Raw genomic sequence first — 144,179 nt, forward strand, 5'->3', positions numbered from 1 at the left:
ATGGTATTGTGTGCTGGAAAATACGTTAAGAGGATAGATTTCACGTTGTATTTGTACAAAAAAACCCAGAAACAAAAAACAAAACCCAACAAATGGTCACAAGGACATTTTTAGAAGTGATGGATGTGCTTAATATCTTGACTATGGTGATGATATCGGAAGTATGCATACATTAAATGTGTGCAATTTATTGTATACAAACTATAACTCAATAAAGCTAAAAATAAAAGAATGTTAACTAACCTTAAAAAAGAGATTTGTAAAACCATACGTCAGTGCTACTCTCCACATGAATTTTCTTTCTATTTTGGAAAGTATAGTTATTTTAATAAAAGTTTTATTTGTAGTAATGTCCAATGAGTCTTCAACAGTTTTTAAGAGTGTAAAAGGGTTCTGAGACTACAAATTTCAGAGACATTGGTATGGTAGTATAGGAGTCTACTCCTTGGGCCCTGGTACCTGTCAATATTAAGGCTCTGCCTCTGTACCCCTGGGCATATCACTTACCTTCTCCATGCTTCAGTTTTCTTGTCCATAAAATGAGTATCATAGTAAAATTTTCCTCTTAGAATCTTCTTTAGATTAAATAAATCATACACATAAAACACTTTGCAAGGTGCCTGGAACATTATAGTGGCTTTCACCAATATTCCACCCCATTATTGATACAGACCCTGGCCAGCAGGATCTGTGTGTTGTGGAGGCTGTGAACAAATTCACATGGACAGCAGAAGTCTTGTGGAGAAAAAGAGACAGCATGGCCGCTCTCTGAGTGAGAGAGAGGGCCCCGGCCCCTGCCTGGACAGACTTTCATTGCTTTTTTGGGTACATTACATCAAGGATGGTCCTCATTGACTATGCACAGGTTTGCTATAGGTGATTACCTTTTACAGATAATAAAGGAAAGAATGTTGCTAATTATTTCAAAGAGAAGGATGTTAAAGATAAATGGGAAAAGTGGTTGAACTGGTTACACTCCATATTTGTGAGGCTTAGCTCAGATTTTAGGAAGTTACAGTAAGCACTTGCTGCCTCAATTCAGGGTGAGGGAGTTTTAGCAAAAGCAAGTCTCATAGCAGCCTAGGTACAATGCAGGCCTGATTCCCCACAGGAGAACCTATCCATGGCTGTGGCTCCTGTGTGCTGGACCTCACTCCCCATGGGCCTTTCCAAGTGGGAGCTGGGCTACATTCCCATGCCATGTGTAACGGTTCTCTGTACATTATTGTTACTGTTATAGTTGTGTAAGTGGATCATATTGATCTTGCACAATCAACATAAAATTTGTGGACCAAGCCGTTCTTCCAACCAACTCATCTGCCTGCCCAACAGTGGAGTAGGAGCCACTGAGTAGAGTCTGTTGGAGAGATCAACAGGCCATCATGGACCTGGTCACTGCACACCCTGGGCTTTGGTTCCTTTCTGTTTGTTAGAGTGACAACACCACACTGCTGTTCTCCATGTCAGTGAATGCATAACTGACACAGGAGGTGACCCCAGGGTGACCGTGTGGTTTGGGGATGGCATTGCAAAGAGGCAGGAAGTGCTTAATCAGCCAAAATGCTCCCCAACCCTACTTTCCTGAGTCACTCCGCTTTGCTTCAAAGACTGGCCAGCCTTAATGTCCTATGTTCCTCTGGGTGTTTCCTCACAAACATACTTCATCTCTCCATGATAGTATAACACTTCTTTATTTTCACAGTGCTTTTCAACACCATTCCTCACAGTCACAGCAGTCAAACTGTCTACTCAAAACTGAGAAAGACATAGCAATGAGTAACTCAAGAATGCTGAAGACCATCAGCATGATCAAAATTCCCTGTAACAGGAGAAAAGAAAAAAGAAGAGTCATGATTTTGCACAATAATGGATTTTCTGATGACAATGAAGTAGTGATGCCCAGGTAAGAAGGCTTCCCCACGTCTCACATATATTTAATGTTTGTTTATGAACTGGAGGCTCATTACAGTGTACAGCTGTTTTAGCACCGCACAGTACAGCACTGTACCGCACCACACAGTACAGCACAGCACTGCACAGGCCCTTAGTTTCTTTCCCCTCTGCTGCACTTAGGCTTAATCAGACTCCAAATGGGCAACATTGGCAAATGGTCTTGAGGTATAAGTACTTTTGTTGCTCTTTGACATCCATTGACAGATTTCAAACTAGGCTTTCATCTAAAAATTTATCTAGGAGTTCTAGATGAATTTTACAGCTCTTCAAGCCTTTTTTAAAGCTATTAAAACAAATTAATGCTGACTTTATTTTCAGAGGAAGGTCAATTCACAAATCCCATTTTACTATTGCCAACATTAATCTATTTTCTTCTCTTTCCCTCTGTTTTCTGTGGTCCTACTACATCCAAAGGCTCAAAATGTTCCTTAGAATCTGCCATGTGAGATATTTTACTCCTATTAGGACCCCCTTTTCCTGATGCAATTTATTTTAAGCCTTCTCAGCAATTTTTGATGAGTCTCATGGGCTACTTTTTCTCTCTGTGTAGATTCATATCTTTTAGATGCATTTACACTAATTTTAGTGGGATTTTAAAAGAGCAGAAATAAAGTGCCTGTTTTCAATCTATCATGCTTTATCAGAAGTCCAGTCTAAATATTAAAACCAAGATGTAAAAACATTCCACTCATGAGTCTAATGTGCATCCAGGGCTACAACTACTACCATGTTGTTATACCTGTTTTTTTCTTTTAGTATATCACTTGTTTATATATTATAGTCACTAATGTATGTGTTTTATCTCCTTTACTCATCTGTGAATTCCTGAAGTTGAGGGTTATAATATGTTTATTTTTCTATTCACAATGCCTGGTATATCTATTAGATACTATGATTTCTGTACATATTTGTAATGAAAAACACATTTGTCTGCAACATTATTTGGATGTGGCTGATTAGGTGCTAACGAGTATTTGTGATTCAACCCATTACTCCTCACCCTAAAAATGCAGCATACTTACAAGGAATAGGATGTTAACAGCCTTACACGGACTAACTTCTCCAGAATAGCCACAAAGGTAGCCTCGATCTACAACGAAACCAAATGCAAGGAGAAGGATTCCAAATGTTGCTGCCAGGACACTAAAACAATTCATTGTTCGGCTCATCCTCACCTGAAAGAGAATGAAAACAGAACCTGATGGCCAGGCGCAGGCTGAGTCTGTGGGTAGTGGCCTGGACGGCAGGACTCCAGTCACAGAGCCACAGTGCCCCGGAGCTGCCCTGCCCTCCGGTGTGCGTCACTTCTCGTCCGTCTTCGGGCCCTCATCTTCAGAATGAGAAGGTCCAGGGAACTTTCCACAACCTTTCCATCCCCCATAACTTGTGCCATTTGTTTGGGCGGAGGGGTACACGCTGAAGAAGAGAAAACGGTTCTGAGGGGTAGTTGCATTTTGGGGACATTGCATTTTGATGCTCTGGTCAAAGTCATGACCTATTCACATTTTTGTTTTATGACTCTGTCTAACTAAACATATTTATTTATTTGCAATTTTTATATCATCCTAAAACTGCAAACCTGCAGGGAGTGTTCTTTGCTGAAAATAATTTATTGGCTCATTAATGTCTCTTGGCTTTGACTGTTTGAGAAAAGCAAAAATATTCTACTTATAATTTATCTGTAAGTTAAAAGGCTGCATTCATTAACACCTATTTATTATCAGATTCTGTTTACCAGGTTTCATGATGATGTCTGTACAGTGTGCCCATCATGGGGGTGTCAGACTACTGCCCATCCCAGCGTCTGGCATGCAGTGGGCACCAAATACACTTACAGAAAGAACAAGTGAGTTACTGGAATAATAACCCATTCTGCCATTTGGCTGAGGAACTTGGACAAGTCATTTATCCTACACCTCAGTGTCTTTATACCTAAAATCAGAATTAAACTGGATGAGCTAGAAAACTTGCTTTTGGCACTAATGTTTTATGATTCTATGAAAAAAAGAAGCAAGTAACATTGATTGGGTATCAGTGATTGACAGCTGATAGGATTAGAGAGGCTTCATGATTTTCCAGATCCATTTTCAAAGCTTGAATGAGTCGTTTCAAAGTTGTAAATAAATTTTTATTAAAGGGGAGACATAACTCACCAGAGTTTCGGTGCCTTTTCTTTCCAATGCAATTAGGCAGGCTCCAGAATAAATGAACTATTAAAAAGGAGACATATCTTAGTGACGGATGTAAAGAGCTCACACAGCATAGACTTCTGCATGTTTCTTTCACAGGCACTCCTTCATACTTCACACAACCCTCAGGGGAGCACGAAGGATTAGGTGCTTTGTACGGGTTGTCCACTAGTGGATAGTGGACAAAACACTGGGCTAGAAATTTGGCTTTAGCCTTAACTATTTATTTGAACATGAAAATTTTTTTTTAATTTCACTGGGCTTTAGTTTTCTCATCCATGGTTGCTTTACAGCTATTGCAGACTGAGGACATATGGGTGTCAACTCAATTTGCAACCAATAAAATCAGATTCCGTCATTCTTATAAGAAATATCCTTTGTACCCACTTGCAATCCAATGTGTTCTCTTAGGTGGGAATATAGGCAGAGTTGCAGCTAATATTTTGGGAATTATGTAAAAACCCCAAGAATTTTCATGGAGATGAGTCATAGTAGTAGCATCTTTGTCTAGTAGAAATTTCAAATCTGATCACAGCACATCCACTTTTAAATTTCTGGTGCATTGCCTGGTGTTTCTTCAGCCTCATCCCTCCACTCTTACTCTCTGCACTGAACTCTTAGAAAGTGTTCTCTCCCAGGGGTGTCCAACTTTTTGGCATCTCAGGGCCACACTGGAAGAAGAAGAGTTGTCTTGGGCCACACATTAAATACACAAACACCAGCAGAAACTGATCAGCAGAAGAAAAAGTGTTAAGTAAACTTACGATTTTGTGCTGGGCTGCATTAATAGCCGTCCTGGGCTGCATGCGGCCCATGGGCTGTGGGTTGGACAACCCTACAGCTTTTCTCTCGTTTTTTTCATGTTTCTCCTTTGGTATATAGCAAGATATCCTACCCCTTACACCCAACCACCACCCCCCTTCCTTCCTCTGGATACCTCTTCATCTGATTAACACTCCTGAAACTCAGTCAAGCTGGAAATGTCTCTGGGCAACCACCCCTCGGTTTTGAAGGTGGCTTCCTACAGAGGCTGCGTGTGTGTGTCCCCTGTCACCATTCATCACACAATATGGTAATGTTTCACATATTACTACTTTTGTTTATTTGATTTTTGTTTTCCCTCCAATTTTATTAGAATGATTGATACACTTCACTGTATAAGTTTAGGGTGTGCAGCATATTGATTTGACTTATATCTTTTATGAAATGATGACCACAAAAACTGTAGTTAGCATCCATCATCTTAAATAGATACAAAGAAAAAGGAAAAAGAAAGAAAAATGTATTTTTTCCTTGTGATAAGAACTCTTGGGAGATTATATATATATGTGTGTATATATATGTATGAGTGTTTATATATATCATATAGCAGTGTTAACTATAGTCATCATGTATAGCATTGTATTTTTATCCGTAGTACTTTTTTATCTTATAACTGGAATTTTATGCTTCTCTGCCTCTGGTAACCTCAAATCTGATCCTTTTTTTTCTTTCTTTTTTATTTGTTTTTTAAAATTAAATTTGATGGGGTGACAATAATTAATAAAATTATATAGACTTTGATTCTGTGACACATCATCTGTACATTGCAGTGTGTGCCCACCACCCAAAGTCAAATCTTCCATCATCATATATTTGATCCTCTTTTTTCTTTGCTATCCCTCACCCCCTTTGATTTCACATATAAGTGAAATCATACAGTATTTGTCTTTCTCTATCTGACTTACTTTACTTAGCATAATGCTCTCAAGCTTCATCTATGTAGTCACAATGGCACGATATCCTCATTTTTCTACAGCAGAATATTCTGGTGTGTGTGTGTGTGTGTGTGTGTGTGTGTGTGTGTGTATAAACTTCTTTATCCATTTGTCCATAGATGAACACTTAGGTTTTTTCCATGTCATGGCTGATGTAAATAATGCCACTATGAACATGGGAGTATAGATATCTCTTTGACATAGTATATTCATTTCCTTCAGATATATCCCCAAAAGTGAAATTGCTGGATCATATGGTAGTTCCAGTTTTAGTTTTTGGAAGAATCTCCATACCATTTTCCATACTCAGGGCCCATGTATTAAAAGGTGAAAGATTTATACAATCTGAAGAGAAACCAGAATATTGGGCCCATGTATTATTAACCTTTGACTTGTCATTGACTTCCTCTATGTATCTGGCTTAAACAGTAAATCATTTTGAATGAATGAATGGGCAAATAACCTCAAGACTCAAAGAAATATTCCCAAAGGATCTTCAAGACCCAATGATGGAATATCAGTAACTCTGATGAATTAATGGGAAAATAATTTCAACAAGATTGATTTTTATTTTGATGTTTCAAAACCTACCATGCAAGTGAATGTAGCTCATTTTGTAACAAAGAATTCTCTAATATCCTTGTTAGTGTGGCTTCATATTGGACTTGATTGACTATACTCACCAAAATGGAGCTCCAGAATGGGTATCCTGTAACAAATATAAAGGGAAACCTTGGGTACGGATCTACAAAGGTGAAAACAAAAACAACTCCGAAAGAAAAGTTCATCAGTCCAAGCAGGATCTGGATAGCCTGTAAACAGAAAAAAAAGACCTGGTGAGGACAAAGCAAAATGGTGGGCTCCCCTTTCAAAACTTTAGATCTCCTTGTGGTAAAAGGATCTGGCAATTATCCTCTTTTATGAATAAGGGTCGGATAGTAGAAACCTCATTTTTGATGCACCCAGGTATTTTCAGATCCCTCTATCTGGTATTTGGTAATAAGCAAAATGATCTAAATCAATGCTCCCGATGGTGTAGTTCACAGATTGGCAGCCTCAGGATCACCGGGGAATTAGAGATGGAAACTAGGAGGCCCAATTCTGTGCTTGCTGAATAGAGTCCCCAAGTTCAAATTCAAAATAGAACTGCCACATACATGGTCCAGTAGTCCCACGTCTGGGTATATTTCCAAAGGAAAAGCAATCATTTTCTTAAAGAAGAATCTGCACTATCATGTTCACTGCAGCACTATTCACAATAGGTAAGACATGGAAAAAACCTAACTGACTACTGATGGATAAATGGATAAAGAACATGAAATATTGTTCAGCACAAAAAAAGAAGGAAATCCTGCTATTTGCAACAACATAGATGGACTTTGAGGACATTCTGTTAAGTGAAGTAAGTCAGAGAAATACAAACACTGTACGATCTCCTTTATATGTGGAATCAAAAACATTGAACTCATAGAAACAGAGAGTAGAATGGCAGTTGCTAGGGGCTGAGGAGTGGGAGGAATGGGGAGATGTTGGTCAGAGGGTACACGCTTCAGTTACAAGTTCCAGGATCTGAGGTACAGCGTGGTGACTTTGGTTAGCAACACCATAATTGCTTACTTGAAAGCTGCTGTTGAGTTGAGTTTCCATGGTCCCACCATAACAAGAAAATGGCAGTTATGCGAAATGAAAGATGTGATAACTAACAAATCTTACTGTGCTAAGCATTTGCAATACATGCATGTGTCAAAATATCACGTTGTGCACTTTAAACTTACACAATGTCTTATGTCAATTACATCTCAATAAAGCCAGGGGGACACCTCCAAGTCTGTGGCATATAAATGCTGAAGTTTAAGAAGCACTGAATTCTGAATTGCCATGCCTCAAGCAGAAGCAAAGTGTCAGAAAACCCTTCTGTTGACAACCAAATGCTCTGAGCCTGTGAAGGTACTGCCACATCCCGGGGTTCACAGAACCCCATCTTTTCTCTTTTTCTCCCTTTGTCACACTTGTGATGCACTACAACACCACACAATGGTTGGACGAATGTTAGGGAAGACAGGTGAGAACGACATGAAGAATGGAAGGTATACGATGTATGAGTCTATATCCTCTGCCCTCTTCTATTCCCGTCCACGTTCTCAGTCTGACTAAACTCACTTACCTTTAAGTAGCTGAGCTGTGAACAGTGTCATTTTCCTCGACCGCAGGCCCGCATTTTTAGCTCTTGTCAAACATCCCCACTTGAATGTCCCATGGTTACCACCGCCTCATATTCAGTATGTCCAAACAGAAGTTCACTTTTTTCCCTTTAAACCTTCCTTTCTTTCTGTGTTGTACATTCCATGGATTTGGGAAAATGTATAACATGTTATCCACATCACATTAGAGAATAGTTTTCCTGCTCTCAAAATCCTCTGCCCATCACCTGTTCATCCGTTCCTCTCCCCTCCATCCCCCCGCAGCCACTGATCTTTCCATTGTCTCCACTTTTTGGCTTTTCCAGAAGGTCGTAAAGCGAGAATCAGACAGTTCGTAGCCTTTACAGATCGGCTTCCTTCGCTGAGCCATGTGCGTTTCAGGTCCCTCTGCGTCTCTTTTCGGCCTGGTGACTTTGAGCGCTGAGTGACACGCCATGGTATAGATGTCCCACAGTTTACCCATACTTGTTTTTCTTATTTCTTAACTTGTATTTTCAATCCTCTTACATCTTTTAAGTCCAGTTTGTTCTCTCCCAGCTCTCCTTTGCCACTCCCAGACTATGCTGCCCTGAGCATTTGTTTGTTCATGGTACTTTCTCCCTCCAGAGCATTCTGCCTTCCTCCTCTCCTTTCTTTTCCACTTGCTAAAACTCTGTCACTTCTTCAGAGTTCAGATTAAATGCCAGATTTGCCGTGCTGTTGTCTTATCTCTTTTATTTTTTGTCTTTTAAAAAAATTAGTTTATTGTTGTTCAATTACAGTTGTCTGCATTTACTCCCCACCACTCCCCCCAACCCCAGCCAAACCCTCCCCCCTCCCTTGCTTCCACCCCCCTCCCTTGGTTTTGTCCATGTGTCTTTTGTAGTTGTTCCTGAAAACCCTTCCTCCCTTCCCCCATTATCCCCTCCCACCTCCCCTCTGGTTACTGTCTGATTGTTTTTAATTTCAATGTCATCTCTTTTAGATGGAAGTAGCTCTTCCCTTTCCAGGTTCCCCTGCTCAACCATCAACATCATCTATGGCTCTTCTTAGATGCTACATTGAAATGTAGTTTTTAATATTTTCACTTTATCACTTCTAAATTATATATTTATTCTCCTCAATGAGAAAAAAACTAGTTACATTTATTTTTTTCAGCCCCCACAGTGTATAATATAGTTTCTTACATACAGTTAAATATATATTTGTTAAAATAATTTGAACTCTTCAGCAGAAGATTGAATTCCTTTATATATGAAGCACACTACAGAAATTTAGACTGAGGGACCTCTTCTGCATGTCAGCAAGCAATTTTTCTCTAATTTTCAGTGTTTTTTCTGAAAAATTAATATCATTCTTGGAGGCTGGGAATTAGAAGAAAAAAATATTTTCTAAGATATGGGCAATATTACAGCCTCAAACTACCTGAATTCCCACATTGTCTGAAAGGGGGATTGGTAAATAAAAGATAATATTCATGAATAGCTGGATGGGTGAATGGAGAGATGAGCACTTGCAACATTAGGGGATTTTCTACAAAAGCCCCACATATAAAAATACCATGTCATGTTGTCAAACTGAATTCTGATTTTGTTGTTGTTGTTGTTGGGGAAATATAAAACTGTAGAACTCAGTAACCCAGGATATAGAATCTGGTCTATTGATATCTATTTAATTTTTTCTTTCCTTTCTTTTAGCTTGACTGTGAGAAGTCTCTGAAGTGGTCAGTTTGGAGATTTTTACTTTGACCTGTAAGAGCCCAGGAACCTTAGCTTATTTATTTATGTTTTCCTCTCCACAGAACCTTGCACATAATTGATATAGGATGGTGATACTTTCTGAATCAAATAGAAATAAAAGTTGGAACTGGCTTCTACCTTAAAACATTGTGCTATCAGATATTTTCCCTTCCTCTTCTTCCCTCGCCTCCTGTCTTAGTTCAGGTTTCTATTACAAAGCACTATAGGCTGAGTGGCTTATGAACAGCAGAAACTTATTTCTCACAGTTCTGGAGGCTGAAAGTCTGAAATCAGGGTGCTACAGTGATCAGATTCTAATGAAGACCCTAGTCTGGTTGGCAGACTATAGACGTCTCTGTTGAATCCTCACAAAGAAACCTAGCTAGCTCTCTGACCCCTTCTTATAAGGCATTAATGCCATCCATGAAAGCTCTACATCAGTGGACTACATTAATCCACCCCCCCCACCAAGTACCCACTTCCTGTTACCATCACATTAGGATTATGGTTTCAAATGTGAATTTGGGGGAACATAAATATTAAGTTTATAATACACCTTCAGTAGAATTTACTTTAGGGCCAATCTCACTTACCCCACAGATTTTTATTTTTGTAGTAAGTAATTTAGGAAAAGGCATGGCAGACTCATCGGTTGTGGCTGTAGGTTCCTGTGACTGATGAAATTCGGGGATAGTGACCTCTGGAGGTAACACCATGAACACAGGGTTGTGCGCAGTGTTTGAATCCATGATGGTGTCGTTGATATTTTGAAGTGTTAAGTGATTTAGTTGGTATTTCAGTCTAGACCATGCTTTTCTCCTGTCCCAAGGTTGTCTGGAGCGCTGGCATTGTTGTACTTTGTCTTGGAATTATAGAACCACAGAATCACAGAGTCATGGAATCTCAGGATTGGTCACGATCTTAAGGTGAGTGAGTCAAGGAGTGGGGAGAAGAAGGCCCGCCTGGTAGTCCTTGCGCAGTCATGCTGTCACTGTGACCATGGGAAGTCACATCCCCCTCTCTTGATTTCAGCTCCCTTATATGTACATTGATCAGGTGGGATTAGTTGATCTACAGAGGTATTTCAAGTCCCAAGTAGAAGAGCACTATGAACATTTATTTTAGTTCTCTATCTTAAGGAAGGTAAAGGACAAACCACTCAGAGATGGTCTCTGTTTAGCCTGCCACTTTGGCAGGGTTTTTTGTTTCTTTGTTCACTTTGCCATTTAAATTTATTAGCTTTAGCCATGAAAAAATGACCCCAAATCTTAGTGGCTTCAAACAACCACTATTTGATTTTGCTCGCAATTCTGTGGATCATATGGGTGTTTCTACTGTTCTTGTCCAGCTCGGCTCTTTGCTTCCAAGTTTTCTCATGCACCTGTGGTCAACTGGTGAAGTGAACAGAGCTCGATGGTTGAGTATGGTCTCCCATCACAGACACCAAAATCCTCTGATGCTTCAGTCCTTCATATAAAATGGCATAAAGCAACACACACATTCCTCCTCCACATCCACAGACTCCCAATCTGAGTGGAAAAGACTGTTTCTGATCTGCGATTAGTTGAATCCACAGGTGTGAAACCTGAGGATACAGAGGGCTGACTAGATAGTGAACAAAATCTATGGATAAGTGAATGTATGCAGTTTAAACGAGTGTTGTTAAAAAATAAATTGTACTTTGGTTTCATGAGTGACAAAGCAAGTAAATATATTAACTGAAAAAGTAAATACATCAAAATACATTGAGTCATTTTTTTCTGCTACCTTTATCACTCATCACGGGTGTAATAGGAAGAATTGTGGGCTCCCAAGAAAATTCCATTATTTTATTCCCAGGACTTTGGAAATGATATCACACTCATGAATATGTTACCTTAAAATGCAGAAGGAGCCTTGCAAATATAATAAATTTACTTCATAATAGGGAGATTATCTTGGATTATTTGAGTGGGTCTTGTGTAATCACAGGACCCCTTAAAATTAGGAGTTTGAGAAGGGCTTGACAAACCATTGCTGGGTTGAAGATAGAGGGGGCCACATGAGAAGAAATGCAGGTGACTTCTAGGAGCAGAGAGAGTCACCTCCCTACCCCCCCACACAGCTGATGGCTGGCTGACAGTGAAACCTATAGCGCAAGGAACTGGATTCTTCCAACAATGAGTGAGCTTAAAAGAGGGTTCCAAGCCTCAGAACCATACACCTGGCAAGCACTATGACTGTAGTTAAGTGAAACAGCAAATAATCTAACCAAGTCATCCAGTACTTCTGACCTACAGAAACTGAGATAATAAATTTGTGTTTTGTTAAGCAGCTCCATTTGTGGTAATTTGTTACATATTGATACATAATACAAAGGGCTAAGGGTAAGGTTCTACCATTTTGAGCCTTAGTGACTATTATTCAGTGTAGGGTAACTTCTGTGACAGTTCCATGCTTTGCTTGGCCAATTGGATTGGGATCTATGTAGTTATTTATGGACCAGGTTTAATTCTCTACAGATCTGAGCATCATGGGTCCTGGATACACTGCATCTGGCCAGTGCATGAGGAAAGAGAGTATAAGAACAAGGCAAGGGGTTGAGGGCTCAAACCTGGAAGTGATGAGCATCACGTCACCAACACTTCACTGATGATAGTCACCTTCTCACCTATTTAGATGCAAGGGGGCTGGAAAGGGGGCTAGATAGCTGTGGGATATGTAATCCAGCAAATGACAGTGAATAACCGGCTCATTTCTGCCACAAGGCCTTAGGAATTATAGGTATAAAAAGGAGTAGCATAAGAAAATAACTCTTCCCAATTTTTACCAAAGGAAGAGCCTAATAGAGTCTGGAAAAGACATGTTGTATTTGGAATAAGATTGTTTTTACAAATTATATTGCCTTTAAGTAAATCATAAATGCTCTGGTCCCCCAGAGCATTTTGCCCCAGGCCTTATAAACTGCTACATCACGTATTTATACTCCTTTGTTGGCTCCTAAACACATCTGATTTTGTCAACTCCAGACCCAAACTCATTGATGCGACAGTATTAGGTATCTCCGAAAGAGGGAGAATGCCTGGAAAACAGGGGTAGAAATGGGGGATTCTTGCATGTTGGAAAGGTGCCTAAGGGTCTGAGGGACACAAGGGGCTTCTGATTTGCTCTCTAGTGTCATTCCCACTAGGATGGTAAACCTCAGAAATGATGGGTTTTAAAAACATTTTTACATTTTCACATTGTGAGCTTATACCCTAGGACACAGGTGGCAAACACAAGGCCCACGGGCCGAATCTGGCCCTCCACCTTGTTTTATCCGGCCTGGCACCTTGTTTCTACCTGATGGCAACACCAAGCTCTCACTTAACTGTTAAGGAGTAATGACATTTATACAGTCCTAAAATTAGATTCTGCCCTTTGAAGGCAACTGCATGGCTGACGTGGCCCCCAGTGAAAAAGAGTTTAATACCCCTGCCCTAGGAGGCACTGTATTCTTACAATTACAGGGGGGAGAAAAACCCGAGTTCCAAGTGTGGTGTAGAAGCATCAAGTTCATAGGACACATAGGGTCAGTGTGAACTGAGACAATGAGTTTCTCAGTGGTTAGTGGTGTGGACTTGTCAGTGATGACAGGAATCATCTCTCTGATGACTTGCCACTATTTAAGACCCCAGAACCCTTGTGCAAGTGTGCATCAATGAGTATGAGTGTGTTGGATGAGTATGGGGCTGAATGGGCAGGAAAGACTACGTGGGCTGGATTCTCAAAGAATTTGATTAGGAATTGCAAATGTGTTTCGGGAACACCTGAGTTTGTGGACTGAAAGTTAAAGCCTTTGTATAAGCACCCTACAAACATGTGCAAATCCAGTGAAAGTAAAAGGGGAAATGATTAGTAGTATTCAGAGTAAGTAGAATACGAAGTGATAATCATTTAGGAACTGGAGACAAACTCACATAGGGCCTGTACCAAGGTCAAACAACCTTGGGTAGCTCATGAGGCTAATCCTTACTACAGAGGCAAAAACAGGGAACATATGATCAGTCTCTCTAGACCTATGCCTCATTATTCTACCACACATAACTTCATTCATCTCTAGGTGTTCAGGCTCTCATTCATGCTTTTAAAAATGATTGAATGCCTGCTAGAAGCAAGTCTTTGTACAAAATTCTCTTGAAGACAGATATGACACAGTTTGGGCTTATTCACAAGAATGTAAGAGAACTGCAAGACAAATACCACATGATCTCACCTATAAGTGGAACCTAATCAACAAAACAAACAAGCAAGCAAAATAGAACCAGAGGCATTGAAATTAAGAACAAACTGAATGTAACCAGAGGGGGTAGGAGGAGATAGTGGGGGCAAAAGGGGGAAGGGTTTTCAGGAACAACTATAAAGGACACATGGACAAAACCAAGAAGGGGTGGGATCAGGGGAGGGAGGTGGGGATGGCTGGAATGGGGGGAATGGTGGGGGGGAAATGGAGACAACTGTACTTGAACAACAACAATAAAAAAAGAAAACTGAAAAAAAAAACAAAGAGTGTACATGATTTCAAAAAGGAAAGAAGTTAGTGAGAGGTCCTCTGGAAATACTTATTTGAGACTTTTTGAAATGGGATGAAAGCACAGAAGGCAACAAGGGTGATGAAGACTGCAGAAAAAAGAGATGGTTAACAACTCCAACTGTATCAAAGGGATCAAGGACCGAGAGGATTAGAAAAAAATGTAATTAGGCTTGGAGGATGGAGGATAACTGATGGCTTTTGTTCATACAATTTCCTCTGACCACTGAGGATGAAATTATATGTCATAAGTGTTGAGAAATTCAGAACAGTGAATGCAGATATGTGGAAGGGAGCCAGAGCATTCATTGCTCAATAGATGAGTCTTTCATACTTTCTTTGATGACATATGCATTCTCTAACTTCCTCTGTGTCCTACTTCTTTTTCTCTCCCCATGCCACATTCTGTCCTTATTGCCACATAACCCCAGTAATAACTGAACAAACATACAGTATATACTCTCAGCACAGATTTGGGGGTGGGGAGTTAAATTGGGTGATTGGAAACAGCAAAACGGAGGATGGAGGAATTTATTTTTATCCTTTCCTGACTTTTTTGGTTCTTGAGACTTCAAAGAGCTAACATAGGCTTCTTCCTTGTTGACGTACTAAGCTCTTATAATACACGTAGAGTGAGGCAAGAAATATCAGCACCATAGAAAAGCACATCTGGTAAGCATTAGGTAGTAAAATTATTGCTGATCATAAACTGAGACACTAACATGATGACAAAGTGTTTAAATGTGAATTATTCCTTTACCCTCACAAAGTTCTGAAACAGTATTAATATTTGTTATCATTTTATTTTACTTAAGGACAAATCCTTTGAGTTTTCTGGTTGCCCTTCATTTTCTGGTGAGAGAATAAGGTGGCAACAGCACCTGAGAATATAGGTTGGAAGTGACTATATTGTTTTTCCCTAATTTGGTTCCATAATTGGGAGTAGTGTGGTGTTTGGGTAGATCCTACAAGTTAGTCAGAGTCTTCAGATTGCTGTTGATCCCTTGTATAACATGAGGTTAAAGTTGAGCTAACTGAAGTATTTTGTTGCACATCTTGCATATCTTGTTCTGAACCAACATTGGATGAATAGGTGGAAGATGCATCTTGTACTGAGCTTTGACAGGAGGCATGATGAAAATCCAGCTTTGCGTCTTCTGATTGTAGGTCACTTGACTTTTGGCATAGACTTTTCATGTCCACTAGTTTGAGGTCTTTTGTTTGCATAGGGACTATTTGCATATCTTCTTTTGGGATACCAGTGGATTGAGGATCTTGTTGGTTCTTATCTTGATACTGACTATCTGGAAGTACAATGTCTTGTGATTGCTGATCAAGCTGATGTTGAGGTATAGCTTGCAGAGTGTGGGTTTCTTTGTATAGAACTTTCTGCTTTAGCAATTCTTTCTCTAATAGATCTTGGGTTTGCCAGGCTTGGGACTCCCAATTTAGGGAATGCTTCATTTCAAATTGGCATTCTTGTTCTTTACACTCTTTGTTTCTCCATTCTTGCATATTCCACTCTTGGGATTGTTGGCCTAAAGGCTGCCACTCTTGGTACTTCTGGATTTGGGATTGTTGATTTTGGTCTAGCTGCTCTGGGGATTTCTCCTCTTGGGCCTGCAGGTCTTTAGCTTCTTTATGTTGGCTTTGTTTCCCAGGAGATGTCTCCTCTTTGTCCTGCTCATCTTTACCTTGCCCACTGTGGGATTGTTGTTTTAGGGATTGCTTTCCATGGGGCAGCTGGTCTTCAGCTTCCTGATCTGAGAATTGTTTATCTTGGACTTGTTTATCTATAGAGTGCCTCTTTGGGAATAGCCAGCCTTTGATATGTTGGTCTATGGATTTCTTCCTTGGGGATTGTGGGGCTTGGATTGGCAAATCTAAGAATTCCTTTGTTGAAGATTGCCAGCCTTTACTATGCTGTTCGAAAGAATGCTGCTTCATGGATTTCCTGCTTTGGTGTTTCTCATATTTCCATTCTTGGGTCAGCATATTTACTTCTGATTGAATGTTCTGATATGACATATGTGCAAATTGCTGGTCTAGATGTTGGATGCTTTGTAGATGAAGACCCAAGAATTGCTGTTCTAGCTGTTGTACACTAAGGGCCTGCACAGCATGAAATGTTTGGGTTTCAAGTTGCATGGCTTTTATTGGCAGACCCTCTACTTGGGAAAGCATATCTTGGGAAAGCATGTCTTGTGTTGAAATGTCTTTGGATTTCAGGTCATGAGACTGCGTGACATGAGGTGTGGGTTCTTCATACAGCAGGGTTTGTGCTGACAAGTGATCAGGTGGTAATGCTTTAAGATTTTCTACAGAATGGGATGGAAAAACTTGGGGTGGCAAGGCTTCAGCCTGCAGCAGTTGGGATTGCTTTTCTGAGGGGTGTTCAACAGCAAATTGTAGATCTTCATCATTTATTTGTTCAGTGTGTGTGGTATCTTCTGAGGGCCTTTCCTCTGATTGGGGAGGCAAAGGTTTCTGCTCAGTTTCTTCCTCAGAATAGCTAAAATGGGAAGGGATATTTTTTTGTTGTTCATCTGACCCAGATGAAGAAGATGGGTAGTAATTGTTACTGCCTCTTTTCTCTGAATGATGGAAGGTTAAAGGATTTCTTGAGACTCTTAACTTGAAGAAAGTATAGCCTCCAAAGAAAACAGGTTGTATGTTTGTTGGTGAGTTCTCTCTGTTTGACTCTTCTTGAAGGTCCATTTGTATTACAGCATTTTCTTCAGGGATAGATAATTCACTCTCATGAGTAACATCCAAAGGCAAGAGAAACACAATCTACAAAACCAAAGGGTAGGAGAAAAATTAGTATAAGTCATTTTTGATGTTCTTTTCTTCTTGTATTCCCAAATTCTTTTCATCTCTGCCTTAAGACAGTAGATAGAAAATAACAACTACATGAGGAATAAGGAAACAAGTATCAGTACTGCCCTTACTATCAACTCACCAGTTTTATTTTGGACAAGTCATCACCCTCTATTATCTCAAATATTGAATAGGGGAATTTGATTAAAATAGTCTGAAAGTCTTCTATACTTAACATTATAAAACTTCTAAGGCATTTTAACTTATCCAGTCAGTGTTCATATATTCAGCTTTATTTATTTATTGATCACCTACTAAGTGAGCTAAATGATGGAGATTAAAGATAATTAGATGTGGGTTTTGCCCATATGGTGCTCATTACAAAGCTAGATAACAATACAGTTTAGCAAAAGTTATTGTATAAATAGCTATTAAGTGGTTTATAAGAATGTAGAAGATAATTTAATTCTGAGAAAGCCAAAAAATACTTCATAGAAGAGGTTGTATTTGATGTATATCTTGCTGAGTAGGAATTCCTCAAGCAAAAAGGTAATATGAAGTAAGACAGGAGTCAAAATCCAGAAAGAGGAAACAGTGGATGCAAAAACATAAGGTTGTGATGCAACATAGTGTGATGGACAATGGTAAACAGGTAGATACTGTTAGATGGTATGCTAGGTGCTATAAACTAAATGTTTCTATGTGTAACAATGGCTACTTGGAAAATAAAATTTTTAAATACAATGTAAATGGCCAGAAAAATAATGAAATATATAAGATAAATTTAATAAACCATGCACTGGAGTTATCCACTAAAACCTACAAGATACTGCTGAGAGAAATGAAATGAGATGTTAGAAACTGTAGACATAGTCTATGGACATGAATAAGGAAGACTACCATATTTTGCTGTGTACAATGTGTTCCCATGTATACTGCACACCCACATTTTGGCCCAGACTTTCAAGAAAAAACTCTTTCACTTAAATTTTTTAAATTCAGTTATTTATTTATTTGTATTTAGAAACAAAACCAATTATCATGTTCTGGGGTATCATTTTGCATATGGATATTGTTATTGCTTTCTAGAGTTAGACTTTTAACACATAAGCATAAACTTAAAATTTATATAGATATGGAATTATATATAGATATAGATATTATTTATTATAGATAATAATATCTATTATTTATATAGATATAGCACTGCCCATGTATACTGTGCATCCTCATTTTTCCCTCAAAAATTTGGGCAAAAAAGCCCTGGCTGGTGTAGCTCAGTGGATTGAGCGCGGGCTGTGAACCAAAGCATCACAGGTTTGATTCCCAGTCAGGGTACATGCCTGGGTTGCAGGCCATGGCCCCCAGCAACCGCACATTGATGTTTCTCTCTCTCTCTCTTTCCCCCTCCCTTCCCTCTCTAAAAATAAATAAATAAAATCTTTTTTAAAAATTGGGGCAAAAAATGTGCATTATACACAACAAAATTCAGTAAATATTACTGATAAGTAAAATTTTCCTAAATTATTTATAAGTTCAATGCAACTCTAATCATAATCCTAGCAATAATTTGCATTTTATGGTACAGAGTTTGTATTGGGATGATGAAAAAGTTTTGGGCATAAATAATAATGGTAATTAAATTCATTATGAGTCTACTTAATGCCACTGAATTGCATTCATAAAATGGTTAAAATAATAAATAGTATGTATATTTTACCACAACAAGAAGGAATTACTTTAAACCTGCAGAAATTAAGACAGTGTGAAATATGTGAAAAGACAGATACATAGATCAATGGGACAAAATCAAGTGTCCAAAGGAGACCTATAGATAAGAGGTCAATTTATTTTCACAAAGTTGCCAGGGTATTAGGGGAAAATATTGCATTTTCAACAGATAATATTGAAACTCTACATGGCGGTATGTGTGTGTGCCGATGAATATGTAACCTTACCTCACAACTATACATAAAATTTAACTCAAAATATGTTATAGTCTTAAACATAAAAGCTAAAACTGTAATACTTTTATAAGGAAATAGAGAAGAAAATCTTTACAGTCTTGGTGTAAGCAAACTTTTATTAGAACACAGAAAAGACTAACTATAAAAGAAAAGAAATCATAAATTATACATTATGCAATTTCTTATTTGAAAGAAACTATCAAGGAAATGAAAAGGCAAGCCAAAGCTGGGGAAAATATTAGCAATACATAAATCTCATAAAAAGACTTACATTAAGAATAAGTTATAACTCATTCTTATAACTCAATAAGATAATGGAATAAAGCTTACTAAAGATTTGAACACATCTCAAAAAAAGATATACAGATTGACAGTAAACATAGAAAGGGTCTCATCATCATTTGTTATCTGGGAAATGCAAATTAAAGCTGTGATGAACACTAAATACTCACTAGAATGGCTAAGTTATTAACACAACTGACAATTCCAAGTGTTGGTGGTTATATGGACCACTTGTTCCTTTCACATATTGCTGATAAGAATGCAAAATGGGAGTTGTGGCCAAAATGGAGGTGTAGGTAGAAACCCTTCACTTCCTCACACAACCAGAAGGAGGATAACAACCAATCTAAAATCACTAAACAACCAAAATTGCCAGAAAATCAAACTGCATGGAACTCCGACAACTGAGGAATTAAAGAAAAAAATCAACCAGAACGACCAGACTGGTAAGGCAGACTAAGCAGGTCCACTCAGAAAAACCACAGGGAGGCGGCTGGGGGGCAGGGCTGACTGCCCTCAGCAGAGGGACTGACCTAAGGGGAAAATTGAGACTCAGAGCTGACTGTGGGCTAAGGTTGGGGTTACTGTGGTGAGAGATACTTCCAGTCTGACACAAGAGTCTGTTGGAAAGTGCGCTAGAGACGTGCAAGCAAGCTGCATTGTTCCCTCTCTGGCCCCTCCCACAAAGGCAGCGCAGCAAAGAGGGTTGCCCTGCCAGGGTGAAGACCTAAGGCCCTGCCCCCTTACAACCTATCAGTTGCGCTAAGACAAAGAAATGTGGCCCAAATGAAAGAACACAGCAAAGCCTCAGAAAGAGAACTAAGAGAAAAGGGATTGCCAACCTATCTGATGGAGAATTGAAAGCCTTGGTAATCAAAATGCTCGCCAAACTGATTGAGCTTGGTCAAAAAATGAAAGAACAAATGAAAAGATACCCAAAATGAAATAAAGCAAAATATTCAGGGAACCGACAGTGACAAGAATGAAACCAGGATTCAAAGCAATGATTTGGATCATAAGGAAGAAATAAATATCCAACTGGATCAGAACAAAGAAACAAGAATCCAAAAAAATGAAGAGAGGCTGAGGATTCTCTGGGACAACTTGAAATGTTCCAATATCCAAATTATAGGGGTGCCAGAAGGAGAAGAACAGCAGCAAGAAATTGAAAACTTATTTGAACAAGTAATGAAGGAAAATTTCCCCAATCTGGTGAAGGAAATAGACTTCCGGGAAGTCCAGGAAGCTCAGAGTCCCAAAGAAATTGTACCCAAAGAGGAACACACTAAGGCACATCATCATTAAGTTAATCAAGATTAAAGACAAAGAGAAAACCCTAAAAGCAGCAAGAGGTAAGGAGACAGTTACCTACAAAAGAGTTCCCAGAAGACTATCAGCTGATTTCTCAAAAGAAACCTTGCAAGCAAGAAGGGGCTGCAAAGAAGTATTTTAAGTCATGAAAGGCAAGGACCTACATCCAAGATTACTCTATCCAGCAAAGCTTTCATTTAGAATGGAAGGGCAGATAAAGTGCTTCCCAGATAAAGTCAAGTTAAAAGAGTTCATCATCACCAAACCAGTATTATATGAAATGTTAATGGGACTTATCTAAGAAAAAAAAAGATAAAAAATATGAACACTAAAATGACAATGAACTCACAACTATCAACAAATAAACCTAAAAGAAAAGAAAAACAATGAAAATAAAAACTAAGCAAACAACCAGAACAGGAACAGAACCAGAAAAATGGACATCACACAGAGGGAGTTCATTGGAGAGGGGGAAGGGAGGAATAGGGGGGAAATGTACAGAGAAGAAAAAACATAATTAGGAGACATAAAATAAATGGGGAGAGATAAAAATGGTATAGGAAACAGAGAAATCAAAGAACTTATATGTACAACCCATGGACATGAACTAAGGGTGGGGGGAATGCTGGAGGGTTGGGGAGGGCAGGGTGGAGTGGGGATAAAGGGGAAAAATTGGGAAAACTGTAGTAGCATAATCAATAAAAATACTTTAGAAAAAAAGAATGCAAAATGGTACAGTCACTTTGGAAACTGTTTAACATTTTCTTATAAAGTTAAACATCCACTTGCCATATGACCTAGCAATCAAATCTTAGACACAACACTCCAAGAGACGTGAAAACATCTGCCCACACAAAGACAGGAGTGCAAATGCCCATTAAAAAGTAAATGGATAAACAAATTGTGTTGTATCCTTCCATAAAAGGAACAAACTATTGATACATGCAACAGTACGGATGAATCTCATAACATGTTGCTGAGCGAAAGAAGCCAAATACAAAGAGTACTTACATAAAATCCCATGTATATGAAGTTTGAGAAAGTAACAACCATGAAAGAGGTAATGAAGATAATTTGACCATAAGAGAGATTCCAGGGAACCATCTGGGGTGTCAGGAATTCACAACATTTTTATTTGATGGTAGTTTAACTACCATCACAACTCTTTGAATAATACACTTAAAATTGGTGCATTTTAATGATTTTAAATTATAATTCCATAAAGTTGATGTAAAAAAGGTGGGAAACCACTAACACAGGGCCTAGAACTGTCATTGTGATATAGAGAGCACAATGAAACCACATTACTTGAGTCAGATTCCTGGTGTTGTAAGACATTGGAGAGGTTACTCTTTGTGCTTTAGTTCTTTTATAGGTAAAATAAAAGTGTTTTAATAGCTTTGTTAGATTGAGTAAGTTGGTGCTAAGCAATCGTAATAATGACTGACTGACATATCATTAAGTAAATGTAATCTCTAATGATTATTGTAAGTCATATTAGTATCACTGCTAAACATTCTTCTCTGTTTTCTCTCTGGTGAGGGAATTGCCTCACACACCCGTGGGACCAAAGTATAAGCTCCTCATGCAACAGTAATATGAGTTCCCATTAAGTCCAGCCTTTTACACATTTTGGCAGGGAGATAAGGAGCTATCTGAATGGAGATAGTAGGAAGAGCAAGAAAAAGTAGTATAGTTGTCTCAAAGGTTAGAGTAGGCCTTCGATTTTAAGCTTGTACCTCCATCACCATCCTAAACTTAAAAGTTTTAATTCAGCATCTGAGAATATTGCTCTGCACACTGATAGGACAGACATCACCTTGGAGTGTCCCAATGGGAATCTGTTCTTACAACAATTGAACACACCTCATTTGACCTTGTCCAGCACTTGCTTCTAAAGGAGACTATAGTCACGGAGATGCTGAGCTCTACCAAGCTGATGATTAGTAAGACTGACAAAATGCCCTGCAAAAAAGAAAAATTGAATATTAAAAAATGGCAATTGGGATGAAACTGTTTCATTTTACAGATCTAAGCAAAGGACCACTTACACTGTATGGCCAAATAGAGCAAAACCCATATTGTAGATGCTTCTGTAGCCATCAGTGATTGAACAATTTTCATCTCATGTCTTCCCAATAAGCAGAGGGAACAAATTCTAATGCCTGTAGAGGCCAGGCAACCATCTTACATGACTTAAACAGGTAGGAGGAGAAATGGTGGAGAGTAAAGGTATTTCTAGGATTCATCCATTACCCCATTTCAGGCAATAGTTACCATGTGGGAATAAGGACCCCATGATGCCTGGTCTTTTTTTTTCCACCTAAGAAAGCCTGACATACATATTTTTAATGTGAAATTTTCTAGTTATTTATTTACTTATGTAAATTAACTAGAACATATCTTCAGGCTAATATAGCCCACAGATTTCCATTTTGCACACTCTGCTTTAAGGTAATGCTTAGATCAAGAAGCAGCATGGAATAGCATTGTGTCCAAAAAGCATAGACTATGGAGACAGAAAGAGCTAGTACAATTGGGTCCAAGGTTACACGTAACCTTGGGCAAGTGACTGAGTCTAACTGAATCTTGATTTTTCTGTTATACCCTGTTTGTTGGTAAACTATTAGGTATGAAGTACCTACTGTAAATTTACTGGTTTCAGCTGTTATACAAGAGATACCTGGTTTTGGTCTTTGTGGAACTTCTATCATAGATAGTAAAGAAGGCAGACAGTATTAAATAGGCGATTATTTACTCAACTAAATTGTGTTAGGTGCTGTGAAAAAGTGCTGGGAGCTATGCATGGCTCTCATGAGAGATCTGACCAGGTCTGCACTAGGGAACATAGAGCTGCAATCAGGAAGGGTGTCCTTAAAAAAGTGATGTTTCTATTGAAAGTAAGGAAAGAGGAGGGGTTTGGTGAGTAGGTGAAAAAGGGTAGGAATGGGTCTGGGGAACATTTGAAGCAAAGAAAAACTGGCCTTATAGCCCTGGGACAGTGAGTATGGACACCTTACGGAATTTCAGAAAGTGGCAGGGGAATGGAGTGAGGAAGACAAAGGCTTGGAATAATGTCAGAAAGGTAGGCAGGATAGTTTCTATAGGGTCTTATAAGCCTTTTCAGATTGGGGTCTTAATTCTGTGTTTAACAGGAAGCCATCGGCTAATGTCCTCAGATTTACCTGCTGAAGTATAGACTGAAGTGTAGACAATGGATGGTCTTTGGAACAAAAGTCAGTCCAAGAAATGCCTAAAGCCCATTGCTCTGGCATTTTTTGTTTACGATGTATGTGTTACAGCAAGGAATTGTGAAGTGATAGAAATGAAGTCTTGAAATGAATTAGATATACCGTATTTTGGGACTATAAGATGCTCCCCCTCCCCCAGCCCAAATTTGGGAGGAATAATGGTTGTTAATGCTGCTGTTGAGTTCTGTTTACATTTACATTGGTGAAATATTATGTTATTTATGCTATTAAATATTTTACCACATTTTTTGCTTCAAAATTTTTTTTCCTATTTTCTTCCTCTAAAACCTAGGTGCGTCTTATGGTCTGAAAAATATGGTCTTTAATTCTGTATGCAGAAACTAATTTTGCAATACCCGACCATGTGGGGCAGGAAGTAGACAGCAAAGGTTCATTTATATGGAACTTTAACCCTTTCAGTATACAATTTCTTCCTGGTATATACTAAAGTAATGTACAATTAGTGCCCACTGCCCACTAGGTGGGCCAGGTGGCCCTCTGCACACTAGGAAAAAGGTAAGGATTATAATGTCATATAATATTCTTGGCCTAATTAGGACAAGATTTTATCTCTTATATTCATTGATCTCTGGCTTTCTTTAGTAACCTTTTACGAGTCTAAGTCTGGAATTTACCTCAGAATATATGGAAGCATCCTTAGACTCACTTTAATGAGTGATTGTGAGGATCAAATAAGATCTATTGAGTAACCAATAGCTCTTTTTCCTTTCCCTCTTCATTGGGGAAGACAATTTCCCATGATTCCCCTTCACTTCTATTCAAATGGGTCAAATCTCATTAACAATCTAGAACAAAAGCTGTGAAGATGTGGCTGGTAGACAGAGAATGAAACCCCAGCATTCACTTGGGTAAGTAGAGGGAATGGCTTTTTTGATTAATTGACATGTGTAAAAGTAATCTCATTGAATACTTTGTAGATAAATACATAAAATTACACCTACAATTATATTTCCTGGTAAAGATACATCTCATCTGCTTTAACAAATAAAATGGGCACATTTGTATTCAATGATTTATCTTCTAAAATTATTAATATATTTTACTAAGTGACTTAAATGCCTTCTCCCACTGTATTTTGCTTTTAGTTTTGGGTAAACTTTTTAGGTCATTCTGTTCCTCATTAACGCTGAAAAGGTAAAATTTAATTCAATCCATTTCAACCCTAAAGGTAATAGTTAAAATCTGTTGACTACTTACACTGTATCAGGTAGTATTCTAATTTAAGTAATCCTTTCAACAACCCAATAAGGTAGATATTCTTATTATCTTCATTTTCCATGTGAGGAAAACTGGGGCTCAGAAAAGACAAAATGTTAGGCCAGGCCACAAGCCTATATGTGACAAAACCAAGCTTTCAAATCCAGACTTGAACCACAACCTGCTTCTCAACAGTCAGTTCCAATGGGGACACAACATCAGTTATTGAATCGATGCATTGTGAATATCTCAGGTAAGATTACAAAGATTTCGTTGTACAGAACAAGACCACTTACAGTGAAAAGGATTCTACCTATAACACATATTCCTTCCATGGAAGGCGCGTTGCAGTACTCATGCCGATGTTTAAAGCTGATAATGATGAGAGCAATCCCAGCCACCGCAGCCAAGGAACTGATCACATTCAAGGCCATGACACCTTGCCCCTGGGAAAGTTGTTAAAAATAATAAAGGCAAACAGTTTTAGAACGAGCCAGGAAGCCAAGAAAGAGAATGGGTAGAAAAGGGTGCTCTATGGTTAATGCTCAAGAAAATGTTCTCCATCTCTGAGTCTCTCCCCATTTCCCTTGTTAGTTCAGTTTGTTCATTAGATTCCACATATGACTGAAATCATATGGTATTTGTCTTTCTCTCACTGGCTTATTTCACTTAGGATAAGGGGACTAAAATGGTAGTGAAAAAATACAACAAAGATTATTTTTTTAAAAAAAAGAAAATGTTTACTTTATCCTGATGCACCACCTTTCACAACTGATAAGCAAAATAGTGTGTTAGAAATTATCCTGGCTTTGTAATCAAACCTGATTTTGAGTCTAGTGAACTATTAATAGAATGTCATACAAGATAGCTAATCTCTTGGAGTCTTGATTTCTACCTTTAAAAATGACAGTGATGTCACCTAATTTTAGGGCAGTATCCATTTATTCACCTGTCTTAATAAATATTTAGTGTACACCAGCTATGTGTCAGACTTTGCATTAGGCCCCTGGGACACAGAGGCAAGCAGGGTAGGTGAGGTCCTGCCCTCACATGGCTTAGATCCATTGCTCAAGGGGGATTCATACAGTAACCCACCACGTCGTCATTAACATAATTCACACATGGTAACAAATTTGGACTGCGGTTTAAAGGTTTCCTTTCTTGAGCTTAGTGTTCCAACTTGAAAGTTCACATGGCCCCATCCAAATGCCTCTACTAATTCCCTTTTTATTTTATTATTATTATTATTATTATTATTATTATTATTATTATTTACATGTCTGAATCTCTTTGAAGGGAGGAGAATATTTTCATTTTAAAGAGAAAACAAAACAAAAGAAAAATTGCACATCTCAATTTTGTAGGTACAACCAAAACTGTCCTCAGACATTGTCAGATATTCTCAGGGGGATGGGGGAGTGGCAGGGGTGGGGTGGGGGAGGGGCAGCAAAATTGCTCCCAATTAAGAACCATTGAGTTAGAGCAACAGTTTTCAACTTTTTTCATCCCATAGCACACATAAACTACTCACATTCTCAAAAAATATATTTTTTGCCGAGCTGACAAAAATAATGGGTATAATTTTGGTTCGTTCACACTGATGGCAATTTTTGTATTGGCTGTGTCGTTTTTATTTGACAATCTAAGGGAAAAGAGGTCAATGCCTCTGGCTAAATAGTCAAGTCTCGAATGTTTTAAAAATTCTTTCGGTACATCATTTGAAAATTGCTGAGTTAGAGGAATGTAGGAGGGCTTCCAATAAGCAACTCTTTCAGTTTAGTTGACTAGGGCAATGAGAGCCAGTGGGAAGATGTAGGACTAATGGTGACACTGACAAACAGCAGTGACTTGATCTGCAAATTTGATATGTAAAGATTTCCGTAGGGGATCCTGGATTACTGAAGGCTTTGTACACAAAGATGAGATAAAGCAAGTAGAAGACTTTAAATTACATAGGAGTACCAAAAGTGACTTACCAGACATTTTTCCTTCTTGTTGAATCCTGTGATATATCCCGTAATAATAAACTTTTAAGAAGAAAAGAGACAAAAGTTAACAAGTGATGGATTTGACCACTTTACAATATAACTTACTTAGGAGGTTATATTGTGATCTATTGGTCTGTGGTTCTCCCAAACCAGTCTCTCTACCTGAGCATCAGAAGAGGAGGGTAACACAGATGTAGGAAATACTGTACTGGCCATGCTCAGCACTGACCAAGTCCTCTTTGCCAAGGTCAGATGGGAGAGGCAAGCCCCTCTTTAAGGTCCAAAGGATACCACTCAGATGTTTGGCCCAGCTGGGCTCCAAAAAGTAAGATAACCCTGGCCTCTGGGTCTGGAAAAGGAAGGGTGAGCTGTGTCTGCTCTGAGCAGATTAAAGGAGCCTTTCTCAGAGCAGAACGCTCTAAAGGCTGATATGTGGCCTGGAATCTGGTAATAATCTCAGCCACTTCTTTTTTTTTAATTGACTATTTTGTTATACCACATACGTAATGAGCAACTGATACAGAAAAGGCCATTTTTGGTTATTTTGTTAAGAAATGTTTCCCATAATTTCTCCCATTATAGTTCTCAAAGCAGCCACCACAACAGAGGAAGCATTAATTAGCCCATTTTATTCAGATACAAGAATGCTGGGCATTTACTGTCCCATCTGTAGTTGTATCAGCAGTGAAATGAACACAGTTTATATTACTCAACTATTCTTGGAACTCCAAGAACTGCTGAAGTCTTTTCTGAGGTTTAGCAGATGTTTGCACAGCATTCGAATGTTTTCCAAATGTGGTAGTTATTTGATAGATGGCAGTTTTTTGTGATGCTCTAATTGTAAATCCTAACATTTTATAAGAGGTATCCACAAGGGTTCCTGAAATCCAAGGTGGTGTACCGGAAGCATGAGGAAGCTTGAAGTACTTGTACTGCCTCTTGCAGAATCAACAAAGTACTAAGAATTGCTGGCCATGTGGTCTGGACAATTCCAAATCCATTTTCTCTAAATGACGCTGCTACTAAGTGAGACAGACCTTCCAGTGAAAAAACAGCCCGAATAGAGGCCTCTGGGTGCTTACAGAAAAAAACACATTATCAGCACCCATTCTTCTGACAAGAAATTTTTTATCTGTTCATGTTTATTCTGAATCCATGAATAATCACACTGGGCTGTCCATTGTCTTGCTCTCAGCACTAACAATAGATGGAGGATTAGAAAGTTCATTCATTTGCTGGTTAGAAGCAGGAGTCCATAAACTTGGTCTCCTTATCAGCTGAGAACTTTGAGGTTACCATAGCAGGTGTTTACATTAAAAGTTCCAGCCATCTGATAAAATTACAGTAGAGCCAAACTGGGACCCAAAGGGTCTTGAAACATTGAGTATAGAAGGCCAGGGAATCTGGCTAAATTTTGGGGTCTGAAAAGTACTTTCTTCTGGAGAATTCAATTTCTTAGGTTCCACTGGGTATGATAAAGACCTCACCCTTCCATTTTTAGCAGCAGCTTCTTGGTAGAGAACCAGCTTCTGAGTCATATAATTTAGAAGATTCAAACACTCCCTGGAAATAGCTGTCCAGTTGTGGGAATGTCCACTTGGTTGGCTAAAACTAAAAACTTCTTCCTGTCTTCATGAAGAATATTGAGAAAGCAACATCAGGTCCCGCAAGGCCAAATACTTTATGATAAGGGGCAGATGGCTGTTTAAAACTTTTGGGAGGCCTTCATCTGACTCTTCTTCAAATGGTGATTGAATAGGGAACAGATGAAGCTCTGTGGCATAGACTTGGAAGAGTATCCATGAGATGTACCAAGCCATCAAGAGAAAGATCCCACATAACCAGACACAGTAGAGTAATGAGATTCAAGAGGCCACTCACAGTATCAAGAGGCCTGTGAACTTGCTCATCAATCTGTAGGTCCACAGCAGTGCTAATCTAAGCTTTGGGAATACAGCCAAGACAATAATACACAATACAGATATTTTAAATAAAAAACCGTGATCCCATCCAACTGTGTTTAACTACTAAGAGCAAAGATCTCCTAAAGCACAAGAACTTGTATTGCTGTATGATGGGAAATGGAAGGTAGTTCACATTGTTAAGAAAATGCAGGAGGCTGTAGCTATAGCCCATAAAATGCTCCAGCCTGTAGAAAAAAAGGTGATACTGATTTAAGCAGGTTTGTGCAGCTGGGTTATCTAAGCTCTCAGTACCAGGGCAGGAAACCACAAGAAAACTGCATCAGCCCTTGGTTATCTCCGCAGCACATGAAGCCACCATCATTCCCATTGCAGCATGAATAAATAAGTATGTGAGCTACTGAGGATGAATGATATCCCTGAGGATGAATGAGTGCCAGTCTGGAGCAGAGAAGGGAAGGCACAATGCATAGAAGTCTACATTGAAAATACTTATTATTATTACTACTGACAGAAGGAAGATCATCGAAAGATCATATACAGATCATTGAAAGAATCAGACAGCCACTGTATGGGATGAAATGAATCACTGCTGCTGAAAACTGTAAACACTGTGGTACAGATGGAGAGAAGCAGCACTTCTCTCCAATACTTGCAACTATCCTCCAGCCCAAGCACGCCAAAAGATGTCCCATGACAACTATGTGCCAAGCACTTCCCTGACCTCCCAGGCCAGATATGTCCTCCATTAATCCTCACATGGTGCACCTGGAACTCCTTTCTTGTGCATGCTTAGCACAAGTTATGTTATTTTTACTTCTTCATTTCTAGCTTCCCTATTACATGGCAAACCCCAACAAATTCTAAGAGCAATCCGCCAGTTCTCTCAAAAAGGGTCTGTTTACCAGAACTCTCAGCAGCTAAGACACTGCTGAAGATATACTTTGTGCTCAGTAAATATCTTCTCAATGAGAAGTGGAGTTTTAACAAGCTGTAAGCCAGAACCTCATTAAAATTTATGCATGCAAATCACACAAAGTCACACTGGAAAAATTATTTGTGAAAAGGACAAGTGAGGAGTTGGTCTATTTGGTTTTTCTACAGTGCAGAGTGTGTAGTTTGAAAATCAGTCAATATTATATTATTTATATTTGGAAGTGAAAACATGACTAATTGTCTTTGTAATGCAGATTATAAAAAGGGCATAGAATATTTATGTTCTTCAAAAGAGCAGAGATTTTAATGGAGACAGTAGTCTCATTTATTTTTCATTTCATTCATTTGTTCATTGAATGATACATTCATTCACTCCTACTGTGCATTCAGCATGAGTCTAGATCCTGAAAATGTAACAACCAAGACAATATTCTTGCCCTCTTGGAGACTGTGTTCTAGTGGGGACAGTTCTAATGAGTCTACCCTTAAATATTGTGGCACAAGAATAGGAACCAAGGCTGTGAGGATTGGCTGGAAATAGCACCCTACTAAGAATTTTATTTATAGCTCTATAATTAACTAGATGAGTGACACTCACAAAATTCTTTCAGGATAACAAGGGAATTGAACCATAATGATCATCTTAAAATTCTCTTTAAGCTATGAGAGTCTGTGATTCTATGAGTGCTGACTAGATATTGGGTTGACCAAAAAGTTATCTTGGTTTTTTCCATAAGATGGCTCTAGTAGCACTTAATTGTCTTTAACTTTATTGAAAACAGTTCTGTTAAATTTTATTGTGACAACTGTCATATCATCATCCATTTAAAAAAAAACCTTAAAATTTATGAATCTTTGTGTAGCCATTTTAATATTGAAGAATATATGCAACATTTTTGGCATATTATGCTTTATTTTTTCAAGAAAGGTAAAAACACAACTGAAATGCAAAACAGATTTGTATGGAGAAGGTGTTGTGACTGAATGAATGTGTCAAAAGTGGTTTGCAAAGTTTTGTGCTGGAGATTTCTCACTGGATGATGCTCCATGGTTGTGTAGACCAGTTGACATTATTGGCAATCAACCTGAGATGTTAACTGAGAACAATCAACATTGTATTATGCAGGAGACAGCTGATATACTCAAAATATTCAAATTAATAAAGTTATTGGTGAAAATAAAAAATGTCTTTTATTTTACAGGAAAAAACCGTACAGACTTTGGCCAACCCAACATGTTTAAATTAACTCTTCTCGAACTCAGTTTCCTTATTTGCAAAGGGAAAAGCAGGGTGTTCACCCATCTAATCTCCCAGACTAATAGAAAGGAGCCAATGTTTTGTTATACATTCAAGGATTTTGGAAACCTTTAAACCCTGCACACCTATGAGTAGTTATTACTTTGATGATGGCAGTGCGGTGACTAAATGGAGTTACTTTTCTTCCCACGGAAGGGACTAGTCTTCTTGGGGACCATATTCATAGAATTCATTATCCCAGAACTTGAGGCCAGCCTTCATAGTAATTTCTCTAAAGTTCCTGACAGTACTCACAATAAGCGCTCCCCAGAATGGATATCCTGTGAAGAAAACAAGTGGAAATCTTTGGGAGTAACTGAAGTAATTAAATGCGAATATTGTTCCAACGCTCACAATGATCAAGGCAAGCAGGATCTGGACAGCCTGTGAGGAGAGAAATGGGTACATGAGGTTACAAGCACTGCAGTGTCTCTGTCCTGGCTCTCACAGGACCCTTGGGCTTCCCTCTAAGCCCCTGTCACACTTCCCTATCTCTGAATGCCTTCCTCTGTCCATTGGCCAACCACTCTCAGATTTTCAGAAGGCCCATTATTTCTCTTCATCACACTTGCCTGGGTCCTTCAGGTTCAAATGCTTTACTCTCATCCATCACTACTTGCTATAACCCCAGGTGTTAAACCAATTTATCTTGTATCAGACAAATTTGAGTATACATCTGACGCTACCTATAGATTGCAAATGCCCTAAAGACAGAGACTACAGGCTATTAACCTTTATACTTTTTTTCTTCTGTAGCCCCAGCATCCTGTTACTTTCCCTACTCCCCAACACACACGTTTTCCACATTCACTGTCTACTTTTGGGACTGTAGCTCAGCCCAGTTCTCTAAAAGTTTATAAAGTTCACTGACACTGAGTGGAGAAACTAAGGTGAGATTATGTCTCCTATCTTCATGCAGCCGCCTGAATAGAGTGGAGAGTAACCTAGTGGGCTTTTCAGCCGGCAGGGAAGGGAGCTCTGTGGTGGGCCCGTGCCTCTTCTCTTCTCAGTGCAGAGCTGTCCCCCCAGCATTCTGGGCTCTGTCCCTAGGCTCCACACGTCTGTGTCCTGGTGCCACAAGTAGTGATTTTACTCTTGTACTCAGTACTCTTGTACTAAGTGCTCTTGTACTAAGGGTTTTACTCTTGTGCATACAGCTCCCTTCTAAGTACATTTATGACTGTAATTGTTGTTGTGTGTGTGTCTACTTTGTAGCTCACTATGGACCACTGAGAATGGTTCTTAAAGACTTCCCAATGCCTGTAACAGCACAGAGGGGAAGTTTAAGCTCTAATGGCTTTTGTTCCAAGCTCAAGGATGCCACCACACCCTGAGGTCACCTCCTCAATAAAATATTTGGAAAAATTAGACCAGTTTCCCACATCTCCTCTGTTATGACTCAAAGAACAGGCCTAACTCCTCATGAAACAGCCACAGGATTTCCTTGAGGTGTGGGAGTTAGTAGTTATAGTTAAATATTCTATTTTGCAGAGTTAAATAAGCCCTCAGAAACATTTCTAAGACATGAGGCAAACTGTGTGTGTTTCTAAACAGAATTTTTTTTCTCTTATTTATCCAAAGTCTAAGAAAATGGTATTGGCTACATATTGGCTCTTCTACTGATGATCCAAGTATTTGTACAAGCAAATGACTTAGACATATTTATGATTAATCAGGAATGATAGACTGTAGTTGAAGGGTAAGGAAGGGGGAAGGCAGTTTACTCCCTCCCTGAAAAGTATCTCTGGAGACATATATGGAGAAATCATTTCTTTTCTCCCTTCCAGGAAGACCCATGGATGAGAAAGGACTTACCCCCAAGACTCTTGGCTCTCCCCTGAGGAAATCCAGCAGAGAGCTATGAGGCCCATAGGGAAATGCAGTCAATACGGTTTCATTTGGTTGTAGAGTGATGACATGGGTCGATCTTTTGACCTCAAGTGATGACCCCATGATTCAATGGCAAAACTCTATCTAAAAAATGAGTGAGCAAACATTGCAGCCACAATCATGGTCTTCCTTCAGTCCCACATGGAGTCCTTAGCCATGAGCCCATACTGATTACTCACCTCAGTACTAGAACCACAGAATCACAGTCATTAAGTCATAGAGTCTTAGAATTCCAGAGCATATCCAGCCCTGTATCTTCCTGGTGAAGAATCCAATTATCCAGAGGACTTACTTACTTGTCAATTTGTTTAGAAACAGACAGTAAACACAAAATAAATGGACAGTATACATAAAAGCAAAGTCCAACATCTATATTCATGAGATACAAAGGAACTAAAACATACAGAATATGCACTATGCTCTAGGCACTGTAGAGGTGTTTTGTTTTAATATGCATTAAATTTTTAAAAAACAATTCTACAATGCTGAAACTGAGGTATAGAAAGGTTAGCTTACCCCAGGTCACATACTAAGGGACAAGGGAAAGAGTCAAAGTCTGCTTTTCTGTCTCCAAAATCTGTGCCATTTCTGTTCAATCATGCTTCCACCCTCTTTCAGAAGGAGGCTCCCACTCATAGTTAATGAATTGTCCCCTGTATTTTCAACCATATCCTTCTGTAGTATACAAATCAGTCATTAAGAAGGTGTAGGCCCAATGTAGCTGCCACTTTAACAAAGCATAGTTTAGCTTTCAGAAAGACCAGTAAAACTAATTCTACTCGAGGTCTTCCTGGTTTAAATTATATAAATACAGTTAAGACAATAGAAAATCTTTTTGTAATTTTTCTTTCCACATCAGTACTTGATATTCCTATATCTGTTATGATTTTAACTATTAAATCATAAAGGCAAAATGATTTCAGAAAACCAAAGATATATATATATATATATATATATATATATATATATATATACACACACACACACACACACACACACACACACACATATTATCTTGAATATTTCCTCATTTGTGGCAACCATACACAGCAGGGTTTCTGCCTCAGCACTGCTGGCCAGTGGGGCCTGATGATTCTTTGCTGCAGGGGGTTCTGTGCATTGTAGGATGTTTGGCAGCATCTATGGCCTCTACTCATTAGATGCTAGCAGCAAGTCCCAACTATGGCAACCAAAACTGTTTCCAGACATGGCTAAATTTGCTCTCTGGGAGTGCAAAATCATTCCAGGTTGAGAACCACTGATGTACAGAAATAATCGCAGACTGTTCCCTCTGTTGATTTTTTTTTTTTGATAGAACACCTCTTTGTTTTTTACACCCAAACCACAGAGAAGGTATGTATTTCTCAACATAACCTTTTTCTGCCAATGTTAATTCAGGTAAATTTTAATTTGTATCTAAAGTGCAATGCAACATTTTAAACAAAACAAAGTGTGGGGCAAGTCTGTATGTAAATTCTAAGCAGAACTAAGAGGCCATGAGAATCTTGTAGAGTTTCAAAAGCCAGTTGTGCAAGAAAAGAGAAGTGCGCCCCCAATGGTGCTGACTCTAACTGCAGCCACAAACTGCACACATAGCATCTTTATCTACCACTGTGATTATTCGGTGAGCAAGTGATTGCAATACTTTAAGCCTTTTCTAACCTGTTAACTTACAACTTATATGTAAATAGTTTACTGCCTTTTACTCACATTTTAGAAAATGGATGGGACTTTGGGTTGACTAATAGCATATAATTTTTCTTCCTTTAAAAAGATGAAAAGGAACTGTCTTCATGCAAAATCCCTGATTTTTAGGAACAAAATACTGATATTAAGCAGAAGAAGCCTATAATTCTATATGCCTTGGTTATTTCAAAATGCATCTCATTTTATCATTTTGGTTGTCAGCCTCCATCTTTGCCTCCTGCTTCAGACTTTCAAACTTCTTGAAAATGGGCTCTCTGATATTTCAATCAATGGAATCAGACCAGAGAGCAGGAACTAGGTTTTCCATGGAAAGGTGAAATGACAGAACCCTTATGGGGCATCTATAAGCAAGATGGTATTCTTTGAGTGGAAATGGTATTCCCTCTTGCCTTCAACCTGCAGGAGACCTCCCCTCCTTGAGTTTGACAAGTAACATTTAGTGCTTAGTATGTGACAACACTGCTCTAAGTAAAATGAGATATTCACTCCCTCATTAACTTTGTCTTTCATCTGGTATTACCATGTTGCCTTCCCAAAAACCTTGAGAAGTAAGTTTTTATTATCATAACTATTTTGAAGACATAACTGAGCACTATAGTTACTGCTGGTAAGTGGTGGGGCTGAAATTTGAACTTGGCTTTTTCGCTTCCATTTTCCATGCAACAGTTCAGTGTGTATTAGTTTTCTATTGCTATGTAACTACCACAAATCTAGTAGCTTAAAACAGTACACATTTATTACCTCGCATCTTTCGTGTCTCAGGAGTGAGGTATGGCTTGGTTGGGTGCCTTTGCTCAGGACTTTGCATGGTTGCAGTCAACCAGTCAGCCAGGCTGTATTTTCACCTGGAGGCTCAACTGAGGAAAACTCACTGTTATGCACATTCAGATAGCTGACAGAATTTGTTTCCTTATGAGTGTATGAGTAAGGACTTTGGTTTTGCTGGCTGGAGGCAAGAGGCTGCCATCAGGACCTAGGAGCCCCCTCAATGCCTTGCTGCCTCACCTGGCTGCTTACTACTTCATCAGACCAGCAGGGAGATCTTGCACCAAGTTAGGTAAGATAGGAGGAAGGATTGGAGAGTTTGTGATAAAGATCTGAATATGTGTGGCTCAGTCACTGATTTGGGGTTACCGTTTTGGGGATGATGCATTTTTTAAAAAAAAAATTAAGAGTGAGAACCCAGACTTCTAATGTGTATGTTAAAGATCTGCAATGTCTGCTTGGATTTGGTTGAAACCATCTACTCCTCTTGCCATGAGTTCATTAGACCTTTCTGTTAGTGGTTTTTGCCTAACAGTTTTCCCAATGGGAATGTGGTAGAGAAGCAAAGAAAGGAGTCAAGAACAATTTCCAAACTTCTGTCTTTGGAAACTGAGTGGGTAGTCGTGTCATTTGTGGAAGACAACCAGGTTGGGGGTTGGGGGGTAGCAGGGGAGAGTTGAAAATGAAAGATGCAACTTTACTGCACCTTCTGTCAGTTTTAATATTATTCTAGGTAATTCTTAACATAGCTCTCCAGCTATCCTGAAGAAACTTTCTGTTAACAGCAAAAACAAACAAACAAACAAATAAGAAATAGGTCCTGGATAAAATATAATTTTATTGCATTGCTTGACATATGGGATAAAGAGGAATCTCAAAGGTTCTGTACCCAAGTTTAAAATATTCACACTTGCACACACACTTAAAAACCACTCAAATAGGAGCTGAAACCTCAGCAGGGAGCAGTAATTGAGTGCCCTAATGTAGCTTACAGATTATTGGAGTAGACATACAATTGACAAATAAAATACATAGTAAGTCACATGATAGTAAATACCATGAAGAAAGAAATAAGCAAGTGACAAGGAAAGAGGGTTACACTTTTTATAGGGTGGGGGGGTAGTTTTATTGCGGCTGAGAGATTTGAAGAGAGACCTGAAAGAAGTGAGAAAGCAATGAAAATAATTGCAAGAAAACCCTTTCAGGTAGAAGGATGCTGTGTAATAAAATAAAAGAATATGTCAAGTGTAATAAAATAAAAGAATATGTCAAGTGGCAGCAGAAGGCCAGTATGACAAGAGCAGAGGAAACAAGGAGGAGAGAAGTCAGAGAGAGGATCAGAGAGGAACTAAGAGTTTAGATCTTATAAGGACACTTAAGGATGCTGGCTCTTATTTGAAATAAAATGGAATGAGTTTGAGCAGAGAAATGACATGATCTATTTTAGATTAAAAAACAAACTCCTGCTGTCTGCTATGGGGAGAAAGGGCTGAATGGTGCAGGTGACCAGCTGGCTGCTTATTGTGATAACGTCAAAGGGAAATGATGAACCAGAGTACTTGTGGGATGGCGAGAAGTAATCAGACTCAATATATTTTGAAGTTAGAACTAGCAGGGTTTAATGACAGCTTAGTTATGATGTGCGAGAGTCAAGGATGACTCCAAGATTTTGGGGAGATGATGTTTTAAAAGAATTTGACTGTGGAGAAGACATGAGAGTTGGCTCAGTAACTAGACAGGCATAAGAGGTCAAAAGTAACTATTAAAATAGCTTTTATTTTGTTATAATAGAGAAGCAAGAGAACACATCCTATGTGCACAGCATCAGCATCCAGATCAAGGAAAAGAACATTTCCAGGAAACCACAGGCTCTCTGGGTCTCCTTCCAATTATTACCCACAAAGGTGACCATGCTCCTGATTCTAACACTGTTAGTTTTGCTTGTTTTTAAACTTTCTTTTATGTAAATGGAATTATACAGTACATTCTCTCTTATACATAGCTTTTGTCCCCCTGATCATTATTTTGTGGGTTTACCTATGTGGCTGCAGGAACTGTAGTTTGTTCACTCACACTGCTGTATAGTACTTAGTCATCTAAATACACCACGATTTTTATTTGTCTTTTCTACTGTTTATTTGGATAGTTTTCCTTTGAGGACTATTATGTGTATGACTTCTATGACCATATTTGCACACGTCACTTGGAAAACATACATGTATACTTCTGTTGCACAGTCCCCTCTGGGACAGGACCCAAGACCTAGACCCAGGGGCAGTATTAGGAATCTCTTTATTAGGTAGTTCACGTTGTTCACACTAATATGTAATGAAGTTGATATTATTTCTATGGGTCTAATTTCTCACTTGGTTAGAACTTAGATGGGACAGAGCACTGTAATTAATTATAATTTTTGAACCCAGATATTTAAGAATAAAGTCATTAAATGAGACAGACCATTGAGCTATTATATTTAATTGACAAAAATTTAATTCATTCAACTGACAAAAAGGAAGCCATATTTTAATTAAAATGTCCCTGCAATCCTAATATCTATTATTTAAGCAATATACATGTGAAAATAATACAGAAACAGAGCCTGCACAGGCACATAGCCAATTCACACTAGCACAAGAGGGCACATTTTCTCCTCTTATTTATAATAGACAACTACTTTCTGTCCAGTTTACCCAAAGAAGCATATAAATTTTATGGCCATTTTGGAAGACAGGCAAATAAAATTTTACTGGCCCAGCCTTTTGGGAAATTATTTTCAAGAGCAAGAAAATTACTCACAAAAAAAAGAAAGAAAAAAGAAAATTACTCACACTGACAAACTACAAAACAGTGGCTATTTTTTTTTAAAGTTTCTTCCAGAGTCTAAAATCGCTGGAAGTTCAGGGAAGTCTAATCACACTTTGCCTTGAGCACTGTGTTTCTCCTCCTTTTTTTCTCTAAGGTTGAGAGTTCTCACATCCATGACCTTGAAGAAGTCTTTGACATATTTGATATAATCTTGTAACTGAGGCAAAGAAAATGAATTATAGGAAAGATAAAATTTGTTAATAGAGGCTTTTGATTTTAGAGGCTTTTAAAATACATATTTATAATGCTTTCCCCACAAATGTTGTAGAGTAGTAGCTCTCCCAACTTTCTCATAATGTATAATTGCATCAATATTAGTTCAAACAAATGCCATTCTCTAATCTGCTAATTATGTTACCATTTCCTGATAAGACCATAACTGAATCATAATTTACTTGTTCTCTTTAAATGTTTCTCCTCTTTTTCTACTACAACTTTTAAGTAAGAGTTTTAAAAAGTTGTAACCTCAAGACCTAAGAAGAAGGAAGGAAGAACATGGGAAAGCATAAACAGAAGAGAGGATGTTCTAGTAAAATCTCATCACACAAGCAAGGGAACTGGGCAGGGAGGCAGGTGGCTGTTCATGACAAGAGTGAAGAGATGCCGGTTCTCAGCCTCAGCCCATGAGCCTGCATCATTCATTCTCCATGTGATTTAATCTAAGCGTTAATTCTTTTATAAGGGACTGGTCCAGGTGATTTCGAAAGTCATCTAGCTTCATATTAAGCAATTCTCTAACTAGTTTGTTGCCCAATAGACACCAACTGATCTCAGATGACCAGAGTGTCATCATGAAGGAGCCCATTAATTGAACTCTTCTCTCATTATAAAAGTTGCCTTCCACATGTACTCAATGACCAATAATGGACTTCTCTTTTTAGATCTGTATCATCATAGTTCAAATCTTGGGACCCAGCAGGTATCATGTGACATGTCAGAGTACTCACCCCAGGGTTGCTGGAGTAGACTTCTTTCCACCAAAAGACAGAAGCATATGCAGCCAGTAAGAATTCCAGCAAAGTTAAGAAAAACATCACCACCAGCACACCCTGCAAATCAGGACAGGGATGGTTGGTACCCTAAGCCAGCCCTTGCACCTGATTGAGAGGATATAGGAGATGAAGGCTGTAGCAGTGGATAAAATAAGGAACAAAGAAAATAGTTTAATGGTCTCTTTTGCTTTCTCTTTCTATCTCTTAACAGAAGAGAAATAAGCAGCCACAGTTTGATCTCAGAACCTTCATCTCAAAACATTCTGAGATAAGAGTATTTCTTCATTTACCTCTAGTGGCTTTTCTTTTTTCCTTTGTTGCTTTTTATTGCCATGGTGTTTTAGATGTGGATTTATTTTCATTTATTTCACACTGGTCTCAGTGCATTCCTTCAGCCTAAACTATCATGTCTTTTTAAACTTCTAACAAATGTTCAGTGATTTTTCTTTGAATAACTTTCCTCTCCCATGCTGTCCCACTGGAGCTCTGATAGATGTGTGTTAAACCTTTTCACTTTGCTGTATCCTCTATGTCTTCTAATTTCTCATTCATATTTTCCAAATTTTTATCTTAATGTGTTGTGTTTGGTGTGTTTGAATCAGACTTCCATTTAATTTCACTGTTTATTTCTTTGCATATGTTGACTCTGCTATTTAACTGTTATGCTAAGTTTTTAATTTAACATCAACTGTTATAATTTTCATTTCTAATCATACCATTTACTTTTTTTCAAATCTACCCGTTCTTTTTCTTCACTGTCCTGTTCTTTCATTTTGGTTTCAATTACTTTTTTGTGTGTCTTTAATCATTCCCAATATATTTTCATTATAACTTTTTTCAAATTATTATGTAGCCTCTAATTCTTGAGCAACTAACTTTCATGTTTGTCCCATTTGCTGCTTTTCCTCATTTTTTCTTATGTTTTACAAAATATTTTTCTTCTTAGATAATTTCAGTTTGGGGTGGTATTGGGGGAAATCCCTTCATTTGTGGGAAACTCATAGATTGGGTTTATGAACATCTCCCTCAATAGTAATTGTAGGTTTGACTCTGATAGAACCTTAGGAGTTTCACAGATCAAGGAAGTTTTTACATTAATGCTTCTATTTGAGGTTCCTCCCTTTTGTATGTAATTTTGGATTTGGATACCATATCTGTACAAGGCTTGATGAGATTATTTCATCCCTAGAAACCTTTACAGCAGACTTTCTTGAAGGCCCTTGGGATGTTGGGCAGAGTTTTTCTTGTCTTATTTTCGTAAACCTTCTGTCTCAGCTTATAACATTTTTGCAGGGTGCTCTATGTGCACTCCCTGCTTTCTGTGGAGCCTCAAATCCTGCCATGGGCATTAAAACTCCATGACCCCAGTCTCTGACACCTTTTCTGGTCTCAGCTCTTGTTTGGTCATGACCTGGCTTTAGGGTTTTTCTTAGTTTCTAGAACATACCGTGTTTTTCTTCCTTGATTTCTTTCTTTCTCTCACCCTCCCTTTCTTCCTTCTTCTGAAAACCATGGATATATACTGTAAATATTTTCTAATTTGTTACTTTTGCCCAGGTTATCTTTATGTTAATAAAGAAAGAGTGAACCTTTGAACTAGCTTACCCTGCCATGGTACAACTCCTCTGATGTTGCAGAAAGTTTTCTTTGACTCGTTATCTGAGAGTGGGAGGTAGTTTGGTGTACTGACATTAGTTTTCATTAAATTAAGCCCCTACTTTCCCAGTGGGGAGGATGCCTCTCCCAGCCCCATTGCTTTGCCTAACGTCTGACCTACATCAGGGTTATACTATCTCCTGGGCTTCCTCATGCTGGCTTCTACCAGATGGGTCTCTGCGCTATCTCACTTCCTCAAGCTCCTGGGTCAAAGGGGTTTATTTTTGACACCCTCTAGGTCACATGGGCAGACTCATGGGAAACTATGAGCCCAGAAAGTTAGCACACATTCTCTGAGATTCACAAGACAGACAGACCCCAGGGAATGAAATAGAAGTGACTTTGTCTCCCCAGCTCCTACTGGGAGGACTCACAAAGGAAGAAATCTTTCTCCTTAAAGGGTCAGAGGTGATGATTGCAAAACTCTGAGCCTGTATAGAGAGGACTGACTACACCAGGATTGTCACCATCAACAGGTGGTGACCATCAAGTTTGAGGGAAAGGCAGCAAGAAAATGCTGCCCATAGAGGTTGGCATTTCCCCTAAGAATCCTTTGGCAGGCCATCTCCTATGCCCTTCTCACTCTCTGCCTGCCAAAGTATAATAATTATATGTTTGGACTTTGGATTCAAAATCCTTATGTAACTTAATGCAGGATACACTCATCCCAAATCAATGAAATTCAAATAAAGAGGGATATTTCTGGGATATTTCTTTGAGGGAAAAAATGCCTGTTCAACTAAGGGGGCAGGCAGTTTGAGAGCTAAACCTACTGAGATTTAAGAAGGGACTACCCACATTCCTTCTCGATTTCCTTTTTTGATTTTGCACAATGCATCCTATTATGCAGTCTGCTGATGGGCCTCCTTCAACGATATTTATTTTTCTTCTGTCTGCTTCCAGATATTCAGACCAACAAGGCTAGGGACTCCTGAAAAAGAAAGATTATGCAAGGGTGGGGGACAGAGATTTCACATGACAGGATATTTGATCCGAAAGTGCTTACTGTTAGACTGACACCATCCAGGACACAGTCTTCAAAGTCGTATATTGGATAATCGTACTCCAAATCAGGCAATGAGGTTAGATGTTCCCTTTGTGAGCCACATAGTTGAGAGGCACTCCCCAGGGCTACAAGGCTGTCAGCAAGGAGGATGAGGCCTGTTACAGCAACAACGGAACTCACTGCATTGGAAGTCAGGCTGCTCACAGCCTAGAAGAGAAATTCTGCATTGGAATCTCATCACAGAAGCAACATGTCATTCTGTTTCCCTCCTTCTACCGCACTGCAATGGAGCTTCCTTGGGTCTGTCACCACTCTAACCAGCATACTCCTAATGGGCACATACTGTGTTCCATTCATCCCTATATCTCTCCTATCTAGTTCATTATATTACTCATTATATGAGTAAATGTTTGTTGAATAAGAGAATCTGTGAATAATTCCTGGTTTGGAAGAGGCTTCTGGCCCCTTGACTCTCTGCAGCACTGAAGACAGAAGTGATATTGTCAATATCTCCCTTGACTTCATCAATAGACTTAGAATCATTCTAGAAGCTTTAAGGGCTTCCCTCCCTGGAAGACCAATCTATGGCTTCTTCCTCCATAATGAAGTGGATTCAGAGAAAAGGCAGAAGCACACTGGAGAAGTTGGAATACATTCTATAGGTGAGTCAGGCCTATGAGAACCTCATTTACTGTACGTGCTCCTGGGTTATAGTCAACATTTTGGGGGAAAGGGCTCTTATGGGATGTCATTCCTCTGCAAAGACACTGATGGGCCAGACTCTGTACCAGTCCTCATTTCTGTACCAGGGCATTCCCTTTTCTGTTTGAGCATCATTGTAGAGTGCTGGGCATTGGGAGGATGGTTGCCTTATCTTCTTCTCCCTTGGCCCAGTAGCTATATGGCTTCAAGTTGCTGAGTCCCTGAAGGAAGAACAGAATGAATGGGCAGCACCTTGTCCCAAAGTTCTCATATGAGCCCACTTATCATCCTGTCTCCCACATGTGGAGCCCATATTGTATCAGTTCAAGCCAAGTACAGTCTTTCCTTTCAGTGTATTCAGGGCACTTGGGAAGCAACATCTGAGATCCACATATTCATCTTCCACATTTTGTAAATAAGAAAACTGAAGCCCAGAGAAGGAAGGAACTTTTTAAAGCACAAAGATGGATCAGGGACAAAGCTGGGATGGGAGCATAGGTTTCCTGATTCCAAGTCCAGAATTCTGACTCCAGCCAATGCTGTGAACTCTTCAAAACCCTATCCACTGGTACCGAGGTTCAGACTCTAGCTTCAAGGATCAGGAGCATATACCAGCCTTTTGCATCTTATGTGCACTCATCCATGGCTAACCAGACCCTAGATCTTCCTGAGTCAGGATATGGTTTTTCCCTAAGTCATCTCTGTGCGTTTGTGTCAAGGGAGAGGGTTGCTATGCAGAAGATCAAAGCCTTCAGCTGCTTCTACCCACTACCCCCAACTCCTGACCTTTGTCAGGAAAGGGACCACAGTCTGATCATTTCTTGTTCCTGTAGGAGTGGAGGAGATAGCCAGAGAAGATCTAAGCCCATACACCTGTGCCTCTGTCCATGCCATTTAGGGAAATTGAGTCATTATTAGGTCGATTTTTCTAGAAAAAAAAAGAATCTCTAGGGTCTGGCTGGGATGTACCCTATTCAGGGCCAAGATAAGTTTTAAACAGTACAGTGATTACCAAAGAGAAAAAGGGGTAGGGGTAGGCATAAGAGGGTATGGAGGGGATAAATGGTGGTGAACACAGACTTGAGATGGTGAACACACAATACAATGTACAGATGATGTATTATAAAATTGTACACCTGAAACCTGTATAATTTTAATAAGCAATGTCACCCCAAAAACTTCAACAAAAAAAGAAAAAAGCTTTAAGGAATTCTTGGTATATGTAAAAATTTCCACTGTTTAAGCAACTGAGGTAAACCTCCTCTAAGCTTGGAACATGATCCAGGGGCTTCATCTTGTAGGGGTGAGAGCACTGGTCCAAAAGGCAAGGAATCTGGGTTTTACTCCTAGTTTTGCCAGCAGACCAGCAGGCAAAACTTGAGCTCTCTCGCTTGTTCTGAGCTATATTTCTCTAGACACTCAAATGGAGATTTTGAACTGGAAGAATTAACTCTGAAGTTCCACTCACACCAACCAGCTGAGACTTGACGGTTCTTATACTTACAAAAGGCTTAGTTGATTTTTTCCCAGAGATAATCGAGAGGAATCCAGCAATGGCAAACTGTTCAGAAAAGAGAGAAATAATCAATTCATTTCTTTTGTGGAAATGTGTCAATCACTCAATCAATAAGCACTGTAAAACTTTTAGAAAGCTAACACTGTAGGAACAGTGTGGATCCATACAGATAGAGAGACCTGATTTCTGCCCTCAGGATGTTTACATTGACTTTGAAGAATCAACAGATGCACAAGGGAATGGACTCATGTTAGTGAAAATAGTTGCAAGCTGAGGAAGCCTGGAGAGGAGGTGTGCATGATGTGAGGAGAGTGTTATAAATTACAAGGTTGACTATTAACCCAGGCCTAGTGTATCATCTAGAAACCTCCCTACAACAGAGGTCTAGGGATGTCTACTTGTTGCAACAGGCCACACTTGTCTAGAAGCTGTATCTGCAAAGCACTTGATGTGAGATGGAAACATCTGGAAACTCCTCACTTACAATCAACTGTAACAGGTAGGGATCTTCCTAATAGGTAGGGATCTTTCTTAATTATTCATGTTTATTGTTAGGGCTGTATTTTTTCATCACAGAATCTGACTGTAAATATAGTTTATGTATATGGCTTTTCTTCCCTGAATTTAATTGTAAATAGAGTTTTCTTTTCTTTTTTTTTTCCCACTAAACATCATCTGGTAAGCCTTTTCTCATTGAATCATTATTCTTGTCTTTCATGGTTAGTAATGTCTCACCATCTAAAATAATTCCATAATAAACATCATTGTACATTTAAAAAAATTTTTTACAAGGTTGAAAGAAAAGAAGTTGGGAAAGACCGGTGACTTAAAGGGATAGAAGATGGGAGTGGCCAATAGAAGCACTTGGTGGGACAAGGTACAGAAACACATGGGCTTCAAGCCATTGGTATAGGTAGCCTGAGTTAGACTGGGAGTGGAGGAAGGTGGGCAGTACAGGGTCAGATGTGAATAGTCTTTCATCATAAAGCCCTGGAAGTCAATATTTGATCCCACTGGTGTTAGGGATTCAGCTGGAATTAGATATTCTGAGAAGCTAAAATGTTGGTTAAGCTGTGATTTAGGGATTTGGTTGTCACAAACAGGGTCCAGCAGGAATTAATTCTAATATATAAGCCACAACTACTGGCTAGATAGAAAAGTCAAGGACAAATTATGCTTTGGGTGTATGAACAGGTCCTTTTTGTGTTCACACAAGGACTGTATCCATATAGAACTGATGTCTTGGTAAGATTCATCTGCTCTGCTCAGAATGTATGCCTTTCTCAACTTTGTAGAGGATACCACAAAGAAAAAAGCATAGGGGGGAGATATGATTAGGCCTTAGCTAGTGTCCAAATAAAGAAATCCACTGGGCCCTTAAATGAGCCATTATTAAATGGAAGGCAGCAAAAAGTCTTTCCAAGCACTGATTGCCTCTGAACACAAAGCAAGAGTATCCCTGCTTCCCATGAATTTTACCATTGCTGGTCTAATCCTCTGTAAACCTGTGGCATCTACCAGTGGTGCTCATTTTATTTTAAAAATGACCTTTTCACTCTCTACCTGACAGGTGAATTATTCCTAAACTGGAGGGAATCCAATGGCCTCATCGAAGGCCCAAAGAAGAGTGTGAAAAAATCTTCCACTTTTCCAGAGGCACTGTGTAAGGCCAGGTAAGAGATGCTGGTATGCCCATTGCATTACCCCCTTGCTTTCTGTCCCATCCATTCACTCCATGGGATGCTCACTCAGGATAGTAGATTAAACCCCTCTCTGCTCTTCCTGAATTACAGAGATATGATGAGGGATAATAACAGAGGGAAAGTTGAAGACATTTGCCTTTTCCAGCTCTCTCCCCTCCTCTTGGGACTGAGATACTCCATGACTTAGCACCCTGTTAGCATTTATAAAGCATATCCCCTCTTGGAGATCCCACTCTACTCACACACAGAGCTCCTAAAAATGGGTACATCAATATGGTGGAAACTGCAGGCTTGAGGTGGGAAGAGTAGGGAGATGAAACCAAAATGGCCCCCAAACTTAAAATCAGCAGGCAACACAGGATCTGGATACTCTACAAGAGACAAGAGGGAAAATTCTAGAATACACTTTAAATAGATAAAAGTGGCTTTTGCATGTACATTGTGAAGTATAAAAAGTCTTAAACTGTTATAATTTGTCATACCAAAAAGGAAAAAAATGTGTTACAAAGAGTAAATAGACAATCTCTAAGAGGAATTCATGTGTTACTAACAATTTTTATTTTCTGATAGGATTATTAAACTAGCAAATCAGGGCATTGATTATGTGAACATTTTAACTTTATTTTGAAAAAGTTAGTTGACAAATTTTTTATGGTTCTAGGAGAAGTAGTTAGAGAAAATTTTTTTCTGGACAATGGTCCAGTTAGATGGATATAGAAAGCAAACTTACCAAGGGAGTGTTCATAAAGGGCTCAATTTCAATGGAAATAGAATAGAGCAGGAATTCTTCAGTGCTGCAATTTAGCTCATCTTTGTCATCAATGGATTTTAATAATAATTACTATTTTTTTAGATTTTTTAAAAGATTTTATTTATTTATTTTTGAGAAAGGGAAGGGAGGGAGAAAGAGAGAGAGAGAGAAACATCAATGTGCAGTTGCTGGGGGCCGTGGCCTGCAACCCAGGCATGTGCCCTGACTGGGAATTGAACCTGCGAATCTTTGGTTCACAGCCCGTGCTCAATCCACAAATAATTACTATTTTTATGAAAGCCATGATGATAACATATTCTACTTCTGACTATTCACCTCATCTTATTCACAGACAAGAAAAATGAGGCACCAGGAGTTAAAATAACTTGTACAAACCCACACAAATGGCTGAGTGGAAGAACTAGAATTTAGGCCTGTTAGTTTCATCTAGAGCCCACACTCTTACTTACTGTTTAGTGAATATTCAGTTGAATGATGATGCAAACATAGGAGAAATAACCTAAAGTCAAGAGAATTCAACCATTCCTACAATTAATTTATTGAATATCTATTAAATGCCAAGCATCAGGGGAATAAAGCAAATATAAATCACTGCCACTTGACAGGTATTATGTCCTTTACAATGACTTCCTTGGAAAATAGCATGAGTTAAGAGCAAAGTGGTAGGAAGTGAGACATGAGAAGTACTGTGGGCATGATACAAACTATGCAGGGCTTTGTGGGCTCTTTTATCAACTCTGTCTTTCATTTCCAGTAAAAAAGGAAGCCCACTGGATAATTTTGAGCAAAATGGTTACATGATCTAATTTCTATTTTCAAAAGATTATTCCACATGCTCTGTTAAAAAATATGTTGTAAGGAAACAGAGCACGGAGATCACCAAAAAGGAGAGTACTGCAATAACTCTCATGTGAGATGATCTTGACTTAAAAGAAATTTTGATAGTACAAATCATAAGAAGTGGCTGGATTCTAGAGGTACTATAAAGATTAAACCTATAGGATTTGCTGAAAGTTTGAATGTGGATTATGAAAGAGAAGAATGGAGGTTGCCTCCAAAGGTTTTGGCTTGGGCTTCTGAATTGATAAAAATGACAATTGATCTGAGATGGGAAGTATTGTATGAGGAGTGGTTTTGAGGAAGAGGATTAGGATTTCAGTCCTGTACAGGTTAAAAGAGAGATGTCTAGTAGATATCCAAGCAGAGATGTACACAGGCTTTTGGACATATGAGTCTTAAATTTGGAGGAGAGATCCAGGCAAAGGACATAGCCTTTTTTTCCCCTAAGTCATAAGTGTAGGTAATATTTGAAGTCATATTACTGGATGAAATCAGCATTGCAGCAGATTTTTTTTATTTTCTAAATTACTTTATCATTGTTCAATTACAATTGTCTGCATTTCCTCCCCCAACCACTCCCCCACATCGCAGCCGAACCCACCTCCATCCCTTGCTTCCACCTTCCCCCTTGGTTTTGTCTATGTGTCCTTTATAGTAGTTCTTGATAACCCTTCCCTCCACTTTCCCCTCCCTCCTCCCCTCTGGTTATTGTTAGATTGTTCTTAATTTCAATGTCTCTGGTTACATTTTGTTTGCTTTTTTCTTTCATTGATTATGTTCCAGTTAAAGGTGAGATCATATGGTATTTGTCCCTCACCGCCTGGCTTATTTCACTTAGCATAATGCTCTCCAGTTCCGTCCATGCTGTCGCAAAGGGTAGGAGCTCCTTCTTTCTCTCTCTGCAGCAGATTTTTAAAAAGAATGGAAGCAAGGATTGAGCTATGGAGCACTCCAAATTTAGGACCAGGGAAATTCATAGAAACTGTAAACATGCCTAAAAAGAGCAGCTGAGGAAAAAAAAATAACCAGAAGAATGTGATGTCCAAAAAGCCAAGTGAATAAAATGTTTCAAGTAGGAGAGTGTGGTCAGCTGCATCAAACATTTTCATTAACTCAATAAAGTTGACAACAAAGGCTTAAAAATTGAGTTAGCAATGTGGAGCAAAGGTGATCAATGCCATTGGACATGATTAAAGAGAGGCTATCATTCAAGAATAATTGGAAATATTGACTTCCTGCCTTTTAGGAGAGGGTTGCGGGGAAGGTAAGTAATGAATAGGGCATCAATGTAGAAAGTATAAATTTAAAAGTATTTGTTTTGGCTTTCCTTTTTCAAGATAGTAAAAATTGCAGTAAGATTCTGTGCTTATGAAATTAATTTAAAATTTTGCAGAGAGATGGGGAGAATTACTGGAACAAGTGATAAGGGATAAAATTTACTGCATGAAGGGAGGGTTATCATTAATTAGATGGATATTTTATTCTTTTTTTTAAAGGAATACTATACCATATCATTAGTTTCCTATTTTTTTTAAAGATTTTATTTATTTATTTTTAGAGAGGGAAGGGAGGGAGAAAGAGAGAGAGAGAGAAACATCAATGTGCAGTTGCTGGGGGCCATGGCCTGCAACCAAGGCATGTGCCCTGACTGGAATCCAACCTGAGACACTTTGATTTGCAGCCCGCGCTCAATCCACTGAGCTATGCCAGCCAGAGTGGACATTTTATTCTTAATAATTGGGGTGGGGGGAAAGAATGTATGGGCACAGGTATGGGAAATTGTAGATGTGTAACAGTTTGTGGACATTCTATCCAGATTGCCTCAACATTTTTAGTATAATAGGAAGCAAAGTAATAAATGGAGATGGAAGAAACATAAGAGGTTTGAGGGATAAGAATGTATGAAATAGTTTCCTGGGGTAATAGGAAAGTGAATAGATGAAAGAAATATGTATTTTTAGGTAGCTTATTTTAGTCCATTTGAAGTTGTGGTCACAAATCAGAAGGGTGTGTGCATATGTGTGTGTGTGAGTAAGATTAGCTGCATGGATTCGGATATGGAGTAGGAAAATGGGCAGAATTAGAATTAAATCAATGTCACAGTTTTTTGTGTGAAAACTATGCTTTATAGAGATGAGGCTGTTGAGAGCTTCCATAAGAGTGAACTATAAAATTTTGGCTAGGTGAAGGAAATGATAATATAAGGAAGTAAGACTGTGAAAAAGAGATATTCTCAATAAGTCTCAGTGAGAGTAAAGAAAGTTCCAGTCACTGTACAGTAAGAGGGAGTGACCTAGAAAGATTAAGGTTGGTGCTTGGAGTATGGGATGCAGGAAATGTCGATATTGATGGGTTTACTGCTCTTAGTATTGATAAAATCCAGGGTAAAAGTCAGGGAATGTTTATCCAAGGAAGTATGGATAAAATACCATGAAGAAGAGGTCAAGGAACAAAGAGCACATGATACTTGAAGAATCATAAACATGAATATTGAAATAGTGAAGGCTAATGATAGAAACTTCACCGGAGGGAGTCACAGTGATTAAGGAGCTAATTTCATGAAGGGAAAAGGGGTAAATTACTTGGGAGAGTGAAAGAAGTGGGAATGCACTGAAATTTGTCTTTATCTCTTAAAAACTATGAGGATGTCACTTTTTTCCTTTCAGCTGCATTGTTCCCTGCCTATTCTAAGTGTGTAAAATAGTGTCTGATGTCTTGAAGGTGCTCAATTAATGGTAAATAAATAAATAAACAATATTTCCTATTGATTTCAGAAGCAAATGAAATGTGTTTGTTATTCTAGGCTATGTGTAGGCTAGATTGTAGGGTGCATCAGCTGAAGGAACAAGGGATTTCTTCCGAGGGAAAAATGCAAGTCAGCATGGCATCAGTTAGTTAAAAGAAGTTAATTAATGAGTTAACATTGGTAAATAACAGTAGAATAACAAATATTGATTGGTTTTAGTTTCAGGCAACATATTCATCAAATGATTTTTCTAAGGATGATCACTTTTCAATTTGCCAATACATCATTTAATGTTCTGATTATTTTTATGTTTTTAAAGTCAACAATCTTCTAGAATTTTAATACTCCTATAATTTCTCAATTATTCCTTATGTTAAAATTACCTTTAGAAAAACCCTTTGAAGTTCATGACTGACTATAATTACTTGAAATAATTATTCTTTTCCAGTGTTCAAAATATAAATAACATTTTTAAGAATATCATTTTGGGTAGAAGACTGACTTAGGATTTTTCAAATAATAAATGAAAAGAACAATTAAATTGCTTTTTTAAGTGGGAGTGAGTTACCTAGTAAGATGACATGAGATTCTAAAGCAGGAGTAGAGATGAGAGGGAAAGCTTGATCTAGAAGTGTCCCTGAGAAGCTAAAAAGACACTGCCATCACTTCTGTGCTTACAAGTAAGGGTTGCAGTGGAAACAGTTCCTTCAGGGCTAGATTTCTCTTTGCACTATAGATGAAGAGGCCTTTGAGAAAAATAAAAAGCTATGGCATAAAGAGGATATGCTGTTAACTGACCTTGAATTCCAGAGGGGATGATTAAGCAGGTTTCCAAAGCTGGGCATAAGTAGGAGTTGGGTCTTAAAAGAGGATATTCAGAACCATGAGGGAATTAAAGTCCTGGATCTGAAGGAAGACAATGACCTTGGACACTGGGATGTCTTACAGTGACTCATGTGAACAGGGAGAAAGTGTTTGGTGAGATTAGTCCAGATCGTGTGGCCTCAAAACGTTTAAGAAATGAACTTAAAGTAAGATCTAATTCAATCATGTTGAGTAAAGCCATGCGGTTACATCAATATCTCTACTATAATTAAGGACAATTTATAAGAGACTTCACTGTGTAGATTTCAGGTAGAAAAGACCCAGTGGTTTTGTTAGTTTGCAGAAAGGCCTAGGGAGGACATAGTTTTCCCATGAAGCCCCCGTTCCATGTCTCCATTAGCCTAGAGTGAGACAGAAAGAAGTGAGAAACTCTCCCAGATCCATTGTAGATCTGTAGTTGGGATACATTCACAATATTTTCCCCAGGGTTCTTCTTATAATGAGGTGGACTTACCCCAAGAACTGTGGTTTCTTTTTGGAGATCATTGTCCAGTTTACCTTCTTTTGAGGGGATAAAGGTGTCCTTTGGAGTGAAGGAGTCAAAGGCTTCCTTGGCTTTGGGCTGTGATAACATAATGCTGGTGATGCTGAAAGAGGCAGTGAACTCAGTTAGGGCCCAAGGTTTGACTTAATGCTATAAAACTCCCAAGGAGCAGACTTTGCAGGCACTTAAAATTATTCTCCATTGTCCAAGGGATGACCTGTCCTCAGGTGGACAATTCACATAAAACTTGCTTGGCAGCCTTGAATCCACTTCACTTGCCCTCCAATAATCTCTACTTCCAGATTCTCTTCCTCCTGTACCTCTGCTTCACCTGTGACACATTCCCACACAACATCTCCCTGTATTCTCCCTTTGTGCTACACCTACACTGCCTGCTCAGGCTTCCATCATTCTCTTGAATTTTCTTTCCATTAAGAGTTGATTAATCCTATTCCACATCCTTTTTCTGTACCACCTGAAATGACCCCCTGCTGATATTAGCTTAAAATTTGTTAATATAAACATTTCTTTAACTCCTGATGAACTCCAGGTACTAGGCCATAGCAATTCTAATTCTTATAACAACTTAGATATTATTAAATCCACTCCATACACTAGAAACTCATGACTAATTAAGTTCAAGTGACTTTCACTAAATAAAATAGTCACACAAAGCACTAAGCCTGGCACATAGAAAGTTTTAACACATGGTAGCAAATATAATTATTAATAAGCCTGTATTTGCATAACCAGAAAGTGCATGAACCAAGTTGATCTAGCTCTCAAGCTTGTGCTGTTTTTCTCATTACCACATTAATTGCCCTCACCCCCCCATTTCTTCCTTCCTAGGTTTGGCAGTTCCAATGTAGACTCAAGCAGTAAGCTGTCTGCTGTCCACCAGCACTGAGCAATGCTGTCAGCTCAGCAGCATTGCTGGGCCTCTGTGGTGTCAGCAGCACAGTTCAGTCATTGGGCTGCTCCCCAGGTCTGTTCTCAGCAGGCCATAGTTTGGATGAAGGCATATGGTAATCTGATGGTGCCACAGTTCTGTCCATTGACATATCACCTCAATGGTCCCAGGTTCTCTTGGAGTGTGTAACATCCAAATATTGGAACAGGCATCCACAATCTTGTTGCTAGTGGGGGAGGTAGGAAAGGTCACTGGGCTGGGAGTCATAGCTTCAGCATCTAGCTGCACATCTGAGCATGTGTCTTGGAGTCCAGTCCTATGCTAACATTCTATGCCCTCCAATTATTACTAAAATACCATAGGCAAAGTTATTTTAGCCACCTCATACATTTGTGGTGAGGGTTATATAAATAAGATGATGCATGTAATGTGTTCAACAGAGTGACCGATAAACTCTCAATACATATTAGCTGTATCTCAAACTCATTGGAATTCCAGCTCTGATACTTACTAGCTGACCACAGGCAGATTATTTCCCCTCATTCATCCTCAGTTTTCTTACCTATAAAATAGCATCATGAAGGATTATTGTGAGGAGTGGAATGAGGTGATGCATATGAGTGTTCTTTGTCATGCCTCTGAAGTCTTGATCAGATGCTCAATAATACTCAATGGGAGGCCAATAACCTCTACCTCATTTCTACTCCTACCTCTATGCCTTGGTCAAGTTTCTCATGCTCTCACAGCATCAAGTACCTTAATCAAAGACTTATCAAAATAAAAGTCTCTTTGTCTATGGAAATAGTGATCTTTTGGAGGGATCTGGGGATCTGGGTAGAAGTTTGGGTGAAATTACATGAACAAGGAGAGGAACAGTGTTGATACTAAATCCTCACAATAGAGCTGGAGAGAGGATGCTGTTGATGGTCCAGGCCCCTTCTGGCACATCTTAAAAGCCAGAGAAGTCAAAAAAATAATAATCAGATTTGGAAAGATTGTAGGTTTCAAAACCAAATACATTTTTGGTGAAATGATAATAATTACTAACAATATTAAGCAGCTACTATGAGTCTGGCACTCTGTTAAGAACTTTGTGTGGGTTTTTATTTAATCTACCCAATGACTCTCTGACATAGTTACTATTCTTAATTGAGTTCTGCAGATAAAAATGAGGCTTAGAAACTCAAACAATTTGCACAGGATTTAGCACGTAGTGAAGGCAAGACTTCAACCCAGGTAGTCTGATTCTGGAGCTCTTCTACATACTGTACGTTTAGGCCTGCCAATCCAATTACACATAATCCTCAGCCCCTGTATCCTTTCCTTCCTCCCTTGTGGCTATAGTCCACTGGTTGCCACTCACCAGCTCCATCATGCACAGTAACATTTCTGACCTTAGAGAATAAGGGTTGAGGGTCTCTAACTCCAGAATTGTTCCTGTATTCTGGCAACTTGGCTTCTGCCTCACTTCTGTGGCGTAATGGCCCAAATGTGCCATGTAGACCCCTTCTTCTTTCTAGCCTTAGTAACCAGTCTTTCAAGGTGTATGTATCTTGTCACATATTGCAAGATTTCCTTCTTTCAAGGTTAACCTTGAGGACAATGTGCTAAGCATGATAAACCAGTCACAGTAGGACAAATATTGCCTGATTTAACTTATATAAGGTGTGGCAGATAGTCAAACTCATAGAAGCAAAGGCTAGGATGGTGGTTGCCAGGACCTGGGGAGGAGGAAATGAGGATTTGCTGTGCAACATGTGTGAAATTTCAGCTATTCAAGATAAATTCTAGAGGTGTGCAGTACAACATTGTCTCTATAGATAGCAATACTGTATTTATACATTTAACAAGCTGTCAAGAGGGTAAATCTTATGTTAAGTACTTTTACTACAATAAAAAAAATAAAGAAATGAAGTTGGGAAGACAGAAAACCAAACACTGACCCCAACTTAAGGATTTTTAAAAAGTCCCTGTCCTTCTGAATTCCTTTTTGCATTTTTCAGTTCTCATACTCAAGGACTACAGCATGAGCCTGATTCTAAGCCTGAAGCCAGGATCTACAAGCCCAGTTGGTAGCCTCTAGCTCACTGCACCCTTGGGTACCATGTACACTCATTTGTTTAATTATTTCTGTTGGTTTTGTTTAAAAGAGTGCATAACATAGCAAATACAACCAAAAGGGAAATAAGGTTTGAAAAAGAAAATTAAAAATTTCCTTAAATCTTAACTACCACACATTGATTATTTCATGCATGTCCTTTACATTCTTTTCCTCCTTTCTCATTTTGCTTCCTCTTTATTTATTTATGTTCATATACATTCATCATTCTGAATAGACAGAATAATTTTTCCACATTATTTATCAATCCTTTTGCACTCAACATTATTCTATGAATATTGTTGACACTAATACATAGAGATGATAACAATTCTAAATGTAAAAGCCAAGCAGGAAATTCTGACATGTGCTACAACATGGATGAACCTTGAATACAATGTGCTAACTGAAATAAGCCAGTCGTGGAAGGACAAATATATGATTATACTTCTGTGAGGCAGCCACAGTACTTAAATCCATAGAGACATATAAAACTGAAAGCAGCAAATGAACAAACAAGAAAACACACAAACAAAAACTCAGAGACACAGACAACAGTATGGCGGTTACCAGAGGGAAGTGGGGTCAGGGTATAGTCAAGGATAAAGTGGATCAAATATATGGTAACAGAAGATTTGACTTTGGGTGGTGGGCACACGATGTAATATACAGATGACGTAGCCTAGAATTGTATGCTTGAAACCTTTATAATCTTATTAACCAATGTCATCCCAATAAATTTAATTTTTTTAAAAATGTAGACTGATGGTTACAGGGGCTGGGAGGAGAGGGGAACATGGAGTTACTGTTTCACAGGCATGGCGTTTCAGTTTGGAAAGCTGACAACGTTTTGGAATTCAGTTGTGGAGGTGGCTCCAGAAGAAATCTCCACACTGATGCCATCATCTCCAAACTCTGCAGGCTGAGAAGGATCTTTGCCCTTTCACGTTCACCACGTGGAAACAAACTTGAGGTGGCCCCCAGCTTCTCAAGATAGTTCTAAAATCCCCTCCTGGGAGGCGAATCGTAGTTTGGAGGACAACTTCTTTGCACACAGCAATTTTCTCTATTACAGAATTAGAGTGGAACAATGGGGTCCTAATGCAGGATTTACAGTAATCTAATTGCAGTTTTTGTTGAGAGTGTATTTTGTGTGAGACTGAACAACACATTAGGAGATGCAGAGAATCAGAGAAAATCACCACCTCAAAGCATGAAAGAAACCTAACTAATGGTCTCACCCGGTTCTCTTATTTGGAAAGCGAGTAAACTGAGACCCAAAGGGGAAATTGACTCACCAGTCCATGCAGTTGATCAGCAGCACAAACGAGGTCAGAATATAATTCCTGGATGTCTGTTAAAAAACCAATAATCACCCCCCAAATGTATGATCAAACCAAGGTGCCTACCTTTCCTGTAGCCTAGTCCCGTGTGCAATGGCTGGTGAGCCAGGTCAGCTCTCGGGAGCTCTCGGCCAGAACTTCCTGCTGGCTGTTCCTGCCAGAATGATGTTGCTGCTTTGCTCTCCAGCCTTTGAGATTTCCTGCCCCTTTCTCAGAGTAATATTTATGATTACACAAGAGTCTGGCTGTACTTATACATAGTTGATATATTAAAATACCTCTGCTTCCTCTTTCTGAATTTTAAGGTCTGGAAAGTGATACAAATGAGAAGTAACATGCAAGAAAAAGAGCTTATGAGGACTAGTGAGTTGCATGGCTCCATTTGGAATTCATTTCCCACCTTCCTATTAGTCATTCAACTAGTTCCTTTTAGCCTGAATTTTCTTACCTACTAGATGGGGATGGATAATAAGAATTCCACTATATGGCTGTTCAGGGAGTTAAAAAGAAAGGATGTAAAGCGCTAATGAAAAGTAGGCACTCAATAACTAGTGATAATAGTGATGTTAATTTTGAATTTGGAAGAATTTATTTTCCCATTTCCCAAGCTCTTGACAAACTGAGAGCAACCTAACTGGAGCTGCCTTTTGACCCAGCGATCCCATTTCTATGTATATATCCAAAGAAACCCAAAACACGAATTCGAAAGAAAATAACGTGTGCACCCTTATGTTCATTGCAGTGTTATTTACAATAGCCAGGATCTGGAAGCAGCCCTAGTGCCCATCAGTAGATGAGTGGATGAGAATGTGCTGGCACATGTATACAATGGATTACTACTTGTTCATGCTGTCCTTCATGCAAAAGTGTTTTACTGCTTGTACTCTGACAATAAGAATAAAGAAGATTCTAGGGAATCTATGCACAAATTGAGTGGATGTGATTTACTTGTTAATAGGACACCTCCTTTTGAAAAATTAGCAATTAACATATTCAAACCTCATTGTGCAGTTATAAAAATAAAGATTTTTTTCTAAAAAAAAAGGAGGCAAAACCTTACCAGTTCTATCCTCTATAATCTCAATATTCTTGAAAAATATTAATTTTAACAATATGTATATTTAAATACATTAGTATTTAATATTGTTAGGTGACAATATTATTTAGAACATTGCTGTTCACTTTTAAAATATAAGACACATTTTATCAAACATATGACGATGGTTTTCCTCTAGATTGCTTTTCCCCTCTCATTTCCATGCTATGAGGAACAAAACTGTTGACTATAGCAGAAAAACTGAAGTGTGGCAATTGCTGATCATTGTATCTATGAACTTTAAATTATTTTAAAATGGTTGTGTTAATAAAGATTTTTAATTATTTTCTTCTGTTTAATGTTAGTACACTCTGATAGCAGTCCACTATTCACATAAATTGTGATACTTGTCTGAATGTGAGCCCATTTTTATTAAGGCTTCAGTATTACATCCCAATTTAGTTTAACACAAAGCTTACATTCACACAGCACTAAATGGTTAGTGTGAATGATGATCATTTATCTGATTAAGAAGACATGTAAGGAATTTTAGGAATTTTAGGAAGCTTCAATTAATTTGATTTCAAACCTTAGTCATATAATTATCAAAGTTCCCAAACACAAAAATACTGGCAGGTTCTTTATTCTTGATAAACCTGGGGAAAGGACAGATAACTGTCTTTAAAATTGAATTTAACTGAGTAATCTGTTCCAAGAATTTGCCATAATTAGAAGAGTTAAGTAAATTTTGCACATAAGTTTCTAAACCAAGTACTATGAACACTTGTAAACTGTGTTATCATCTGTTAAAAAGTAGCTTAATACAAAAGGATCTCTTAAAATGGGCCTGAAACCAATGTACATTTCTGTTTCTTATCTTCACCAGATCATTGTCTACTTCCCTTAGCAAAAACGACATTGTTCCTTTTTTGTGCATTTTGTTTTTTCCTTTTTCCTCTGAGAGACCCTGATACTTATTATTCTAAATTTTTACAAACTCTAAGAAGGCTCTAGAAATCAATAGGGTTTTATTAAATTTGAGAGACTTTATAATAAAGTTAATTTCCCTCTACAGGTAGGTAAAAATGTCTTTACTCTTTTTTAGCAGTGTTTATTCCACCAGGGATAATTCTTATACCACTAAGTGGAAAAACATTAATAGATAATAGGTTTTATTTCTTTAATTCTTTGCAGCTCAGCTGACTCTCCACAGCACTGGAGAGCTTCTCCTACCCACACGTCTTCACAGGAGACAACAGGGCATTCTGGTGGCACTAAGTGGATTCTCCCTTCATGTGAAAGGGGACCTATGGTTTTGAACTGGAAGTTTTGGAAATATGCACATACGATAAAGTCACACATCTGATTATTCTCCACTTTTTATGTTGAGCGAACAAATAGGAAGCCGTCTAGTTGAGGGCTAAAGAATCTACGTGGGCCGATGTGACCAATGTAGACATGAGAAGCCACAGAGACCAGTAGAACCAAAAAGACATAAAAAATACAGACACAGATATACATGGAAAATAATCCCCTCACCCACCCCCCAAATACAACACAAATAATACTGTTGCCAGAATTTGATTATTCACACAGCTGATAACTGTACAAGCTAGAAATTGAATCCTGTTCTTCATCTTCAAAGCCCATTGCATTTTCCATACATGAAAATTTCACGAAAACAAACCCAACAGTCCCTCGTCCTGGAATAGGCAATCTGCTAGCTAAGTCTGTGGTCTCCCTCACAACTGCATTTGTAGATAAGTAATTGCCTACATCTGTGATCTACTTACGTCCTGAGTCTCCTTGAGATATTTTGATGAAGTTACAGGTAAAAGCATTTATGAGACCCTGAGAATCCAAACTAGTGCAATGCTATCACTCTCACCTTCAAGAACTAGCCCATTTTGGCATTACTGATACATGTTCCCTTATTAGCTAGTCTTGCTTCCTGAGAACACTAACAATAAATGGAAGAGAAGAGGTGACATGGAGCCTTGTAGGCAATACACCAGGTAAGAAACAACGCTGGCCATGGAGTTAGGTGCTCTGGATCTGAATCAAAACTCCAGGCAGCCCAGCTCCCCCACCTGCTTAATGCTAGGGATGAACAAAACCAGACACTCTCTAAGGCCATTCCAACTATAACATTAAATAATGGTGTGTCCCAAAGTGTTGGAAGAGGTACACGAGGTAATTATTAGTGAAGACCATTTTGAAACTTGCTTTATTACAACATCATGAGGTTTATTTTCTCATTTACACAAACTATATTTATTCTTTCTAGAGATGCCCATGTTAGCCTATCAAATAGACTGTATTTAATTCTATACCACAAATTCTTCATCACCAAAGCTTAGGAAATTAGAGTTCTCCAAGAAGTCGGGGGAGGCCGGGTGGAGTTAATAAAGAAGTTTTATGACATCATCAGAGTTTTGTGCTCCTTTGTCTTTCTGCTCAGCTAATCATAGTGGACTTTTGCCCTCATGGGAGCTGTACGGTAGCAAGTGGGACACTTCACCTTCATCTTTCCATTCGCCTTCCCTGTAGGAAGGAGAAGAAAGATATGGAGAGAAGGAGTGATACCAAAATAAGGAATTGACACATTCACAAGAATCTCCCAGCAAAATCCCTGTGAGGACTCACTGTCCAGAGCCATGTCACACTGCCATTTCCATCCACAAGGAACACTGGAGAATATCGCCTCTCAGCTGTGCATGGTGCTATTACTGAATACAGTCACCATTGTTTTGTAAGGAAGACAGGAGGCCAGATAGTGAAGAGGCAAATTATCTGCTTACAGTTAGTGTTGAATTTGCATGATAATTTCTTAGTGAGTTGGGTTCTTTGCATACTTCAAGTAGACTGATTATTGAGTTCATTTGTAGATTTAGCTGCAAATATTTGAAAAAATTATGAAATAACACATTTAAGATTATTTCTTCCTAAGTATTTTCTTGAACCAGACAGTGAATGGATATAGAACTATTTTACCATCGCTTTTCAGATATTATTCAAGTACATTTGGAAGAAGTTTATATTTTATCTTTAAACCCCACACATACAGTCCCTAAATTATATCAAATGTTAATGGTATTTTTTAAAAAACAAGATTTGTTCACCAATTTTTCCCTATAATTTTAGCTAGCAATTAATATTGAGTGTAAAAGGTAACTATTTCTAGGAAGTAAAGCTGAGTGTTGTGTCTCATTACAGCCAATCCAACCCACTAAATCTGATGAATGATTATAAACTTTGGACAACAGGACTTGTTTTAAACAATTCATTTTTCCACCCAGAGTGCTGGTTGTCAGTCTTCAGTTTGCACAACTGGTAGAAAGAGTCCTGACTTTCCTCCCCAGTAAGTACTTAGGGAATTTCCTCTCTGAGATTTGCTTACTGGGCATGTATTTAAAAACATAAACTCAGCTTTATTTATTTATTCATTTTTGGAAAGCCCCATTGATGTTTATTTTACTCTGACATGTGTCAAATCATATCATGTAATGGAATTAAAATCTTCTGAACCTTCTGAATCAATACACGTGTGATTTGAGATTCTTAATATCGGTTCAATTTTTTAGAAGTTATCATCAATATGAAATGTCATCTTCATTTTAAATAAGGGGTATTCAGATAAAATTTCTTCATCATTTAATTAATTATAGTCACATTAATTCTGATCATTAAGTAGTCAACTGAATTTATTGTTATATGTATTTACCTAAAATGTAACATTTTTTCATTTAAATTACATTTGTTTGTGGTTACCATTTATTGTAACAAATAATACTGCACAAAAACATGCAGTGATGACATTTTATTTTTAAATGCATTTATTTAAGTACAAACAGTGGGTTAGTTAAAATAAGTAAGTAATTTTACAATTGGTTTGCAGTTATGGTTCTTTAATTATAGAATTTGAGTAGAGTACTTTAAACATCCTTGTTCTTTTTTCTATTAGAGTTAATAGTGAATGTTATTTTATATTAGCTTCAAGTGTACAGCATAGTGGTTAGACAATTGTATAATCTACCAAGTGATTTCCCCCAATATTTCTAGTACCTGCATGGTACCGTACATAGTTACACAATATTATTGACTATATTATTCACACTGTACCTTACATCCCCATGACTATTCTGTAACTACCAATTTGTACTTCTTAATCCCTTCACCTTTTCCACCCAGCCCCCAAACCACACCCCTCTGGCATCCAACAGTTTGTTCCCTGCATCTATGAGTCTGTTTCTGTTTTGTTTGTTTGTTAATTCTGTTCTTTAGATTCCATATACAAGTGAAATCATATGGTGTCTTTCTCTGACTTATTTCACTTAGCATAATATCCTCTAGGTCCATCCATGTTGTTGCAAATGGTAAGATTTTATTCTTTTTTAGGGCCAAGTAATATTTCATTGTATATCTGTACCACCACTTTTTTATCCACTTGTCTACTGATGGGCACTTGAGTTGCTTGCTTATCTTCAGTATTGTAAATAACACTGCAGTGAACATAGGGGTGCATACATCTCTTTGAATTAGTGTTTTGTGTTTCTTGGGATATATTCCCAGAAGTGGAATTGCTGGGTCATAAGGCAGTTCCATATTTTAATTTTCTGAGGAAACTCCAGACTGCCTTCCCACCAACAGTGCATAAGGATTGTGTTTTCTCCACATTCTCATCAACACCTATTGTTGATTTATTGACGGCAGCTTTCCTGACAGATGTGAGATGATATCTCATTGTGGTTTTAATGTGTATTTCTCTGATGATTAGTGACACTATTCATCCTTTCATGTCTATCGGCCATCTGTATATCCTCTTTGGAGAAGTGTCTATTCAGGTTCTCTGCCCATTTTTTAATTGGAGTTTGTTTGTTTGTTTTGTTGAGTTGAATGAGTACTTTATAAATTTTGGACATTAACGCTTTATCAGATGTATCATTGGCCAATTCTTCTTTAAGGAGAATCACATGGTGTTAAGGAATTTAATAGTTCAGTTCCTAAAGCATGAATATATGCAATATGGAGAACCCAAAAATAATATGGTACTTTTTCTCCTATTTAGATTTTCAAAATCTTTGTGCCGTGTAGTTAAATAAGCAGGACTCACAGAGAAAAAAAACAACCCTACTCTTTCCCCAACAACTGTGTGCCTAGTTCCCCTCAGCTTCTAATTCAAAATCTAAGATAAATTACTGACAGTGAGTGAAGAGTTCTCCAGTCACTTCAGTAATTAAAATATAGTCTTATGCAAGAATCAAACTCAGCTGTCATTTACAGTGAAAATGTTTTCTTTTCCTCAGTTTCGGTCTACTTCAGACAAGACACTTGTCTAAAATGGGAAGAAGGGAAGAATGTTCTTCTTTTTCTCTGGCTGGCTTGCTGAAAGGGATTTCTGATTCTTGCTGAGCCAAGGATAGGAATAAGAAATGCTGAGGAGCAGAAAATTTCTTCCTTCATTGGTACTTTCCCAACTTGATGTCAGGCTAGTGAGGGTTGAGTGCCCGCCCAGTGGTTCTATCACCGGGATTCATTGGCATGGTGCCCTCAGAATTCTAATGCTCTTACTCAGCTAGTTGCCCATGGTTTCTCCTTTGTCCCATCCCTGAGGGTCCAGCAAAAATATCCAGCCTCAAGTTCTCCTTGCTTCCACCTGGTGTCCATTTGGAGCAAGCTGTGAAGACCACACAGCCAGAAGTCTCTTTGACATGGTTTGCAGTAGGAGAGATCAACCCAATACCACCTACCCTTCCTGCATAGTTATAGCGGACAGACTCTAGGATGCCTCTAATGATTCCTGACCCCTGGCACTCACTCATGTCTTGTGTGATTGCTTCCCCTGGGTATAGACAAGATCTGTGCCTTGCTGTTTTTAAATGATTTTATTTATTTATTTTTAGAGAGTGGGGAAAGGAGGGAGAAAGAGAAGTAGGAAACATCAAGATGTGGTTGCCTCTCACGTGCCCCCTACTGGGGACCTGGCCCACAACCCAGGCATGTGCCCTGACTGGGAATCAAACCGGTGACCCTTTGGTTCACAGGCCACTGCTCAATCCATGAGACACACCAGCCAGGGCTGTGACTTGCTTTAATAGGATACAGCAAAGGTGGCAGGATGTATGATTTTATGTGTATGTGATTACATGATTGCATTGCAGAAGGTTGTAGCATCTGTGTCTTTCTCTTCCTTGCTGGCTTTGAGGAAGTAGGCAGCTCTATTAAGAAGGCTATGTTTCAAGGAACTGTGAACAGCTTTTAGGAATTGAGAGTGGCCTCTAGCCAACAGCCTGCACAGACCTCCAGTAAACACCAGCAAGAAAATTGGTGGAAAGGCAGTCTGGTGCAGCCACTGTGGAAAACAGTATGGAGTTTCCTCAAAAAATTAAAAACGGAACTGTCTTTTGACCCAGCAATTCCACTTCTGGGAATATATCTGAAGAATCCTGAAACATTGATATGAAAGATACGTGAAGTCTATCCAGAAAAAGTCCAACCATCGTCAATGTAATGAGAATGGCTGGCGTGACCTCAATGTAGTCTGGAATCCAAGGAGAGTGTACTGGAATGTGCATGCATGAACAATGGTGACTCCATTATACTAGTCAGTGGGGTGGTAAGACACCATTGAGTAAGCACGTGTACTGTGTGGCCATCACATTCAAAATGACTGAGCAAGTAGAGCAACAAATCTGCAGTAGATTTTGCATTAAACTTGAACGTTCCTCTACAGAAACTATTCAGATGATTGAGAAGATTTTGGGGATGATGCAATGAGTGTGGCATAAATGCTTCAAAGGTGGTTGAGAATCTTTTGAAAGTGATCCACATTCTGGAAGGCCTGCAGCAAACAGAACACCTGAGAATATAGAATGTGTACAGGCTACAATCAACAAAGATCAGCGACTGACAGTGTGAGAACTAGAAGCTGACCTGGGGATTCCAAAAACTACTGTGTCCAAGATGCTGATGCAGGATCTTGGCATGAAACATGTCGTGGCAAAATTTGTTCTGCAGCTTCTGCTACCAGAGCAGAAGGAACATCATGTTGCAGTTGAGGGAACTGAGTAAGGTCCCAAGGTACCTACTTTGAAAGAGACTGAGACATCATTGTCCTGCGTTCAATTTTTCTTGTATCTTGTGTCTTCTTCAATAAATGTCTCTACTTTTCATATTACTTGGCTGGATACTTTCCAGGCAGACCTTGTTGTATATTAAGTTGAACCCGTGTGCAGCCTGAAAAACTATTACATTTAGTTTCTTATAGAGTGTGCTTTTCCTCCTTCTGAGTGACAAGAATAAATTTGGCATGCCTGTAAAGGCGATTTTTAACCCTGGATGTGAAGAACTATTGCCTTCTTAGTGGGAAAGGGGGAAATATTTATCAGATATTTGGTCTTTATGATAATATATGAAGACCAACCAAAGAATCCCAACCTAAGAAAGGTAAGTTTGAGATCCCTGAAATGTAGATTTTTATGTAATGAATATTTTTAAATGGTATTTTTCTCTTGGTATTGAATATATGTGCTCAGTGGTGGATGGGGGTGGTCTCTTGATTGGCCAGATATTGGCTTCAGGAAAAACACAGAACTACAAATTGCCATTGACTAGATATTTCCCATAAAATTAGGCAGAATGGTGATTCTTTCAGTAGATAAGGTTGAAGTAAAGGAGACAACTTTCTCTTGTACCCATTCATTGATGACAGGTATTCACTGATTTACTGTGGTGTTCAGACTCTTTCCCAGCAGGACTGTGAAAAAGTACAGTGTCTGATCACACATACTTCACCCATTAGTACATGCAGACAAGCCCCTACAATTAAGTCTTGGAAACTATGTGATTGCCTTTGAAATAAAATTTTTACTTGATTGTTATGATGTATGTTTTTTAACAATACCAAGCAATTAATTCTGACACTATCTACCTGGATACAGTGTCAAATATCACAGATTAAGGGTTCAATCTTGCAAGACTCCCCCTACCCCTCCCCACTCCCCATCCCCCACACTTTGAACATCAATTGCAAGTCCAGGTGCTTCTAACCCATGGGGAGCTATAGATCGCAGGTTTCCAAGACCCCTTCTTCTCCACATTGTTCATTAAAACCCTATGCAGAGTTCCCAGATAGGAGCTGTTTAGGAGCCATAAATGAGCCCATTGACTCTCTGTGGAGTGAGCAATATTTCTCCAGTGGAGAGAAATACTCATGGAATGCAGGTGGCAACTACCAAAGACTCTCACACCCTTGGACAGCTAAATATACTTCAACATTCTAACTCAAGATGAAATAAAATATGGATATGGTACCCTATTTTATCACTGATTTTTGTGGGTAGAGCTTTATCTAATACAATAGGAATGATTCAGGAATTTTTACTTCTAAGATAATTTTCAGAAAGAATCTTTTAATTGGCTTTTGTCAAGAAAGTTCAGGACAAATGTTGTCATCCCAGATGTCTTGCTACACAGTGCAACAAAAAGCTCTGATTTCTATTGCCACCCCAACCACAAACCTGGCCATTGTGATTCTCACAAGCACAGGACATGGAAGCAAAAAGATCGGGTAGGAATCTTCTGTTCCAAATGGCTCATTTTTAGATGGAAAACCCGAGGTTCACAAAGGGAACAGACTGTCCCAAGTTCACAAATAAACTAGGGTCCAGACCAAGTTGTAAAATGGGACTAATGGTTCAGTGTCCTTTCAACTTCATCCCACCATTTGTAGACAAGAGATGGCTGACAATTGTTCTTACAACTGTTTTCTGTCTGTGGTGTTATTAATAGATTGTCCCATTTGATAAAGCATTGATTAAAAAAAGAAGAGGACTCTAGAAGCTGTTCTTGGTCCTTAGCATCATTGAATTGATGCTTCACTTCTAGTATTCTTCATGAGCCCCTCACCCTTATATACACACAAAGAGAGACAAGAAGCAAGGTAAATTGTCACAATTTATTGTATAAATACTAGTAGTTAATGCATCAAGGAGATCACAAGTACACTAACAATAAATTATAATACAATGCTTTGTGGGGTAAGGTCATGATGAAGCAAGAAATCAAGACTGGATGAATAGGTGTGCATTAGGCAATTTTCATGGAGAAGATGACCTTTCAGTTGAAATTTTTCAAAAGATAATTTGGAAGAATGAATGGGTAGAGAACATGGCAGTTATATGCTTAATGTATACCTGAAGTGGGTACATGATAAAAGACAGGCAGAGACAGGACAACTATCAGAATGGTCTTGAGACAAAAATTATGTTGTGGACATAGAAAATGTAGTCAACAGTGTGGTTAAAAAAATGAATCAAGCAGGAGAAAGAGTGGTGTAAAATATTATACAATTGTAATGATAGACTGGATCCATTTCAAGAGTTCCTGATAGACCAGGCTTTGTGTTTTAATGTGAATGCCTATACCATGGATGTGATATGATAAATACTTATAAGTCATCAAAAATGGAGATACAGCATAGCAAGTACACAGTGAAAGAGTACATTTTTATTCTGCTATCAAATTTTGAGAAACAAAATTTTATTTCAGAAAAGTGAAAATAAAAACCTGAGGTCCTGAGGTTAGTTAGGCATACCAAGTCACTTAACTGCTTGTCGTGTGGCTATGTGATCACTTTTATAGTCTAGGAAATTAACATTTAATTGTCTCTCTTTAATTTTGGAATCCTAAATACATAAAATGTAATTAATCATTTTATTAATGGATTGTGAATAATACCCCAACATGATTTTCCAGTGCCTCTGCAGGATGCTTCTTCTCCTTAGGCTAAACATTTAAATTCTTTTTCCTTCTCTTAATAATAAAAACATTAACAGCAACAAAATTATTTTGCATATCTCTTTTTACTACTTTGTATTCACAACCTACTCTTCTAACACCACATATACCCCCATTCCCTCTCTCTGAATGCCTCTGTAAATGTTATTCATTTCCTCATCACCATGCTGTTTCAAACTTCTCTGTACCTTTGCATTCATTCACCATTGGTATTTTCACTGCCCCATCTCCATGCATTACCTGGAGTTGATTTATCACTGTAGACTTGCCCAAGCCTGCAGATTCTGTCTCTGATGGTTACCTTTTTCCCTTCTTTGTTTAATCGCTTTCCACTTTGGGCTACCTGCTGTCTACTATTTCACAATGCACTTTTCTGAATAATTCTTCTATCTTCCACCCTAGGTTATTTTTTCCTTCTACTTTCCCTCTGGTTATAGGCATGCAAAGGTTAACTTGGCTTCACTTTAATCTCAAAATAGTTCTCTTCCAGTGTTAATCTGCTTCACTGAATAATGAGCTCTCCTACAATAACACAAATCTCTATCACCACATTTCATCTTTACCAGAGTGCTGGAGTAAATGCTGTCCAGTTGCACTGCTTTTGGTCTCATAAAAATGACCATCTAAAACCAACCTTCATTTAGGTCTGTCTACAATACTCCCCATTAATCCATATTTCTGACTCCCTATCATTTCTTTCAACATTTCCAGGTTTTCTCCTTTGATCTTACGCTCAAACACTTAATGTGTTACCTAAACAATTGCATGCCTAAATTTATCCTTTTGTTCAACTTGTTAACAAGAAGACTGATTAGTGTTTCTATGTTTTAGATATGACCATTTCTTTCCATGCCCATTGACTTCATTTTAGCTAAACTTTTCATTAATGTATTCCTCTTTCATTTCAAATTCCTCCTTAAATGATCTTTCTTCTTATGGTTTTCATCTCACCAGATACTAAGTAACTTAATTACACTCCCCACTGCCCACTCATCAATCTGCAAAGTGTATTGAATATTGTATCAGTGAATGTACTGATGACTCAGGCAATATACAGATCTTTATATGACTTTGAGTCTTTAGGAAAGAATGTATTGTCATTAATGAAAAGTAAAATATTTGCATTTAAAAAGTTATATATGGTGTAAGTTATATGTGGTTGTGTATATATTTGGTTTGAAAAAGTAATCATCCTGAGAGAGGAGCAATGTTGGCTAGAATATCTTAAAGAATTAGGTGGTATTAAAGAGAGGCATTAAAGAAAGAAAAAAATCAAGCAAGTACAGAAGAGAGGGCAGAAAATTTCAAGCCAGAGTGCTGATATGAGGTGGTCAAGCACAAAGCATATTAAAGAAAAAGTTGAATGGGAACAGAGAGTAAGGCTTCCAAAGTTAAGATAAAATGGATTTAAGTTTTATATAATTGGTGATTACTAAGATTTAGAGATTGCTTATATGTATACATAAATTAAATAATTTATAGAATCTCTTACAGAGCACTTTTAATTTATGGCACATATATGTATGTATGTGTGTCTCCAAAATAGACCTTTAGTGATGGCAGGTAAATTATTCCTCTTATCTTAATTTTATAGATGAGGAAACCCATACTGAGTAACTGGCTAAATTATTTGCCACAACTCACTCAACTAATAAGCAATAGGCCTGGGATTACAACACAAACTTCCTACATTGTATAAAATTGGTAATCCTTCTAACATACTATGTTGTTTTCTCCATAGAATAAGATCATAGAATAAGATCAAACATAAGCAGGAAGCCTTCATCGCTAATTTGATATGAATCCACCAAAATATTTAATACATGCTTGCAGAATCTCTATTCAAATCTCTGAGTATCCTCCTAACACTGTTCTTAAATTTGCCAATTTGATCTTATCACGTCCAAATTCACTTCAGAATCATCCCTTTCTCCTTGTCTACTCTATCTCTGGCCTGGCCTGGTAGGCTATCATTCCTGAATCTCTACCCATTTACTCCATAAATACACTGAGCACCAACTCTGAGTGAAATACTGAGATATACAATGTGAAAGAGGCAAGTGTGAAAAACTTCAAACACTTAATTAGTTCTCAAGAAATGTTTGATGAATGGTGCTTACAATCTAGTGGGAGACATGTACCATGCCCATCACTTTTGGGAATGCTAAAAAGGGTTGAGAACCAAACATCAAACTTTTAAAGTTTAACTCAATTTCAGCCAGCCTTCCTCTTATTTTTCCTATTTGCACATTTATGGGCACAGAGTAAATGCTTATTGCATGTTGATTTCCCAGAAGAGATGGGTGTAAAATAGCAATAGAAAACATGAAAAATGGAAGTCTATCATATACCTATGAATTGAGCAGTGGGGTACTTAGATGTGCAGAAACAACAGAAACAGAATATTATCATCTAGAGAACAAATCACAACGTAAAACTGGAGGATTATAGAGAGAAGCGAAATTTTGCCAGTAGCCTCTTAAACAAAGATCTTGGCTTTCTATACTCTTTGTTACAAATGAGAATGTTCTGAACATGATCCTTATGAATCAGTGGGAGAGGTCTCCTCTTTGGCTTCCAACTCACTATAAATTGGTGAATATATATTTAATTCCTCATAAAGACGTTCTTCTTGAACCTGGTAAGGGAAAAATTATTCAATATCAATAACCAAGAATGTTCCACCACTAGAAGACTTGTTCAAGAAATGTAGATGATCTCCTTTGGTCTCTGAATCGCACATTCTTTCCCATTACACTCTTATTATTCCCTCCATCTTCAAAAAACCAAGCCAGACTGGCTGGCTGTGGGCCCAAATAAATTATGTCAGCCAATGATAAGTTGGTGAGTGTATCTGAACTTTGGCACATCTGCTGCCTTGTTTATCTTTGGAGGATAGTGATCAAAACAGGCACCCACACTTGAATGCTTCAGGCAGGTGGACAGATGTAAAGAGTGTGTTTCATCTGGAAGATCTGAGAAAGTGTAAGTGCCTCAAGGATTGATAATTCTTTTAATAAATTAAAGGTGCAATGGATGGGTAAGGCAAGTGGAAATGTAGGTGGTAGTTGTGAATTAAAAAGAAAAAAAAATCTGAGGCTTCAGAGCAAGTATGAAGGTAAAAGCCAAGAGGGTGAAATCTGTTCTAGGATAGAAAATAAGCCCAGGTATCTGTGTGGTTCCATCACATGCTACCTGCTCATTCATCTCATGCCCAACACTTTTCAAAACATTTGCATTTTCTAAAATGATGAAGGTTCTATTGTCCTAACCCTCAGTCACAGAGATATTCTGCTATTGTGCTACTTATGAGTGGGAAATGTGCTTTAAAACATGAGATTTGGCCACCAAAACACTGAAACTTGGAGAAATATTTTTCTGGAAGAAATGTTCCAGGATACCTAGGCCATATGTCAGCAAGTAAGCTCAAAGTCTTTAGCCTGTCATTCAGGATTTAGTATCAGATCTCTGCCTACCTTATCTTCTTTGAGTAATTCCCCAACTCTGTAGACTATGAGTAACACAGCAGCACCAAATCCCAGAATGGTGACGAACATGATCATTGCCACAATTTCCTGTTGAACAACAACCAACAACAACCAAAAAGACAAGTAGCATCACAAGGTAGATTTCTCAAGGTGCTCTCCCTTATATCACCCACCCCCACATGATCAGTCCCTATAAAGCAACACACACATGCGCGCGCGTGCACGCACACACACACGGAGAGAGAGAGAGAAAACCAGGGGATGGTTACTCAAGGCAGATGATTCCAACCTTGCAGAATTGAGCTGGGGGTAGGAGGAAGAGGTCATCTGCATCTCTGTGCATGAGCCTATAGAATACCACATTATGTGATAGAGGTTGCAAAAAAAGGGGGGTTGTGTTCATGGAAAAGGAAATGAGGGTTTCTTACTTAGATTAGGACTGAAGAAACACTTACAGTGGAAAAAAAAACTGTGAAGCAGAAGTCATCCTGAAAAGCTTCCCAGCAAATATTGTGATAAGCCATTGTGTTCTGTAGGTTTTTGATGAGAAGAAAGATTCCTGCTCCTGCAGCTAGGCAGCTGACCAGGTTTGCTCCCAGGCTTCCATGCACCTGATAATGAAGAATACTTAGAGCCACTCCTGCACCTGCCAGCACATTCAGTCAACCCATCGGCATGTCAGGGCTGGGTATATCTAGTAAACTCTACATTTATACAAAATATAGATTAAAAAGGGAAATCTTGAAAATGCATTTATTTAATAAAGATCTATAACTTTCTTGCTGGGATCACATTCAGGAAGACTCACACAGAGTCTCTCCTCAAATAGTCTCCTTAACTGAAAAAAATCATTTGACCATATGCCTATCCTTATAAGGATAAGGCTGGTGTGAGGATATTTCTAAACAAGTGTAAAGGTAATTACATTTTATTGTTTTGAAATGACACAAGTGATATTTTAATGATTATATTCAACACAAAATAGACTAAAGAATAATCACATTATCTCATAACATAAGAGATGATGACATACCTCCCTCAAGACTCCTAAAATTTGACTTTTCTTACCTTTTCAAGTATTACCTATTCAAGTATGAGACAAAATAGTGACTCACCAGATATGTTGCATTTTTCTTTTCAGACATAACTGACAAAAATCCAGAAATAGCAAACTGTCCAAAGGAAGGAAGGGTAAAAACAATGAGTCTCTGATCTCTCTGTCCCTTTCACCTCCCCTTCTCCAAATATAAGGTCAAGTTGTGAGTCCTCTATAAAGTTAACCTTTCAGGTTTTCTATGAGCTCACTGTTTTCTTATTCTTATTTTCTGTAGAGTGCTTCTCAAAAGTAAATGTGCACATGAATTATGAGGGTTTTGTTAAAATGCAGATTGTTTTTAGTAGGTCCTGAATGGGACTTGAGATTATTCTGTTCTACCAGGCCTCTCAGGTGATGCTAACACTGACAGGCCACAAGTCACTTTAAGAGCAGCAAGAGCAGCAGCACCTGGGGCATGATTCTGCTGTAACACTACTCTCCTTGCCTTGAAACTGTTTGTATGAGCACCCTGTATGTTAGGCTGTCAGCTCCTTTGTGCAACAAATGTGTTTGTGACATGTATATCTCTAGAGACTAAGCTATATCATGTGGACATTTAGTAATTATGAGAATGTACATGGTAAAAATATAAATCAATAGCATACATTCAAAACCATTTTAAAGATTGCATGAGGAGTTGAGAGACACAAATAAGCTAAGTGTTTAGAATTGAAAGACAGCAGAGAGAAGTTTCAAATAAAATACGACCAAGGTTCAAGAAGACTCCTGATCTAGTCCTAAGTCTTTAGCAGAGTGCCAAACCAATGTGCTTGCTTTTTTCAGACTTGAAATATATCCTGAGAATGACATGGAGATACAAAAATAGCATGGATTAATTGAAAATAATTATTCTGAGTGAAAGAAGCCAAACAATGGGGAACATGTTGTAAAATTTTATTTATATTAAACTCTAGAAAATGCAAACTAATCTATGGTGACAGAAAGCAGACCAGTGATTGCTTGAGGATGGGAAGACAGGGAATATAGGGAAGGAGGGATTACCAAGGGGCACAAGGAAACATTTGGATGTTTATTACATTAATGTGATAATGTTTTTATGTGTTTCTACATGGATCAAAATTTATCAAATCACACACTTTAAATATATGCAATGCATTGTATATCAATTATATCTCAGTAAAGCTATATATCTTTATAATCTCATTCAGTCATATAGTTTTCTAAACAGTATAATGATTAAAACAGATTCTATGAGAAAGCACCTGAAAAAGTTCATAGGGCATGAGAAAAGGTCATCAAATGACTTTGACCTTGTTTTCCTCACATCAGTAGTCTCTTCCCCCTTCCCTTCACTAAAATAACTTTATTGATGAATAGAGTTAGACACATTTTTCTAAAATTATATTCTGAAAGTTTAGGTTCTATTTTTATTGGATAAAGATCCCTTGAGCAATTCATTTAACTTGTATCAGTCTCAGGTCTCTCATCTGATAAAAGTGTGCTAACATGTTTAACATAAGGTGATTTATAAACTGCAAACATATTTTATACAAACATATGCAAATGTATAATATAAATATATTACTATGTATAATATGAATGCTAGAAATAGACAGTTGGGTAGATCTGATCTGGTAAGAGAAGAGCTACATGCAGTGTTATTTCAGAGACAACTATAGATACACATATACTCACAAGTACTGCTCCCCAGAATGGATAGCCTATTTGAAATGATGAAAAAAATTTTTTCTCGAATTCTGAAATTGTGATCCCAGGGTAGACAATTGTCCCAAAATAAAGACATATGAAACCAATCAGAATTTGTGTTACCTGTAGAAAAAGGCAGACATTTTGTGAAATAACAAGATATTTTCCCAAGATTGCATAAATTTCATTATAATTGAGACCAAATGTGAGAAATTGCTTTGGTGTCTTAGGCTGTCCTGAGAAAGGATCCAAATTTGATATTTCCCAGTATCTTCTGACACTAAGAACTGATACAGGCATGACCTAATGCAGGAATGACCAATGTATTTCCCATGTCCCTTTACTTAGGTAGTCACGGTGAACATCAATATTTGTCCTTTCCATCTAAGTGAAGATAAAGATTCGAAATCCCTCACAGCAAGATATTACATTAATCCACTAGCAGCTGGCCAGAGTTGGCAGGTCCTATTTGTCATTTTCATTCTAATCTCCATGAGGAAATGCTTCTTTCCACCCAACAGGGCCCAGTTGGTATCAAGTCTTCATCTACTGGGTTTGTTGACTCCTTACAAATACAAGTGGGCAAACTGTTGATGCAACCAAATACTCTTTCCTAGAGTCAGTCTTTATTTTAATTGAGGTTGGAGAAGGCTCACTTACCCCCAGGAATTCCACCTCCCTCTTTAGAAATATCAGCCATGTCTTGCGTGATAATGAGATATCCTTCTCCAGTAGGATGTTGCCAGAGAAAGGTGCTTCTAAAAGCTCAATTTCAGGCCCTCTGTGAAGTTTAAACAGAAATTCAATCATGAGAAAACTTTCTAACTTCCTGTGCAAAGTTCTAGATTCACAAAAAGGGAAGTTTTGATGGTGTATTTTTCAAAACAATCTTCCAATTAAAGTCTTTATTGAAATTAATAAAAAGCTGAGGCTCAAAGTGTCCAAGTCACTGGCCAAGATCACCATCTAATCAGTGATTAAAGGAGATGAAATGGAATGAAAACTGTGCCAAGTCTTCTTATTAATCCAAGAACTAATCCAAGTTCTTTTCCATTAATCTATACTGGTGAGTGAAAATAAAAATGATCACACAGGTTTACCTGTGTATTTCTCAGTCCTTTTAATATAGAAATGTGTCTGGATTTATTTTGTCACTGACATACCCAATTTCATGTGCACAAAGAAATGGCTTTGAAGGGTTAGTTGAATCTCCAATCCTCCTGTTTTCATCCTCAGAAGAGATAACTGGAAATACTCTTTCTTCTAAAGATTTGGAATATACTTAACATTTTGCAATAATATTCAATCTGACATTGATTCACAAAGTGCTGTTTTCAGCCTCTCCTAAAACTGTTCAGAGAAAGTCTTAACATGTGTTCATGTTAGGCATTCAAAGGAAAACTACATTATCCACCTCTACTGGCCTTCCCTCCAAGACATTTCCCCTCTAAACAGTGGGGCAGAATCCCACAGCTTGAGGCTCACAAAGACCAACAAAGAAGGAACCCAGGATCATTTTTAAAGGCATCTGTCCCTTAGTACACATCAGACACAGAGGCAAGAGATCTATATTGAGAGTACAAACTCCCCTCCTCATACCTAGAATGTGACCTTCTTTTGTTAGAAAACTTAAGTTATTCCCAGTTCACAAGCTAAGCAAAAAACCTTCCTCCCCATAAACCAGACAGAACTACTGGTAAAGTATAGCAAATAGCTTCCTTACACTCAACATATTATCAACATATTAAATAAACCAAATGGGTCCATGACTGAGCCCATGAACTGACACTTCCCCAGCACTGTGACTATCTCTGGCCCCCTCACTGAGCATAGAAAAAAAATAATAGCCTATGCCTACCTGGTGGGCTCTTGTGGGTTGGGGAGAGCAAGAGTTGCTCTGCTTCTATGTTCCGTGTCCATTTTTTTAAATTAACTGAGCTATGCAGCAATGAAAATTACTGTGAACAACAAGCCTGTGGGCTTCCTCTCAGGTCTGCTACGAGTGGGCAGTTAAGATAGATTGGCTCTTGACATTGATGACTATCTTCATAGTTAAGACACTTGTCAGGCAGATAAGTTTACTGGATGATTGAGATCAATAGGGTTTTTCTTGCTATGTTAAAGAGAAAAACTGAATAGTCTACTGAATAGGAACTAGTGTGAGACTCCTGGAGAAGAACTCTTCCTGAGACCAGCAGGATGTACAGACCCCAAAGACGGAACAGTTTAATGGAAGTTGAGAAGGTGAAGGGAAAAAACTGCAGAACAGAAAGGGATGTTATGCTCTTTTGGAATTCTCTCTACTTGTGTCCCAGTTTAGCTATTTCTACACCAGAAGTTCTCTAATTATACCTTTGAAAAGCCTATCTTCCCTACTTAATACATACTGAGATTCACGCATAATCTAAGGCTGAAGCACTTTTTGCAAGTAGGAATGTGTCTTAGTCTCTGAATCTCTGGATTCATCTCTGACTTCGATAGTTATTGTCTTTCTCTCTCTTCCTCTCTTTTGGACACAATTTACATGGCTCTCTGAAACAGATGCTCTCAGAAACTGGATAGGAAGAATTCTAACTACTGTGAGCCATTCCTGATGCATAGAGTGCTGAGACATTTTCACACCAAAGACTCCATTGCCTGCTAAATTATTAGACTGATGGTCTGTTGCTTTGATTTTTATGATGACAAGGATGGGACAGTGAAAACACTGAGGGGCATGAACTTGAACTTGATGGCAAATCCTATGAGTAGGTCTCAGTAGCATTGGACTGAGCCATATGCCACAGTTAAGGTTAGAACTTAACTGATGTGTTCATTCTGACTGTATAAGTAGCTAGACCATAGCAAAGTGAACTTACAGATGAGGTACACAGACTTAGGACACTTTAATTTGAGTTTAATTATAGACATAGTCTTGAATGCCTCTTCATTAAACTGTAAGATATTACAAATTGTACCACTAATTGTCTGGATTGTTTCTCTGGGATGTGATAAAAATCTTCATTCTTTGGGAAACTAAAATAATTATATGAACAAGAGAACATAAAAATTTATTAACCCACATGCCATCTTCCCACTGTGTCTTCAGGAATTGTTGGACCTGACCAATGTGTTATTGTAATTAAGAAACAAACCTTGCTCACTTATACATTCATCCAAAAAGGACTTAATGTACCATGTCAGGTACTGCTGGTATCACTGAGCATGCACAGATGGGAACCAGGGTCCCAGGCCTTGTCTAGCTCATAATCTAGCATCATGGGACAAAGATAAATGATATAATATTACCAGTATGTCAGAGGCTGCTGGAACATAAAAATAACACATTAATTCTACCTGAAAAGGGGTATGTAGAATTCAAGGAAGAAATTCCCAGAGAAAGGAATATTTGAGCCAGGATTTAAGATCATAGCCTCAGGAGATTTCTCTTTCTTACCTCTCCCTCAGAGAAATTATACCACCTCTGTTGGAAAAAGACCTGAATAAATGCCTGTTTATGAAGTTTTTTGGGAGTTTGTGGGCAGCAAATAATTAGAAATTAGACTTGAGATTTAGACAGGAAACCAATGGAGGATGGTCTTTGGTGTTTGGGTATAATGTTATTTTATGAGAATTTTCAATAGAAACTTGAAAAATGCAAACCAGAAACTGAGATGTATTTTATGATCTCCAAATTGTTTCATATCCCAGTTTTGACCAGCACCTTCTTCAAACCCTTTCTGAAATGCATATAATCTTCTGCATCCACACTGTGGGTCCTTGCAGCCATGCTCCATCATCTTTCACAACAGTGAACATTGAGACACATGACAAAATGGCCTTTTCTCTTGGTGGGGGCAAAATTATCAAGATGAGTTTTAATCACACATCTGCCTGAAAGGAAGAGATAATTGAACTAACATCTCTCTCCTACCACATACATTTCCTCCTTCTGACTACACATTTGCATCCGCTGTTCATCCATCTGCCCATCTGGCTTCCTCTTTGACAACCAAGGGTTTTTCCCCAAACTCAAAAGAAATTTTCTGTCATATTGCATCTGAACCATTTTTTTCTCAAACTGAATGCTCAAATTACTCAAAATAAATATGCATGAATTGCATGTTACACATTGAAAGTGCACTATTTCTTAAGAGGTATCTTCGGATACTCCCAGAGGAAAATTTCTCTCTCCTCTCTCTCTCTCTCTCTCTCTCTCTCTCTCTCTCTCTCTCTGTCCACCCTCCACAGGCAATTATGGGTTCAATAAATATGGTTCAGATGCCAAGGGTGAGAGAGGCTGAGATTGATACTAAACTCTGAATGCTCCACAGGAATGAAAAAAAATTGTTCACAGAACAAGACAGGTAGCCCCAATAAGCTTAGCACTGAGTCCAAACTTGAAGAGAATACCTTTGTCTTTTCATTTATATGACCTCAGAAATGCAAAGAGAAAGATTTATACAGACTACCCATTTGCTCCAAATCACTCTCTAATGTATGCCAAACTGCTAATATAGTACATGGCACATAGTAGGCACTCCCTAAAAGATTGTTGAATGTACTAAAAGAATAGTATATATACAAGATCTGTCTGTAAAAAGTCAAGGCATTGTTAACATGATGAGAACAATTTGCATGACATCAATATAACCTGACCGCCAAGAAGAATGTGCATGTGTGAACAATAATGCCTTCACTATACTATTCAGTGAGGGTGGTAGTCACCATTGAGTGAGCATGTGTACTATGTGACTGTGGCATTCAAAATGACTGAGCAAGTAGAGTGATGAATCTGAATAAAATTTTGCATTAAGCTTAATCATTCCTCCACAGAAACTATTTGGAGGAGTCAGAAGGCCGCAGCTGTGGGCAATTGTCATGATTGGCAGCATCATCACAACAATGCACCTGCTCATGCATCATACCTCAGAGTTTTTTGGCAAAATATAAAATTGCCCAGGTGACTCAGCCCTCTACAGCCCAGATTTGGCACCCTACAAGTTCTGGCTATTCCCAAAACTAAAATTACCTTTGAAAGGGAAAAGATTTCAGACCATTGATGAGATTCAGGAAAATACAACTGAGCAGCTGATGGTGGGCAATTGGGAGAAATGCGTGAGGTCCCAAGGTGCCTACTTTGAAGGAGACTGAGGTGTCATTGTCCTATGTACAATGTTTCTTGTATTTTGTATCTTCTTCAATAAATGTCTCTATTTTTCATATTACATGGCTGGATACCTTCTGGACAGACTATATATATATATACACACACACACACACACACACACACATATATATATACATATACACACATGTATATACACATGTATTCTGAAAAAGAATTAGTAGAGATTATAGAAAGATCTTTGCACATATGGTAAACATGTAGCTAAGAGTAACTCGTGGGTATGAACTTATGGACATTGTGAATAATGTCCATAAGTTCAGCATCAAGAGAGAAAAATTAATTTATAGATCAGAAATGTAAATAATTCAGCAGTTGATTTATAAATCAGGAACCATGTATCTCAGAGGAAAGAAAGCATTGAAGTTGCTGGAAGGTGAAGGGGGAGCCACAGTGGAAGAGTGAGGCTTTCTGCCATCTTTTCTGAACATCTGACCACAATCCCACCTCAGCCTCAACAGCAGCAAGACCAACAACAACAGCAAGATCATTGTCAAGGAGTGTGATGCTATTTCTCATTTGCTTTACTTTTATTTCGCCCTAATAAAAACTGTTAAAATACTGATACTCTTACACTTATTTTACAGATGAGGAAAAATAGGTCAGAGAGGTTAAATAACTTGCTCAAATTAACACAGGTTATGAGGGACAGTATCAGAATTTGTATGCATATCTGTGAGACTTTAAAGCCCTTATTCTCTATGTCTCTCTGGTTTGCAGTTCCTCACCATGCTTTGAAGAAAAAATATTGATCTTTCTCTCAAAGCCCTCAATCCATACCATTATTTTTGTATCAGGGTATGTGTGAATGCATCTCAGCAGCTAGTTGAAATAAAATCTTGAGGTTTGACCACCTTACATCAAATATAGATAAAATTTACCTTAATGATGATGCTAATTTTTCTCATTTGACCATTTTTGCAATGCTGATTGCAATGCTGATTGACTTAAAGTCAAGAAGCATTTTTCTGTAGTAATAAAAAAAATCTGACTTTTCTTTTCATTGGATAGATGGAGGTTGGATTTTAGACAGAATACATGAGATAGAGATTATTCTCTCTGTCTTTTTTAAACCTTATAAGGCCATGGCATAGTTAGGTAAGAAAAAAGAAAACCAGTTTCTGGCAACAACTTTGGAGTGGTGATCATAGAAGTTACAAAGCCAGGAATGCCTAAAGAAGCATGGAATTTATAATGAGAACAGAAAGGATTGAGTCAAGTGTCCAAGTTCCTCATGATTGGTGCCACGATAGTAGGAATGCGCTTCAAGGCTCATGTTCTTTTGAGTTCTTGGCAGGAACTCTAACTCATGGAGATTTGAGGTTGAATTTCCTTGTGCTCAAATTTACTTTAATGAGGATGTGATCCTGATTCCACAGAACTGAGGGTTGAGGAAGTTGCCTGAAAAATAAAACAACATCAATCTCCAAGAAGAGGCTCATCACCTGCCTCTCCTCCCATCCCTTTCTATTATCATCATGATCATCACCAATATTAATTCACTGAGTTTAATTTTACAGTTACCAAAAATCTAAAAGGAATTGGTGGTTTTTTCCCTGGGTATATAGCTAGAAAGTGACAAGTTACAAGAAAATAATATAATTTAATTCTTTCTGTACAAAAAAATGTGTGCTCTTAGTATGAATTGCACTCTTTCCTCTTGCATGTTTTACATCAGAATTCTTTTCCAGCCTTCATTCCATCTCTAACATTCGTACCATCTGTTACTCCAGGAACCCCACAAGCTGTTACTGGATAGATGTTATCTTTCTAATCTCAAGAGTCAGGGATGACCTCAAAGCCCAGAGGGAGGTGGCTGACCATGGAATTATTACTCATTTAAACAAACCCACCTCTCTTGAACTGAAGCAGTTTGCTTTGCACCATATGGCTGAGACAGAGAGGGCTACGCATAATTCCAGCAAGGTAAAGATCAACACTAAAAACACAAGGCCCAAACTAGGGGGAGAGTGGTAATGGGAGGGAAGTGGGGAGGGTTGGGAGGGTGGGCTGGATTGGGAGTAAAAGGGAGAAAAGAAAACTGTACTTGAACAATGATTAAAATAAAAAAAATTAAAAAAAAAACATAAGGCCCCAAGGGATACGCTGTCTCATATCAAACCCAGCAGAAACATTCAGAGAAAAAAATGTCAGCAGGAAATATTGTATTGTCAACAATATTTCCCTCCCACAGAATAGAACAAAGTAAACCGGAAGTTGGGTTTAATACACAGCCACATACTCACACTCTGTAAGAGATACAATATCAATCTGAAAATATGGAAATCTTCTTCCTGGAAAGAGAGAGATGTTGTATTTCTGTATCATGTGAAGTAGGCATGGGTGGAAGAAGCTACAGAGGCAAAATTCTGACCCAGTCACTAACATTTCCCAGTTGGAATAGCAGTAAATGAAGAAGGTGAGTAGAAAAAATTTTAAAAAATGGACAAATATCACACCTCCACAATTTCATTAATAGCACTTCATAAAGGTTTGGGCATTTACACTATTCCTAACAACTAAGATACTAAGCAAAAAGATTAAACAAAAAATGTACTAAATTAGTGATCCTTCTCTTATTGTTGAGGCATCTAGAAAAAAAACAAATACAAAATTGCACTGGAAGGAAAATACCATAAAATTCACAGAAAAATTGGACCCATATAAATATTAAATGAGTCATGAAAAATAGTTAACAAATCATTATGGGAAAAATGAACAAATTAAAGAAATATCTTAATTTCTAAGTTGATCTCAGAAGAGAGAGGATGCCTAAACAAAAATACAAAAAATAGAATTTGGAAAGGTTACTAAAGACCTTTTCCTTTGAAAATTCCACAATCAAATTCAAAAGTGAAGTAATCCAAAACTTCAATGAGTCATTATTTGAAAAATCCCAGACCACAGAGGCACTTATAAATCTCCCAAGTTGGTTTTAAAAAGCAAGATGTGAAACAAAACTTTTTAAAATTTAAGCTCTCTGGCGATTTTAGTAGTAGTAATAATATTAATAATAATATAACTCATTGTGGTAAGCACTATTTTAATTGTTTGTCACATATTAATTTATTTAATCCTTGTACCAACTCTGTGAGATTGATACTATTACTATCATTTCAAAGACAAGAAAATTGAAACACAAAGAGGTAATCTAATGTTCCCTTCTTTACAGAGCTAATAAATGGCAGAACAAAGATTCAAATCAAGGCAAGATGGTAACCCTACATTTTAGATTGTTTGCAATATTTTGTAATGAAATATAACTTTTTAACACATACGATTAATGAGACACCCATGTACCTGCATAAGTCCAGTGATGGTGCAGACTGACAACTCTTGAATAACAGGATGCCAGTTACTAAGTTTGTTGAGAGAAAAACAAAGCCTACTAAAGTGATTGTAGCACTGGCAACGTTCATCCCACAATTGTTTTTCATCCAGAAAGCAGTAAGAATTTTCAGTTAATATAGACAACACATACTTCCTTCCTTTGTCTACAATTCATTTAAATAAACATCAATTGAATGTTGTTTACACAATCAGCAATATCCTAGATGCTGGGCAAACATCAATGAACAAAGATTCCCTACCCTTGAGGAGTTGATACGCTTAGCAGCGGTAACAACAACAAAAAAATTAAGTATACTAATAGGTAAATTATGTCATATTTTCTAAAAGTAATTAAGTGCTGTAGGATACTAGAATGGAGTAAGGAGGATATGGAAACCAGAGAGAGGAGGGGAGGTTTGTGATACTCATTAGGAATGACAGGTGGGGAGAGGCATTAAAGAGCTGAGGGAGTCAGTCCTGAGCACATCTGGAGGGATGTCCTTGTAGTCCAGGAAACACTCCGCTCAAAGCCCCGAGGCCACAGTGTCCCAGGTGTGTTCCAGGGAAGCAAGGGGCAAGGTGGGTGGCAGGAAGTGAGCAATGGAAACAACATCAGGAAGTGAAGGTGGAGAGTGAACAGACAGCTGATCATGTTGGTTTGCCATCTCCTGAGAATGAATGCGATCGCCAGTGGAGTGAGGAAAGAAGGTGACAAAGCATTGCACTCTGGGGCACCCCAACATGAACAGGTCAGAGAAAAGAAAAGAAACTAGGAAAGGAGATTGAAAAGGAGAGACTAAAAAGACAGGAGGAAAACCATTCAATCAAGGAGTCCTGGAAGCCAAGTGAAGATGTTATTGGAAGGACTAAGTGACCAGCTGTGTGCTAGGTGCTGCTCAAGAGGCCATTTTTAGGAGGCTTGGGAACTGACCTCTCTGCTACCAATGTAATGGTAATCTTATAGGAGTGTGATAGGGGAGAACATAAAGCCTACTGGAGTGGGTTTCATTGAAACTGGGGAGATAGAAATTGCAGACAAAGTAAAGATAATTCCTTTAAGGCACAGGTTGCAAACACAAGGCCCTTGGGCTTAATTAGGCCTTCCACCTTCTTTTGTCCAGCCCAGTGCCTTGTTTCTACCCTGCTGCAACACCAAGCTCCTTGCCCCTAGTTAAGGGATGATTACATTTACACAGTCCTAAAATTATATTTGGCCCTCTGAAGGTGACTTCGAGGCTGATGTGGCCCCTGGTGAAAATGAGTTTGACACCCTGCTTTAAGGGGTTTAGCCACAAAAGGAAAAGCAAACTGTAGCTAGCAGGAAAAAATAAGGTTGAGACTTTTTTTTTTCTTCTTTTGAGAGAAGTAACTGGATGCTTGTAGGCTGATTAAGAAGGTCTAGGAGAAAGAGAATTGGAGTGATACACTTGTATGGTGGGGAAGGAACAGAAGCTAGGATTCTAGGAGGGGTACTGGCTTTGGAGAAAATCACAGAGAAGTCACTGATGGTGAAAGGTTAGAGTGAAAAAATATATCTGGTCCATGAAGGAGATGTTAGAGGGAGATCTGAAAATTCTTCTGATGCCTTGAGCATGTCAGCATAGGAAACCAGGTCATCACCAGAGAGAGTAAAGATGAGAGAAAAGGGATTGGGATTTGAGGATAGAATATAAAGGAGAAATAGCCATTCAGGAGGGAGGGAGGGTGAATGGACTAGGAAAGTAGTCTAAATGGGTAGACAATTTAGTAGGAACACATAATAGAAACTTGGTAATTGTTTAATGGATCACTAAAGATAGAATTTTTGACTTTCAGTTGTGGAACTAGTGGTGGGAGAATGTACACTCAAAATAATTAGAATTGTTCCAATTTAACAACACAAAAATCAAGAAGCTTTTTTTCTAAGTTTCAGATTCATCAAATACTCATAGTAACCATCGTATTCACAATGTATGTGATGTTCTGATGATCTACCATATGAGTGCCTTAAGAAAATTAATTTTATTGAGCATTAAAGAGACTCAGTGTCTCAGTTAGACTCATCAACTTCTTGTCTCCTATTATTTCTTAAAAACTTTTTTAAACAATTTTATTTGTTTACTTTTAGAGAGAGGGGCAGGGAGGGAGAAAGAAGAGAAACATCAATAAGTCAGTTGCCTCTCACATGCCCCCATCTGGAGGCTTGGCTGGCAATGACAGGCATGTGCCCTAACTAGGAATCGAACCCACAACCCCTTGGTTCTCAGGCCAGCACTCAATCCACTGAGCCATACCAGCCAGGGCTACTCTCCTATTATTAATCGATAGAATTTCTACTCCCATGATCATAGAAAAAGAGAAAGAACTGCCACTTACCAACACTCTTGCGGGTTTTCTCCCGGCTACAACAGATAAAGGTCCTGAACTAATAAACTGTTTGAAAAGAGAAATGAAACAAGATAAAAAATATTAGGTCACCAACATTTTTCTTGGTCTCTCCTGGTATATCTAGCAACAGTCATATAAAACTTCTTTTTGAAATTGACATCCTAGAACACAAAATTATACTTGATCATGTTCATCATTTTATATTAATACAATTTTAAATTAGTTTAAATTTTGAGTAAATTTATATTTTCATTTAGTTTTATGTCTGACTCTCTATAAGTTTCTGTGGGTGTGCCTACTTTAGAAACATAATAAATATATGTTTGATGTAATATAATTATCTTTACGCTTATATTTCTATTAAATGCAAATAGTATCTTTTTACACACACACGTACATGTAATATCCTCACATTCTGTTTTTAAAATATTTTGTTTATTTGTTTTTAGAGAAAGGGGAAGGGAAGGAGAAAGAGAGGGAGAGAAACATCAATGTGTGGTTGCCTCTCACGCGTCCCCTAGTGGGAACCTGACCCACAACCCAGGCATGTGCCCTGACTGGGAATCGAACAGGCGACCTTTTGGTTCATAGCCTGCACTCGATCCTCTGAGCTATACCAGCCAGGGCCATCCTCACATTCTTAACCAAGCTTCAGGTAAGAATTTGATTTATCAGACTAGATGTTCTAAAAGGTCTTTTGCAAATATTTAAGTGTCTATATCAATATATCCACTATTTTTAAAGATTATTTTGATATGCTTTTGTACCCATGACTCTAATTTTGATACACTGAATTCTCAAAACCTCATTCTGTTTTTTTACATGTTTCTTCTGCTTCATTCCTCACCCCTCCTGATCTCAAAGCTCAGTCCAGCCTTGTTTATTTCTTTCAGTCCTCTCAAGTGTCAAGCTCTCAAACATCTTGAACTTTTCTCAGTACTATTTCCCTCCTCCTGAAACACATTTCCCCTCAAGCTCCACCGAGGTCATTTTTTGCTCTTTTTCCAGAATGAATTGCAGCCCACATGTCTTACTTTGATGAATGTTACTCTGAATTCCCCCTCCTTCCCTTCTTATTCTGCCTTCTCCTCTGAGCCCTGATTCTCCTGGCTTCTCATCATTGTAACTCCAGTGCCTCGCTCAGTGTCTGTCATATGTTGGGCATTCAGCTAATATATGTTTAATAAATGAATGAATATTTGGTCCAGCCTGATGTTGCTGTGCCTTATGAGAAATACATTTGTAAGAATTAGAGTCTCATGCAGAGAAACTCCAGAGCAGTTCTGGAGGGAAGAAACCTATTCTAACCACATTATTTAACTTGATTTCAAAAAAAAAAAAAAAAAAACCACTATAAAACCAGGGAGACTTTTAGCCTTCAGATCAAGTAAATTATGTTCTAAAATATTAATTTAGTCTTTTTCTTAATAAAGGAAATGTAGATTTTCTAAGGACCCACCAATTAAGTCCACTTATGTAGCTTTCACTGTATGTTCTAAGTATCCTACTCATGTTACCTGACTTAGTTCTCACAACATCCATATGAAAAGGTGATACTGTTATGATCTTTTCCATTTTACAGATGAGGAAGCTGAGCTTCAGAGAAGTGAAAGTAACTTGCCCAAGGCTGCACAGCCAGCAATCTGAGGAGCTAGGAATCAGAACCTGGCTGCCACTAGAATGTCATTGCCATATTTTTAGGACTATAAGATGCACCAGACCATAAGATGCACCTAGGTTTTAGAGGAGGAAAATAGGGGAAAAATTTTGAAGCAAAAAATGTGGTAAAATATTTAATAACCTATGACCCTGCTCCACTGCTGCCCCGCAACACACACACACACAGTGAACCAGATAAGCTATATTCGGACTATAAGATGCAATCCCCTTTTCCTCCCAAATTTGGGGAGGTGCATCTTATAGTCTGAAAAATACGGTGACTGAAACTGTCCCCCTGAGTTTATGCAGAAACTCACTCCCCAAATTCCATACCTCAGGTGTGTCCAGTCCATCCCTCACTGCCAGAGCTGGCAGCCAAATTTGGGTGCGGCCACTTGGATTTACATATCTAAGGGGTATACTCTGTATGTATGTGTGCCCATGCCCACCTTTTCCCAAATAAATAGCTATATAATCACACCTAACATTTTTCAGCACAGCACCAAAGTAACCACCAAGAGAAAGCCATCTATAGACCTGGGTGTTCCAAATCTGTACATGGCAACCAAGCAGAAAATTTTGCAGACATCCTCAGTGGCCTACTGGGTGACACTTTGAACAGACACAAAAGAAAGGAGAGAGGGACTCTACAGGGTTTATCTTGGAGGCTCCAGGCCTTGACAGACTTCTTTCCTCTCAAGCTTATCTTGCCGTGAGTAGGAGACACTCAGTAACGATCACCACAGCATCTTTACCAGAAAATGACAGCCTCTTCTAACTCCTGCTGAACAGATCTCTACCTTATGCAATACTTTAGAGGAGGCAATGAACATGTTTTGCTGGGGTACCAAAGAGGGTGCTAACCAGTCAGATGTCACTGTGCGGTCTGCAGGCATAGTGTTGGGTAGGAAGCTGGCATCAGGAATAACTGTCTCTGACTTTGAGATGTTGTTTAACACATTGTTGGAACAAGAAATATAAGCAGACAATGTGGGTAGAGGGATAGGAAGGAAGAGGCCGTGGGATGAAGGAAGAACAGTTAGCCAGAGCCATTGTAAATGGAATACTGCAGACAAAAGGGACAAGAAAGTATCTTAAAAGCAGGAGAGAAAGAAATATGAGGAAGTGTGTCACAGGCATACGTTCATGATACAATCTTTCCATTGTCTCAAAGGGTTCCTCAGGGAAGGACTTGGGGGACTATAGCAAAAGGGGGTGATGGACTCTCACCCCTCGGCTTTGACATAGCCTGAGTCCTCATTCTGTCTGCAAGAAGCCTCCTAATCTCTTGGCTGTCTTACTTCCCCTGCCTGATTTAAGCCTGAAACAATGCCGGAGGTGGGTGCAGCCCTGTTCTGGAAAGGGCAGGTTCCCTGGGAAAATCAGGCCTAAGAAAGAATGCATAAAATCCTGTGAAACCTACTTTGCTAATACCCTCAATTTAAATGATAAGGGTCCAAGCATGAAATGAGTTTGTTCCCCAAAGTTTCATGGCCCTCTGACCCTGACTCAAAATAAACCCTCAGAGTTCTTTGAAGGTTGTTTATTGTTTGATCATTACTGCCTGACAATGATTGATCAGCTTTACCTGTACACCCTGTATTCTTATGCAAATTTAACCCTGTAAAAGCCCATTGATGAACAGGCTCCTGGCCCTTCTCCTTTGAGAGATCAGCCACCTTTCCTCCCCAAGCAGATGTGTCTTGGTAGGCTTATTCTCATTCATGGTGGCTGGGCTGAGGCAAAGGGGGACTCTGTGGGCAGATCCCCGCCACAAATGAGCCCTGGCTGATGTAGCTTAGTAGATTGAGCATGGGTCTGTGAACCAAAGGATCGCTGGTTTGAGTCCCAGTCAGGACACATGCCTGGGTTGTGGCCAGGCTCCAGGTAGCGGGTGCACTAGAGGCAACCACACATTGAGGTATTTCTCCCTTTCTTTCTCTCTCCCTTCCTCCTTCTCTAAAAATTAATAAAATCTTTAAAAAAAAAATTGATGAGCCCTGGCTGATGTAGCTCAGTGGATTGAGCATGGGCTTGCAAACCAAAGGGTTGCTGGTTCAATTCCCAGTCAGGGCACATGCCTGGGCTGTGGGCCAGGTCCCCAGTTGGGGGCATGCGAAAGACAACCACACAATGATGTTTCGCTCCCTCTCTTTCTCCCTCCCTTCCCCTCTCAAAATAAATAAAATAAAATCTTTTTTAAAAAGCTTAATGAAAAATATCTTAGCAAAATTTGTTTCACAAAGGATCTAGCACCCAAAATGTACATATCAGTAAGCAATTGAATATAAGAAATATCCCCAAAGTCAGAAGTGAATTTTTGGGGGGTGTATTATTGGGCAGACTTCCTCTTTAGTGAAAAGAAGATAGAACAAATAGCTGGTGATAGGTGATTGTATAATGAATTGCTCTTATGTGTCAGGATGATGCAATGCTTGACTATCTCACCCTGTCAATTATTTCAAGTACAGAAGAGTCATATCAGGAAGAAAGGACAATCTGGCATCAAATTTCAGTGAAGGGGGTAGTTCTTAAATTTGAGCACATAGATTTCATTTCTTCTGCAATAATTACTTAAATAGGATGGACATTATTGTTAAGACTCAGCTTTACTGATTAATTAGGAAAACACACCCAAGTTAAAGCATTCTCACATAAAAAGGCTTTATGTCTCCTGGAAATTTGTATGTTTAATTTTAACTTCTGCACAAATTTTAGTCTCTGGCACATTTACACAGGTGTCTCTACTTTTTATTCTTACTAAAAAAATACTCATAATAATGTTTAGAAGTATATATCAAATAGATCAAACTATTGTCATTGAGGACATATGGCTGAATTAATATATAGAACAGAAAACAGAATTTAAATGGGTAATATCAAGTACCAAATAGTTAACATAAAATTAATAAGGCATACCCCTAATAAATAATACTGTTTAAAAATACACCTTTACTGAATCAGGATCATCACCGAATTAAGGTTTTTTTAAGGATCAAGACACCTAAGGAAAGATTTATAGCAATTATTTTTTGTACCAAAAAAAAAACCCCAATGTTTTCCAACAGAATTCATGACATCAATTTCAAGTTTTCGTTTTTCCTTAAGGAGGGAGTCAGTTTAATCGCAACATAGTAATCCTAACTCTTCTGGCGTTGCCTTGAAGTCAGCAATAAAGGGACTGGGATCCAATTTTATTTCATCTGTCGAAACTGGTGTAAGCCACACTGATTTCCTAAAGAAAGGAAAAACAGAAAGCAGCTAGTGTTCATGTGCTTGGCACCAGGTCTTTCTGAAGCTAACCATGGAGCCAAGGTATTTTTATTTTCCCCACTTTTTAACACCATGGTCACGGTCAGTTCGGTGTTCTGGCAGTGCAGAACAGGACCTGCACCTCCTGGAGGAAGGTGACATAATGCCTGCGTTTGCAGAACGCCCAAGTGTCCAGACTTAGACAAATAGGTCCTAAGAATGGCAAGTAAAAACTGTCAAAAGCTTCATCTGACCCATTGCCATGTGTGGGTAGCGCTGTTCTGTCCCCAGCCTTTGTTCTGCCCTATTAACGTGAGTTAAAGGGAAGATCAGAGGCTTTCAACAATGTGAATGCGCTTAATGCCACTAAATTATAAACTTAAGACAAAATTTACCACTTTAGCCATTTTGTGTGTATTTTACCATAATAAAAAAACAATTCTCTCCTCCTCCCCTCAATAGTACTCTGATCATGCTAAAAGATTTTGCACATTAGCTCTGAGCTTCAAATTCTTGCTTTGGTATCAACTATTTTCATATATTAAACAAGGATAGAATTCTCCTGTTTTCAGGTGGTTTCCAGATTTGTCATTCAAATTTATAACACTCAGTGCACATATTTCACTGAGATGGTCAAAGTCTACCAGGATACCATTCCACTGGTCTCAAAGTTCAATGTGGGTCCATTTAGGGGTCAATGTCTCAGTTTCACAAAACTTCAAGCAAAGTACATTTAATTATTAGGCTGATCAGCTCTTCCTTTCATGTATCTCTGTGACTTAGTGTTAAAATGAAAAATTGCTTTTCTCTTAAATTTTTAGCTATTTACTCTCCTAACATGGAAATGTATCAGAAGATAGTATTATGGAGAAAGCCTTGAAAGGTAATATCTTGCTTGATTCTTTTACTTACTAAAGTGACTCTACATATTTAATGACTGTGCTTCGTAGTTCAGTTACTATAAAATAACCTAGTCCCTCTGGATTCCATGTTTTTATTCTAAAATGGTTATTATATTACAAAAAAATAAGAGTATTCATTAAAATATTTTTGTAAGCACTAATTTAGTGTTTGTTTGGAGATAGGCTTATGGGTAAATCAGATAGTCTCCAAAATATATACCTCTGCAGAACTGTCTGATAAGGTGAAGTGAAGGCATTGAAAAGGGGTCTGAGCTATCGGACTCACCTAGAGATACAACACTGCAGAGGAATTATTTGGCAAGGGCAATGTAGATCCCTTGGCTTATAGTACAGCTCACTTTGCAAGAGGAGACTATCCTCTGAAAGAACCTAGGAGAGCACAAAGGTTTAAGTAGAAGGTATTTCTTGTAGGAAAGGAGGCTTATACACATATGAACAGGAAGTAGAAATCATTCAACCTCACAGAAATGGCTGTTTCCACTTTTAGGAAACTACAAAGATCTAACAACCCACTGGGACAGAAAAGATTGTTATCTGGAAGAGTGGATTTAAAGTGTGGGGTGGGGGGAATCTGAATAGTATCTCAAAGTGACTTAAACTGCCACTTAGAGCCACCTTTGTGATCTATTATTGAAAAGGTTTTCAACAGTTCTTTTGAGAAAGATAATTTGGAGGTCAAATAATAGAGTGGTTCAAAGCATAAGCTTTGGAGGATAACCATCCTGGTTTGACCTCTAAACTATCACCAACCAGCCATGCATCCTCAGGCCAATTATTAAAGCACCTTCTGAAGCTCCAGTTCCCGTCTTTCCAAAGCAGAGACAAAACCTTATTCACAGATGACTGTCATCATTAGTAATTGGCATGAAATATTTTTGTAGTATGATTATACAGTATTTAAATTTGGAAATCTATTTTGAAAGATAACATGTCAAGATAACAATGCAGTTGATTTGTGCCAGCAAAATAGTTGACAGATTTTATTCCAGTCAAAATCTACTCCCCATATTGACACATGTCCTCATAGAACATGGGCAGGTTCAAATGACATAAGGTTGAATATGATAAACCGGCCCAGGACTGGGGACCTTCCACATTAGGAGCTTTCAATGAAATTTAAAATTGTCTGCTAAGCTATAATGAAATACAATAGTAGCCTGAAGATAACTTAAGGTCAGTTCCCTTCCAGTCCAGTCTGTGTTACGAGGTCCTATGAACATTGATGGCCCATATTCATTGAATGGTAAGTAGGAACTATGCTGTTATTTATTCATACATCATTATAAGCAGGAGCAAAATTTGTTCTGAAAAAACAATTTTAGCCCTGGCTGCCGTGGCTCTGTGGATTGAGTGGCAGCCTGTGAACCAAAGAGTTGTCAGTTCAATTCCCAGTTGGGGCACATGCCTGGGTTGTAGGCCAGGCCTCAGGTAGGGGGTGCTAGAGAGGCTACCACACATTGGTGTCTCTCCCCCTCTCTTTCTCCCTCCCTTCCCCTCTCTCTAAAAATAAGTAAATACAACCTAAAAAAAACACAATTTTTGCATCAGGCATGAAGGTCTTTTTCAGTATTTATAAATTGTTTTTACAAATAATCACTAGTCTCACCTGTGTCCTAATACCACAATCAGAAGTGAGATATGCAAAATGATATTCATATGTTTCTATCCGAGTCGCAGGACAGCCCGACCCCAGGTGTAATTCCTCAGCCAGTATATACTCATATCCACTGTGAGTATATGGGACAACTTGGACCACCATCCAGTCCAGAGAACAAGCTATTTTCACTATAGAAAAAACCATAAGACAAAGTATCAGATGCATATTTATCTTAAAGAGCCCAAAGGTTATTCAGTTCTGACCTTTGTAATAAATAAAAGATAATCAATTGATCATGAATCTATCAGTGAAAGGCAAACACAGCTTATACTATAGAAAGGGTTTTCATATTACCATTATTTTCTAAAATACATACACAATTATATCCCCCAAATATTTACATTTCAGTAATTTCACAGGGAAGAAAATCCACATACCAGAAGAAGCACCATAATCATAGAGCTCCCTCCTCTTAAAGAAATTAGATTCCAAAGAGGGTAATATTTTCTGGACTGCACAAGAGGGAGAGAAATGAGTTTCAGTGCACTGGAAAAGGAGTGGTGTATTCCCGGAAATATTTTCAGGGGGAAGACGTACAAAGGGTGTGGTATTAGTAGAAGCCACATCTAGAGTAGCCAGAACCAGAAACAACTGGAAATAGTTTAATGAGAGATGAAAGTTGGAGATGAAAATTTCAGAAAATTTTTCATGTAAAACCCATTATTCTCTACACTGAAATCTTCAGTAAGTTCATAATAATCACTATTTTTAATAGTGATTCTAATGGATTTGTTTCTCCTCTGGAAGAAGTAAAAGTGTGCTGGAGTCTGACTTCATATTCCAGACAGGCATCAACCAAAGGTAAATTTCATAGGTCTTTCTGTCACTGAGAGAAGAAAACAAAGATTTGTTAGCTTTAGAATTATTTTTAAATGCATAATAAGTAACAGAGGGGGGAAAAAAGCAATCTTATATTAGATAGCAATACTTCCAAATTAGAGGACAAAACATAATGAAGGAAAAAAATTTAAAATTTTGAAACAATATAGAAGGCAAGAAAAAGAAAAAAGAAAAAGCCAAAACAAACAAAAGAACAAAAAAAGTAAACAATAAGATATGCAGAAGAATATATCAAAGAATTATTCAAAAGAGGAAAATAATCTAGAACAACCAAAATGTTCGCCAAGAGAAAGGTGATGAATAGATGTAGAATAAGCAGACTAGAAAATATCATATAGCTGCTGAAATAAATAAACCAAAGCAAAAATTCCACAATGGAATAAAAGAAAAGCTGACTTTGGCTGTAAAAATTTCTAGTAATTTATTCTATTTATTTTTAAAAAGTAGAAAAAACAAAAAGGGAAAAAAAAGGCACTTGTCTATCCTCTATAGGAACTAAGTTGACAAGTACTTTGGACATAATTTGTCTTGCCACACTAACACCTGAAGGAGACAAATTATGATATTGTAAATATTTTTTCTATTAAAAGCAGATGGACAGATGGCCAATAGACATGAAAAATTGTTCACCGTCGCTGATCATCAGGGATGTGCAAATCAAAACTACAGTGATATGCCACCTCACATCTGTCAGAATGGCCATCATCCACAAATCAACTAACAAACCGTGTTGGCGAGGATGTGGAGCAAAAGGAACTCTGTGGTGGGAATGCAGGTTGGTGCAGCCATTGTGGAAAACAGTTCGGAGTTTTCCCCAAAAATTAAAAATGGAACTGCCTTATGATCCAATGATTCCACTTCTGAGAATATATCTGAAGAAGTCTGAAACACTAATTCAGAAAAATATATACACCCTTATGTCCATCAAAGGATTATTTACAATAGCCAAAATTGGAAGCAGCCCAAGTGCCCATCAATAAATTAGTGAATAAAAGAGTTGTGGTACACTGACACAATGGAATACTGCTTGGCTGTATAAAAGGGTGAAATCATACCTTTTGTGACAGCACAGATGAACATAAAGCATATTATGCTAAGTGGAATAAGTCAGAAAAACAAATACAAATACCACATGATTTCACTTATATGTGGAATCTAGTGAACAAAATAAACAGACAAAATAGAAACAGACTCATATGTACAGAGAGCACACTAACAGTTGTCAGTGGGGAGGGGTATTCAGAGGCTGAGTGAACAAGGTGAAGGGGTTAAGTAATACAAATTGGCAGTTACAATATAGTTGCAGAGATGTAGTGTGTAGCGTGGGGAGTGTGGTCAATAATGTCATCATAACTATGTATGAGGCCAGGTATGTGCTTGGGGAAGCAGGGGCACCACTCTGTGGAGCTCATAGTGTTCTGGCTGCTTTGCTGTGCATGTGAGACTGGTACAGAATGATATTGAATGTGTACTGTGATTGAAAACAAGTAGAAAAGTGTTGAAGTAAAAGCCAATGAAAAGGGAAGATAAAAAACAATTTCAATAAATGAATTGCAAATATATCAACAATGATAGCCAATGTAAATGAACATAATGCTCCAGGCCAAATGACCAACAGCAGAATGAAGGCACAAATTGTGATACATTCATATAATCAAATTCCAAGTGGCATGGAAAATAAATTATAGTCATGCATATAAACAGACACATCTGAAAACAATTATGAGATAGAAGTCACAATACAAAACTTACATATCTATTGAGACAAAGTTCAAATGAGAGACAAACATTTTTTTTTAATTTCCAAGTAACCAGACTGTTCTTACATAGCCAGTACCCATCTCATGCTTGTTTTTGCATTAAGTTTTTATTGTTGCTCAAGTAAAATTATCTCAATTTTCTGCCCACCACTCCCCCTCCCCCACCCATCCCCACCTCTCACCCTCAATCCTACCCCTCTCTGGCTTTGTCCCTGTGTCCTTTATACATGGTCCTTGATAATCCTTCCCCTTTTTCCCCCATTATCTCCCTTCTCCCCTCCCCTCTGGTTACTGTCACTTTGTTCTTTATTTCAGTCTCTGTGGTTATATTTTGCTTGCTTGTTTGTGTTATTCCACTTACAGGTGAGATCATAGACAGTTGTCTTTTACTACCTTACTTACTTCATTTAGCATAATGCTCTCCAGTTCCATCCATGCTGTTATGAAGAGGAAGAGCTCCTTCTTTCATTCTGCTGAAGAATCCCAAAACACCAATTCAAAAGAACCTATGCACCCTAATGTTCATAGCAGCTCAATTTACAAAAGCCAAGTGTTGGAAGCAACCTTACTGCCTATCAGTAAATGAGTGGATAAAAAACTATGGTACATTTACACAATGGAATACTACCTGTCCTGTACTTGTTAAGGCATTAGACTCATAACCTGAAACATGAGTCTCTATCTCACCTGATATAGCCTCCTCATGTTTTACAAAAGCAAAAGCAATGCAGTTTAAACCTTACCTTATTATTTTGACATTGATATAAATAACTGTAACACAACCTGTCATCCAAACTAGAATATGTGAACACAGATTTAATTTCTTAATCATCTTTATATTCACAGCCACACAAAGACAATAAATGTTGAAAGTGTGTATTTGTTGTAGCCCTTGCTGATAGTATACCTGCACACAAAGCTCCTAAATGAACAGAAATATTGAAATTTCACTTTACCATTTAAGAAAGGGGAGGGGCAAAGCCTGACTAGCAATCCAACCTTTAAGGAGGCAGCCTTTTGCCAGCAGGCTGGACAGGGCTTGAATTCTGTATATACCCAGTTACTAGTTAAAACTCAATACAACTGGAGCCTGGAAGTTCATGGCCTTTAAAATTAATCATCATCAAGAAAAGAAGAAAATTCAGGGAGATGTTATGGGGGAAAAAGTGGGATTGGAGAAGGCAGGTGTTCTACATCAGTGATTGTAACCTATGAATCACCTCTCTCCATCTGTGTGAAATATTAGTCTAATATCACCAGATAAGATTATTGAGATGATTCCTCCTAAAGGAAAAAAATGGTTTTAACAGTTTGAATTAAAAATGGATTTATATGGCATTTGTCTTTCACTGCCTGGCTTATTTCACTTAGCATAATACTCTCCAGTTCCATCCATTCTGTCACAAAGGGTAGGAGTTCCTACCTCATGATCTCACCTATAAGTGGAATCTAATCAACAAAACAAGTGAGCAAAGTAAAACCAGAGACATGGAAATAAAGAACAAATTGACAGTGACCAGAATAGTGGGGAGAGGGGGTAATGGGGGAAAAAGGGGAAGGGTCAAGTCAAGGAACATGCATAAAGGACCCACGGACAAAGACAACAGGGGCATTGGATTGAATGCAGAAGGTGGGGGGAGTGGGTATGGCAGGGGAGAGTAATGGGGGAAAAATAGGGACAACTGTAATTGAACAATAACAAATTTTTTTAAAAAAAAACATGGATTCAAAAGATAAGTGGGCATGGACATACAGGAAGTCCATGCTTCTGGCTTCACCACTTCCTTACATACTAATTTTAGAGTCAAGTTTCCATTTGATATTCTGAGGTTGTCTCAAATAGCTGATAAATGAATTGAGAAAAAGCCTGAGGAACATTAACTGGAGCAGCATCTTCCTGGCACCCAGGCATCATGTACCACAGTCCGGCCTGAACATCCCACTCACTCCATCCAAGATCGTCAGGATTCTCCCCTGACTCACAAGTCATTGTGCCTTCTCTACATGTGCCTAGCTGAAATTTTTGAATATCAGTAATAATTAATTGCTACATGTGAGCTATGGTATTCTAGGATTCTGAAAGATTTATCTTAAATACAATGGAAAGATCAGGAAATATGAGGTCCTTGCTAACAAAGGATTTACAGTCCAAACAGATAAAGAAGAAATTCGCAAGATGTGGTAAATATACACAATGGATTTTACTCAGCCATAAAAAATAATTGAATCTTACCATTTTCAACAACATATATGACCTAGAGGGTACTGGGGTATTGTACTAAGTGAAATAAGTCAGACAGAGAAAGACAAATACCACATAATTTCACTTATATGTGTAACCTAAAAATAACAATAAAAATAAAAATAATATACAAACAAAATAAAAACAAACTCATAGGTACAGAGAACAAATTGGTGGTCACCAGGTGGGAGGATGGGTAGGGGATGGATGAAAAAAGTGAAGGGATTAAGAATTGCTAGTGTTAAAAAAACAGTCATGGGAATGTAAAGTACAGCATGGGGAATATAGTCAATAACACTGTAATAACTGTGTGGCATCAGATGGGTACTAAACTTATCAGGTCATCACTTCATAATTTATATAAATGTGTAATCACTATGTTATACACTTAAAACTAATATATGTCAAATGAAATTCAAAAATAATTTTTTTGAAAAATAAATTTTAGAAAATCATTGGTCTTATTCACAAGACCTCATGGAAAGATAGCTTGTCATAAAAACATCTAGAGGATCTGTTCTGTGTCTCCCATGCACTGGGCAGTTAGAAAATATGATGTAGCCTTTACAAAAAAAAAAATTCACAAGTCAGTTCCACACAAAAATGACCCACTGCAAACAGAAGGAAACGTACACGTACACATGATCTTCTAAAAACATAAAGAACACAAAAAATAATTTTGAAATACTGCCTTAGAATGGTTTATGTTTAGTCAGGCCTTGAAGCTGGAAAGCATATGCAAAACACACACACACACACACAAAATATTCCAGATAAAACAGAAAAATATTGGAATCAGCTTATGAGCAGACCAGATACTGATTTAGTTTTATCGTCCTGGCTTTGCAGAGCCATTCATGAATTTGACACAAGTAACAAGTGAAGTTCAGACAGCATTTTAAAAGAACAATAGGATTTCTGGAGAAGATGGAGGCATAGGTAGATACACTTTGCCTCCTCACACAACCAAAAGAAGGACAACAACAAATTTAAAACAAAAAAAACAACCAGAACCAACAGAAAATCAAACTGTATGAAACTCTGACAACCAAGGAGTTAAAGAAGAAACATTCATCCAGACTGGTAGGTGGGGTGAAGACCGGCAGCCAGGGCAGAGACGACCCATGGCAAGGCAGCCACTGGAGGCCTGGGCAGCCCCACATTTGTGTGTGGATAAACCAGAAGGAACAACAGGGGACCAAGACAGGCCGCACAACCCAGACTTCCAGTGAGGGAAAATAAAGCCTCAAAACCTCTGGCTGTAAAAATCTGTGGGGTTGCGGCAGCGGGCAAAACTCATAGCCTCACAGGAGAGTTCACTGGAGAGACCCACAGGGTCCTAGAACATACACAAACCCACCCACCCAAGAATCAGCTCCAGAGGGACCCAGTTTGCTTATGGGTAGGGGGGAAGTGACTGAAAGTCAGAGAGCCAAGCAAGCAGCATTGCTCCCTCTCCTCATTCCCTCATAAAGAGAATCTTAAAATTAGCCAGAGAAAAGGAGTTATGTATAAAGGAGTTCCCATAAGACTATCAGCTGATTTCTCAAAAGAAACCTTGCAGGCAAAAAGGGGCTGATAAGAAGTATTCCAAGGCATGAAAGGCAAGGACCTACATCCAAGATTATTCTATCCAGCAAAGCTATAATTTAGAATAAAAGGGCAGATAAACTGCTTCCCAGAGAAGGTCAAGTTAAAGGAGTTCATCATTACCAGACAGACCCTTATCATATGAAATGTTAAAGAGACTTATCTAAGAAAAAGAAGATGATCAAAAATATGAACAGTACCAGAAAGAGACAGAGAGAGTGAGTGAGAGAGAGCGAGAGGAGGAAGGAGAAGGGAACAACCTACCATCTTAACATACTAATATCTAAAAAGTGCGAGAGGCCCAGAGCAGCAGCAGAAGCAGCAGCAGCAGCTCCAGCTTCTTCCCTCCCTCCACATGAAGAAGAGTTCCCTCCTCCTCCTCCTCCTGCTTCTCCTGCTCATAGAGTTCCTGCCTCCAGCTGCCAGGGGGGACTGCCAGCCAGCAGGAAGGGAACAAGAGTGCTGAAGGAGGGCCAGTTTCCCCAAAATCGCTGCAGTGAGAAGAGGAGTTTGTTATTTTAAACAGAGGCTGAAGAAACTGTAGAATTAGACATAAGAGAAAGTGGAGGAGGTAGAGGATGGAGTTGCAGACTCTACAGGAAGGTCTTAAAGTGGAAATTCAGGTTCACCAGAAACTGGTTGCTCAAATGAAGCAGGATCCACAGATATTTTTTCTTTCCAATCAGAATGCTGATTTAAAGAAACAGCTTCATGAGCACCAAGCCAAAATCACAGCTTTGAGTGAGAAACAGATGTGAGGCCATCAGATGAAACAGTGTTTGCAAGTTATCAGAATACTGCCCCTGAGCCTCATCTGCTGCTAGTAGCTGATAAGACTATATATGACTTCTTAAATTTCCAGTATTCCTTTTTATGACTTCTCTCCCCCTTTTTACTTGCTTAATTATCTTCTTTACTTATATGCATTTTATAGCCATCACTTCTGAAGAGAGATTGATGAGTTCTCTGAAGGTGGAAAGACTAATACGATTTTTCTAGAGCAGGGATCAGCAAACTGTAGCCTGCACCTGGGCCAGATCTAGCCTGCCAACCAGTTTTGTAAATAAAGTTATTGAAACACAACCATATTTTTCATTTAAATATTGTCTATGGCTCTTTTTGTGCTATCAACAGCAGAATTGTGTAGTTGTGACAAAGTCCTGCCTGCATACAGGTATTTTCCAACCCTTATTCTAAAGAAATTTAACCAGAGAGGCACTTGACTCAAAGATATGAGGCACAGTATAATAGTCTGGGGCAGGAGTGAGTGCCACACTGAAAACAGGGTGTACAGTTAACCCTTGAGCAGTATGAGGGTTAGGGGCGCCGGCCCTCTATGCAGTAAAAAAACCCATGTATAACTTTTGACTCCTCAAAAACTTAACTGCTGATAGCCTACTATTGCTTTATTGATAATATAAATAGTCGATAGGCACATTTGTATGTTATATGTATTATATACTGTATTCTTACAATAAAGTAAGCTAGAGAAAAAATGTTATTAAAATCATTAGGAAGAGAAAATACATTTATAGTATTATACACCTATACTGAAGAAAATCTACACATAAGTGAATTTTTCACCTACGCAGTTCAAACCATGTGATCCAAGGTCTACTGTGTGCTGAGTAAGGAGAAGGCCCTCTTATGTACACGCCAGCCCCACAGTTTTCTGTTCACCTTTAATACCTCATTTTTTTAAAGCCTCTTTTACTTTGGATTCTTTTTCTATTTTCCTCTTGCTCTCTTTCTCTCTTATAATTTCATTGAAGCATAATCAATGTAAAATAAACCTACATTTTTGAAAGAGTGTAGTTTTGATTGGGTGAAGTCATCACGGCCATGAAGATGATGAACATACCCATCACCTCTAAAAGTGTTCTTGTGCCCCTCGGTGATCTCTCTTCCTCCCCCTCACCCAGTCCTGTCACAGGCAAACATTAGTCTGCTTTTTGTATCGTTATAGATTAAGTTTACATATTTTAGAATTTTAATAAATGGACCTACACTGTATGTACTCTTTGGATTGGTTTTAGTTTTTAACTGTTAGAAATAAATCTACTGTGAATGTTCATATATAAAAAAATATGAAGAGTAAAATGACAACAAACTCACAACTATCAACAACTGAACCACCCCCCCAAAAAAAAAACACCTAAGCAAATAACTAGAACAGGAACAGAATCACAGAAATGAAGATCACATGGAGGATTAGCAGCAGGGAGGGGAGAGAATGGGGGAAAGGGTAGAGAGAATAAGAAGCCTAAATGGTAGGTACAAAATAAACAGGGGAAGGTTAAGAATAGGGGTAGGTATAGGAAATGGAGAGGCCAAAGAACTTATATGTATGATTCATGGACATGAACTAAGGGGGGTGAGGAATGCGGGTAGGAGGGGGCATGCTGGGTGGAGGGGAGTAAAGGGGAGGAAAAAATGGGACAACTGAAATAGCATAATCAATAAAATATACTTTTAAAAGAAGAACAATACAGCAGTATCATCACCAAGGGAAATATTAAGAGTCTAGAAGTAGGAAGTTCAGTTAAGATACAACCAAGTATCTTATAAAACAATACAATCAATTGTATTGTAACTGGCTGTGGGTTTGAAAACACAGACCAATGTGTAGAGCCAAGGACTATTTCTGAGGCACCTGCAAATGAAGATCAAGACAGAAGACCACAATAAAAGAAAAAGAAAGACCTTAGGCATTTAGGCAAAAAGAGAAACTGTGTCCTCAACACATTGATGCAAGTCTAGTTGGTCCAAAATATTTCTCTTCTAGCAAATTGTAAGATCAGATTTCGCAGAGAGGAGAGTGCCTAAGTGGAAAGTTATGAGTAACCCCTCCAAAGATGCGTTCTCTAAAACTGGGCATTTACCAAACATGTTGTTAGCACAAGGCCACATCGAAGCAGCAAGGAGAAACAAGACCTCTAAAGCCACAGAGACCTCCATCTTGGCAGACCCTCTGCACAGGGCTTCTCGGGGAAATAGGAAGGGATAACTGGCTTAAGTGATTTTATATGGCCTCCTATGCTCAGCTGCCTTTATTTTCCTACTTATTTGGATAATCCATGGGGTTTGCTTATAGTATCAACCTCCTAGAAGCTGAGACTCTCCTGATTTCCCAAACACTGAAGTTCAGAGAGGCATATCAGGCAAAAAGTGCTTTTTGACCTTTGTGTCTGCATGAGAGGCCTATTTAAGTCACCTAGGAGGTTGGCATGACACACTACACTTCCAACAGATGCTCAGTTGTAGGAAACTGTTTTCTTATACTATTCCTTATACTATTCCAGGTAATTTTCAGGTGTTGCCTAGTAGGCTGAACAGCCTAAATCATGCATATTTGAAATCAGGAGATGATCACTTTTTCATGTCTGTGGGTTTGGCTGAATCAGCAGCAGAGACAAGCAAGTGACTTGACTGGGACTATAACATCCCAAAAGGAAAAGCTCTTAGTTTACTTTCTTCGGCCAATTAGGAGTATTTAGGCAGAAAATAAATAGTAGTACAAAATTCATGGATCATGGATGTAATTGTTGAAGATACTGTTTGTACTGCAGAAAGAGAAGCAGGTGCAGACCAAAATGAGTCTCCTGTGGCTGATGTGCCAGCAGGGCTGCATTCCTTTGGATGACATTACAGGAGAACCTGTTTTCTTCTTGTCTTCTAAAGGCCCCCCGCATTCCTTGGCTGTGGCCCCTCTCTTGTGGTCCCATCACTCCAATCTTTACTTCCATCATTACATCTGATCATCCTCCCTTCCTCTTATGATCCTCTCTTCCACCTTTCTTTTATTACATTAGACCCACCAAAGTAATCTTCCCATCTCAAGATCTTTAATTTAATCACACTTGCAGAAGTCCCTTTTGCTATATAAGGTAACATAGTCAGTCACAGGGATTAGGATGTAGACAATTATTTTTCCTGTACCACAATTGCCCATCCAAGCCAATCACCTAGGACCTGACATAGGTCTGATAGAATGATAATGAAGAAGTTAATCTGTACTGGGGGCCAGAGGGAGGAGGGTGACATAACAGCAGTTAAAACCCTAATATACAAAAAAACATCAAACAAACTCAAAGGTAACAGTAGAGTTGGAGGCATACTCTACTGGAAAATAAGTATGCATGATATAAGATTTGTTAGAGATTTCCACAGTTACGCAGCTGTGAGGATTATCAGAAGGAGAAACCCCTTAGCTTTCAGTTGCAATGGGTCAAGATGATGTGCAAGCCTGGAGAATGAAGCCATAGCACTGGTTTTAGCAAAGTCAAGGGCGCAGCCTCCATAGGTTTCTAGGGGGAGAAAAAAAGCATCTTGAATACACTTACTGATGTTCTTCTTTGCAGAATTAAAACACTTTAAAGGTAAATGAAATGCACCAATATTGATATTACTCAACATTAACTCCAATATTAGTAGGTTGGCATACTGGAGCAAACTAAAGATTCCTTCTCAAATAGATGAAGGAAATTATGAAAACAACTTACTTCTGAAGGTATACTATGTGACTGGCACTGTTGAAAATGCTTTCAATGTATTATCTTATTGCAGCCTCACCATGTGCCCATCAGAGAAGGATGTGAGCAAATGGTTCAACTTAAGCACAGAAAACTCAAGGACCTCACTCAAGGTAATTCAGAAAATATTGAATAGGTGGCAGAGAAATTTCAACCTTCAGAAAGCCTGAGTGTGGAGGCAAAGCCCTGAGAATACCATCATTCTCTTTACTGTCCATTACAGCCTTCAGTCACCATAGTCAGAGTTAAGAAAGCCCATGCTTTCTCCATCCTAAAGCCCAGAAACCTACCCCCCAACCTAAGCATTGATGCTAGGTTGTTAAGTTTGACTGAATTTATGTCCTGTGTCCTATAACAAGCATGGGCCTAAGTATTAGAAGGACAAAGATGAAGGAGACTCTAATAAAACTTAAGACCCTTCTGACTTGTTCATAAAATATGAAAATAATATGTTGGAATCACTGTATTAGATGATCATAAAGGGAGATCAAGTTGGCAGCCATACGGGGATGAAACCATGAACCTGACTGGAAATACAGAACTGGTCCATCCAACTAGCTACCAGTTTACAACCAAGGTAAAGCCTGTTTCAGAAAGCCGTAAAGGAACTATTTATATAACAGTTTTTCAGAGGCCATCACACCTTATAAACCACAACCACTCTTCTATATTCTCTCATTCATATCAGGTAATAGACCCAAAGCAGACCAAATCATAGAAATAAGGTGGAGGAACGTTTGTAGCACAGAAGCTTTCATCTCCTCTGATGCAGAGTCAAAATCCCACTAAGGAAATGAAAATACAATCATTGACTTTGCCGCATTCAGCTGTCTGCAATGACTTAGTCTGCCCAAGGGCAAGACCAAGACTCTGCACACCTCACTAGGTAGGGCTCAGGTGCTGAGAAGTCAGCTGTTGCAGCCTATATCTGTTAATTATTTCCTGTGACCACCGTTTTGCCTTACAGGTAAAGAAAGCTGCTTTGCTTTGACTTTCTCTGACCCACTCCTCCAATTGCCTCTCTTGGACTGTGCATGTACAGGAATGGAGAGCACAGGGTCGGGCTCAGGTGCTTTCCTGGGCTCTGCAACATTAGCAACCAATGTAAAGCTACACCCCTGCACAGCCCTCCTCTATGTTCTCCGTGCCAGAGTCCCTGATACTGGACCAGCTGTGAAACTCTCCTTGCCAATATTATGATTTTCCCACTGCTAGCATCATTTACCTACCATCTGCTCACACTTACCACCTTTACTTATACTGATCTTTTATTTTATTTTTACAAGTCTTAACAATGTTTTAGTAAACAAGAGCCATTCAAGTAATCCAGACCCCCAACACCAGGAGCTACAAAAATAATGCACACAAACCAAGGTTGTGAAATCAACCTCCTCCCACACACACAAAAAAATGTGTGTGGATGAATGTGGACAGATTGATACAAAAATACTTATTTTCTAGAGCTTGTACATTTCAAGAGGCTCAGGCCAGGTGCACTGCAAGACTATCCCATTCCATCAACTGACTTCAGTCAGGAAAGGGAGTATTTTTCTATACAAAATTATATTTGAATTAGGAACATCTGTGATTTGGCATTTCAGCTATACCATTCATTCAGTTAACAAGTATGAGAGATCGCTATGAGCAAAATATTGGTTTATACCTAAGGAATACATTAATTTTTCTTTAAAAAAAGACAAAAATTTCTTCTTCTTTACCTTACATCCTAATCGATAAGAAAAGTAAAATATATAGTATGTGTTCAGTGATAAGAAGGAAAAACAAGGAAGAAAGGGAGTATATAAAATGTTGATGCATGTGAATTTTTAGATAGGGTGGGAAGGACTCAAAGGGAAGATGGTTTTGAAGAAAGTAAGTAGCCAAATGGATATTTAGACAGAGGGAACAGCAAGGGAAAAGTCTGTGAGAAAGAATGACGTATCTCAAATAATGCCATTTAAAGTAATTAAAGATTCGCTCCCACAAAACGACAGCATACATTGGACTCAAAAAATAGTCACTGCTCGTGTACATGGACAACAATGTGGTGATTGTGGGGTGGGGTGAAGGTGGAAAAGAGTATGGTGGAGGGCATCAATGGTGATGGAAAAAATTAGTTAATCAATTTTTTGTAAAAGATAGTCATCAAATACATTAGATAATTGCCTATGATGGAGGAAGAATTGATCAGTTAAATCAAGAGAAGGATCTTGCACTGGCTAATAATAATATGGGATTAGCCTGACCCTTCAAATCTCTTTAAAAAGCATGTCTCCCTAGTTTGACTCTTGTCTAAAATTGGAAAAAGATGAAGCTAGTTCTTCTAGGTTTTCCCAGATAGATGAGAGACTTCAAATCTGAAAAATTAACTCTAACAGTGAATAATTAGTACCTCAGCATCCCTAGAACTCCCTCATATGGGTAGCCCCTAAAAGTGAAGTGGCCCTTGACATTCACCACGCATCAGATTCACCTGGGGAGCCTGTTAAACCATAGACTGTTGGGTTCCCACTCCCAGGGGCAGGGCACAAGAATTTACATTTCTAACAAGTTCCCAGGTGATGCTGATGCTGCTACCCTGGGGAGCTCACTTTGGGAACTGCACTTCAAAAGTCCTAGAGATGTTCCAAAGATGACTCACAAAATGCTTCCTTTGGTTCACACAATAACATCTTGCACTTCAGACCTCAGGAGGGTGTTGAGGGCTTTCTCTGGGTTCTCCAAGGCCATAACTAATCATATACTAAGTGGGGTGTTAGGCATAATAAGCCCACTTCAAACTTCTCAGATCCTCTCAACTTCCAGCTGCTTGAGGTGTTCTTAACTGCGATCTAGCATAAAGGAAGCCTTTGTGAAGTTACCTTCTACTCACCTTTGATTTGGACACGTGCTGGACAAGACCCAGGTATGAATGAACTTCGGCTGATAGTACTTTGAAAGACTAGTTTCTTGATGACCATGAGATAGGGGCTTCCTGGCAAGTTGCTTAGGTTTGATTGTTCTTTCCTAAAAATTGAGAATGGATGGTTCCAATTAGCCTCCTTGGGTCTGGTTAATATCGCTGAGTAACTGATGTGCTCATGTCATCTTCTCTCTCGAAAACATAATCTGAGGGTTCTCAGATTTAATGGGCCTCTCCTCTTATCTCCCATTTCCTCCCATTAAGTAATCGTTGTCCTATCTGCTTCTCCTTCCTGGCAGTGAGAGATTGCAGCAGTGAACAAATCTCTACCTTTGCAGATGCTGCCTTCTAGTGGCAGTGTCAGAATTAGAAAATACCCAACCCCAGGTTATGTTATCTATTTGGCTTAAGAGATTTAGCAAAGACAATAACAATGACATAGGAAAGATAGCTAGTTTGGATAGGGAGCTGAAAGCAAGTCCTCCTGGGGAGGTGACATAAAGCAAGATATGCAAGATATGACTCATCAGTGCAAATGTCCATTTGAAGAGCATTCCTGACATAAGGAAGAATTTGGCCTGTTCAAGGAACAGAAAGATGGTCAGTGTCCTTACATCAATGGTCATCAGTAAGGAAGTAGCAACTCACTCAGGGTCATATATGATATGTCCTAAAATGGAAAGAATGAAAGTCGCAGTCCTGACTTCCAGGTTTGGCTGCTTATCCACTGACAGGGCTCTGAGAAAATTATCAGATGAATTACAATAGTCCAGCCAGAAATGATGAGGGTCTGCCTGAATTATGATGGAAATCAAGAAAAGGAGGTAAGTTCAAGTAATTTTTAGAATGGAATCAAATATTATGTAATTAAAATTGACAGATTTTATAGATGTGAGTAATTAACCTCATCACTCACACCTCCATCTTTAACACAAAAAGACTACCCTTCCAAGAGAGTTGACCAGGTAGATGTAAGATTTATAGCTTACTACCAATTGCTTTCATAAGTTAATTTATTTGTAAGTATCAGATTTCCAGATTGGTAAGGAAATGGGCATATGTGTAATATTAAATGGTTAAATGTGGTACATGCATGTCTGAGAGAAGGACCTGTATTCATGAGGTCTGATATCACACTGCACTTCCTTTTTTAGCAACATTATCTCCACGAATAAGGGTTAATTGTGGCATTAGTGTTTCCCATACATATTAAAATGAAATTAATAGAAGTTTGTATTTTCATATGGGTACAATCTATAATCATCTTACAAACCACAAAATATACCTGCAAAGGGCAGAAAAGTCTAAATGAGAAGTAACTGTCAATTGGTGGGGTTTTTTAAATTCCTGTTTCTTTAACTTGCTTCTTTTTGCACACAAGTGCAAAGGTAAATAGACCAGGCTCAAAGCCTTGAGGATGTAATTAGTTAAGACAATGAGTTGGACCATGTAAAAAGGAGAAAAGTCCTGAAGGTACCCATGGGACTTGTATGTCCCTTCATTTTCACTACGGGCTGAAAAATTAATAATTATACCCTTCTTACAAAATGACAATAAAATTGATTATTCATCTACATAAAAAGACATCTCTACTTTTTAATTTTAGACAAACAATCATGGTTCTCTAAGTATGGATCAAGGGCCAACAGTTTCACCCTTACCTGGGAAATCATTAGTATTAGACATTCTTGAGTCCCACTTCAGACCCTGAATCAGAAACTCTGGTAATAGTAAGTCCTTAAGTGATTCTGATGCATGCAGAAGTTTGAAAATCACTGTAGACTTCCGGTCAAGATGGCAGCACAGGTAAACATGGCTCACCTCCTTGCACAACCACATCAAAATTACAACTAAATTATAGAACAACCATCACTCAGAACCATCAGAAATTAAGTTTAATGGAAGTATGACAACCATGGAATTAAAGAAACCACATCGATCCAGACTGATAAGAAGGGCAGAGATGCAGAGTGGGCTGTTCCCACAACCATGTGTGGTGGATAAAAATTCAGGAGGGATATCTTGGGAGCAAGGAGTCACAGCACCACACCAGGACTCCCAACCCAGGGTTCCAGGGCCAGAAAGTTAAGTTATCATAGCTTCTGGCTGCAAAAACCAGCAGGGATTGAGTTGGTGGGAGAAATTTCTGGAGTCCCCAGCAGTTCCTCTTATAGAACCTACACATGGACTTCCCTACTCAGACTCACTCCCTCTGAGCTCCAGCACCAGAGTAGCAGCTTCAAAGTCACCAGTGGCACACTGGGAGGAACAAAAGTGTCTGGCATCAAGGCAGGAGCTGGGGGACAGCTCTCTCCCAGACAGAAAAGCAGGAAAAGCCACAGAGGCCTCAGGTGGGTGCCATATATGAGACTACATCACCCTGGCTAACACTGTTTGCCCAACCCTGGAGATTCCCTGAGGCTCCTTCCCACCCAACTTACAGCTGTTAACAGTAGCTTTTCCGTATGAATGACTGGTCTTAGCTCAAGCTTTATAACTTCCTAAAATTTAGGTGGCAAACACAAGGCCTACAGGCCAAATCCGGCCCTCCACCTCGTTTTATCCTGCCTGGCACCTTGTTTCTACCCAGCAGCAGTGCCAAGCTCTCGCTTAACTGTTAAGCAGTAGTTACATTTATACCGTCCTAAAATTACGTTCGGCCCTTTGAAGGCAACCATGAGGCTGATGTGGCCCCTGGTGAAAATGAGTTTGACACCCCTGTCCTAAATCCTTTCAAACAAGCAACAGAAGAAAAATTCATGGGAAATGGAATAGCCAAAGAACTTATACATGTGGCCCATGGACATGAACAATGCAATGGGGATTGCTTGTGGGAGTTGGGGGAGCTGGGTAGAGAGGGTCAAAGGGGGAAAAACTAGAACTGTAATAGCATAATCAATAAAATATAATAATGAAAAAAATCACTGTAGAGTCTTTTATCTCTAGCAAAGAATTTGGTATTTAAAAAATACATGCAGCCCAGAGGGGAGAGGGGAGGGAATTTCAGGGGAAAGGGGGAAGGGTTTGCAGGAACAAGTATAAAGGACACAGGGACAAATAACAAGGGGGGAGTGGAAACCAGAGGGAGGTGGAGAGGGCTGGAAGGGGGCTGGGATGGGGGTAAAAGGCAGAAAACTACTTGAACAACAATTAAAATAAAAAAAAATACATGCTGCACTTGAATCAAATGATGATCTGAGGTTTTTTTCTTAGTGAGTTCTGAAAAAAATCTTATTTAAGATTTCTAAGTGACAAAGGAATTTTACTTTAGCACTAAGTATTTCGTAACATGCATAAAGAATGAGCTTTTGACAGGTTTTCCTACTGGTGATATTGGGAGCAGATAAAACTGGTTTTCTAGGTCCCAATTATACTCAGAGGTTTGCTTTGTGGGTGTACAGAAAATGTCGTGTTTCTTAAAGCTCCTCACTTCAGTACCACCCTACCACCATCACCAAGAAATATGTGTACTCAGAAATGTTAAAAGAAAAAAAACCTTGCAAGAACTCCTCTATAGGTTCAGAATCATCAGCAATAAACATGTTCCTCCTCCGTGCTTTTCAGATTACCTCCCAAGGACCAGCCACTGAAATTCACTCAACACACATCTGAAACTGATGGATTCACAAATATAACCTTGACACCAAGGAAGACGGTTTGTATGGAAGTATTCAAAAGATGCATTTCACTCTATTCACCTTACTCTCCAGTACTTGTATTAATAAAATGCTAACTTTTAGGTTTTCTTATAATGAGTAAAGGCCCTCCTCAAGCTGTCCAAGGTGGTGGATTATTGTGGACACCTGACAGACTTCGGTTATAACACAAGGCAGGTGGTCCTTTCACAGCTTCCTGTTCCCTGAATGAATGTTGCCTTGGGCTCTGGCCAGATGAAGGCTTTTCCGGTGTCAGGAGGGCTGTACCTCCTGTTTTCTCTGATTTGGACTTGCTCTGGAGAACAACCAGTATTTACAGAGTACTAGAAGAGATGGTGGAAACTTGATGATCAATAATGAGGCTAGTTCTTTGACTTTCCAAATCTGCATGTTTCAATACTCTGTATTGCTTCAGAAAATACCAAAATTACACAGATACCAGGATTAGAACAAAGGTTGTGCTTTTCAGGAGTTGAAGCTGGGAATGAGGGCCGGCTGACCATTGACCATAATTACTAATATAAATGCCACAGTGGAGATGCCTTCCACTTAGAACTGTAAAATGGGGCATCTAAAATCTTGTTTGGGTTAATGCTTATCCATGTGCAGGCTCACCTGGATGATTCTTGGAGGTGGGAGGGCAAGTGAGTGTTTCAAGGGGGAAAGTAAGACTATAACAATCACCTCTCAAATCTGTTTTCCTCTACCAAGGGCAGGGGGAGGGGTGTGCCTTTTATTGTTAACTGGCCTTGAGCTTCCCTGACTTTCCATGGTACCATTGGATGATCTGACAGCTTTTACTTTCTACCTAACAATAGTGTATGTGCGATGCAGCCCCTCTCTGTTCCTGGCCAGAGTCAAGTCAACTGCATTTGATAATGATCTACTGGTGGGCCCTGAAGAAGTGTTTCTAGGAGACCATTGTCCTGTAACCTCAGTGTATCAAGGATTTTATGAGTTTCAATACCATCCCACTAATTGTAAGATTCAGATTCAGGTAATAATATACCTGTCTAATTAAATCTTCTTAGAGAGTTTCAGGCTCACAAACAGCATACCATGGTTTTGGTTTGGGGATATTTTGTTGTTTTAGTTTCTTTATATTCTAGTAATAAGACAAATTGATTTTTGCCAAATGTTATATCCAGACCATGAGCAGTGAAGGAAGGTGAAAATGCAGTTTCCACTCATCAGTCAGTTGTACCTCCCTCCAGAGAATGCAAAACTAAATAAGACCTACCCTAGCCAGTGAGGCTCAGTTGGTTGGAATGTCATCCCGTAACCAAAGCATTGTGGGTTCCATCCCTGGTTTCTCTCTCTTCCTTCCTCTCTCTCTAAAAGCAATGAAAAAATGTCCTAGGTAAGGATTTTTAAAATTTTTTAATTAAATAATACATGGGACTCATCTAACTTTTAGAAAAGAATACGTATGTTTTATTTTTTTGTTCTCTATACAAGGAGTCAGCAAATTACTACAGCCCATAGGCCTGATCTGGCCCACCACCTATTTATGTGGTCCATGAGCTAAGAATAGATTTTTAAATGCTTCAATGCTTAAAAGATAACAAAAAATAATATTTGGTGATAGGCTAAGAAGTATAAAATTCAAACTTCAGTGTTCATTAATTCACCCTCATTGGAACACAGCTATGCTCATTTACTCATTCATTTATTTACTGTCCACAGGTGTTTTCATTCTAGAAGGGCAAGGTTGAGTCGCTGGGCCAGAAGCTACATAGCCCATCCCTGACCCATTGTAAAAAGTTAACCACATAGCTTCATACACCTCTAAATTTTTATAGTGCTTCCTGGCTGCAGGCACGTGGAGAAAGAGTTCAAGTAGTTGACATATCTGACATTTTCAAATGACATCTTCAAGTGACCACCGTACCTGTCCCCTACACCTGAGCTCCCAGTGGAGAGCCTGGTGCCCCTTCCTGATTCAGGGATTGGGATGGACAGAATAAGGGCATCAGTCTGACTCAGGGTATGGATAGTTTGAAAGCCTCACAGGTAACTTGGGCGCTTTGCCTTCACACATAACCAATCTCACCCCACTCAACTTCCAGTAAGAAACCCTTAGAAATGTGTCATTTCCTTTAACTTCTTCCCTATTTAAAAACTAAAGAACAAAGGCTTAGTGCCTTTTTTAAAACAAATTTTAATACTATGTTCATGTTCCTAAAAAAATATCAGGAGGCTGATGAGAATTAGTGGCTGGGCCCGATAAGCTAACAGGAGAGTTTCCCTTGCGTTAAATAAATATTGAGGATACACAAAGAAAACATGCACCAGTATTCACTGTGGTGGTCCCCAGATGATGAGATTAAATTTTCACATTGCCTATGCTCCATCATTCACATTTCCTTAAAAAATGTTTTGTCTGAAGAACATAAACCTATTTAAAGTATTCTTTATAACTAGATGTATCTCACTATTTTAAGGTTGTGCTCAGTGTCACAAGGCCTAAAATCTGGAGAAAAGTTTCTCAAGAGAAGAAATTATGAATGCTTTCTTGATCATATAAATGACCACCTTGAGACAATCTTATTTAAACTCAAGTAGCAGGTTCTCTCACCCCCTGTGAACCATGCCCTGTAACAGAAGTTAATTCTTCTGGCCTCTTAGAAAATGGCTCTCTCTTTCCCACTGGTAAGATGCCTTTTAATGTGTGTGCCCATTTCTTAGAGATGTTGACGAAACCAACTAATTCCTAACAAAATGTTTAAGTCAACTTATACATTTCCTTTGTCTCCTCAGGCACTCCCAAGGGATCATCTCCTTTTTGTATCTGAAATCATCTTTTTGTCGCTGATCTCCACTCTTGAAGCTTCAATACCTGTGGCCTGTGCTGTCCCGCTGTGAGTCTACCACACTGGTTTCCATCATCTCCACTGTCTTTACTGGTTAGAGGAGGAGAAGAGAGCCGAAGCCTAGAGAGGAATACAGTGTTGACCAAGCCTTCCCGAGACTCTTACTCTCTTGGTGCCATATTGTTCTGTGTCCCTGATCTCTCAGCTCTGCTACTTATTACCAGTGTGACTTTAAAGGAGTTACTTATTAATTCTGTGCCTTAGACTCCCCACCTGTAAAGTGGAGAGAATAGTGCCTATTTCACAGATCTGTGGTAAGAAGTCAATGACATAATGCATGTAAAGAGATTAAACAGTGCTTGGCTCATAAAATGTGTGTAGTGGCTGGTGCCCTCATCACATCAGTTAATTCTCTTCATTGAGGTATAAAGCTGTGTATGCAACTACTAGGCCTCATTTCACCACATATATAGTAACTCCTAGATTGAGAAATCATCTTGTTCTAATTATAGTGTTCATGTTACAAATTCTATTTCTTCTCTCTTAGCCAAGACCCACTGGGAATATTTGAAGTCCTAATTAAATCAATGGTAGTAGATTGGTCATTATAAGTTCTTAGACTAGGGAAAGAGGTTTATTAGAATACTAGTTTTAACTAGTTTAATGTTAAATATTTTAACTTTATCCATGATTGATGAGATAGGACTCTTATTAGTTCATTTAGACCCTGCCTTTTATAGATGGCTTAAGATCATCCAATTCTAAGTAATGGTTTCTGATCAGCTAATAGCAATCTGGTGATATTTGGGAGACCCTTCCCTATATGAAGCTTCCTAGGTTCAATTGTTAAACTATTAACTCATTTTCTTCTTTTTTAAAATTTTTTATTGTCACTATATTACAATTGTCTCCATTTTTCCCCCTTTGCTGTCCTCTGCCCAGCCCACACCCGCTCCCACAGTCAATCCCTGCACCATTGTCCATGTCCATGGGTCATTCATACATGTTCTTTGACTAGTCCCTTCCCCTTCTTTCCACCATTATGCCCCTCCCGATTCCCCTCTGGTCGCTGTCAGTCTGTTCCATGTTTCCATACCTCTGGTTCTGTTTTGCTCATTAGTTTAATTTTGTTGTTGCTGTCGTTGAACTATTAACTCATTTTCTAAAGTGAGGACAGGATGACACCACAGGTTGAGGTACTGAACTTCAATCACCAGGACTTGCATAGATATTAATCCCATTCCTTTGTATCTTCTTTCCCCTTTCTCTAGCCATCCAGCTCCTATAAGAATAAGCATAGGAAATGATGCAAATAAACAAGGTGGTCCCCCAAAAAGATCAGGAATAGCAAATTTATACATTGGAAAGACAATCAACCAGAAAGTTGAGGTGAGCTTACTTAAAGTATGTAGACTAACACAGTTCAAGGGTATGTTATAACAGAAAACACCAAGGTTTTTACAAGGAAATTGTATAAACACCTGCACTTCCAATTCAGGAAAAGCTGGTTAAGGCATTCCTTCCTCATTAGGGGCGTTGATCGTTTTAGCAGTCCCTCGTCTGTCTGGCATTAATCAGCATGTTAACTGGGTTTAACCACGCTGACTCAGATTGTCTCTCAGGAGCCATGGAGGAGGAGGCCGTAGGTGAAACATTTTTACCAAAGTCAACATCAATAGAATATTGAGTAGAAATGTTGTAAAATTGATAGCAAACCATAGAATGTGGACTTTGATAAGGTAGAGATAATCCACAATAATATGCACTCGGGAATATCTTAGACTCTGTCCCTAAGGGATTAAATGCCTGACTGCCATGGTGTACATTTCCTAAATTATATATGGCTTTCCCTTCCTGGGCAGTGAGAAGGGAAATTCTAATATATACAGATATGTATATTATGAACTTGGATGTAGCTCTGTCTGGAGGGGAGGAGCTGTGCACTAGAGAGATGGTAAGCACTCTTTAAAATTTGAGGTGTGTTACAGATTCTATATAAAATCATATGTATATTACACATCTGTGACATATTTTATGGTTAAGAAAAATAAAAATACTTATATCACTAGACATATACAACTTGTATTAATGCTTTTAGAACATGACCCAAAACATTACCTCTTTGCTCCCCTGCTCCACCCATCCCTGGGGCTCAGAAACACTAGGGCCTCTGAGACAAAGGAGAAAGCTACACTGTGAAGATGCTGATTTTTTTTCTCTTTGCAGAGCGACAATCATGTTTGCCACTTAAAACACTCTCTCAGCTCATCTTTTTCCACCTGGGAATTCAGAAGCGGATACAATCACTGTAGCTGTGACTGTAGGAGGATGGTGTGTTAGAAGCTGGAGTGCTGTCTCAGGGTCCTGTTTGTCATCTTAAATTTAATGTTTTAGATGATTTGATTTTTAATGGGATGGACTTTGTTGTTCTATAATCCTTTGTTTAGAAGGATCTGCTTCTGTTTTTAACTTCATAAGGAGTTATAATAAAATGGCTTTTCTTCTAATGGATTATCTGTTATTTCTTAATGCACTGTGCTATGTGACACTTCACCACCTGTACAACTTGTATATGGAAGCGTCCATTGCCAGTAGTGGTTTAGTGCCTGGAGTCCAAGGTTAACCCTAGTCATCCTGAATGACACAGCCTGGGAATCTAGCTAACTTGTTTGGGACTGGTTAGAATAAATCAAAAAACTGCTGGAAACAAATGAAGTTAGAGTAAATGGGTGAACACCTTCCTGCTTCACCCACACTATTCAGTTCCAAGGGGAAAGGGAGGTAAAGACCCCGGGAAACATTCCCATTTTACCAACAGGGACCCTGATGGCCAACACAGAGACAGGCTTATTCCAAGACCACGAAAGCAGGAGGTGCTTTGACTAGTAGTCCCGTACCACCACCAAATCCAAAATTAAACTGAAATCTTTTCCATGTTCTCTGAACAGAACTGGTCCCGAATTTGGGATATGCCTCACCTTAGGTGACATTTGTAATTGTGTCCAGAAAAAAAAAAAAACCTGTTTGCAGTATTATAAATAGTATAATCACACCCACCCTCCAGGTTTCTCAAAATATCAAAATACTATGGAGCAGAATACAAGAAAAAAAAATTTTGAACAGTGAACCCAGTAAGACTCCAATATCCTAAAGCAGAACAAATATTAGTCTTACTCATTTGCTAGTGTTTCCATGACAAAGTACCATAGGCTGGCTTAAACAACAGAAATTTAGCTTCATAATCCTGGAGGTTAGAAGTCTGAGATCAAGGTGTTGGCAAGGTTGGTTTCTCTTGAGGCCTCTCTTTGGCTTGTTGATGGCCATCCTCTGTTTGTGTTTCACACCTGGTCTTTTCTCTGTGTGCATGTGTGTGTCCTAGTATGTATTCCTAATTATTATTGTAATCTCAGGACCCAGAAATCAATTGATCCTACTCTATAGCATAGTCAACTAGTATCATTCATCTTTGTGAAAACCCTCTAATTGTATTATTTTCCTTTTATCCCATTCCTTGATTCCTAATGGTCACCCTTAAAAGTGGTTAATGTACATCCTTCCATACTACTTTCCAAGTGTTTTTTACATATGTGCAAATGTGAAAAATATATCTTATTGTATGTTTATAAACAATGTAGTGCTATAGGCCTTAAGGGTTTTTCTTGTGTTTTTTTATTTATTTTTATTGTATTTTTCCATTACCATTTATCTCCCTCATACCCTCTTCCACCTAAATTCACCTCCCTTTAACCCCTGTAATCACCACACTGTTGTCAATATCCATGAGTTCTTTATTTCACCTTTCTGTGTGGAGCTAAATCCATGTTTCTAAGTAAAATCTAATCTATTCCTCTTTACTGTTGTACTGTATTCCCTACAATTCTTTCCTGCCTCTCTGAGTTCCAGGAACCATGACCCAATTCTCTCAAGCACTCAGAATGCCTTTTGTATTACTTTCCTATTTCTGCATAACAATCACCACAAATCTGGCAGCTTAAAGCAATACCACTCATTGCCTCACAGATGTGACATCAGAAGCCCAAGTGGGCTCAGCTGGCTTCTCTACTTAGGGTCCCATGGGGCCAAATCACAATGTTGGCCAGGCTGGGCTCTTATCTACAGATTCTGGGAAAGAAGAGGCTTCTGAGTTCATTTGAGCTGTTGGTTGAATTCCGTTCTAATCTCATTAAATTTGCAGAAAGACCTTTGTCTTATCCTTTGTATCTGTGACGTGAGTTAACATTTAAACACATTTTGTTCTAAAACAAAAACTCATAAGCACAGACAACAGTATAATGGTTACCAGAGGAAAAGGGGGGTGGGGAAAGGTTAATAAAGGGTAAAGGGGGTCAAATATATGGTGATGGAAGGAGATTTGACTTTGGGTGGTAAATACTCAATGCAATATACAGATGATGTATTATAGAATTGTACACTTGAAACCTATGTAATTCTATTAACAAATGTCACCCCAATAAATTTAATTAAAAAAAAACAAATAAGCACTTGTTCTAAAATTTTTCTTAACTCATTTAGTTATTAAAAGTCCTAGGAGGGAGATATTACATATTTTATTCCCATTTTACAGATAATCATGTGATACATGGAAGAATTAAAAAATCAGCCCTAAGCCACACGCTAGTAAGTGAAATGCAATCTGAATGGAATTCAGACTCTCAGATAAGAATTCAGACTCAATATTGGTTTAAAAGTAGGAGATCGAGGGAAGAGAGTTTTAGGGGAAAAGGGTTTACAGGAACAAGTATAAAGGACACATAGACAAAAACTAGGGGGGTGGAAATGGGAGGGAGGTGGGGAGGGCTGGGGGGGTTGGCTGGGATGGGAGTAAAAGACAGAAAACTGTACTTGAACAACAATTAAATAAAAAATAAAAATTAAAAATTAAAAGTAGGAGTTCGATACAATTGCTAATATTGAAGAGGGTCCCTGGTGTTAAGATGTGCTTAATTAACTGGCAGATAAGAACCACTCACTCATCTTTGTGAAAGTTCTGTCTCAACTCATTTTTCCAACCTCATCTCCACTCACAAGAGGTTAAACTAAAATAATTCTAATGTGCTATCAGGCATAAACTAGCAGAATCATTGTATAAGCAGGGACCCCCTCAAAATGAAATTATCTTCTGCAGGGTAGGCCACTTGTAGTAGAGGTTTCCCCTTCTAGGTGAGTGTTCTAGGAACCCATCTGTATCAGTGTCCCAGATGGCATTGGTGTAAGAGGCTGCATTCAGCTTTGGTGAATGTTTTTTGAAGATTCTTTCAACACATTTACCCATTTTCATGATGGGTGACTTATGAGTGCACCTGTCTACACCACACTGAGTGTTCAGCAGTTTTTGACCAAAAAAAAAAACCAGCATGACCCTGTACCCCACCCTCCTTATTCACCCAATCTTGTCCCAGGCAACTTTTTTTGTTTCCCTGGAAGAGAAAAAAAGTCCTCAAAGGGAAAAACTTTTTGCCAGTATGGAAGAGTTGAATCAAAAAACAGCAGAAGCACTAATAGGCATCAAAATCAACAAGTTCAAAAACTGTTGTGAGCAGTGGGAAAAATGTTGCGATTGGTGTATTGCATCAAATGGAGAGTACTTTGACAGTGACTGAAGTTTAAACATGTAAGAATAAATACACAATTTTATATAAATAAATTCTGGGTTTTTTATTTGGGTACCCCTCTCATAAGTGATTTTTTAAAAGGTTTTATTTTATTTTATTTTTTAGAGAGATAGGAATGGAGGGAGAAACAGAGGGAGAGAAATATCAATGTGTGACCCCCACTGGGGACCTGTCCCACAACCCAGGCATGTGTCCTGCCTGGGAATCGAACCAGCAACCCTTTGATTTGCAGCCCTCAATCAATCCACTGAACTACACCAACCAGAGCCCTCATAAGTGATTTATTGAACAGCTACTTACAGCAGGGTGGGTGACAATGACCTTCCACACCAACCTCACAGGATGGGCCTGATGTGAGTTCAGCACTCAGACATCAAGAAGTATAGCCACAAAGACACAGCATGTTTTATTTGTAAAATCAACTCCACATAAAAATTATATATAGATACCCACCTGTCATAAGAGAATATACAAGGGCTACATTGCCACTTTGCTAAAACTCACACTTCTTAAAATAGAAGAAATATTAGGCACTATCACAACACATCTGGAAGTTATTCTAGATGGCATCCCAGGAGGTGGCATAGATAAGTCCCTAAATCTACAGTGATTGGTTTAAAAACTAGATTTAAGAATTCTATAAATCACACTTATCAAGATTGCTACAGAATAACCTAAAACACAGACACATTGGCATTCTCATAGGCTAAAGAATGAGGCCTTTTAAGTAGAAGTGAGTGATGAGGTGGCTTCACCTGCAGAAGAAAAAGACAGGTAGTTAATGAACAGCTACAATGTTGCTACCAGCAAATTTGGTACAGAAAACCCAACTGACTACTCTTTGACCAATGAATATTGAGCACCTACTATGTGTCAGCTGTTAGATGGGAAGGTGGAGGAGATCGAGTCACATGGCAACTTTTATCCCAGTACACAAGCACTATTTAAAGTGAATGGTTTGATCATCAACCCAGATTACATTTAAACCAGGTGGAGATTTAGCTCATTTGACTCAATAACTGCAGTGAGAGAAGATTTATCAATAAGACCACAACATATGTGGACACTTACAGAAGGGGCACTTTTTTCAAACATGATTATAATTAATGTGGGACTTATCACCTAGCTAGACACTATCTAAACTAAAATTTTAAAAAAACTAATAAGCAGAGACTTGAGCTTTGTCCTTCCTTCTATCAACCACATTGTTGCTGCCTGTTCTAAGGATCTTACCCAGGGGTCTTGGAAGTATGGAATCCAAGGCAATCCGAACAAGCAAGTATTAGGTAAGTTCGAGAAAAGACCAGATTTGGCAGGGGGAAGGTCATTGTTGGACTCTGTAAGTCTGTTGTCAGTGGTGCTTGGAGTGGTATCTAAAAAGGATGAGCCAAAAGTTTTAAAGAAAAGAAAATTTGCCTATCAGGTTAAATGTTAAAATAAGCCACTAAGTCTCATTTTAACCTGGCTGATTGCTGCCTACCCTACTTAAACAGTAGTGGCTTTGCCGCCAACCCTCCCCCCACCACCACCACCCTGTCCCCTAATTGATTTTTTTAGTAATAACACAATTAAGAGTTTCCCCTCCAAATGGGTAAATGGTCATGGAAAAAAAATACGGTTAAAATTTTAAGAAAAGAAAAGAGTTCCCCACTCCCCCTGCCAACACCCTATTCCCCAATCAAGAATGTTAGGTCTGATACCTTTATGCAGAAGTTCCCAAAGACAACCCTCCCAAGCATAGAGCAGGAGTCATAGAGTTTTTAGATTTACCATTAGAAGTAGAACATAATCAACAAAACAAACAAGCGAGCAAAATAGAACCAGAGACATGGAAATGAAGACAGAACTGACAGTGCCCAGAGGGGTTGGAGGAGAAAGATGTTCGGGCAAAGAAGGGGAAAGGTCAAGGAACATGTATAAGGACACATGGACCAAGACATGGTCGGAGGGAGTGAGCATTGAATGTGGGTGGTGGGGGTGGGGTAGGGTCGGGGAGAGTGATGGTGGAAAAATGGGAACAACCATAAATGAACAATTAAAAAAATAAACAAATAAATAGCAACAACAAGAATACATACTAGAACACTGAAAGTTTATATCCTCAAGGTATAAAAAAAGTTTAGTAAATTTTCCCAAAAGCCATAGGGTCATAGTATCCACATTAAACAAGCACCCTAATTTCTTTTTTTAAAAAAAGAACACTAGTTTTTCAATCCAATAATGCCCATTCGAGTGTACAGGTTTATGTAAGTTACCACAATTAGAAACATTAGGTCTTATATAGAAGAAAGAGTTATCCACCTTAGGTCAGGATTAATTTTTTTAAATGTTTGACCATGAAGAGTAGAAACTGAATGCTTTTGTCACCATTCCTATCTTCCCAAGCATCTCCTGATCCTCAGAGGGGCAACTGTGCGACAAGGAGTGTTTAGGCCCTCACTTGCCATCTCCTAACTACATGACCTTCAGCATTTCAACCTCTGAGCTCTATTAGCCCACTGTACTGTCCCAGTAGGATCCCCACAAGCAGAATCTGACCAGAAGATTTAAATACAGGTGATTTATTCTAGAAGTGCCCCCAGTAAGGCAATGGGGAAGCAAGAGAGGAAAATGAAGATAAGAAAAGTGTGCTATTTCAGGCAAAGTCCTTGCCTCAGCCAAAACTGCAAGAGAGCTCCAAAGTCAAATGCTGCCTCACGCTTCGTCCTTGAATCAGGCAATAGAGTCAGCTTTCTTACAAATTCCACTCAATCATAGAGGCGGGGAGAATTTCATCAACTCCCAAGGCCCAGTTGAGGTTATTAAAGGCCCCACTGCCCAGAAGCAAGGTGAGAGGCACACAGAAATGGAGAGGATGACCCAAATGGGCCTGGGCAGAGCATGTGCAATGACAAATGACACAGAGAAGTATTTCGTTGGACAAAGGAATTGTTCAAACCAGCGTCAGTCCAGGACTCCAGCCCAGCTGAGCTTCATTTTCCAAATGTTTGACTTTTAACAAGCACTGCTTAGAAAGCGAACTGTGAACCAATTGGTCCATTAAACTCACCTGGAAACAAAGCACATTAAGGGAATTCTTCCAGTGACTCCTTTGTGAATGATGGTATAGTGGAGAGCTAAATAAAAAAAATCACTCCATAAGAGCAAACCTAATGGGGCAAAAAGACCTTTTTAATACCACCTCACGCGGGGGTTTTAATGAAATCTGGACAGGGAACAGATCACATCAAGATGTAAGGTCTTTATACTAAAGTCTCTTCAGGGAGCATCAAGAAAACACCAAGTCAGGCTCTACCAGGGGTGTCGAACCCATGGTCCCTAGGCCACATGCAGCCCAGGATGGCTATGAATGCAGCCCAACACAAAATCATAAATTTACTTAAAGTTTTTTACTTGAAAAATCAGTGTATTCTTCCCTGATGCATCATGAGCTCTTCAAGACCAAATCCTGGGTCCCCATTGGTCTTTATCCTAAAAGCACCAAATTCAAGTGTCATAAAAATGAGCAGGCTCTTCATCTTTGGCCTTGACTGTACCTATCTTGCACTGACTGTAAGCATAGCACCATTGCAAGCTAAGGTCAGGCTGACATTCAGGGGTTAGGTTATTATTTGAAATGGCCACAACTCTTACCTCTTTCTGAATGCCACACTCAGTGACCAGGTACTTAAACTCATATCCCTTCTTAGGGATTATGTTGGTTACAGGACAGCCAATTCCCAGAGACATTGTGTCAGAATGCAAAAAGTGGTCTTGACCAAGTAGAGTCAGTTCAACCACAGCCCAGAACATAGAAGTACATCCTACAGACACTGTTGAAAGAACACCCCCAAAAAAGATTCAGATAAAAATTTTAGTTCTGGAGGACACTCAAGAGAAAATCTGTGCGTAGTCTCTTAATAAACTAATAAGTAACCCCTGGAACACCTCTGAGAGATGCAATGCGATCATTCAGATGAAGTTGTAACCGCTGTGAGTGAAAAATTAACATCAGATCAGGCTCACGCAGGTCTATCTGGGGACAACCTTCATTTCCTCCTCCCAGCACCATTTCCTTAAAAACTACAGAGTTAAGCTAAACATGTGATGCTGTCTCTGCTTCACTTGTGGTGTGGGACTGCTCCCAGAGAGGGGGAGCCTTGAGCTGGTGTGTCGGCCTTGGGTCTACAGGATGAGGCCAGTATAAATGATCAGTGGGAAGCTTCTGGCCCTCGTCTATAGCAGCCACACACCTTTTGTAGGTGAAGGAACAAAGGAAACCATATGTTTGAGCAACTGCTGGTCTTCCTATGAAATGAAGATCTGTACCTGTTATGTCTCCTGCTCTGTATCCTTCTCTAAAGCAAAATGAAGAGTATCTTAGCTTAAAGCCTGCTCATGCCTGGTGACTGTCAAATCGACTCATTAGCCACAGCTGTGGTGCCTCATTTACTCTCTTACCAGGGATAAATTCTAAGTTTTCAAATAGAGATGCAGAGATTTGTTCTACAGATAAGCTATCTAACACTGTATTTTCATGATTGAGAAGTATTAGAAATGACAAAATTAACATTAAGTTTACTTTGTATGTAGTACTTCTATCCAGTGACATTTTTAGTAAAGAAGAAATAAATAAGTTACATGAGAACAGATCACTGTAAATTAAGCCACAAGTAGAACACATAGGGTAAGTGGGTTACAAATAAGAGATATTAAAAGATAACTTTATGATGTGGGAAAAATAAGAAGTGAGAAGAGGAAAAATGGAGAGCTCTGTTTCCACAACCTGACTTAGAGCTAACACTCAACTGCTTAGGAGAGGGCAGGGGTGACCAGAAGTGGGGGGCTGGATTGGGAGCAGATCACTGTGGCATAATGGAAGAGCAGCCTGAAACTTAAAGTTGGGAAATCTCTTTCCCCAGGTGGGATGATGGGAGGGAAAGCCACACAATGGGAAATATGTATATCTAGGAGGAAGAATATAACCATCTCTTTCCCAAACATAAGATAAACTAGATAAATCACTTGCTTTGGAGTATGGGGGCAGGGCATGGAAAAGGGGAAAGGAGAAAGCAGTTAGAAAAATAGGATGGTGAGTCGTTGCTCCTGAAAGTAGCAAATAGTGACAGCCAGCAGCCTCAAAGAAATCACACCTTCAAACAACAAAACAGGTACCTGACTCTTGCTCAGAAAAAGCCAAAATCATGCACAAAAATAAGCATTGTAACTCCACAAAATCCTTCATGGTTTTGGTCATCAGCTTGAGAAACTCGGGAAATTGGAAGCACCTGACCTGCTCTGGGTAATTTTGTAGCCAATGCCACACCCAGCTGACTGCATTTCCAAATTACTTTTTGCTGATTGCTTTTATTTTTTAGGGATGTGTATTGGGTTTTTCCTGATTCAAATTGCTTAATGTCTGAAAAATATGGAGAGTACATAGAACACAATTAAACACTCTTTATAAAAGTGGCCATTTTAAAAAATATTTCCAGAAAGTCTTCCTTCTCCCTCCTGAATCTGGACACCTCAGGACCACTCCAGTACCAAAATCAGGGCTGCATATGCAATGCCACTGGCAAATCTTTGAGACCTGTGACTCCTCCACGCCCTCTGAAGTTCCTGCCGAAACAAAATGTTCAGGAGGGTCAATGCCTGTTTATAAAGTGTCAGGGAGTGACATTCAGGGAGATATTTTGAGACTGGTTTTTAAACACAATCACTGTCCAAATCACCTGCTGGGCATGTGGAAACATGGGTTGCTAGGCTGTGTCCTGGAGGTTTTTATTCAGGGATGGTGTGGAGCCTGAGAATGTGAATTTCTGAAAGTTCCCAGGGGATGCTGATGCCCCCAGTGCCAGGACCACATTGTGAGAACCACTGACTCAGATACTCTCCCTGCAGAGAGCACCCAACATTATCTGGAGTGTTATTTAAAAACACAGATGTGTTAGCCCCACTCAAGTCCAGGGGCACCTGCTGTAGCTGGAAGCTTTAGAGTGCACGTGAATCACTGCAGTTTCTTGTCAAAAATGTCAGTTCCCACAGTTTAATATAGAGGAACAGGGCCCAGGAATAGGCATTTTTACCAACTGCCCCAGGTGAACTGTGGTGGCTCACATTTCAAGAAACCTTGAACAGAGGTCCTGGGGACTTTTCATGAGAGAAGGAGTGAGACAGGCCTCCAACTCCAGTTGTTTTCATTTCACTCTCATCTGTTTTATAGTAGAGCCTTATTTTAAAAAACCCACCAATATTAGAAATCCTCTGTGTCCTTTGACATGTAAGATCATAATTTTAAATAAGACATCAGATGTGCCTAGACTACTCTATAAATGTCATCTTCAATGAATCAACCGCCACGGGCCATGGAATCACGGCCACGGCTGTGGGTTGGGGGAGCGCAGTGGAGTGGAGACAGATGATGGCACTCGCCACATGGAAATGTTCCAGAAGGGCATTCCGAGGAATAAACAAGTGAATCCAAATCTTACTTCACTTCATGTACTCTCTTGGTATTTCCAACATCGACCTGACAGAAACACTGTAAAACATTTGTGCTAGCAGTCATGGTCATTTGAGGCTCTGGAGTGACCTAAAAGAACAGAGAGACCAGTCCAAGTAGCATGACATTGGGGCAAATTCCAGAATCAACAGTCTGAACAAAGCCTTTCAATAAGGGGGGAAAAATAGCCTTCACTCAAGGTAGCATTTCACTCCTTCCTCCCAGTTTTAGCCTCTTCTAGACAGCCATATATGATAACGGGGGGGAAAAAAGATGGGATAAATCAGTTGCCACCATGCCATTTTTTGTCACCCTCTGACATGGAAAGAAAGGGTCTCTGCTCAGCAATCCATGCTTTTGAGGGCCTCACTCTGGCTTTCTCCATCGTGCCTTTGCTTGGGGAAAAAGGTATATTGGACCAAGAGGTAAAGCCCCCAGAATTCCCTGCCCAAACAGCCCTGAGCTCACCCTCAAGGCCTACACAAGACCCTCCCCTGGGTCTGCCCTCCCAAGTTGTGTACTCTGCACCCAGTGAGGAGCCAAGGGGCAGTTGCCTCCTAGAAATGTGAACAGAGCTTGGACGCATCATCTGTAGTGCCCACACACATGCACATGGGTGGGAGGGCCCTTACAGCACAGGCCAGAGTGGGGTTGGGAAGGAGGGAGACACTGGGCCATGGGCTGTGGGATGGGGAGCGCAGTGGAGTGGAGACAGATGATGGCACTCACCACATGGAAATGTTCCAGAAGGGCATTCTGAGCCTCTGAGAATTCTGAATTAAAATCTGTCTTTCTATCTCATAATGAACATTGGCTTGTCAAAACAGAAGGGCAGGGCAGATCTTGCTTAAGAGTTTCTTCAACTCATTTATAACTTTTACATAGAGATATGATATACGTGCCTCCACTTATACCCTTGTTCCAGCCCCCATACATGCAACGCAGGAGTAGACCTGAGGCCATTTGTGCTCAGCTCATAGTAACTTGTTTTGGGCCACAACTCCTGATCACCCTAAGAGCCCTGAGGACCCTGTCTTGCTCTCCTGATAAGCCTGGAGAAACTTGGGTTTTACTAGACATTTTGGTGCTTGGCTCATTTCTCCATAGTCACCCTCAGTAAGTCAAGCAAACAACCAGAATCACATAAATATTACATATCAGCACAAAGAGGCAAAAGAAAAGGAGTGTACATTATCTCAAAGTGGATCTGCTTAATTAGATAAGGAAGTGCTGAGTAGAGGACTCTAACATATTTAATAGTTGGGTGACCTTGACTCTAAACCCCAGATGCTTCCATCCTGAGTTCTCTCTCAGTCCTGATGGAAGTTACCTCAATAGCTTACTTTTCTAGTTTGCTCTTGTATAAACTTATAATATTTACTCCAATAAGATTATCTACTAATATGTGTCATTAATTAATCATCTGGCTCTGGATCTGAGGAGTTTCCTTCCAGCAAACATTTGGCAACCTCTTATCTAGCAAGCATTTTGTGTGGTACCATAGGAAATACAAGAGCAAACAAGAAAGACTTACCCTTACCTTTGAGGAACTCATGGTCTGGCAGGAAGACACACATTAAGCAAACACAGTTAAGATATAATTCTGCAAATAACTGATTGCACTTCTCAGAAGTGCCAGGACAGTAGATCACAGGAGGGCATAACCAGGTCTGGGGGTGCAGAGAGAGCATCCCTGAATAAGTGGTTTACTCTGAAGGAGGAGTGGGCTTTTTGAGGAGACAGGAAGCAGCACCACCTGAACGCAAGCATTCAAGTTAAGAAAATCACTTGTGCAAGTGAGCCTTGAGGCAGGAAGGAACTTGGCACAATAGAAGAGCACAATCTGATGGTCAGAAGATAGTGAAATAAATGCTGAAGAGACAGGCAAGGGTCAGAAGGTTTTTGGAGATCACATTTAAAATATGGAGTTTTATTCAAAGTGCAATGGACACCTCCAAGGTCTTAACCCAGAAGCAAATAATCTGAATCTTGGTTTGGAAGGTCACTGTGGGTGTGAGACCATATTCAGAGTCCCCAGACATTGCCCCCAGAGTTGCAGGCATATTTTCAATTCCATGAGGATCTGAATAATTAAAAAAAAATTACCAGGGCAATGAAATATCTCTTCTGCAAGAAAAACTCAAAACTGACATTTTCCTAGAGTCAAAGTCTTAGGGTAGTCTGTGTCTAACTCTATTCCTTGTGAATTCCTTTCCTTTCGAAGTGGTGTATTCATTAATCAAGTTTGGGAAATGCTGCTCCAGGAGTTAGATGGAAAGAGGCCAAGAGGAGGGGGCAAGTGGCTAAAACAAAAATGTGGAAGTAAAGAAATTATGGTAATTTAGACCAGAGTAATGACGGCGAAGGCAGAGGAACAGACTGGCTCCAGAAGGTAGAATGTTTGACACTGGAGACGGATTAGCTCAGTGGCTGAGGGAGTCAGGTATCAGGTTTGACCATCAGATTTCTAGTTGATACAAATCAGTTGTTGGTTATTGAGACAATACGAATTAAAAATTACCTACTGCCTGTCATATACTAGGTGCTATTCCAGTGCCCTTATGGTAATTCATAAAATTCTCACAAAACCTTAGGAATGAAGAACTATTATTATCTACATTTTATTGGTAAGGAAACAGACTCACAGAGGTTAAAGACTTATATAAGGCTGTTTCTGCATCTCTAGCCAGGACCACGGTCAGTGAACCAGCCTAGTCAGGATACAACAGGGGAAATGCCAGGCCAGGAAGAGGAATTCGAGTTAGCTAATTCTGCACTTGACCTTGTGTATATACAAGCTTTTCTCTGTTGGTGTGCCTTCTTAATACAGCCCTCCTCAGCAGCTCCACTGGGGTTTCACAACTTCATACCTAGAACACGAAATTTCCACAGAACTTTTGTCCATGGGTGGCTATATCACATATTGTCTCTGTGGGGGGCATTGGGGGTTGGGGGTGTGAGCAAGGGACCTCCTATTCCATCATCTTGCTGACCCAGAGCAAATATTTTAAAACTAACCTGATAGTATTCGCTAAAAGTTCTTGGAAGAACTGAGAGACAACGTTTCTCACATGTAGCATGTGGCATCTTGCCTGGCACAGCCAAAATCCATATTCATCATGTATTTTTATGGTTATCCTTCTTGCCTGGAAATTCTCAGGGCATCTGTCTTAGGAGAAAATCATCGGATGAAAACCACTCTGCCTCCCATGTGCCAGGCTCCCCTATACTGCCTGCTCTGATTTTAGGCTTAGAACTTCTGCTTTCACACTTAAGTGTTGTAAGCCCTTGCCACATCAAATCTAATGTCCCAGGACACATAAAAAAATAACAACAGTGGGATGGAAAAGAGAGAAACATTACTGAAAATGGTCATTCACCTAATTTATTCTCATTGGGATGAAGGCAAGCAACAAATGTGAACCCTGAAGGTTTGGTATAGGAAACAAATTATTTCCTCATTCTCCCTGACTGTACCTTTCCAGATTTCTTCCCGGTTTGTCATATTACTTGGAAAAATATACTTGACCACACCTACCTGAATTGCTCAATATTTGCTTGAGTAAAAGACTCTGCGGCAAACTGAAGCAAGAGCTCTCATTATCTTCTGTCCGTCACCCAATAAATAGCCAGGCTAGTCCTCCCTCGCCTTCCCAATACACTGCTGGAGAGATGAGACAGTCACACCAGCTGCCCCTAGTGGGGCTCCTATTGTTTTCTCTTATTCCAAGCCAACTATGCACCATCTGTGGTGAGTATCCTTTGATCTAATATTACTCTAGTGTGATAGACTCCTGACAGATACTGATAGGAAACTTTGTAGAGAGTTACCTCAGCAAAGACCTTATTTCAGTTCTATATGTGGATGGACTCTATGAGTAACATAAAGGGTGGCCAGAGAGGGTAAGGAAAGTTCTACAATGTATATTATTATAAGCAGGATCATAGATTCCGTATTAACTTACCTAACTGTTCTTTCTATGCTCAGGTCCTCTCTACCACAGTGACACTACCAAGTAACTGCCTATTTTTGTTCGTTTTCAATGGTAGAAAACTCATGACCCCAGAAAAGTCTCAAGACCATGGAAAGTTATCTTTTGATTTTGAGATACAATCTATGTTCCAAAATTCAATCCATGGGGTTTGGGTTAACCGTTTGTGACTACACAGAAAAAAAAACAATATTAATAATCCATTTCAAATAATAAAGACTGTTCTCTGGTCATCATTGAGTTTAGCTGTCCCAAGCTACACATCCTCCTCCTTTCAGCTTTTCCTACAGGACATGGGTACAAGACCCATTATCTCTCCTTTGGGTGTAGACTCCACCAATTATGTGGTTTTGTTAAAAAGTAGTAGAAGAAGAAAGAAAAACTGGGTTCAGGTCTAGTCTGATCCCTTAGTAGCTGAATGATCCAATGTTACTGATTGTTTAACTTCAAACATAAACAGAGGATAATCAGAGAAGGGGGTTGAAGCAGATTTCTCGAAGTCTAGTGTAGCTCTCAGATGTATGATTTCTGCATGTAAGTCTTTACCTTGGAATTGAGCTTCAAATCAGCCGAAAGATGACTATATGGTCCCATCTGTGGCTTCATCTTCCTGGTACTCTGTAGCCCACAAGAAGAGATCAACACCACAACAGAAAGACTTGTGTTCATATAAGCTAAAGCACAGACTAGGCCAATGCTCATGTTATTTCCCAGCCCGTCATTTCTTTGTTGTATCCCAAGAATAGGGATTCTCTCTAGAGGTTTTGAAGTTCAATTATTTTTTTTTATTTTATTTATTTATTTTTAGAGAGGGAAGGGAGGGAGAAAGAGAGAGAGAGAAACATCAATGTGCGGTTGCTGGGGGTCATGGCCTACAACCCAGGCATGTACCCTGACTGGGAATTGAACCTGCGACACTTTGGTTCACAGCCCGCACTCAATCCACTGAGCTATGCCAGCCAGGACTTGAAGTTCAATTCTTTATACAAAATAATTAACTTTGCCTTTAGTGATCAAGAAAGCTGATTTGACTTGTTGACCAGGAACTAAAAAGTCTGTTTCAGAGCCAGAAAATCTTCTGAACTGGATGCTTCCACAAAATGTCAGAGGTGACCCAACAATTGTCCAATTGTACTTGTGGCAAAACATGACCTTCCGAGCTCCTACCCTATGCAACAGCGTGGATGGAGCTGGAAAACATTATGCTAAGCGAAACAAGCCAGGCAGTGAAAGACAAATACCACATGATCTCACCTTTAACAGGAACCTAAATAACAAAACAAAGAAACAAGCAAAATGTAACCAAAGACACTGAAATAGAGGACAGGCTGATGGTGACCGGAGGGGAGAGAAGAGGGAATTTAAGGGGACAGTGGGAAGGGTTCACAGGAACAAACTTAAAGGACACATGGTCATAGACTAAGGGGAGGGTGGTAATGGGAGGGAAGGGGGAGCGGGTGGGAGGGGGAACTGGATTGGGAGTAAAAAGGAGAAAACTGTATATGAACAATGATTAATAAAAAAAAAAAAAACATGACCTTCCTACAATCACTCAATTCAGATCCTCCTGATCTCCATTTTAAAATGAGGAAAGATGGGCAAGGGAAGTCACATACCCTGGATTCTCTAAGTATAGGGATAGAAGGTCCAGCTAAGCTAAAAGCAATAATTTGTACAGTATTTTATAATTTATTAAGTGATTTTCTGTCCAATATCTATGAAGCAGGCATTAATATACACTATTTTTAAGTGCAGAAACTGAAACTTAGGGAAGTTGTGTAACTTACCCACAGTTGTAAGTTAAGGAGCACAGAATCCAGCCAAAGTCTGGCTGGACCAGGGCTCATGTTCTTCTCATTATCCCTCTAATCCATGATAATCTGGAGATGGGTAGGATTTTCTTGGAATTATAAACAAAGCATATTTAGAAATGTTCTGAGTGGTAACTAACTCTTCTTATTCCCCTCCAGTTGTTGGGGGACTCCGGATTCTCTTATTCTTTCTACCATATGTGATTCCCACCATCCTTCCCCCTGGGATTTGGGCAGGTTGTTGTCTAAGACTGGAGAGTTTCCCAAAGCATGCATACTGCTAAATAATGGCCTTGATGCTTGGTCAGTTAGGTTGTCAGACAATTCCATTTTGGGGCCAATCTCCAATATAACATAGAATGTTTGCCTTCTCTCCCTCACTATTAACCAAGTTGAGTTAGCAGAAGATGAAAAAGAAAAGAACAGAATCCAGAAATTAGAAAGGGCTATAGACTGGGAGTCAGCAGGTATGTGTTCCAGTCTCCATTAGGCCTCTGATTACTGAATTTTCTTTAAGGACTCCCTCTGTAGCCCTCATATTCAAAATTAGGAAGTGATATTAGATCTCCGAGGCAGGGTTGATATCCTGTCAGTATCCAGTGGCAAGGAGGAACCAGGGGTTAACATATTGGAATACTTCCATGCTAGTTGGTAAAGGAGTAGCAGGGGCTCCAGCAACACAGCCAATGACCACTGAGTTCATCTGTGTCTGCGCCATATCTGTTACTAAATCTTTTAACATTACACCTGTTTCTAACCTTAATATTTTCTGTGTATATCTTATTTTCTCCCTCCCCTGTCACAGAGGTAAGCCAAGAAAACTACTCCTGTCTAACCATATTACCTCTATTAAATACAATGATCAATTCAAAATATCCCAGAGGAATCCAAGCTGCCAATGTCCTGTTGTCCCTCAGACTTGTTGGGATCCAGGACCAAAGCTTAGAACAACAGCTGATCCAAGAAGTCAAAGAAAGTGAGGAAAAGAAGGGTGAGTACATATATTCTCTGGAAAGTTTATGGTAACAGTTGCTTATCTATGGAGATTATCCCCAGTGAACCCTAAAAATTATGTCTAAAGTATCCCTTCTACATCTATCCTAGCTGTGTGAAACTTGAGGTTGCCAAAAGGTGCTTCAAAATACAAATCCTCTGTCAATTACTCTAGAGCCACTTACTTCTTTGGGTCCTAAAAACCATTTTTCTTCAAGAAGTCACAAGGAAAAGCAAAAGGAAGTTATAGAGTCTTACCCATTGATATTGCTGTATAGGACAGCTGAGTTCACAACCAGACAGGGATGTGAACCACAACTAAGAAAGTGGACACTAGGGAGGCGACCAGAGAGCAACAGAGATGTGGCCTGGGTTTGAGTCCAGGCTCTATCTACTTTGTGCCTTTCATGTCTATATGGAGCCTCAGCTTTCTGTTTAATATCAGAAGGAAATGAAGCTACCCCTTCCTACCCCTTATTGCAAGAATTATGAAAAGCCTGGGAGTTTTGATACTCTATAAGGCAGAATGTAAAAGTCAGTTATTACTATCCTGAGAAGATGACACCCACAGAGAAAGAATATCCCAAGATTTCCATTATTTCTCTATTTTTCTTCTTTATTATTCTTATAAGAATTGCATGATTCCAAAAAGCTCCCATATTTCATGGGGAAAACCTAAGATTTAGCTTACATTTTTATAGTACAGCTAGAAAAGGCTCTGCTTGGGGGAATAAAGATGGGAAATATTAATATAGAGTGGAATGAAAGGAAGAGGTGAGATGTGAAATAAGCCACAAGGAAGAGAGGAGACCAAAAATACCAAAAGTATATACCTTGTTAAAACTGAATACTTTTCTTTTCAGGGTTAGATTTAACCTCAGGACAGCTTGCCTTGGTTATACTGGCTTTGGGACCATGTCAGAACTCTAATGAAACCATTACATATGTTCACCTAGTCAGCCAACTAGAAAAGAAGTTCCAAGAAGAAATTAAAAATATGGGTGAGAATCAAGTGTTCAGAGATCCCAGACAACCTTGTCTTCTCCACTGATTCAAAAATGTATGAAGTTTCTTTCCACCCTTCCTTCTCTTCATTTCATTCATCCCGCTCTATTTTTGTAGATTGTCTTCCCTTCTCCCATGTTTTTACACACATTTTGAATTGTCTTTTAAAATATGTTCAACTGAGCATTGACCGTACATCAAGGACTACCTTATATATGATGGTGTACACACACATACACACACAACATAGTTCTCTAGTCCTCGACAAGCTTGACTTTTAGACAAATAATGAATCACACCAGAAATAGCTGAGCAATACAAGGCACAATGTCATCGGTACCAAAGTATACAATACCAGTATGGAAAATAAAGATGGCCAAATTACTTCATCACTGGGAACAATAGGTTGACCATGATGACTGCCAGTAAGGTGCATTGTTTTCATTTCAACTCCTACCCAATATTCTATAATTCATTAAGTCCCTCCAATCCCACCCTTCTTTGCAATGGCCTCAACTTCTACTTATAGCTTTAACACATTAGCATTGAGAGTGCAAAAGTCTTGGGGGTGGGAAATCTGTGTGTTAGTCCTAGCTCTGTCACCACCTGAATATCAGGATAGTATTTTCATCTCTTCAGTGCTAGGTCTCCTCAGTGATAAAATGCAAGGACTTGAATTTGGTGGCTCTTTAGAATCTTGACATTTCTCAAGTTTGCTGATTCTATGTGTGATTGTCCTTTCTATTACTCACTTCTCCTTAAGTGTAAAGAAATGGGAACAAAGTAAGTAGGAATAGACTGCAAATGTATTACCCAGAACCACTTCCATGAATAAAGCTCTTTCTTTTCTCTCTGCCAGTGACTCACAATGGCAATCCACTGACTAACTACTATCAACTCAGCCTGGACGTTCTGGCCTTGTGTCTGTTCAATGGAAAATACTCAATCACCGAAGTTAATAAATACTTCACTCCTGAAAATAAAAACTTTTATTTTGGTAGTCAATTCTCAGTAGGTGAGTCATTAAACCCAATTTCCTTGACAGAGACGACACAGCTACCAGTAGGTCTTCCCTTAGAGTTTTTCTAGCAGTAAGTACTTAGGTTTTTTTCTATCTCTTCTACCACAGTCTCCTTAGAAGGGAATTTTCTGTTTGAGATGAATGGAAATGAGGGGGAGGGGGGGGCAATGGAAATTGTTAAGTCTCTTTCTAGATTTCTAGCATAGTAGAAAAATCTAGATCCTATCCCAGCTCTTCTTTGAGTTATAGAATTAATAGATGTGAACTTTTGACTTCAATTTTCCCATCTTTAAAATGAGGATAGACCATGAGATCTTCATATAAGACACTTTAGGAAGTATAAGTGTTAGAGAAAGGGAATACAGTGGAGTTTATATACCATAACACTAGCCCCTTTTTCCAATTTATTGGAACCATTTGGATGTATGAGTTTACTTGAACAACACAACCTCTCAAGGTGACAAGGCCTAATATTTTGATCAATGAAGTGTGTACTCACAATGGAGGAGGACCAGAAATTTTCCTCTGGGTCAGCTTACCCAACGAAAAAAAAAAAGGTCCCTTCTAGGAAACTAGCGTTAGTATTCAGTCCCTATGGATCCAGATACACAAGCTCAAAGAAAATCATGCAGTATCTAGTAATCATTCAGTATCCATTCTGGACAGTAAGAAGAATATGAGATTTATCACACTCCTTTTCCTATGAAAGAATGAACCAAGTAACAAGCCAGAAGAAATATTTTATTCTCCCTTCTTCCAATCTCTTGCCTCATCCTCCCCCTTAAGGAAGTCTATTGGAAATCAATTCTCTTAAGTGTTATTTTCTAATCAGTGTAATGGAAACTTTGGAAAATTACAAAGACATATTTCGTTTGGTGTATCATCCTTCATTCTCTCAATCCCTTTGCCAATATGGCAGAAAGATTTTTTAAAATGAAAAGAAAAACCCAAGATCTAAAAGTGGAAGACTGTTCATATGTATGCACCTATAAATTCATATGTGTTTCTATGACCAAGGTGCAAGTTAGTGAGTACAAGGTACTGGTTACTCAACATAAGGAAGAAATCCTAAAATATTTGAGTGATTAGTATTGAAGGAAAACTTGCTATATCTTGAAATCCTTCTCCCCCCCCCCATACCAGGAAACCCATCAGTGCAGGGCACACTGGCATGGTTGGTCACCCTCTCACCAATGTTTGGTTTCCTGACAGACACTGGAGCAATGGCTGTCCTGGCCCTGACCTGTGTGAAGAGGAGCATAATAAATGGGCAGATCAAAGCAAATGAAATGGATTTAAAGCATATCAATAATTATACAGAGTCACTGGTAAAAAAGATTTTGCATGAGAAAAAAGAAAATGGTCTCATTGGAAACGTATTTAGTACAGGAGAAGCTATACAGGTAAGTCACAGGCTAACACAGGAGACAGAGAGGGGAGTCATGGAGTACAGCACTATCTCCATCCTTTCTTATTGACCTCCTAAGATCGTATTATCCATTCTGTTTCCTATACAAACCTTGATTTAACTCACATCTCCCTCCCTGCCTGAAATGTATTCTCCTTACCTTCACTCTTTACCTTTTCATAGCCAATGCTTTGATGAAGCCTTTTTTGACAACTTCTTCAAGAAATTCTAGAGTCTACTACAATGACAGTCTGTCTTGTACTATCATATGCAATTTCACACTTTACCATATACCATTGTTTTGAGTTTTCATCTTACTTCCCAAATTAGATTATTGTTGTACAAGTTGCAGTGCAGGAACAGTGGCTGGTATTCAGTGATATTAACTCATTAATGCACAAAACAACCCAGTGAGGAAAGAATCACTACCTTCATTTCCTAGAATAAGAGCATGAATCACAGAGTATCAGTATCTTGCAGTTGGGGATGAAACCTAAAGAGTTGGTTTCAGAGTTCATGGTCAGCACCTACACTGTCCTGTAAACCTTCCTTGAAGTCTTAGACTTTATTCCTGCACTGATTTACTCAACTCTAAGAAGAGATCAAGGAAGGCTTACAGAGAAAAATTTTCACTGAGTATTTATGATGAATAAAGTTTTGCTATGCCGACTCAAGGTGAGAGGACCTTCAAAGAGACAGAGGATGGCAGGACAAAGACCAAAGGCACCAAGGAACATTACACATTTTAGGGAGATCAAGGTGTTCGGCATGGTCAGCATAGGGTCCTTGGGAAAGATCACAACATGAGGCTGGTGTTGCAGGTAGGGGTCCAATCATAAAGTTGTTTGTGTTGTTACTATTCATGCCATCTGCCTTGCTAAGTTTGAATTTAGTATAAAACAGTGGCTTCTCATTCAGGTTGCACATTTTGAATCACCTGGAGGAGCTTTTAGAAAACACTCATGTTCAGCCCCCACGCCATCCAGTTAATAAAAGAACATGTATAAAGGACACATGGACAAAGCTAAAGGGGGTAGGTTCAAGGGTGGGAGGTGGGGATGAGTGGATGTGGTGGGTGGGGAAATGGAGACAACTATACTTAATCAACAAAAAAAATTATAATCATAAAAATAAAATATTTACTTACAAAAAAGGAAATTTAGGAGTGGATCATGGGCCTTAGTCTTGTTTTATTTTTTTATTGTTGTTCAGCTACAGTTGTCCCCACCCCCCCACCCCATTGCTCTCCCCTGCCCTGTTCAACCCCCACTCCCAAAGACAATTCCCACCCCATTGTCCTTGTCCACGGGTCCTTTGTACATGTTCCTTGACTTTACCTTCCTATCATCCTCCTTTCCCCCTCCCCTCTGGCCATTGTCAGTTTGCTCTTTATTTCCATGTCTGAGGTTCTATTTTGCTCATTTGTTTGTTTTGTTGATTAGGTTCCACTTACAGGTGAGATCACATGGTGTTTGCCCTTCACCGCTGGCTCATTTCACTTAGCATAATACTCTCCAGTTCCACCTGTGCTGTCAGGAAGAGTAGGAGCTCCTTCTTGCTTTCAGCCACTTGGTCTTATTTAAAAGCCCTACAGGTGATATTAATTCCCAGAAGGATCAAGAGCTTTCTGCCTGCAAGACAGTTTTTTAGAGGAGATGTAGTATGCTCAGTTTTGTCTCTTTTAATGTCCCACTAATGCTTGTTGACTTGGTTAACTTGAAGAATCTTCAAGAAAAAATAGAAAGCAGAGACTGCTCTCCCCTCAGAAACTACAGAGCAACATCTTCAAGTCCAAACCATTTTACTCTTTGTCTTTCTCACTCGAATACCCTCCTGACTTTCCCTAACCCATAATTCTGCCCCTTCAGTCCTGTTTACATCTGCTGGCCAGATAGTTTCTGATCGAGAACCTATGAGACTTCCCACTGTCAAGCAAATAATGTCAGACACCTCACCCTGAAATTCAAGGGTCTACCGATCGTCCCCCACCCCCCTATCTAGACTATTCTTCTACAATGTCCCTGATCGCTCCCTATACTATACACTAGTCCTCCCAGAACAGGAGAAATTCCTTGGGGGTTTTGCTAAAATGCAGATACTCTCATCACAGCCAGCCCAGGCCCTGGCCACTGCTACTCTAGCACCTTCCATAATGCTGTTCCCTCTGGGTACCGGGCTCCCCTCCTCATGTCACCTACTGAAATGCCACCATATCATCAGGCCTACCTCAAGTACTTCCTTCCCCACCAAGACTTGCCTTGGCCCCACTAAATGTTTAGAGCTCTTCCTCTTTCTAAAGACTGTGCCACTAAATGCTTCTCTTAGAGCATTCATCCCAGGGGCTCCTTTACAACAGTTTTTCTCTTAATGATATTTATTGAGTGCCTCCTATATAACAGGTGTTGTTCCAGTGCTGGGGGCACAAGAGTGAATATGGTAGAGAAAGTCTCACTGGTGCTATTATAGTTTGTATAATTAAGCAATTCCCCACCTCCCCACTCAAAATAGTTTATAAGTTGCCTGAAGTCAAAGTCAGGAAATGTCTTAGCTGGATAAGGTACCTCCTTTGTAGTCAATGTCAAATGATTATTACTGAATTAGATGTAAGCTTTCCCCTTTGTCTTAAGTAATTCTCTCTCCCTCTCTCTCATTAGGCTCTCTCTGTCTCAGCAAACTATTACAACCAAACTGAATGGAATTGTCAACAAACTCTGCGTATGGTACTCGAAGAAATTTCTCAGGGATCATTCCATAGGCCAATTGCTGCAGCCCAGATCTTACCTGCCCTATTTGGAAAGACCTATTTGGATGCTAACAATAGCTTTTCTTGTGGTTCAGGTATAACACTAAAGAGCAAACTGTTTTTGTCTTTCAGCATAACACCCAAAGCTCATGAGATTTAGGTGTCCTCAGGGGCCAAAAGTGACCAAATAAAGCACCACAGTTCCCATATAGAACTCAGTCCTTGATATGTCATCAGAGATTGAAAGCCCCTGAGAATTTGTTCTTAATAGGTTCTTGGTTTAAACACCGATAAATAAGATAGACTTGATGAAATGATGTCTATCTCCAAAGGCATTTTTCTGATTGCTGGATACAGAGAGATGTTCTAAGCATCTTCCCATCCTAAACAAAGCATGACATCTCTGACTTTTCATTATGCACAGTAAGTGATCCCTCGGGTACATAAGACATCCATGTGGAAAGAATATGGCAGTATTGTAAGAAATTGCAGCATGAATCATTAATTCAAACTGGTTTTACAATAAGATAAAGAGACTTACTCCATTATATTCATTCTTGGTTCAGCCACTGATGGGGTTAGATAACTTGAACAAAATGTTTAACCTCTAAGGTTCAATTTTCTAATATAAGAAATGCAAATAATAATAGTATCTAACATAGGTTTTTGTAAGGACTAAATAAAACAGTTCATGTAAAATGACTGGTACAGTACCTGGCACAATATTTTTTTCCATAAATGTTAAGAAATAAAAAGGCAAAAAAAAAAACCCATGAAAAACAAAGAAGCATTCTTGTATGCTGTAGCAAAAAAAAAAAAAAAAACAGGAGCCTCCACAAGAAATGGGAGAGGAGGGCAACTGAGTTGTTTAAACAGCTGGGAGTCAAGCTGAACACAAGCCTTTGAAGCTGGTGAGCATCTGGTTTTAATTTCTGCTTTAGTCACGTGAAAGATCTGCCCCTTGATGGTGCCACTTGCTCCTGTGGCAAATCCCCTTCTGCATAAAGGATAGGAGTTCATGGACAGAGGTTGGATAGGTTGCAAACTCTAACATCACTTTTATTATTCCAAATAATAATTCCTCCCTGCTTTCCTGTCTCTGCCAGGTAGCTTTAACATCTCCATTCAGGAGCCTGTACCTGTGGAACCTAATAGCTCATCCTCGTGGATCTCAGTCAATTACACTGTGAAAATCAATGAAACGTATTTCACCAATGTCACTGTGAAAAATGGCTCTGTCTTTCTGGATGTGATGAAGAGAGCTCAGCAAATCAATGAGACTGTATTTCGGTATGTCTGTACATAACTTAAGGTTAAGAAATTTGGTGTGACTTTAAAAGACTCAGTAAAAAATACATCTGCTCATGAACACGAAGTACATTTAAAACACATCTTAATCAGCACCTTTGATGACCATCCACATCTCATGTCAGGGGTTTAAAAAAAAGAAGTGAGACCTTTCATCTTCTAGCACATAGTAGGCAATAAATTCATGGTAACCTAATGGACAAGTCAGTCCCAGGGACCTCTCTTCTGCCTGTAAAACTCCTTTAATAACTAGAACTTCTTAAGGCAGAACATTTTGTGACTAGAACATTGCAAAAAGGATAGCAGTTCATGGACTCCTATTAACTATTTCTGAGTCACTGACCTTTTTGCATAAGATGCTCATTCCAGAAAAATGAACATACACACAAAACATTTAAATCAGAGGTTTCACAAATGCCTGGAAGCCTCTCCATGCTCACCCCCCTTTTCAAGAGATTTCATGGACCCCTGGATAATAGTTCCCTGGTTTGAGAGGTCAAATATTAAAATTAAGATCTTGACTTTTTCTCTGAAAACTATGGTTTGCTTGGTTTCTTAAAGTAATTGACAATTGTTTATTGTGTTTAATAACATGATTTAAGATGCTACAGAGAAAATCATATATATGAATATATATATGAATATATATGTATGAATATATATATGAATATATATATGAATATACATATTCATATATATGCCTATATATATATATAAGGCTTCATTTAAGTGTTCCAAGGAAGATAGAGAAATGTGACTAAAGAATGTGGAACATATATTGACCATGCCACTTTTTAGTAAACAAATGTGACATATTAAATTATTCTTCCCTGTTTCTCTTTCTTAAGAGAAAACCTACTAACTTAGTACTTCTGTTGCCCCTCGGGCATCAGGTATCTACTATGATGGGAGGGAGGGGCAGGAACCAAGGGCATCATGCCCAAATTCAGCATGGATGGTGGACTGCCTGCATCAGAATCACCTGGAGTGTTTATGAAACAGGTGATCCAGGTTTATGAGCAGATTCCTGGTCCCAGCTCAGACCTACAGAATCAAAGTATCTGCAGATAGAGCCAGGAAATCTGCATTGCGGAAATTACATTTTCAAGTAATTCTTAGGTACATTAAAGTTTGCAGGAACAAGTATAAATGACACATGGACAAAAACAAGCAGGGGTAGAAACGGGAGGGAGGTGGGGAGGGCTGGGGGGGTGGTCTGGGATGGGAGTAAAGGGCAGAAAACTGTTCTTGAACAACAATTAAAATAAGAAAAAGATTTTAAAGTTTGCAAATGCCTTTTAAAATTATAAGTTCCTGTAACCCATTCACTGTCCTCACAGTTTCACTTATGTGGAGAGCTCATGGGGCCCCTACATCACCTCTGTTCAGGGCTTAGAGGCCAACAATAACGACAGAACCTACTGGGAACTTCTGAGTGAAGGCAAACCACTGAGCCAAGGTAAGGGAGAGGAAGCCAAAAGCCCCAAAGAATGAAAATGCCCAGAGTGTTCAGATGTGAGGGCGTGAGCTTCTGTGAGAAATGTGCTGAGGAATTAGGAGAATGATATCCATTATTTAGTGCTTTGGTGGTCAACTCAATTAACCCACTTCTCCTTCTTCTTCTTTTCAGGAGTTGGTAGTTATGTTGTTCATAATGGAGAAAATTTGGAGGTTCGTTGGAGCACATACTAATAAACTCAAACCTTCCTCAGCCAGATCTAATTCTTTTTCAGTGGGATTCCATGTGGAAATTGTCCTCATGCCCTCCTTTTCATTGATCCCAATCATGGAAGGAGCATCTATAACCTCCCCTTCTCTCTTTGCATGTTCAATAAATATCAGCAACTACAAAAAAAGAGCACGTTCCAATCATTTCATCTTAAAGGGGGATTATTCTTAGAGGGAAGACCACTTCAGAAAGAAGTGAAGTGAAAGAGATTGGACTGTGTCTAATAAGCTGAGTCCTATTCAAGGTTCCTCTGGTAACTCTCTGAGTGACCTTGGGCAACTGGGGAAAATGGAAAAAAGGTTTACTGTTGCAACCACAAGCAATGAGATCAAGTAGACACCTTGCAGGAGAATGAGCTCTCGCAGACCCAGATGCAAGAGAGGAACTGAGTGGACATATGGACCTCATACAGATAGTGAGTGGGAGAAGAAAATGTTGCTCTGCTCAGAGGGGAAAATGTGAGGTTTATACATATAAAGTCAATCCAAAGAGTTTGAGAAAAAATATCATGCCCTCCTCCAGCTGTCTCCTGTCTCCCTTGGGTCCCATTTGTTCTTTTTTCCACATTTATTTTCCTTTTTCTACCCAATAAAAATCACACTGATATTCATATCATCAGAAGAAACCTGCAGACAAAATCACCTCTGACTTTCATCTCAGCAGAATTTACATTTTTCAAAAAGGTTAAATCCTATTTAAGCAGCATCAGCTAGGTTATACTTTTTATTGAGGATCTGAGCTACCTGCACATACAGTCAGGAACAGGAAATGCCTTTATGATGCCCAAGAACAGAAGGTGCTTCAGATAAAGTATCAAGTCACCATGGAAGCAACCACCAAAAGGAAAAGGCCTTGCAGAGAAATTAGTTAAATTGTTTTAGCCCTGGCTGATGTGGCTCATTGGATTGAGTGCTGGCTTTTGAACCCAAGGGTTGCTGGTTTGATTCCCAGTCAGGGCTCATGCCTGGGTTGCAGGCCAGGTCCCCAGTTGGGGGCATGTGAGAGGCAACCGCACATTGATGTTTCTCTCCCTCTTTCTTCCTCCCTTCCCTTCTCACCAAAAATAAATACAATCTTTTTAAAATTATTTCAGCAATGTCTCCCTCATTCTTCCAGTGTTTTTTTCACAACAATCTTTGCTTCCTCCTCTCCACCAGCAACCTTGCATCATAGTTGGGGTTTGAGCCCTCTTCCCACACACTTGCTTTCTGGCAATTATCATCTACCCTCAGGTTCAACTCTGCCCAGGCTTCCAGTAAATTGGGTGAGACAGATGTCCTCATAACTAGACAGCAATGGATTCTGTCCTCTTGGGTCTGTGTCATATCTTGAAAGCTAAATTGGAGACAGGGGAAAGGCATGTTCTCCCTTCTGGGCCTCCATGGTACTGTGATTACACTGGGCCCACTCAGATAATCCAAGATAATCCAAGATAATCTTCCCATCCTGAAGTCAGTTTATTTGCAAACTCAATTCCGTGGGCAACCTTAATTCCCTTTACCGTGTAACCTGACACATTCACCAGTGCTAGGGATTAGGACGTGGACATTATGAGGGCTGTTATTCTGCCAACTGTTCTTTCACGTGGTGTACAAGGCCCTCCAGCCACCAGGCAGACCCAAACTGTCTTTCCTGTCTCATCCCCCACCATATACCATGTATCAGTTATATATTGCTGCATAACAAGTTACTCTAAAACTTAATAGTTTAAGATAACAACATTTATTATCTCACAGTTTCTGTGGGTCAGAAATCCAGGAGATGGCTTAACTGGGCCCTCTGGTTTGGGGTCTGTCACGAGGCTACAGTCAAGATGTTGGCTGGTGCTGCCTCCATCTCAAAGTTCAACTGGGGAAGGTTCTGCTTTCAAGCTCATTCACACAGTCACTGGCAGGAGTCCTCCCTCCCTGGCTGTTGGCTGGAGGCTGCTCAGTGTCTGACACATGGGCTTCTCCACAAGCCAGCTCCCAACATGGCAGCCGGCTTTTATCAAAGCAAATAAACAAGAAAAGTCAGAGAGAGACTATAAGTGAGAGGGAAGTTGGCCTTTAGTAACCTCATCCCATCACTCTTGCTGTATTATATTCATTAGAAGTGAAGCCAGCCCACGCTCTGGAGGAGATTATGCCAGGGCATGTACTAGGAGGTGGGAACATGGGGCCCTGTTAGAAGCTTTCTAGCTCACCCCAACATGTAGCCTATGTTCTCCCCTTGCAACACCACTAACATTCCCCAAGAAAGAAAAATAGGCTTTATAACCCATGTCTTATATCTGTTGATCAGTTCACTCATTCAGGAACTCTTCAAGTAGTACCTACTGTGAGCTAGGTAGTATCTCAAGTGCCAGGGACAGAGCAGTGCACACAATAGACAAAGTCTCATGGAGTGGATGTTCTAGTGGGAAGGAGACAGACAATAAATGACTGCACACACACACAGTATGACGGAGGGTGAGAAGTGATACAGATAAGGCCCATAGTGGGGACCAGTAGGGGTGAGCCTGTCTTATATATGATGGTCTGGGAAGAGCTGTCTAAAAGCTGACCTTTGTGCAGAGACACAAAAGAAGTGAGGGAGACACCGTGAGAATATTTGGAAAAGGAGTGTCCTGGGAAGAGTGGACAGCAAGGCAAAGGTGACTGAATAAGAAGTTCTCACAACCTCAGCAATGTGCATCTATACAAAGGAATACCGCTCAGCCACAAGAGAAGATGAAATACTGCCATTTGCAACAACATGGATGGATGCTGAGAGAAATAAGACAGAGAAAGTCAAGAACCAGGTGATTTCACTCATACGTGAAATATAAAACTGAATATAAACAAATGAACAAACAAGAAAAACAAACAAACAAAAACTCACAGACAACAGTATGGTGGTTACCAGAGGGGAAGGGGTTATGGGGGATGGTAGTGAAGGGTAAAGGAGGTCAAATATATGGTGATAGAAGGAGATTTGATTTTGGGTGGTGGGTACACAATGCAATATATGGATGATGTATCATAGAATTGTACACTTGAAACCTATATAATCTTATAAATCAATGTCACCCCAATTAATTTAAAAATTTAAAGTTCTATGTGGCTAGAGCAGAGTGAGCAAGGGACAAAGTGGATAGAGGTGAGGTACAAAGGGAACCAGACGCCAGATAGTACAGGGCTGCATACATCATTGGAAGAACTCTACTTTTATTCTAAGATGGGAGCCACTGGAGAAAGTCACCCTAAAAGGAGCTGCTTAAAATCCAGTGGTTAGAAAACATCAGTCCCCTCCTCATGATCTTAAGACATTATTTCCAGGTCTCTGTTATACACACACACACTCACACAGGGGTGGGCATAAGCAGGCTTATAGTTGTTCATACAGAACAAGACATGCAGGTTGTGATTGTTACAGTAGCTTCATTAACTCAAAGGAACGTCACAGTGGTACAGTGCCCTTAGGTACAGTCTCCTAAGTGCTCAAATTGCCGGCCTTCATTATTTATATATTGTGTTCTATTTGCTGTACCTGAGCACACTTTGGCAGAGTTTTTTACCCACTTTTGCCCACACCTGTATATACTTCACACTTCATACAGCTCATTGATCCCATATTTTCTGATTACTTACTTTAAAAGATAACATCGGAAGCCCCAGTATTTGAAACTACTTTCATCCCTAGATAAGGAAAGAGACGTCAAACAAGATTTCTGGGGAACTGGTCCATTGCTTTGCCTAAAGTCAAACAACTTCAAAGAGCCTAGGCTGGAACCCAGGTCATGTCAACCTCACTGATTACATAAAGCCGGACCTCACCTGGCAGATCCTCACCTGAGAGCCTGAAAGGACATGTGGAAAAGCACATACCTCAAACCCTAGAGTGAGGTGGGGCCTTAGGTATCCCCCAAACCTCAGGGAAGCTGTAGTTGGTAGGCAGAGTTGTCTGACAGGGTGGAAGCAGAGCCTGGGAGGAAGTCTTGTTTATACTCAGCATTAGCCAAACCTCTCAGTGTAAAGACCCAGGATTCTGGTAAAGGGCACTTTGTCATCATGGCC

At 39.1% G+C, this 144,179-nt stretch overlaps 8 protein-coding genes and 1 pseudogene across 9 annotated transcripts; 1 reads left to right on the forward strand and 8 right to left on the reverse strand.

Annotated features, from left to right (window-relative positions):
- Positions 1-1,708: 1,708 nt before the first annotated feature.
- LOC123829252 (membrane-spanning 4-domains subfamily A member 5-like) lies at positions 1,709-10,567 on the reverse strand. Its single transcript, XM_045854755.1, has 5 exons — positions 10,412-10,567; positions 6,583-6,711; positions 4,107-4,163; positions 2,976-3,128; positions 1,709-1,819 (listed from the first exon to the last, which is right to left on the reverse strand). The coding sequence occupies exons 1-5, from the start codon at positions 10,565-10,567 to the stop codon at positions 1,709-1,711; spliced, it is 606 nt and encodes a 201-aa protein (XP_045710711.1).
- Positions 10,568-15,339: 4,772 nt separating this feature from the next.
- MS4A14 (membrane spanning 4-domains A14) lies at positions 15,340-33,312 on the reverse strand. The gene is made up of 7 exons (XM_045854756.1): positions 33,175-33,312; positions 31,615-31,743; positions 27,193-27,243; positions 25,513-25,662; positions 22,614-22,712; positions 16,071-17,160; positions 15,340-15,995 (listed from the first exon to the last, which is right to left on the reverse strand). The coding sequence occupies exons 1-7, from the start codon at positions 33,310-33,312 to the stop codon at positions 15,340-15,342; spliced, it is 2,313 nt and encodes a 770-aa protein (XP_045710712.1).
- On the reverse strand, positions 27,918-31,111 carry LOC123829404 (annotated as a pseudogene).
- A 4,876-nt stretch (positions 33,313-38,188) lies between the features above and the next one.
- LOC123829438 (membrane-spanning 4-domains subfamily A member 7-like) lies at positions 38,189-56,507 on the reverse strand. Of its 2 annotated transcripts, XM_045855144.1 has the most exons (8): positions 56,306-56,507; positions 53,310-53,360; positions 51,859-51,991; positions 46,404-46,532; positions 44,447-44,503; positions 42,241-42,447; positions 39,534-39,635; positions 38,189-38,743 (listed from the first exon to the last, which is right to left on the reverse strand). In XM_045855144.1, the coding sequence occupies exons 2-8, from the start codon at positions 53,339-53,341 to the stop codon at positions 38,633-38,635; spliced, it is 771 nt and encodes a 256-aa protein (XP_045711100.1). In that variant the 5' UTR covers positions 53,342-53,360; positions 56,306-56,507; the 3' UTR covers positions 38,189-38,632. The 2 variants fall into 2 exon arrangements, with proteins under 2 accessions (XP_045711100.1, XP_045711101.1); XM_045855145.1 differs by lacking the exon at positions 53,310-53,360 and having other exon boundaries at positions 56,306-56,504.
- A 9,760-nt stretch (positions 56,508-66,267) lies between these two features.
- Positions 66,268-75,303, reverse strand: MS4A2 (membrane spanning 4-domains A2). The gene is made up of 7 exons (XM_045855138.1): positions 75,184-75,303; positions 73,986-74,106; positions 73,314-73,448; positions 71,677-71,733; positions 71,017-71,172; positions 70,550-70,648; positions 66,268-69,711 (listed from the first exon to the last, which is right to left on the reverse strand). The coding sequence occupies exons 1-7, from the start codon at positions 75,243-75,245 to the stop codon at positions 69,616-69,618; spliced, it is 726 nt and encodes a 241-aa protein (XP_045711094.1). The 5' UTR covers positions 75,246-75,303; the 3' UTR covers positions 66,268-69,615.
- A 4,539-nt stretch (positions 75,304-79,842) lies between these two features.
- Positions 79,843-86,744, reverse strand: MS4A3 (membrane spanning 4-domains A3). Its single transcript, XM_045854757.1, has 5 exons — positions 86,649-86,744; positions 84,183-84,234; positions 81,793-81,934; positions 80,346-80,451; positions 79,843-79,893 (listed from the first exon to the last, which is right to left on the reverse strand). Exons 1-5 carry the CDS (start codon positions 86,742-86,744, stop codon positions 79,843-79,845), a joined length of 447 nt encoding a protein of 148 aa, XP_045710713.1.
- A 2,224-nt stretch (positions 86,745-88,968) lies between these two features.
- On the reverse strand, positions 88,969-101,070 carry OOSP2 (oocyte secreted protein 2). The gene is made up of 4 exons (XM_045854758.1): positions 100,995-101,070; positions 91,630-91,808; positions 90,289-90,392; positions 88,969-89,083 (listed from the first exon to the last, which is right to left on the reverse strand). Exons 1-4 carry the CDS (start codon positions 101,068-101,070, stop codon positions 88,969-88,971), a joined length of 474 nt encoding a protein of 157 aa, XP_045710714.1.
- A 17,252-nt stretch (positions 101,071-118,322) lies between these two features.
- OOSP3 (oocyte secreted protein family member 3) lies at positions 118,323-122,872 on the reverse strand. The gene is made up of 5 exons (XM_045854759.1): positions 122,803-122,872; positions 121,185-121,460; positions 120,704-120,797; positions 118,882-119,041; positions 118,323-118,403 (listed from the first exon to the last, which is right to left on the reverse strand). The coding sequence occupies exons 1-5, from the start codon at positions 122,870-122,872 to the stop codon at positions 118,323-118,325; spliced, it is 681 nt and encodes a 226-aa protein (XP_045710715.1).
- A 4,859-nt stretch (positions 122,873-127,731) lies between these two features.
- Positions 127,732-140,271, forward strand: TCN1 (transcobalamin 1). The gene is made up of 9 exons (XM_045855290.1): positions 127,732-127,883; positions 130,741-130,926; positions 131,792-131,929; positions 132,793-132,948; positions 134,167-134,357; positions 137,017-137,200; positions 138,212-138,395; positions 139,754-139,872; positions 140,044-140,271. Exons 1-9 carry the CDS (start codon positions 127,805-127,807, stop codon positions 140,103-140,105), a joined length of 1,299 nt encoding a protein of 432 aa, XP_045711246.1. The 5' UTR covers positions 127,732-127,804; the 3' UTR covers positions 140,106-140,271.
- Positions 140,272-144,179: the final 3,908 nt, after the last annotated feature.

This window comes from Phyllostomus hastatus, unplaced genomic scaffold (assembly GCF_019186645.2).
Source record: "Phyllostomus hastatus isolate PE091 unplaced genomic scaffold, TTU_PhHast_1.1 phas_scaffold_11, whole genome shotgun sequence".
Taxonomy (NCBI): Eukaryota; Metazoa; Chordata; class Mammalia; order Chiroptera; family Phyllostomidae; genus Phyllostomus; species Phyllostomus hastatus.

Excerpts from the sequence above, each read along its gene's own strand:
- LOC123829252 (XM_045854755.1), bottom strand. The coding sequence starts at position 10,567 with ATGGATTCAAACACTGCGCACAACCCTGTGTTCATGGTGTTACCTCCA. Across the intron at positions 4,164-6,582 it reads CATTCTGGAGCTCCATTTTG|TTCATTTATTCTGGAGCCTG; the intron begins GTGAGTATAGTC and ends CCTTTTTAATAG. Across the intron at positions 1,820-2,975 it reads CTGTTAACATCCTATTCCTT|GGAATTTTGATCATGCTGAT; the intron begins GTAAGTATGCTG and ends CTCCTGTTACAG.
- MS4A14 (XM_045854756.1), bottom strand. The coding sequence starts at position 33,312 with ATGGGGTCATCACTTGAGGTCAAAAGATCGACCCATGTCATCACTCTA. Across the intron at positions 27,244-31,614 it reads CATTCTGGGGAGCGCTTATT|TTTATTATTACGGGATATAT; the intron begins GTGAGTACTGTC and ends TCTTCTTAAAAG. Across the intron at positions 17,161-22,613 it reads GCTGGACAAGGTCAAATGAG|ATTGTGTTTCTCTTGCCTTT; the intron begins GTGTGTTCAATT and ends TTGGTTTTGTAG.
- LOC123829438 (XM_045855144.1), bottom strand. The coding sequence starts at position 53,341 with ATGAGGGGAAATAATCTGCCTGTGGTCAGCTA. Across the intron at positions 44,504-46,403 it reads CATTTTTAGGAGCTCTGTGT|TTTGCCATTGCTGGATTCCT; the intron begins GTGAGTAGAGTG and ends TTTTCTGAACAG. Across the intron at positions 42,448-44,446 it reads AAAAATCAACTAAGCCTTTT|GCTGTGAGCAGCCTGACTTC; the intron begins GTAAGTATAAGA and ends TTTCTCTTCTAG.
- MS4A2 (XM_045855138.1), bottom strand. The coding sequence starts at position 75,245 with ATGGACACGGAACATAGAAGCAGAGCAACTCTTGCTCTCCCCAACCCA. Across the intron at positions 71,734-73,313 it reads CATTCTGGGGAGCAGTACTT|TTTGCTATTTCTGGATTTTT; the intron begins GTGAGTATATGT and ends TCCTTTGGACAG. Across the intron at positions 71,173-71,676 it reads AGAAAAATGCAACATATCTG|GTGCATGGAAGCCTGGGAGC; the intron begins GTGAGTCACTAT and ends CTTCATTATCAG.
- MS4A3 (XM_045854757.1), bottom strand. The coding sequence starts at position 86,744 with ATGCCTGCAGACCGCACAGTGACATCTGACTGGTTAGCACCCTCTTTG. Across the intron at positions 81,935-84,182 it reads CGGGAGAAAACCCGCAAGAG|TCTGGATGAAAAACAATTGT; the intron begins TGTTGGTAAGTG and ends TTCTTACTGCTT. Across the intron at positions 79,894-80,345 it reads ACTGCTTCAGTTCAAGAGAG|GCAACTTCCTCAACCCTCAG; the intron begins GTGGGTTTGTTT and ends TTTATTTTTCAG.
- OOSP2 (XM_045854758.1), bottom strand. The coding sequence starts at position 101,070 with ATGGAGGTCTCTGTGGCTTTAGAGGTCTTGTTTCTCCTTGCTGCTTCG. Across the intron at positions 91,809-100,994 it reads TTGTGCTAACAACATGTTTG|TGAAAATAGCTTGTTCTCTG; the intron begins GTAAATGCCCAG and ends TTTTTTCTATAG. Across the intron at positions 89,084-90,288 it reads CTGCAGTGTTGTATCTCTAG|GAAATCAGTGTGGCTTACAC; the intron begins GTGAGTCCGATA and ends TCCTTTCTTTAG.
- OOSP3 (XM_045854759.1), bottom strand. The coding sequence starts at position 122,872 with ATGAAGGATTTTGTGGAGTTACAATGCTTATTTTTGTGCATGATTTTG. Across the intron at positions 120,798-121,184 it reads TTACAGTCAGTGCAAGATAG|GTTTGCTCTTATGGAGTGAT; the intron begins GTACAGTCAAGG and ends TTGCCCCATTAG. Across the intron at positions 118,404-118,881 it reads CATACTTCCAAGACCCCTGG|GTGAAGCCACCTCATCACTC; the intron begins GTAAGATCCTTA and ends TTTCTTCTGCAG.
- TCN1 (XM_045855290.1), top strand. The coding sequence starts at position 127,805 with ATGAGACAGTCACACCAGCTGCCCCTAGTGGGGCTCCTATTGTTTTCT. Across the intron at positions 130,927-131,791 it reads AGAAAGTGAGGAAAAGAAGG|GGTTAGATTTAACCTCAGGA; the intron begins GTGAGTACATAT and ends TTTTCTTTTCAG. Across the intron at positions 132,949-134,166 it reads TGGTAGTCAATTCTCAGTAG|ACACTGGAGCAATGGCTGTC; the intron begins GTGAGTCATTAA and ends GTTTCCTGACAG.